Source organism: Schistocerca cancellata, chromosome 1, assembly GCF_023864275.1.
Source record: "Schistocerca cancellata isolate TAMUIC-IGC-003103 chromosome 1, iqSchCanc2.1, whole genome shotgun sequence".
Lineage (NCBI taxonomy): Eukaryota > Metazoa > Arthropoda > Insecta > Orthoptera > Acrididae > Schistocerca > Schistocerca cancellata.
In genome coordinates this window covers 210,347,264-210,469,890 of record NC_064626.1, presented here as the reverse complement: position 1 = coordinate 210,469,890, position 122,627 = coordinate 210,347,264, and the positions used below count along the sequence as shown (strand labels likewise).

General features: G+C 40.7%; 1 protein-coding gene and 1 non-coding gene across 2 annotated transcripts; one reads left to right on the top strand and one right to left on the bottom strand.

The window, feature by feature from the left end:
• The first annotated feature begins 42,940 nt into the window (after nucleotides 1–42,940).
• Nucleotides 42,941–110,264, top strand: LOC126164818 (uncharacterized). Its single transcript, XM_049920274.1, has 7 exons — nucleotides 42,941–43,051; nucleotides 77,186–77,337; nucleotides 77,660–77,918; nucleotides 85,607–85,808; nucleotides 94,182–94,430; nucleotides 109,884–110,015; nucleotides 110,247–110,264. Exons 1-7 carry the CDS (start codon nucleotides 43,023–43,025, stop codon nucleotides 110,262–110,264), a joined length of 1,041 nt encoding a protein of 346 aa, XP_049776231.1. The 5' UTR covers nucleotides 42,941–43,022.
• Nucleotides 109,431–109,505, bottom strand: Trnat-ugu (transfer RNA threonine (anticodon UGU)). The gene has a single exon. It is a non-coding gene; the product is annotated as a tRNA-Thr (tRNA).
• Nucleotides 110,265–122,627: the final 12,363 nt, after the last annotated feature.

The window sequence follows — 122,627 nt, the reverse complement described above, 5'->3', positions numbered from 1 at the left end:
AATGGTTTCTACATTTTCTTTCATGACTTTAACTGAATTGTTATGAGCACTCCATTGAGTATCAGGTAATCGTGTCAGACTTTTTGCTGCCTTTTTCTGCAAGTAATCCCTGTCTACAGAATGAATATACCTTCTCTACAGTTCCAAAGCAGGACTTGCTAGAGGTAGCATTTGAGAATGCACAAACTCCACAAAAAGTTAAGGAATGATTAGCACAGGGATTGAACAGAGATTTTGGATTGACTTCTGGAATTTTTTGTTGTACTCCTCCATGTACTCCTGACACTGATGAGGCATTGCCATAATCTGAGCCCTGCACAGTGAAAGATCCTTCCCATCTTTTCTTTTTCCAGCTGCTGTTTGACTATCTTTTGACATATCCTCTGCGGTCTTTCCTGACATAAAGAAGAAAAGTAACAAAGATTTTTGAATTTCCACATTGTTGTCTTCTATATGAATATGTATGATGAATTGATTCAGTTTGTCACTTCTTCTGCTGCTGTCTAAAATTATTCTGTGATGTTTAGCCTTTTTGATATCTGCAATAATTTTTTATTTAACATATTCACCCAGAATAAAAAGAAATGAATGTTATATTCCTTTTGACAAATAAGAAGGTACTCTCTTTGACCCACCAGCAGACTTTTAAAGTTTTAAGGAATGGTCTTTCAATACTGGATCATATGTCTGCATCAACTGCACCAATTCTAAGGAATTTCCTCTGTTTCCTGATGAAACATCTTCTCGATGACCACAGAGAGCGACGTTTCGCTGGGCTAAAAATATTGTAATATCTAAAAGCCAATGTAAAATGTTTCTCCATTTCTTGGTCCCATCATAAATAAACTTTTGATTATCTTTGTCGATGATTTTATTAAGTTCCAAGCCAATAGAGAGTGATTTCTATTTCTCTAAATTTGATAGATATTCAGGCTATGATTCATGCTTTGATATCTTTGGATTCAATTTCCATCACTGACAGAATCAAGAAATAAATTAATTTTTGTTGGTAACACCCTCAGAGGCAAATAATCAGCAGCAAAAACAGTACAGTTTTTTTGTTGATGGTGAGTATAGCACCCATTTCCTTAAATAATTAGTCTTGTTCAAATGTCAGTGAGACCATGGCGAAGTTAAACGACACAGTGTTCCTTTAGTTCCTTCACCTGGTCATTCTATAGATTCAAAAGGTCCTCCTTTTTTGATATACTCACTATCGTTTTCATGAATCACAATTTTGGTATGCTCCGGATCATGTGTTAGCCAATGTTCCTAATCATTGGACGTAGACCTGTGTTCATAGTATCAACATCAATAATTATCTGTATGCTGGAGCCTGATTTAATAGTTTGATTATTTTTTCCTTTGCCATCTTTATTCCTCTGCAAATGGAAAGGTATTTATCTAAAGATCCAGTGAGTGAGTTAGCCTGTCCAGTTTTTGCTTTTCTTAACTTCCTTATCCGGGAGCCTTATGGGTGAATTCTCTTCACTAAGAAAAAGATTTGTAAGATTATTCAGTGACAGATGATTGGCTACACGTCCATTAAAAGTAATTTTTTCTCCCTGAGTCACATGTAGGCTCGTAGTAGCAAAGTAGTTATGTACCATCATGATCCTAAATGCATGAAATTTTCCAATGAATTTTGTGTATAGCATTTATACTGTGGCTGACAATAAAGTCAGTTTTCTCATTGGATAAAAAGATTATTGCTGTGTACTGAGTAAGAGGTACACACAAATACTGCAAGAGGTCACCATCACACAGACATAACTATTCGCTCCTGCTTCCACACCAATTGCTGCAGCACATTCTGTACATCTGCCAATAGTTTTGATAGGAAACACTGTCAACCATGGACTACTTTGTTATCATCCTGTACTTGCACACATGGGCATTCTTCCATCACAGGCTTAAAACAAGACACGCCATGGGCATACACAAACAGTTCCACACCATCAATTAGACAATTGAGACACTGCCTGTAGTTAGATCCATACATTTCCATGATGACTATCTTCTGGCTTACCAGTAATTATTAACAGAGACGTAGAACCATTAACAGAGTATCTGCAAACATTACTGTCAGTGATACTAGCAAGAGAGAGCAAAGCGTGTTTAGATATCATTGTGTTACACTGAAGTGCTGTGCATATCACTGTGCCAAAGTTAAGCACTACTTTGTAACACTGTTAATAAATGTTATTTGTTATTTCTAATTGTGTTGCCACGTCTTTGTTATAGTCGATGGTTTTATTAAGTTCCAAGCCCATAGAGATTGATTTCTATTTCTCTAAATTTGATAGATATTCAGGAAACACAAGCACACTGGTTTGTTTCCCTCATGATTGCCAATGTATTGTTAACGATCGATATCTGCCTCATGGTCTGATTTATTGTAGGTGGTCTTGGCAGAGGATCTCGAAAGTGAGAGAACCTCTGTTGTCGGAAAACCCATGCTTGTAGCTAGAAAATCTTTCAACATTTGCTGCAATTACTGGAGCGTGCACTTTTATATTTTCCGTAGTTTCAACTTGGAATCTAAATAATTGACACACCAATATCGATATTTTACAAATAGACATTACGTTTGCTTGAATATCTATACAAACTATCAATATTTTTTGTTTCAATATCAATGCCTGATAGAAGGACACTGCAGTGACAGGAAAATGACAACAAGCAGACGAACCATCAATTCCGTTTATTTTCAGTATGTACGAATACATTCTTGAACAACTTTTTTGCAATTATCCTAGAAGCACGTGCATTGTTCGTTTTTACTAACACTAAAAGAATGAACGGTTGTGTCAGAAATGGACGTTAAATACAACATGTACAAAATGAAGAATAGGGCTTATATGGGACTAACAGAAAATAACGTACATGGCGGAAAAACAAAATCTTTGAATCCAAAAACAAGTTTTACTAAAATTACCTTACACTAATAGCTTTTTTATGCTTATAACACTGACCAGGTATTAAAAGCGCACTGAAGAAAATAATAGGAGAAAATTATGAGCAGTATGTATTTATCACGTATGTTTGAAAAATGATTTGCCCATACTGACGCGAAAGCCTGCGGGTGTCGCTGGATCTATTGTAGCTGTTGTACAACCAAGTAAGACAACACATTGCTGAAGGGAAGGTGACATAGTTAGGGATCTGTGTCAGGAAGTTATTCGCCTGATCTCTCTTATCATGATAGTTCCAGCATCCACTGAGAGATCATGCAGCATCCTGATACGACATAAAACTTGCTTTAGATTAATCATGAGACAGTCGAGACTTCCTCGTATTCTTTTCCTTCATGTTAATCAAGACAGAGCTGGGAAAATTGCCCTATGGATGTCATCAAAGAATTTGTTTCGCAAAATGTCTAAAGGAAAGCTGCGTTCTGGAACTGGATGTAAAATTTCCAGTCTCGAAAGAAACGAAGAAAATGACTTCATCTTTCCAAAGAAATTATTTCTTTTCTTGTTTCTATTAAGGAGTGATGCACAATGTTTGTAAATAAGATGTTTATCAATGACCGACTGATACTGCGATCTCCAACAAGTTTTCTTCCTTTTTTTAAGCGGCCCCTTAGCAAAGTAAACGTACGGCTCCCAATTATATGATGCGTCTTTCAAAATTTAAAAAAAAAAAACGTTCTGAGGTAGTGCAGCTATGTCATGGCATCACTTGTACAAAAAAGAAGGAAAGAGAAATCTATGCGAACTGCGCATAAAACATTGTTTCGCAGTATGTATTTACTGATTTGAAGAGGCGCGTTTCGCCGCGCGCGCTCTCACGGTAGTTTTCTGAAGCTTGGAGCCAGCCAACTGCAGATTGGGACCGTCTGCCCTCATAAGCGCTGTGTGAAAGGCTCAGCCGTTGGTTTCTACATGCTTCGTATGACGAATGTAGAGCCACAGCTAGTCTGACTCAAAGCTTCACGTTCCTTCCGCCAGACAGCAGTAAAGTGCAGGACCTATAGCAGCACGATCTGCCATCTAGCGATCATGTTGAATACATCGGGGCGCAGATTTCTTGTAATCCAGTTTTCAGTCTTCCTGCAAGTTAATGTTAATGCATTTCTAAACTCTAATTAGTGCATAATTAAATCGAATATATAAATAATACACTTGAATATCGTTATAAATAGCTATATGTAATTTGAATATAATTATGCCCTTAGAGTTTGAAGCTAAGAGGCATTATTTCACAACAGCAAGGCTATAGCTACAGAACAAAAACACTAACGTATTCCACACATGTTGAGCATCTGTTTTGCACACAAAGGTTTAGTATTTCTGTTCATACTCGTTACGTTCGCTTAATACAGTTCTGTACAAACATGCTGTAGTTATTGCGAGGTCAGGTAATTGACAGTATATAGCTGTCTGCAGTGTTACCCTAAGGGAAAATTCAGTTGATTGTGAAAACAGCAAATATGAACAAAGTAAATGAGTTACTAAAAACGCCATTTAGCAATAAGACTCTCAGATAAAAAACACTAGGTAGGCCACTCCAGAATCTGAATCTGTAGCAGCAAACAAAAAATCGATGCCGTAAGTTCAGTCCCCAAATTTACCAAAAGAAGAAATGGATTTGTTGTTGTGAAGAAAACAACGCTGTTTTTCGTTTTCCGAGTGTGTTATTTGGGGGAGATGCTCTTTGGTGTAAGACCGGAATAACTGATATTGGGCATATATGTTCTAAACTGAAAGTACACGAATGTCAAAGCGACACATGAATAATGTGCTTAGTCTTTCATTTTTAGGCAAAATCAACATTCATTAGAAATTAGATTCGCAGTATAGACAAACAACTGACAGCCACAACAAACGTGTAGAAAAGAATATTGAATTTAATTATAAACTTTAATGGGTTGTGTGGTGCTTTGGAACTGGCTCTCAGTGGACGCGATGAATCTGATGTCTCTCAAAATAAGGGTTTTTTCGCGAGGTAATTCAGGTCAGTGCGGAACTGTATGAAGATCTTCAAGTTCATCTCATTCAAGCAACAGTGTTCAAAGGCATTTCTAAGACTGTTCAGAACGAACTACTGCAATGCACGTTGAAAGTGTACCATGATGAAGTTCGTAAAAAAATAAAACATGCCCATTATTTATGTTGCAATAATCTCGGATGAAGGCACAGATGCGTCTTCCGAATTTCAAGTGGTTATTGTTTTGCGTTACGTTGTTCAGGGGAAACCTGTTGGAAAATTTATGCTCATACTATAGCTGAGAGTGCCTGCCCGGTTGGCCATGCGGTCTAAAACATGGCTTTCCGGGCTGGAAGGAGCGCCGGTCTCCGGCACGAATCCGCCCGGCGGATTTGTGTCGAGGTCCGGTGAGCCGGCCAGTCTCTGGATGGTTTTTAGGCGGTTTTCAATCTGCCTCGGCAAATGCAGGCTGTTCCCCATATTACGCCACAGCTATATTATGTCGGAGACTGCTGCGCAAACAAGTTCTCCACGTACGCGTACACCACCATAACTCTACCACGCAAACATAGGGGTTACACTCGTCTGGTGTGAGACGTTCCCTGGGGTGGGTCCACCGGGGGCCGAACCGCACAATAACCCTGGGTTCGGTGTGGGGGGCGGAGGGGTGAAGTGGACTGCGGCAGTCATCGTGGGGTTGTGGACCACTGCGGCTGTGGCGGGAATGGAGCCTCACCGTCGTTTCTAGGTCCCCGGTTAACATAGCATAACATAGCTGAGAGTATTCTGAAAGAAATTGAACCACTAACTGGCGATGATCGAGCATAACTAATAGCTCAGAGTTACGACGGTGCAAACGTTATGAGTGTGTGTGAGACGAGATAGAATTACCATTCACGAGTAGAAAAAGATGTTTTTGAGAACAGGGAAAAATCTTATTACTGTTAACAGAAGTCACTATTTAAAAAGCTGGTTCATACAAACAAAGACTCGAATTCATTATCTGGCTACCGTTGTCCTATAAGATAATGCCTCACACAGACGTACTTTTTAATCAGCTACAGAAGAAGATGCGTACTTTTTAATCAGCTTCAGAAGAAGATAACCGTACCGACCGCAGCAACGCAAGACAACAAGAACATTGAAGCGGTAATGCAGAACATCAGAAATGACATTGACTCCATGCTTAACAACATTAGTTTGGAAAATGATGAAACGATGCCTGCCAAGAAGCCACGGATTCTTGATGGGCTTAAAGAAAGAGATGCTTAAAAGTTTGTGATGCCGTCCTTCCTGAAATAAAATTACGTTTTCAGTTCACTGACATCTCATTGCAGCCAATTTATTTGATGTAAATCAGTTTGACAAATACATCACAGATTTTCCTGACAAATTTGGCTCTGAGCACTATGGGACTTAGCTTCTGAGGTCATCAATCCCCTAGAACTTAGAACCACTTAAACCTAACTCACCTAAGGACATCACACGCATCCATGCCCGAGGCAGGATTCGAACCTGCAACCGTAGTGGTCGCGCGGTTCCAGACTGTAGTGCCTAGAACCGCTCGGCCACTCCGGCCGGCCCTCACAAATACCTTGAAATTAAAGACACATATACATTTCTGGAAAAAAAGAGAAGTGAATGGTGAGGTTCAAATCTTCTACTCGTATGCTAAGCCTGAATTGAGTGCAGTTGCATTTCTTTCACTGATTCTAGAGGATTAACTTCGTGACACATTCGCCGAGACTGTTAAAGTTTTGAGACTACTAATCACGACGCCTATCTCGACATCAGAAGCTGAGCGGTGCTTTTCAATGCTCAAGAGAATTAAAATGTTCCTGCGAAACACCACGAAAGAAGATGGACTGAATGCCTTATGGGTGCTATCCTGTGAAAAGTGATTCGTGTGTAAAATTGAACGTTTCAATCTGAGATGGCAGATTTATTTGCCAACAAGAAGGAGCGATGAATCGATTTACAATATCGTTCCTACTAATTATTTTGAATTTGTCTACCGAAAGTCATGGAGTTGCTGCTTGTGGTGAGTACAATGCCTTTAGTTTTAAATGTTGGTAATTTGATTAAATTTGCTTCACAAAATCCAGATTACAAGTTCGATTAATTTATACATGCTCTATTATTTCTCGTACTGGCATTCATGCTACAGCGGACGCTTTTCTGGTAGTCGGCCGCGAATGTAAAACAAACGAGGAGTTCTGGTTGTCGAGGGAAGAAGAGCGGAGCGAGGGGACAAGCCATGCCTCCTTCTCACAGGGCTGGCAGCCTACGTCCTTGTTCTGTACTCCTGGGAAGGCATAACCGATGTAATAATGTACAGATGGATAGCTGATTCTATCTGGTCATGCGAGGGTCATATTCGAACCCTATGACAGAGTAAGATTGCTCTCTGCACTCATTTCAAAATAAGATAAGAAAACAACCAGCAAGCACAACTCAAAGGAAAGCGGAGCACATAAATCATTTGGTAACGGCTAGAGCGCAATTGTTAGCTGAGGTTGGTGGTGTCGTTACGTTGTAGTTCAGGCCCCGATCTCCACCGGTATCTTAAGCAACTATACATCAAAACGCCCCCCTTCTTACGACTGCCACGTTTAAGTGACCGAACATACCCTGTGAGGAGTGAAGAATTGTATTGTTGATACACTATGTGATCAAAAGTATCCGGACACCTTGCTGAAGTGACTTACAAGTTCGTGGCGCCCTCCATCGGTAATGCTAGAATTCAGTTTAGCCTTGATGACAGCTTCCACTCTCGCAGGCATACGTTCAATCGCGTGCTGGAAAGTTTCTTGGGGGTTCAATCACGCGCTGGAAAGTTTCTTGGGGAATGGCAGCCCATTCTTCATGGAGTGCTGCACTGAGGAATGGTATCGATGTCAGTCGGTGAGGCACGGCGTTCCAAAACATCCGAAAGGTGTTCTATAGAATTCAGGCCAGGACTCCGTGCAGACCAGTCCTTACAGGGATGTTATTGTCGTGTAACCACTCTGCCACAGGTCGTGCATTATGAACAAGTGCTCGATCGTGTGGAAAGATGCAATCGCCATACCCGAACTGTTCTTCAACAGTGGGAAACAAGAAGGTACTTAAAACATCAGTGTAGGCCTGTGCTGTGATAGTGCCAGGCAAAACAACAAAGGGCTGCAAGCCCCCTCCATGAAAAACACGACCACACCATACCACCACCACCAATTTTACTGCTGGCACTATACACACTGGCAGATGACGTTCACAGGGCATTCGCCATACCCACACCATGCCATCGGATCGCCACATTACCGTGATTCGTCACTCCACACAACGTTTTTCCACTGTTCGATCGTCCAATTTTTACGCTCCTTGCACCAAGCGAGCCGTCGTTTGGCATTTAGCGGCGTGATTTGTGGCTTATGAGCAGCCGCTCGATCATGAAATCTAAGTTTTCTCATCTCTCGCCTAACTGTCATAGCACTTGCAGTGGCTCCTGATGCAGTTCGGAATTCCCGTATGACGGTCTGGATAGATGTCTGCCTATTATACATTACGACCCTCTTCAACTGTCAGCGGTCTCTGTCAGTCAACGGAAGAGGTCGGCCTGTAGGCTTTTGTGCTGTACGTGTCCCTTCACGTTTCCACTTCACTATCTCATCGGAAACAGTGGACCTAGGGATGTTTAGGAGTGTGGAAATCTCGCGTACAGACGTATGACACAAGTAATACCCAATCACCTGACCACGTTCGAAGTCTGTGAGTTCTGCGGAGGGCCCCATTCTGCTGTCTCACGATGTCTAAAGACTACCGAGGTCACTGATATAGAGTACCTGGCTGTAAGTGGCAGCACAATGCACCTAATATGAAAACGTATGTTTTTGCGGGTGTCCGGATACTTTTGATCACATAGTGTACATAGTGTATACGGGCGCGTATGTGCATTTGTGTGTGCGAGAGATTTTCAGAGTTAGTGTTACGTTTTATATCTGACGCAGACAGCGAAAAAGATAGCTAAAGCAACTTCTCTCTCTCTCTCTCTCTCTCGCTCTCTCTCTAATGCAAACACTTGCTATCATGTTCTACAGGAAAATATCAATCTCTTACTGTGCATAAGAAGGGCACTGTTGTAATAAGTGTTTATTTCTGTTTCTCTATACTTTTTGTTTGACACAATATCTTGTGAAATATATGAATTATCGACAAAATTCCGTAATACGTTCGATGCTACCAAACTAAGATTTTTTATTTTCATTTAATTTTTGATTTTTTTTTTTTTTTTTGGCACCACTAATGAAATGCCTAAACGGCCGCCACTGGTCTTATTCACATTAGACGAAATCAGTGAGTAGGTTTGTCTGCTCCACAAACACTAAAATATAGTTGTTAACACCAGCTTTTACGATAATGACCGTCTCGCCGCATTAGAGAACGCTATTTCCGTCAGCACTCGTCACAGAGTGCGTGAAGCGCAGTCATGACTCTCGTATAAACGGGATAGTGTTAAGTCAAGCATCTCTCACGCTGATGACCTTCACTAGTCCTGCCTCTTCTCCTTCAGACGGTGTTGCAAGCATCGGGGCGGGGAAGTACGGGCTGATTCTGTTCTGGGAACTGGGTGTTGAAGTGCGTGCATCTGGAGTTGCCAGACACACAGTTCGCAGAAAATCGAACTTAGGGGCTGATGCCTTAAAAAATAAGCGGGACAAGAACCTGAAAGTCGTGACAGAAAGAAAAATATACAAATTTTCAAACATTAGAATTTTCTTTGTAGTACACTGACGGAAAAAATCGCAACAACAAAAAAATAATTGTCTAGGTAACATGTGTAAGTGATTAACATTGCACAATCACAGGTCAATGTAAGCGCGAGACAAGCCATTGCAAATGTGAAATGCTGGTATATTAATAACCAGTGTAACAGCCAGAAAGTTGAATGCAAGCATGCATGCACTGTGTTGTACATTTTATGGGACGAAGTTCTAGATCAGATTAGATTAGATTAGTACTTGTTCCATAGATCATGAATACGACACTTAGTAATGATGTGCAACGTGTCAGGTTAATAAAAGGTGCCTATACAAGATATTACATTACACAAAATATTACATGACACTTAATATTTTTAATTTTTTTGTTGGGTTTGGGGAAATTACCCATTTACTATATCCAAAAATTCATCTAATGAGTAGAAGGAGTTGCCATTAAGAAATTCTTTTAATTTCCTTTTAAATGCTATATGGCTATATGTCAGACTTTTGATGCTATTAGATAAGTGATCAAAGACTTTTGTGGGAGCATAATTTACTCCCTTCTGAGCCAAAGTTAGACTTAACCTTGAATAGTGAAGATCATCCTTTCTCCTAGTGTTGTAGCCATGTACACTGCTATTACTTTTGAATTCATTCGGATTGTTAATAACAAATTTCATAAGTGAATATATATAGTGTGAGGCTACAGTGAGATCTCTAGCTCTTTAAATAAGTGTCTGCATGGTGATCTTGGATGAGCTCCAGCAGTTATTCTGATTACACGCTTTTTGTGCAATGAACACTCTTTTACTCAATGATGAGTTACCCCAGAATATGATGCCATACGAAAGCAGAGAATGAAAATAGGCGTAGTAAGCTAATTTACTCAGATGTATATCGCCAAAATTTGCAGTGACCCTAATAGCATAAGTAGCTCAACTCAAACGTTTCAGCAGATCTTCAGTGTGTTTTTTCCAGTTCAACCCCTCATCAATGCATACACCTAAAATTTTTGAATATTCTACCTTAGCTACCGATTTCTGATGGAAGTCTATATTTATTAATGGTGTCATTCCATTTACTGTATGGAACTGTATATACTGTGTTTTGTCAAAGTTTAATGAGAGCCCATTTGCAGAGAACCACTTAATGATTTTCTGAAAAACATCGTTTACAATTTCACAAGTTAACTCTTGTCTGTTGGGTGTGATAGCTATACTTGTATCATCGGCAAAAAGTACCAGCTTTGCATCTTCGTGAATATAGAATGGCAAATCATTAATATACAGGGTGATTCAAAAAGAATACCACAACTTTAAAAATGTGTATTTAATGAAAGAAACATAATATAACCTTCTGTTATACATCATTACAAAGAGTATTTAAAAAGGTTTTTTTTCACTCAAAAACAAGTTCAGAGATGTTCAATATGGCCCCCTCCAGACACTTGAGCAATATCAACCCGATACTCCAACTCGTTCCACACTCTCTGTAGCATATCAGGCGTAACAGTTTGGATAGCTGCTGTTATTTCTCGTTTCAAATCATCAATGGTGGCTGGGAGAGGTGGCCGAAACACCATATCCTTAACATACCCCCATAAGAAAAAATCGCAGGGGGTAAGATCAGGGCTTCTTGGAGGCCACTGATGAAGTGCTCTGTCACGGGCTGCACAAACACCCATTCTCTGTAAACTGTTTATACCAATGTTTAATACACCACCTATCAGGAGGTTTAACACCATACTTCGTTCGAAATGCACGCTGAACAACTGTCGTCGATTCACTTCTGCCGTACTCAATAACGCAAAAAGCTTTCTGTTGAGCGGTCGTCATCTTAGCATCAACTGACGCTGACGCCTAGTCAACAGCGCCTCAAGCGAACAAATGTACAACTAAATGAAACTTTATAGCTCCCTTAATTCGCCGACAGATAGTGCTTAGCTCTGCCTTTTGTCGTTGCAGAGTTTTAAATTCCTAAAGTTGTGGTATTCTTTTTGAATCACCCTGTATATTAAGAACAGCAGAGGACCCAAGACCGAACCTTGCGGCATCCCATTCTTGATTGTTCTATGCCTGTTGCACGTAATCAGTCAATACAGGGGACAGTTAATGTTGGTTGTGGATGATGCTAGAGTTGTCGTACGGTGACGTCACATACGGGTTCGATTGGAGACACATCTGGTGATCGAGCAGGCCAAGGCAACATGTCGACACTCTTAGAGCATGTTGGGTTACAACAGCGGTATGTGGGCGAGCGTTATCCTGATGGAAAACACCCCCTGGAATGCAGTTCATGAATGGCAACGCAACAGGACGAATCGCCAGGCTTACGTACAAATTTGCAGTCATGATGCGTAGAATAACCACAAGAGCACTCCTGCTGTCGTAAGAAATCACACCCGAGACCATCCAGGTGTAGGTCCAGTGTGTGTAGCACACAAGCAGTTGGTTGCAGGCCCTAACTGATCTCCTCCAGACCAACGCACGGTCGTCACTGGCGCCAAGGCAGAACCAGCTTTCATCAGAAAACACAACAGACCCCCATCCTGCCCAACTATGAGCTCTCGCTTGACACAAGTCCCAAATGGCGGTCAGTGGAATGCACGCTACATGGCATCTGACTCGGTGCTGTCTTTGAAGTAACCGGTTCGTAACAGTTCTTTGTGTCACTGTGGTGCCAACCGCTGCTCAAATTGCTGCTGCAGATGCAGCACTGTGCAACAGAGCCGTACAGTCAAATGATGGTCTTCACTCTCGGTAGTGCCTCGTGGCCGGCCGTACCCCAGTCTTCTTGTGACCGCACATTCTCGTGACCACCGCTGCCAACAATCATGTACAGCAGCCACATTCCTACCAAGTCTTTCTACAGTAGCACCGAAGAAACATCCAGCTTCTCGTAGCCCTATTGCATGACCTCGTTCAAACTCAGTGAGGTGCTGATAAAGGTGTCTTTGTCGCATTAAAGGCATTCTTGACCAACATCAACTCACCACGTCCCCGTCTCAAATGTAACTAACTCTCACGACCGTTACGGCGCGTATTTAAAACCTGATTTTCACCCTCATAGTGGCGCTACTAGCGCCACTCCTGTGCGACTGGCGCGAAATTTTAATAGTCATCTCTCAGATATAGAAACACGCCTACCAACTTCCGTTTATGCCGAGCAACTCCTTCTAGGTGTTGCGATTTTTTTTTTTTTCCGTTAGGGTTCGTTATGAGTGAAGTTGGTACACTGTACAGCTACATCGTAACTCAAACAAATATCGTAAACTACCTTGACCCTTCAACGTGTCCCACGCGTATCTGCACAGCTTTTTGGCTCATGATAATGAAGGCTAGATGGGCCAGACGCGTCTTTTAACTAGTCACTGAAGCACATGATATTCGCGCGCTCCTCGGTGCCCTTAGCTACAACGCCTTTCTCGTACCGGACACAGAGCGTGTTTCCAAACTTGTGGAAGGGTAATACATGGAGAAACGATAACTGTTCTAAGGTCCACGGCGTTTATAGCTCTAATTTCTAACCTGGCAAGTAAATTCATTGTTACGAGGGGCGTTTGAGAAGTCCGTGCAAAGTCCGAGAGATGGCACCACCGGTGCGTATCGAGGTCATGTTTAGTTAGTAGCATCTTTGGAAAGAACGCACACCAAGGTTCAGCCATTTTGATCTATTTCTTTGTGTTTGGCATTCGTGTGAATCAAGGAAGTCGAGTGATTCTCAGAAAATGGACGAAGAATTTCGTGTGGTAATTAAATATTACTTTATGAAAGACAAAACGCCTCAGGAGACTAAAGAGAAAATTGATAAACATTACGGTGACTCTGCACCTTCGATTAGAACAGTTTATAAGTGGTTTCAAAATTTTCAGAGTGGCCATACGAGCATAAGTGATGCTGAACATTCTGGACACCCTGTGGAGGTTACGACTCCAGAAATCATGGTGATGGATGACAGAAGAGTTAATGTGTGTCAAATTGCTAGTGCTGTGGGCATCTCGAATGAATGGGTACATAATATTTTGCATAAACATTTGGAGATGAGAAAGCTATATGCAAGATGGGTTCCGCAACTGCTCGCACTTCACCAAAAATGGAATCGTGTGAAATGTTGCAAGGATGGTTTGCAGCTGTTCAGGAAGAATCTGCAGTATTTTAAGCGTCGTTTCGTCACTGTGGATGAAACATGGATACATTACTATACTCCTGAGACCAAACAACTATCTAAATAATGTGTTACCAAGGGAGAATCTGCACCAAAAAAGGCGAAGACCAGTCGTTTGGTCAGAAAGGTTATGGTGTCTGTCTTTTGGGATTCGCAAGGGATAATCCTCATTGACTATCTGGAAAAGGGTAACACTATTACAGGTGCATATTATTCATCGTTATTGGACCATTTGAAAACCGAGCAGCAAGAAAAACGCCGGCGATTGGACCTCAAAAAGTCCTTTTCCATCACAACAGTGCACCAGCACACACCTCAGCAGTTGTGGTCGCAAAACTAATGGAAACAGGATTCCAACTCGTTTCACATCCCCCCTGTTCTCCAGACTTGGGTCCCTCGGACTACTATCTATTCCCCAATTTGAAGAAATGGCTGGCGGGACAAAGATTTTATTCAAACGAGGAGGTGATTGCAGCAACTAATAGCTATTTTGAAGACTTGGACAATTCCTATTATTCAGAAGGGATCAACAAATTAGAACAGCGCTGGACGAAATGTATACGTCTAAAAGGAGACTATGTTGAAAAATAAAAAAGGTTTACGCTAAACATGTAAGTGTCTTACATTTTTGCATGGGGTTTTCAAACGCCCCTCGTATGTCCAACTACACACATGTGAATTATAAGCAGAGACTGTAATAATCTCTAAAAAGATAGATTTCTCGTTAGTCTTTCTGACATATATGATTCGTAAGCTGTCTACAAGAAATTTTTAATACAAAGAACTTAACAGAGTATCACAAATGGTGGGATCCAAAAGGATACCGCTTTGCTTTAGCTTTGAAAAGTAATTTATTTTACTTTAATCACAAGTGTTTATTCATAAATGTCGTATCTGCATATGTCAGAATACAAAATGCAAGTTCATACAAGAAACTCAAAATAAATCACGAAAGAAAAACAAGTTTACGTAAACCTGCGTAACAGTGAAGTAAAATGGAACATAAAAATTAAAATTAGTTTACTGTATTAGAAATAACATGAAACAGTAGTAGATTGCTGTAAAATGAACTTATAGGGTGTTAAAAATTAGCAGCGTGTAAACGAACTACACACAGTAGTTGGTACATAGTCTTTCACAAATGTTCAATATTTACACAAGGCGTCCTCCTTACATTCTTTACACATCACTAAACGACACGTTTGGCAAATTTCTTATATCTCTGGTAAACAACCAATGCCACGCTTCCAATGGACTGCATGAGTCCCCCAATTTGCTTGCAGTGCCTTTCAGTGTAGGAACTTCCATAATCCAGTTGTGGGCCGGTGTTCTCGCACTCCCTTGAGTTTCAATAGCGGACCACTTATACTTGTTTCTGCCACAGAAGTTAGAATCCTCCTCTCTGTTTTCATTTCTCACTTCATTATCTGGTTCACCAGTCACAGATTTGTTCTGAAGCAGTTTCGTCTTCACTGTTATAAGAAGGGTCTTTTCATCTTCGAGGTAATTTGCATCGCTGCCTTCATCTTCTTCTAATGTTTTTTTTTCACAATGTCTCGAAAATCTGGATCAACAGCAGACAGAAATGATTGAAAGCTCGAAGACATAGTAACACTGAAAATCAACAAAAACGCTAATTAGGCCTAAAAATGGAGTATTATTTAGTCGATTATGACGATGTGGGAAATAAAAACACTGTGTCGTGGGGTCAGTAATAGCTCCAATCAAATTTTACAGCTGTGCACCGAGAGAGCAGAGCGGATGACTCGAAAATGCTTCTAGTTTGTTTGCAAGTCGTTTGTCAACTGCCAAAAGAGGTACTGGAACCGGCAACAGTGAGTAACGGCGGAAACGACATACGGACAATAAATGGCAAAAAATTATCTGTATTACTCTATTAAGATAGTCATTGTTTAAAGCTGTTACTAAAAATCTACAAAAGTAGTTGACCAGTTTACTTGAAATTTTTGCATGATACTTTAAAGAGCATTCGGCCGGACATGAACTATACATTGTAATATGTACAATACATTCATTTACGAGTGTGCATAATATACAAAGAGGAAATGTTATTAAAAATATCGAAGAGTTCTTGACCGATTTACTGCAAACTTTTACATGATATTCTAATGAACATTCGGATAGACATAGGCAATATTTTTTTATAAAAAAGATATCGCCTATGTCAAAATCACAGCAGACGCAATAAACGACAGCATAAAATTCAGAAATATCATTAAGAAAAGTAAACTACATGAGATACACTGTGACAAACGAACAGGCGTAAACTGGACCGAAGAACGCAAACAAGATCACAGTCGAAGATGAAAGAAATACGAGCAACCAAAAAGTCAATCAAGATGAAGCCGAAGACACGAGGCCGACAAGAAGCATGGACGGAGGACTGGAAACAGAAACACAGCGAACGAGTGAGGGAAGTTTAGAGGTCTTGGCAAGGTTCAATGAAGGTCACATAAGCAAATATCTTTTTATTCTAGTAGGGATTAACTCAGAATAGAGCTTGGATACGGCAAAATACAAAAGTTAACCCCCAAATCACCTTGAAAATCAGGTTAAAGGTCACGGCCATTTGTAGCAATGCATGACCCCATTTGCCAACTACAACTTTTATCTGAAATATTTTGCTGTATCTCGTCTCTGACCGGAGTTATTCTCATTATGGATTAAAACGGTCCACCACGCACATATGAAATTTAAAAAAATATATGAAACGTTGCTACCAGAAATCTCGGAAAGTTCTTGACCAATTTGCTTCAAAATTTTACACGGCAATCTAATGAACATTTGCATTGACATTGGCTATATCTTTTTTAAATACATATAGTACACAAATATATATGTAATACATACAGGGGAAACGTTGTTACAAAAATTGACCAATTTAATTAATATTTTTACACGATACTCTACTAAACATTCGTACAGATATAAGCTATATTTATATATTTGAAACACACTGTGACCAAGAAAATACTGTACTGTGCTCTGCTGCGAATATGTACGGTTTGTTTTCTTTTTTGCAATCAGTTTGAACTACGATGGTAGGAGATTTAAACCTTTAGAAAAGTTGCTTCTGCTAGACTTATTCTTTCTCATTACGTTTTTAGGTTTATGGTCCCTTGGCGATGTAAAAATTTTAAGCTTTTAGTCAATGCACTCAAAAATTGCAGCCACGAAAAAATATTTTTTTGTCTTTTTATCCGTCTGTGTCTGTCTGTCCATCCGTTAAGACCCTTTTCCTCTGCAACAGTTTTGGGTATCAAGTTCAAATTTATTTCGCGTGCAGGGTCTATGATACCTTGGGGTTGTAAAACTTTTAAGCTTCAAAGTCAAATCGATGAAAAGATGCGGCTATTTGTGTCACATATTTGATACTCGAAAACTCACTCATCAAAACCTATTGGGTACTTCCCGTTGGCCTAGAATCATGAAATTTGACAAGAGGTACAAGTAAAGATAAAAATCCAAAACTGTCAATTTGTAATTATATCGCACGAAAAACAAATTTCTTTTGGCTTTTGTTATACGACTTTAAACCTAAAATTAAAGCTTTTCGAAAGTCTTGGAGTTCCTAGCATCAATGTCTTGCGAGTATCAGCGCCAATGACAGGCAAAAATCGTCAGTATCCTCTACTCCCGGAATGAATAAACTATCTACATACATAATAAAGTTGGTACGGAGCACTCGGTGAGCAAGTCCTACCCGCACCTGGCCAATTTCTTGAAACAAAAATTGTGCACAAATCGATGTCCTGTTCCTTCCCCTCAGTCTGCTTTTTTACAGAAAATAGTAATGTAGTATTTATGCTTATCAGCTTATGTTTAGAACACTGCTATTGATTCTGAGTAAGCAGTAACAATAAACAAGGTTCGCAGGAGAGCTTCTGTAAAGTTTGGAAGGTAGGAGACGAGGTACTGGCAGAAGTAAAGCTGTGAGGACGGGGCGTGAGTCGTGCTTGGGTAGCTCAGCTGCCACCAGTTGAAGGTGACAGTGAAGGTGCTAAATTGTGCTACTGCTAAAGACTCATTTTTTGAATGCTGAAATTTATGACTGCAATTATCTGTCACCTTATTTATGTCATTTCATTGTAGCCATTTTTGTTACTGTTTTTGGTGAAAAAAAAAAAGAAAATGTTGGTAGAGCACTTGCCCGCGAAAGGCAAAGGTCCCGAGTTCGGGTCTCGGTCCGGCACAAAGTTTTAATCTGCCAGGAAGTTTCATATCAGCGCACACTCCGCTGCAGAGTGAAAATCTCTTTCTGGAAACAAGACTCAGGGTCAGAAGAAGGTGGAGGAGCTGATGGACAGAGAGGGGGAGGAGAGGGAGGGGATGGGGGATGAAGATCAGGACATATATCCAATTCTCATACATATTTAGCAATTGCAAAATATTGCCAGGTTAAAAGTTTTTGAGTTATTCCTTTACTTGTACTGTTAAACCTCGCTTCTTGTCAGATTTCATGATTCTAGGTCATCAGGAGCTACCATAGGTTTTGATGAATGAGTTCCTGAGTGTCGAAATATGTTATATAAAATGGCATATCTTTTGATTGCATTGCCTTTGAAACTCACGTTTTCACACCGTCAATGGACCATAGACCTCAGTAAGTGATAAATTGCAACTTGTAACGTTTACCCGTTTCTGAGAAAACGGCGTCTCAACAGTCGGACAGGCAGACAGCTACCAGACGATAAAGTGATCTGTAACGGTTCCATTTCTACCGGTTGAGGTTCGGAACCCAAAAAATGAGTCGATAATACAGTGCACCAACATTGAATTCCAGGGTTCATTTTTTTATTTCATATTTCTGTGGTGCAGGCGGTTGGGCTAGAGTCTGGATAGATTGCGTCTAATGCGCCCTGTATGGGAATGAAGCAACATGTTTAAAATGTACAGGTATGACTACTGGTAAATCCGGGTGTGACAGTTCATCTGTGATATAACGGTCCTGCGTAATCTTAAATTGGTCCTGATATGAGGACCACAATGGCGCCACACGTATTCACTCCCTGAGACACTGTGTAGAGATTTTGTATTGAACTCAGAACATTAGACCAAATTCTGATAATCAGGAACTGTACACCACAATCACATCCTCCCTCTGCTGGCCAAATTCTGTTGGTGAAAATTTCTTACAGAACCTGGAGGTCTAGCCTCGCCCATTCTCCCTGTGAGTGGTCAGGCGACCGCTCCTTCAGCAGAGTCCGAACAGGCACATGGGGAGAGCTCCAACATTACACCCATTATTGATCCGCTTAGGCAGATAGCGTTCAAGACTGGAGAGAAAGTCAATGTATTGCTAGTATGTCTGCCGGGAGGGGGGTCTCATACGAGATGTGGAGAAGGCCCTGCGTGCGACTATCGAGCGTACTCGTCTGCATGTTGTGGCTCACGTCGGTACCAACGACGTCTGTCGCCTGGGTTCTCAGACCGTCCCCAGTTCATACAGGCGGCTGGCGTAGGTTGTGAAGGCTGCTGAACTTGAGTGCGGAATACAAGCAGAGCTTGCAATTTGCAACATTGTTCCCTGAGTTGGTCGGGGTCCTTTGGTTTGCACGGTGTCAAGCGAAGGCTTCGTCGACTCTGACGGCTACAGATTTCTGGATGTGCGTTATCGGGTGGGAAATTGTAGGACTTCCCTTGATAGGTGTGGGTTGCACTACACAAAAGAATCAGCTATTCGAGTAGCAGATTACCTATGGAGTGTACACGGGTTTTTTAAAGGCTAGGCGGTAGGTTGAGGTTCTCTGATGAACACTCGCCAGACGACTAGCAGATAGCGACGTCAGACTTTTTTCAGAGTAAAGACATTTCGGTTGTCAAAATTTTATCAGTAATTAGTTGAAGTATTCGTAACAAAATTCCCGAATGTATTGCCCTCCACGAAGCTTCTCGCGTTCAGATTATTCTCTGGAACGAGAGCTGGCTGAAAGTAGAAAGCTCTGAGATATTTTGCGATTCATGGAATGTATATCGGAAAGACAGATTAGACACCAGAGGAGGATGTGTGTTCATTGCAGTTGACGAAATGTTGTCTCTACTGAGGTCTAATCTGAGCGCGACAGTAAAGTTACCTGTTTGCGTACAACAGGTGTAGGTGAAATCAAAATAATCGTTGGATGTTTTTAGTGGTCAGCCGATTCCGTTGGGACCGTTTTAAAAGCATTGAAAGAAAATCTACGGTCAGTAGCGCGGAAATACCAAGATCATGTAATATTAGTTGGAGGCGACTTTAACATGCTGAGCATAGACTGGGACATATGTGGAGTCATTGCAGGGGCTGCAGACGGACAGTCTTTCGAAGTTCTTTTGAACACGTTTTCTAAAAACTGTCTTGAGCAGCTAGTCCGACAGTCCACATGAAATGGAAATGTTTTAGACCTTGTAGCTACAAACAGGCCTGATATAAACGATGGCGTCAATATAGAGACAGGGATTGGTGACAATGATGTCATCATAGCGACTTAGGTTACTAAAGTTAATAAATCAATAAAGAAGGCTAGGAGAGTATTTATGCTAGAAAGATCAGATAGACAGTTCGTAGCATTACACTTCGACAATGAATTAACGTCATTTAGTTCCAGTACGATGGGTGTAGAGGAACTATGGGCAAAATTTAAGCGGATTGTACATCAAATTCTGGAGAATGACGGAAAAGACCCACCGTGGTTTAATAACCAAATTCGAAAAACGCTGAGGAAACAAAGGCTTTTGCACTCTTGGTTCAAGAGAGAACGCACAAAAAAATGCAAATGACTAAGCACTATGGGACTTAAAATCTGAGGTCATAAGTCCCCTAGACTTAGAGCTACTTAAACCTAACTAACCTAAGGACATCACACACATCCGTGCCAGAGGCAGGATTCGAACCTGCGACCGTAGCAGCAGCGTGGTTCCGGACTGAAGCGCCTAGAACCGCTCGGCCACAGCGTCCGGCGAACGTACAAATGACGGCAGTCAAAAGTTAATAGAAATTCGTGCATTTGTAAAAAGATTGATGCGCGAAGCTTACGACAACTACCACCATCATCTAGCCGAGAAGCCGAGGAAATTCTGGTCCTGTGTAAAATTGGTAAGGCTTGATCCAATCGCTCGTAGACCACTCTGGTGTGTCAGTTGATGGTAGCAAAACGAAAGCCGATGTTTTAAATTTCGCATCTAGGAAATCGTTCACACAGAGGAATCGTAATTACATACCGTCGTTTGACCACTGCACAGATTCCTTTCTACAGGACATAGTAAAAAGCATCTCTGGTGCAGAGAAACAGCTGAAAGCAAATGAGTCGCCAGGTCCTGACGGAATCCCAGTTCGGTTTTACAAAGAGCACTCTTCAACATTGGTCCCTTACCTAACTTGAATTTGTCGTGAATCTCTCGCCCAGAGAAAAGTCCCAAGCGACTGCGAGAAAGCGCAGGTGACTCCTGTATTGAAGAAGGGTAACAGAACGGGTCCGCAAAATTACAGAGCAATCATCTTAGCATCGGTTTGCTACAGAATACTTGAACGTATTCTCTGTTCGAAGTTAATAAATTTGCTTGAGAGGAAAAAGCTTCTGTCCAGAAATCAGCACGATTTTAGAAAGTATCGCTCGTACGAAACGCAGCTTGCTCTTTTCTCACGTGATATCCAGCGAATTATGGGTGAAGGCAACAAGCAGATTCCACATTCCTGTATCTCCTTAAAGCATTTGACACCATGCCGCACCTCCGACTGTTAAAGAAGCTACGAGCATACGGAATAGGTTTCCTGAAATGCGAGTATATCGAAGACTTTCTAAGCTACAAAACCCAATATGTTGCCCTTGACGGCGAGTGTTCATCAGAGAGAAGTGTGCTGTCGGGAGTGTCCCAGGGAAGTGTGATAGGAGCGCTGTTATTTTCCGTGTACATAAATGATCTGGCGGACAGGATAACCAGCAGTCTGTGACTGTTTACTGATATTGCTGTGATTTAGGGGGAGGGTGTCGTCGTTGAGTGACTGTACGATGATGGTTCAAAATGGCTCTGAGCACTATGGGACTTAACTTGTGAGGTCATCAGTCCCCTAGAACTTAGAACTGCTTAAACCTAACCAACCTAAGGACATCACACACATCCATTTCCGAGGCAGGATTCGAACCTGCGACCGTAGCGGTGGCGCGGTTCCAGACTGGAGCGCCTGGAACCGCTCGGCCACTTCTGCCGGCCAGAGGATGCAAGATGTCTTAGACAAAATTCCTAGTTGGTGTGATGAATAGCAGCTAGCTCTACACGCATAATAATGTTAGTTGATGCAGCTGAGTAGGAAAAACAAAGCCAGTACTGCATTAGTACTGTGCTGCTTCACACAGTCACGTCGATTAAATATCCAGGCATAACTCTACAGTGCGGTATGAAAGGGAATGAGCATGTAAGGATTGTAGCAGGGAAGGCAAATGGTCGACTTTGGTTTATTGGGTTAATTTTAGGAAAGTGTGGTTCATCTGTAAAGGATAAGGACACTAGTGTGACCCAATATTGAATGCTGTTCGAGTGACTGGGATCCGCTCCAGGTCGGATTAAAGGAAAACATCGGAGCAGTTCAAAAGCGGGCTGCTTGATCTGTTACATGTAGGTTCGAACAATACGCAAGTATTATGGAGATGCTTCGAGAACTGAAATGGGAATCACAAGAGGGCAGGAGACGTTCTTTTCGAGGACCACGATCGATAAAATTTAGGAAACCGATATTTGAGGCTGACTACAGCCATGAAATCCGGAGACGCCTGTTGCTCGGTAGACAGGCGATGTCAAACCTTGACAAGGTTATAAGGGCCAGAGATATAACTCAAAATGGTTCAAATGGCTCTGAGCACTATGGGACTTAACATCTATGGTCATCAGTCCCCTAGAACTTAGAACTACTTAAACCTAACTAATCTAATGACAGCACACAACACCCAGCCATCACGAGGCAGAGAAAATCCCTGACCCCGCCGGGAATCGAACCCGGGAACCCGGGCGTGGGAAGCGAGAACGTTACTGCACGACCACGAGATGCGGGCTATATAACTCTAGCAACAAAGATCAGTATTGTGAGGGCTATGGTCTTTCCAGTTGTGATGTATGGATGTGAGACCTGGACCATTAGAAAGGCTGAACGGCGAAGAATTGACTCCTTCGAATTGTGGTGTTGGAGGAAACTTCTTAGAGTTCCATGGACTGCAAAGAGAACCAACAGATCAATATTGGAGCAAATGAAACCAGATTTCTCCCTGGAAGGTCTAATGTTAAAACAAAAGCTGACCCACTTTGGACACACAATGCGAAGGCATGCCTCGCTGGAAAAAACATTAATGCTGGGGAAGATTGAAGGAACTAGAAGAAGAGGACGTCAGAAGATGAGATGGATCGATGGCATCACAGGAGCAATGTGTTCCAACCTGGAAGGTCTACGGCAGAAAGTGCAAGACAGGAAAAAGTGGCGTGATTTGGTTCATGGGGTCACGAAGAGTCGGAACCGACTAAACGAATAGAGAAAGAGAGAGAGAGAGACAGACAGAACGGTTCAACTGGCGCCAACGATCGTTTCGTGAGATTAGGGCTCGTACGGAAGCATATAGATAGTCGCTTTTCTCTCGTTCTGTGTGCGGGTGGAACAAGAAAGGAAGTGACTCGTAATGGTAGACGGTACCATACGCCACGCACCTTGATGGCTTGCGGAGATGTAGATCGGAACTGCCTACCGCGGTGCCAACACCACCGCACAAGCGTATGTGAGCGGCCTCTGCTACACAGCCGGGTAACCTTGACGTCGAAGTTTGTTGGCAGGTCCCGGGGAATCACTTTCTGCATAGCTTCTCGAATGCGACCTTCGCAGCGGCCAGTTAGCTGTGTTCACGGCAAGATCGCAGAACTGCGCCTGAATTGCAAGCACATCGTGTTTTCAGCTGCAGCTACGTGGGAGAGGTAACTGGGCTCTTTCAGTTATATCAGAGGGGGCTGCGCTATTAGCAGTTGGCGGCATTTTTGCAAACATAGACATACACTTAAGAGCCAAAATTTCGCGACCACCTGCTTGCTAGCGTGTCCGACCAGTTTTGGAACGCAGCGCAGCAGCCACGGATTCCAGTAATTTTTGGTAGGTTTCCGGAGGTATATGAGGGCTGTTCGGAAAGTAAGGTCAGATCGGTCGCGAAATGAAAACCACAGTGAAAATAAATTTTTTTTTAGCCTCACCTTCCAGCTATCTATCTACCTAGTCGCCATTCCGACTTATGACATTTGTCGTGGCGTTGTACAAACTTTCCAGCACCCTCGTCACAGAAAGCAGCCACCTGTGCTTTCTCTACACTGGTCTGCACTTCGTTGTTTGTGCCAAAATGTTGTCTTCGTTGCCAGTGGTTCATGAAGAGATGAACAACGGAGGGGGCCAATTAAGGACTGTATTGTGGGTGATCAAACACTTCCCATCGAAAACGCTGCAGGAGCGTCTTCATTGCCCTTGCAGAATGCAGCTGAAAATTGTCTTGAAGGAAGAAACGCATGACATTTATGTTGTGGGAGCTGCATAGGTTCAGGCGAAATCTCACACCAGATCCACATACTTGACAGGAGACACTGTTGTTTTAGGCATTTCTACGTGATCACTTTGCGCTCTGAAATGAAAAGAGCGAGGTGAAGCGATCGACAGGCACTCTAAAGACACTGCCAACACGTCTGTGCAAAGTTACGTCGGATTTTCACAGTGGTTTCCATTTCGGGCCTACTCGGACCTTACTTTCCGAATACGCCTCGTATATCGAATAAAAACAGCCACCAGTTGAGGAAGAGAGTAGTCAAAAGCTCTTGACCAAGGTTTCAACTCATATAAATGGGCCTTCTGGAGAAGTCTTCTTACCTAGAAATAAGAATATATAGATAAATGCAAAGTTCAGAAAATTACGAATTCATGAAAACAGAACATATACAAAGTGGGGGTTATTACCATATGCAATAAAAATACGTCCACTTGTTATCATAAATGCAAGCTGAATGGCCACGTGCAAAACACAGCAGAGTGGCTGACTGGCCAAATGCCTAACACGGACACTGATCGAAAAGGCCAAAAGTTATTCATTATTAAAATAAGCCACAAACTACTTTTTACGTGCTGATCATGATGTGCTGCCAATAGGCTTAGTCATAATTAAAATTGACAATCGTAAAAACAGTCGTCTGGCTTTGTCTTACATAAAATAATACACATATTAGACGTGGCGTGTGTGACCAGTGACGTATAAACATGCAACTGACGGAGTAACAGTCATGGGTGAACAGAAATTGGGAAAACTGCGCCTAGATGGTGCTGATACACACTGCGGTCTATAGCCGCAGCAAATAGCTGATGTAACTGTACCAGGTACTAAAACCGAAATATTTTTACAACACAAATTCTGAAGACAGTGACAGACAGAATCAAAATTGTTACGATAAGGTAACTACGTTTATAAAAATTACATGAGAATTGACGTGATTATACACATATTTACAACATTTTCTGGTAACGCGTATGATGAATTTGGCATTCAGAAAACAGTGTAGTAGCCCAATATGATGATTATGTTAGTTCGAACACAAGACGAAAACCATCGAAGAAATTTTTATTTTTCAGTTGCCGCAGGTAGTTCAAAATTAAATCGTTATTGTTGAAACTAAGTTTGAAAATAGTAAGTTCTTGCAATATATCCAACCTACATCCCTTCTCCTCTCTGCGCAAAATAACAGTATCTTCCAAATTACTAGGGGAATGTCCGCTTTGAACGAGATATTCAGCGTTTGCGGAACCCTAAATGTTAATACCCCCTTTTCCAGTAAATGTTCCTTGTACTCAGGTGTAATTGGCCTCCCTGTCTGATCTACATGAAAACGATTTTGAAAATGGATCTTCTTTACGTTCTGAGTAGTGTTTTCACTTTCCTCTCAAGTTGTTATTACTTGAAAAAGACACATTGCAACTGCTTTTCTTAGAAAGAACCCGTCTAATTTTATACGAAATATTACCTAGAATCGGGATGGAAATAAACCTTCTTCTCCCACATACATCTTCCCGTTTAGTGTCACCTAATGTGGGACATTTTTTAAAGGATTTCTCACCCAAAATGCCGTCAACTATTGAGGGATTATAGGCGTTATTGGTGTCTGTAGATTTAATTAATTTAATCTCATCTCGCAAACTCTCAGGTGTTAATGCAGTTATCAGTGCTCGATGGATACTACAATGGAAGAACGGCAGTTTATGGGCTTGGGCGTGTACTGAGTCAGAATGATATAATCAGAAAAAGGTTTCTTACTGAAAATATTGACGTCTGTTTTGTCGTCATGTACTCATAATGTAAGATCAAGGTAATTCAGTCCTCTGCTACTGTCTCCCACCTCTTTTGTAAACACTATTTTTTCATTCAACCGATTGAAACTGAAGCTGTTAATACGAATAGTACCGAAGACAGGTGTGGTTTCTCGATTTGATACGTCTATTTTGTCACTGTCTGCTAGATAAAAAGAAGTAGGCCTTTCTAATATTGAAACAATTGTAACACACGCCATTGCGAGACTGTTTTGGAAAAAATGGTCATTTTTATGTATCTCATTTACGTAAATAACACGACAGAGCATAATTTACGAAGTACCAATACCAAATGCCTATTAAGCCTACTACCAGCAAAAAGTTTTATATTAGGAAATAGTTTCGCATTTCATTCATACGCTCCAGTTTCTCAAGCATGAGGGCGAAAATTAGTAGTACGAAATTTTTATAAAAATTTGAAAGCGTCATATCCTTCTATATAAATTGTGAGACGTCCCCGTTTCTTCTCCTTCCTCGTTCAAACAGACAATATCATCACCACTAATTCTGTAACTATTCCCCCCATTGTCAAAACTTATTCTCCAATTAACTCCACTAACCCCGCCAGAATCACAGGTCCAGTTGTTGTTGTTGTTGTAATCTTCAGTACTGAGACTGGTTTGATGCAGCTCTCCATGCTACTCTACCCTGTGCAAGCTTCTTCATCTCCCAGTACCTACCGTAGCCTACATCCTTCTGATCTGCTTAGTGTATTCATCTCTTGGTCTCCCTCTACGATTTTTACCCTCCACGCTACCCTCCAGTACTAAATTGGTGATCCCTTGATGCCTCAGAACATGTCCTACCAACCGATCCCTTCTTCTAGTGAAATTGTGCCACAAACTCCTCTTCTCCCCAATTCTATTCAATACCTCCTCATTAGTTATGTGATCTACCCATCTAATCGTCAGCATTCTGCTGTAGCACCACATTTCGAAAGCTTCTATTCTCTTCTTGTCTAAACTATTTATCGTCCACGTTTCACTTCCATACATGGCTACACCCCATACAAATACTTTCAGAAACGACTTCCTAACACTTAAATCAATGCTCGATGTTAACAAACTTCTCTTCTTCAGAAACGCTTTCCATGCCATTGCCAGTCTACATTCTATATCCTCTCTACTTCGACCATCATCAGTTATTATGCTCCCCAAATAGCAAAACTCCTTTACTACTTTTAAGTGTCTCATTTCCTAATCTAATTCCCTCAGCATCACCCGACTTAATTCGACTACATTCCATTGTCCTTGTTTTGCTTTTGTTGATATTCATCTTATACCCTCCTTTCAAGACACTGTCCATACCGTTCAACTGCTCTTCCAAGTCCTTTGCTGTCTCTGACAGAATTACAATGTCATCGGCGAACCTCAAAGTTTTTATTTCCTCTCCATAGATTTTAATACCACTCCGAACTTTTCTTTTTTTTTTCCTTTACTGCTTGCTCAATATACAGATTGAATAGCATCGGGGAGAGGCTACAACCCTGTCTCACACCCTTCCCAACCACTGCTTCCCTGTCATGTCCCTCTACTCTTATAACGTGCTCTGGTTTCTGTACAAATTGTAAATACCCTTTCGCTCCCTGTATTTTACCCCTGCCACCTTCAGAATTTGAAAGAGAGTACTCCAGTCAACATTGTCAAAAGCTTTCTCTAAGTCTACAAATGCTAGAAACGTAGGTTTGCCTTTCCTTAATCTATGTTCTAAGATAAGTCGTAGGGTCAGTATTGCCTCACGTGTTCCAACATTTCTACGGAATCCAAAGCGATCTTCCCCGAGATCGGCTTCTACCAGTTTTTCCATTCGTTTGTAAGGAATTCGCGTTAGTATTTTGCAGCTGTGACTTATTAAACTGATAGTTCGGTAATTTTCACATCTGTCAACACCTGCTTTCTTTGGGATTGGAATTATTATATTCTTCTTGAAGTCTGAGGGAACTTCGCCTGTCTCATTCATCTTGCTCACCAGATGGTAGAGTATTGTCAGGACTGGCTCTCCCAAGGCTGTCAGTAGCTCTAATGGAATGTTGTCTTCTCCTGGGGCCTTATTTCGACTCAGGTCTTTCAGTACTCTGTCAAACTCTTCACGCAGTATCATATCTCCCATTTCATCTTCATCTACATCCTCTTCCATGATATTGTCCTCAAGAACATCGCCCCTGTATGGACCCTCTATATACTCCTTCCACCTTTCTGCTTTCCCTTGTTTGCGTAGAACTGAGTTTCCATCTGAGCTCTTGATGTTCATGCAAGTGGTTCTCTTTTCTCCAAAGGTCTCTTTAATTTTCCTGTAGGCAGTATCTATCTTATTCCTCGTGAGATAAGCCTCTACATCCTTGTCTCTTTAATTTTCCTGTAGGCAGTATCTATCTTATTCCTAGTGAGATAAGCCTCTACATCCTTACATTTGTCCTCTAGCCATCCCTGCTTAGCCATTTTGCACTTCTTGTCGATCTCATTTTTGAGACGTTTGTATTCCTTTTTGCCTGCTTCACTTACTGCATTTTTGTGTTTTCTCCTTTCCTCAATTAAATTTCTGTATCTCTTCTGTTACCCAAGGATTTCTACTAGCCCTCGTCTTTTTACTTACTTGATCCTCTGTTGCCTTCACTGTTTCATTCCTCAAAGCTACCCATTCTTCTTTACTGTATTTCTTTCCCCCATTCCTGTCAATTGTTCCCTTATGCTCTCCCTCAAACTCTGTGCAACCTCTGGTTCTTTCAGTTTATCCAGGTCCCATCTCCTTAAATTTCCACCTTTTTGCAGTTTCTTCAGTTTTAATCTACAGTTCATAATCAATAGGTTGTGGTCAGAGTCCACATCTGCCCCTGGAAATGTCTTAGAATTTAAAACCTGGTTCCTAAATCTCTGTCTTACCATTATATAATCTATCTGAAACCTTTTAGTATCTCCAGGGTTCTTCCATGTATACAACCTTCTTTCATGATTCTTGAATCATTAATGAATGATTAAGTTATGCTCTGTGCAAAATTCTACCAGGCGGCTTCCTCTTTCATTTCTTAGCTCTAATCCATATTCACCTACTACGTTTCCTTCTCTTCCTTTTCCTACTGTCGAATTGAAGTCACCCATGACTATTAAATTTTCGTCTCCCTTTACTACCTGAACAATTTCTGTTATCTTTTAATCAGGTCCAGCTATACCGCGTTTATTCACCGATTATGTGTTATTACGTGCTCGTACAACGCGTTTTGCGCGCTATTCCGAGAATAAAACTTAAAGTGGATGCTAACCGGGAAATGTACAACTGGTAGGGTAGTGGCCTGGCAAAAATTTTCCATCAAAATGTCATTTTCTTGGACACACCGAGAATATATAATCTTTCTTACCTGTTATACCTGTTAGTCTTTTATTTCCACGCTGTCAGTCTGACTCTATGGCTTTCGTTAGTAATTATAACAACCCAGTCAATCACATAAACAAACATCGATTGTGTTTGTGTTTGGGTTTATTCGGATCAGCTCGTATAGCCCTGTCCCCTTTCGTCTGCGGGGAAGTTTTTTTGTATCTAAATGCGACGGGGATTCCACTGGCACAGACATCACGTACACTATGTACGCATTCAAAACTGAACTTTTGATTCGGTCAGAAATCAAGTTAGAATGTGTTCAAAAATGTTCAAAAACCAACTGTGATGTGTTTCAAAATCATGTGATTAATCGAGAAACCAACGAGAGCTGGATACTGGGCGCTTTTTGAAACAAGGTTTTTTTTTTTTTTCTTCAAGAATATGAATTTGGCGCCACTTGAAATTGCCGCCCGACGAAGATACCCGGTTTGCCCCTCGCCCCTAGATTCGGGCCTGGATAGGTTTGTAGGTCTTAATCTGCTGTTTTACTTTCGTCATTGGGGAGTTTTTTATTTATTTATTTTTTTCACATCAGCATCTCGAATTGCTCATTCGTTCATTTATGTGTGGAAACTACTTGTTAACTTAATAAAGCATATTATTGTATTTCAGAATAACTTTTACGTAGAAATATTACACGGTGCAGTCACATTAACGAGACCATCATATGTGATTGTCAACAGCAATAACCGTTCGCAGACGGCAGTGGCAGAACTAGTACTGGAAAATATACTGAATAAAGCGTCTCGGCAGGGAGGCGTGGGGGTAATGCGGAAAACATTGCAGTCATTGTCGTAATGCGGAAACAGAGCGATTTATCTGACGGCCAAAGGGGCATGATCATTAGCCTTCGGGGCAAGGGCGGAAGCTTTTCCGAAACGGTAAACTTGTAAACTGTTCACATGTAGCCGTATTCGAAGTACGTGGTGTGTCTAAAAAGCTCAGTGAATGCTATAAGGCGACAAACAAAACAAAAGATACAAACAAATGTTTTTTATTGCCCTTCAAAATCGTTGCGATGCGCTACAACACACTTTTGAAAACGTTCGCGCAGCTTTTGGAAACTATCAGCAAAGGCCTCCTGTGGAATCGATCGCGGAACGGCTGACACACGATCCTTGATGGCATTCACGTCCGCACAACGTTCAGCTTTCATGGCCCCCTTCACGCGGGTAAACAGGAAGAAGTCCGCAGCAGCCAGATCATGGGAGTACGGAGAACAATTACCATCTTCTACGCCAGGAATTGACGCACATGGATCACGCAGTGTGCAGGGGATTGGCCGTGGAGCAACATCCATTTTCCAGTCCTCTGCAACTCTGGCCGAACCCGCCGGATACGCTGTAGCAATCGGTTCAAAAAGGACTGGTAAAATGCAGCATTAATGGTATGACCTGAAGGAACAAATTCCTTGTGGATGATACCGTTGTTGTCGAAGAAGGCGATCAACAGTGTTTTCACCTTGGATTTTTGCAGATGGCTTTTTCAAAAAAATGGTTCAAATGGCTCTGAGCACTATGGGACTTAACATCTATGGTCATCAGTCCCCTAGAACTTAGAACTACTTAAACCTAACTAACCTAAGGACATCACACAACACCCAGTCATCACGAGGCAGGGAAAATCCCTGACCCCGCCGGGAAGCGAACCCGGGAACCCCGGCGCGGGAAGCGAGAACGCTACCGCACGACCACGAGCTGCGGACAGGCTTTTTCTTTGGTCACGGGGAAGATGGTGAACACCATGACATCGATTGCCGTTTTGATTCTCCTGATCGAATTGGTGGCACCAGGTCTCATCTCCAGAGACGATGGTGTTCAGAAGCAAAGGATCCTGGTGACACTTGGAAATGAAATCACCAGCAGTTTCCGTCCGTTTTTTTTTTTTCTGCTCGTCCTTGTGTGGCACAAATCGAGAGCAGATCTTCCGCTTACCCAAATCATCACGGACGATGGTGTGCACCGTATCCTTGCTGATGCCCAGTTCCTCCGCAATCAATCCGAGAGTCCGTCGCCGATCTTGTGCCAGCATCTGTCGCACTTTTCTCGATCTTTCCTGGGGTTCTGCTTGTCGATAGCCGACCTGAACGTGGCTCATTCTCAGTTTGTTTCCTTCCCTTCACGGAAGCGTTTAAACCATTCGTATACACATTTTCTGCTCACGGCTACCCTCCCGTACACCTGCACCAATATTCTATGTGTCTCCGTTGCAGTCTTCCCCAATTTGTAGCAGAACGTGATGCTTACGCGTTGCTCCATTGCACTGTGACACTTCCTCTCACACTGACTGCGTTCAACTGGTCGCAGTCTGTTTACACAGCCAGTCAAATGCAGTGCATGCCGTGTATTAATTATCCTCAAGTCTCTGAAGATCCATGTGCATGCACGCACACATGCGCCGAGTTGCCGTTCAGACATGACACCATTCACCGACACACCACGTATACCGTGCGCGGCAAAACTTCGCTATCCAAAACCGGCGCCGATGCAATAGTGGTGCCCCGCAGACCCTAGATCACAGGGGTGAAAGACGTGGAAGCCCGTGCAAAGCTTTCGCGCTTTTATAGTTTTAAATAATGACAGTGTTTGTTATAAAAGTAGTCTCGGGAGAAAGGTAGTTGTGGGAACGAAGAGAAAACATCTTTAAAAATAAACTGAACGATGTGAAATAGTAATCATGAATTTATGATACATCCTTGTATATACATATCTATGCGTATAATTTTGAGCAAAATTCTTTACAGAGCATGATAATACCTCGGTGTAAGGGACATTTGACTTACAACTATAATCTTCATGTATTATTTGTTTTTCGTTTTCTTTAAGGGATACAAAAAAGTTTGTTGATTAGTTACCCTTGAAAAGGCTACATACTATTGTCCATGACTAAGGACGGGATTTGGTAAATACAATCCTGGTCTTTGATATGTTTGTCCTGCAACTTGTTTATAGTGATCACAAAGGCAATCTTGCAACTGTCTTCCTTGTAACTGAAAATGCGTGCTTCGATCAGACGGTGTTCAGTTTGTCTGTGGTATTAAAACAGTTTTCCCGGTGTCATTGAACTGAGCATTAATTGTAAACAAGGGACTCTTGAGAAACTTCCGCGCTTTTATACACTGCCAGAAAAAATTAGTACACCCTTTTAGAGGTTTCCAGTTTACTCAAGGTTTATTGTCGCAACAGTGCATAATGGAGTACATGAAGTAATTACAGTTAGGGATAAATAGCACATGCGGTTCTGAGGCACCAGGTATCACCCCATGCTGAAATACCTACATTACTTTTTTATAGCACGTGGTGTAGCCTCCACGGACGGCAATGTAGGCTGTAATATTGTGCCCAGCCCGCGACGTAATAACATACTATTTTCCTTTCCTATCGAAATATCAAGAGCTAAAGATATAATTTAACCACTGGGTCATTGAACTGCGCTGCAAGTCAGCGAATGTGTATGCCTAGGATAATGAAAGCAGCGTAGCATTATCGTCTGTATTTTGTTCTATATAATAATGCTCGCTCGTCTTTTCTTTCTCTTCTTTATTCGCGCGCCTTTCCGACAGCATCTTACTCTGTCAGACTCTTATTTTCCTCCATTCTGTTCAAATGAACTGAAATTGTATTCCTTTTAGGAATTTGTTTAATTGTGCCATTATTATCGCCAATTGCGGTTACTGATATGACTTTACTATGAATACTTTTTTCTATCGCTCCAAAGTCGGGCTAAGATTATTGTAATTTCTACGTATTTCGCCAGAATACGGCAAAAAATTCTTTGTTATGTTCAAAACTGTGGGATTAATGCACGACATAGATGTCTGTATAAAAAGCTTTTTTCGTTAAGTAATAATTGTTTGATTTGGCATTTCTGTTTTCATTTCGTAGTAACGATCGTCAATCCCCAATTTATAAATGTTACAGAATTTGCTTTACTACATTTTTTCTTACGTTGCCAACGCGATACCCACGAAATTAAACTATTCTGAATTTTCTCTCGAGGCGAGAAGACAGTTAGTAACTTCCCTGAGATTATAGAGACCCAAATTAAACGTTTTTCAGCTTACGCCACAAGTCTACCGACCTTCACTTCAAACAATAAAAAAGGTAAAAAAGGGTAGAATTAACTAAGCTCGCGAATTTTTTTTTTACTTAATTGATAATATCGTGTGCATTTACTGACAAAAAATAATTTTCATTATAGAGACTATGAAAGTGGTGTGTGTGTGTGTGTGCGTGTGAAATATTTAGGTTCATTTTACTTTTCATTTAGTGGATTTCCTTTAAATAATTATTTATTTAATTATTATCAATTAATATTATTACAAAGCGCTGGCTGGCATCCAGTCGATCGTATAGATGGCGAATACTGTCCTGGGATACGTTATTTCACGCCTGCTCGACGTGTTCACGAAGTAGTTATGTAAGACTTGTTGGTTGACGAGTCACATGATCCTTTCTCGCCCTATCGTATCCCGCACGTGCTCGATTGGAGAAAGACGTCACAAAATGTATTATTTCAACTGCTAACGGTACAACAGAACGCGCACGCTCACTGATGTACCGTCTCAGGTAGCAGCACTGGCAGTAGCGATTAGATAATGTTTTCTGTTAAGTTATAAACATTTTGTCGTTTACCTTTCTCCGCTATCTGTAACAATTATTCGTGGGTTGAACACTGTTAAGATAACCTGTCATAATAAGGGTCCGGTAGGCTGTACAAATATTTACTAAGCAATCTCTTTCGTTGAACATATTTTAACCAGAGCATTCACAAGAACCACAGAGTCCGAAGCAGTCATGAAAAAAGTGGATTTTTAGCATAATTCTAAGTGTATATTGAAAGGAGCGACTAACGGAACGAGAAGGTGTGGTATTTGTCACAATAGGTGAGAAACTCAGAACTACCAAATACAAATTGAGCAGTATGCAAGATTGTTCGGGCAGGGCTCAGTATCAAAGATGGGTATAAACTTGTAAGTAAACTTGTAAGTAAATTTGAGCTTCCTGTCGACCACCAGACTCACTCCCAGAACTAACCGAACAGTACAGAGAACACCTTAGTTCGCTGATATGAACCTTCCCTAATGATACTGGCATCATCTGAGAAGACTTCAATCATCCACCAATTGATTGAAAAAATTAGTTTTGTATGTAGTGTGTGCTACAAGACATCCTGCTAAACATCACCAAACGCCTTCTGTGAAATCTACTTAGAAGAGATACAGTAGTCCGCCGCTCGTGGTCTCGCGGTAGCGTTCTCGCTTCCCGAGCACGGGGTCCCGGGTTCGATTCCCGGCGGGGTCAGGGATTTTCACCTGCCTCGAGATGACTGGATGTTTGTGTTGTCCTCATCATTTCATCATCATCCAGGAAAGTGGCGAAATTGGACTGAGCAAAGATTGGGTAATTGTACGGGCGCTGATAACCACGCAGTTGAGCGCCCCACAAACCAAACATCATCATCATCATCATCAGAGATACAGTAGTCCATAAGCTCACTCACGATAGAAATATATCTAATCGCGATAAATAGACCTGACACCTTCGATGATGTCCATATCGAAACTGGCATCAGCCATCAGCAGCAACTAGACACTAAATTACAAATGGCAGCTGAAACAGGTAGGAAAATTTACAGGTTCAGTAGACTAGATAAAGAGGAACTCAAAACATTTACATCTGGGAAGGTTTGTAAGGAAGTACTGTGGCTCAATTTTAAAATGAAAGTTGACTCTGCCTTGGATATATATGTACCTAGTGGGACAGTTCATAATAGCAGGGATCTCCATGATATACAGTCACTGTAAAGGAACAGTTACTAATGAGTAACAGCTCTAACATAAAGTATAGGGCTGTAGACAGAGATGCTGAATGAAACGCGTTTGGCTGTCAAGAGGGCAAATCTTAAATGACTACCGTATCATAATCTTTTCGCAAGAACTCTCACAAATTCCGAAGATATTTTTGTCATGCCTAGAAGCTATCAGTGGCACCAAAGTTAGTATCCAGAAACTCATGGATTACATATGAACTGAAATTGAGGGTAGTAAAGTAAAAGCATAAATACTGAATTACTAAGTAATATACTGAAGTAATGCCTCAGTTTACTTCTCACTCCACTAGAAAGAAGGGTGATATAGATGTCAGAATCTGTGGCGTTAAGAAACAGCTAAAATCGCTAAAATTACACAAGACTCCAGGTGCTGGAAGAGTACCTATCAGATACTACACAGAATTCGCTTCTGAGAAGGCTCTCATTTTAATCTTAATGTAGGGTGTAACTAATCTCACTTTACACAGTTTGACGACACGTTCCTTATACCAAAACAAGAAAAAAAGTACAGTAAATATGGGCTCTAAAATGCATATCTTGAGAGCTATGATCACTTGTTTATTTTCGAGACTGTGAAACACATCTCTTGTACACCAATCTCTTTGTTTTCCATATTTTGGTAAGGGGACAGTTTGGACCAAAACAAGATTAAAAGTCTAGTAAACATGGGTCCTAAAAGGCATACTGTCAGAGCTATGAGCACTTCCTCATCTTCTTTATTATGAAACACATCTCTTCTATTGAATTCAAAAAGTGCTCGTTGCGCTTAAGGTATGAATTTTAGAGCCCATGTTTACTGCACATTTTTTCTTATTTTGGTCTATACTACCTCCTCCCAAAATATGGAAAGCAAAGAGCTTGCAGTAGACGATATGTGTTTCATAGCAGTGTTGAAGATGATCAAGTGCTCGTGGCTCTTAAGGTATACATCTTAGAGCCCATGTTTACTAGCTAATTTTTTCTAGTTTTATGTAAGGCACCTGTTCCCACAGTCATTAAAGTGAATTTAGTTATAGGCTGTAAAGCGTAGTAGTGGTCACACAAATATTTAGTAAACAATCTCTTTCATTGACCGAATGTACACCACCAATTTTTTTAAATCCAGAATGTAATCTATGTGATGGTTTTGCTTCATGTTATGACACCCGGATTCTCCGACCTATTTACACTGAGGTGACAAAAGTCGTTTGCGATATGCATATATACAGATGGCGGTAGTATCGCGTACACAATGTGTAGAAGGAAAGTGCTTTGGCGGAGCTGTTATTTGCACTTGGGTGATTTACATGAAAAGGTTTCCGACGTGATTATGGCCGCACGACGGGAATTAACGGACTCAGATCTCGCAGTGGTGGTTGGAGCTAGGCGCAAAGGACTTCCCATTTCGTAAATTGTTAGGGAATTCAATATTCCGTCATCCACAGCGTCAAGAGTGTGCCGAGAATACCAAATTTCAGGCATTACCGCTCACCACGCACAACACAGTGGCCGGCGGCCTTCACTTAATGACCGAGAGCAGCGGTGATTGCGTAGAGTTGTCAGTGCTGACAGACAAGCAACACTGCGTGAAATAATCGCAGGAGTGAATGTGGGACGTACGACGAACGTATCCATTAGGCGATAACGGACGATGGCAGCAGACGACACAAGTGCTTTTGCTAACAGCACGACGTCGCTGGCAGCTCCTCTCCTGGGCTAGTGACAGTTTCCGCTGGACTCGAAACGACTGGAAAATCTTGGCCTGGACTGAAGTTGTCAGCAAAGCTCTGTGCAAACTGGCGGGGGCATCGTGATGGTATGGCCTGTGTTTACATGGAATGGACTGGGTCCTCTGGTCCAATTTACCGATCCTTGACTGGAAATGGTTATTCACGTACTTCGTGTTCTCAAACGTGGATGACAATCCGCCACGACACCGGGCCACAGTTGTTCGCGATTGATTTCAAGATCTTCTGGACAGTCTGAGCGAATGATTTGGCTACCCAGATCGTCCGTCATGAATCCCATCGAACACTTATGGGACATAATCGAGAAATCAGTTCGTGCACAAAGTCCTGCACCGGCAACACATTCGCAGTTATGGCCGGCTGTAGAGGCAAACAGTATGGCTCAGTATTTCGGCAGGGGACTTCCAATGACTTGAGTCCATGCCACGTCGAGCTGCTGCACTAGGAGGAATCCCAGAACAGTATAGCTTCTAGTTGCGAGCAACTGTGAAACTGCTTGTTACACACACACACACTCACAAACACAGTAAAGCGTCGGTTGTCCGAAGCAATTGGGGGACATGGGTGTTCGGAAAAATGGTTTGTTCGGATAATCGAACTGTACATGTTTATTTGCCAAAAAGAAGTACTGTACAGTTGAAACGTCCCCTTAGAAAAATTATACACGACTGTGCTTAAACTGACACAATATTTTTTAGCGCAACGCAATCTGACTTTCAGAAATCCCTACAAAAGAATGGCCCTGACTAACATTAACCTATACCTTTCACAAATCACTTACCTCACCAAAAATCTTCGTTACTCGAACTACTGCAATACAGCGAGCGCTACTACTGCCAGCTAAATAAAAGATTCAAGATACTGAAGGCACTAACTACTGATAGGCATAGTTAGCAAATGAAAGATTTTAATAGAGAACAAACAATGTATTTACCTTAACATTCATAATATATATAGCAGTTCATGCCATCCAGTATTACAAATTTCACAACTCCGCCATCTCTCTCCCCACATCCACCACTGCTGGCGGCTCACCTCTAACTGCGCAACGCTACGCGCTGTTCACATCCAGCTGCCGCTGCCCAACACTACAATGGCAGACAACAATGCAAACTAGACACAGACACAGCACAGCCAGTGATTTTCATACAGAGCGCTATGTGGCGTTACCAATAAAAAAAACCTATACAGTCTACTTACACAGTAAATTTATTCATAAAAACAGGCATCTCTTGTAGTATTACAAAGTAACATACAAAGGCAACTTCAGTAGGAATATGTAGTATGTGACACAGATTATAAAATTTGCTATGCTCGTCTTCTGTTTTTTTATATCCGTAATTGTCGACTTCCCCGCCTTGTACTCACTGGATAAAGTGGTTGTAGATTCACCTTCTTCTAACCTTTTAATAATCTCGTACTTGTCCTTCATAGAAAGGACAACACGTTTACGTTTAAGCATTTTGTATCGTCAAGTTCACTTCTTCACGCAGCAGCACAAAAGTGGTCGTAACAGAGAACAGCTGGTGACTGCACCGTGAGAAGCTCTTCTTGGGGGCGCGCAATCCTTCAAACTGCGCGGAGCGGCACGTTTCAACTCTAAGCTGGCTCAGCTGTTGCTGTGAACAGCTCTGATACTGCCAGTGCAACGCCGACAGAAGTGTGCTGATTGTTGAAAGGCAGCGACTGGCTAAGCAGGCATGGCTAGAGGACAAATGTAAGGATGTAGAAGCTTATCTCACTAGGGGTATGATAGATACTGCCTACAGGAAAATTAAAGAGACCTTTGGAGAAAAGAGAGCCACTTGTACGAATATCAAGAGCTCAGATGGAAACCCAGTTCTAAGCAAAGAAGGGAAAGCAGAAAGGTGGAAGGAGTATATAGAGCGACTATACAAGGGCGATGTACTTGAGGACAATATTATTGAAATGGAAGAGGATGTAGATGAAGATGAAATGGGGGATACGATACTGCGTGAAGAGTTTGACAAAGCACTGAAAGACCTGAGTCGAAACAAGGCCCCGGGAGTACACAACATTCCATTAGAACTATTGACGGCCTTGGGAGAGCCAGTCCTGACAAAACTCTACCATATGGTAAGCAAGATGTATAAGACAGGCAAAATACCAGACGTCAAGAAGAATATAATAATTCCAATTCTAAAGAAAGCAGGTGTTGACAGATGTGAAAATTACCGAACTATCAGTTTAATAAGTCACGGCTGCAAAATACTAACGCGTATTCTTTACAGACGAATGGAAACCCTTGTAGAAGCCGACCTCGGGGAAGATCAGTTTGGATTCCGTAGAAATGTTGGAACACGTGAAGCAATACTGACCCTACGACTTATCTTAGAAGAAAGATTAAGGAAAGGCAAACCTACGTTTCTAGCATTCGTAGACTTAGAGAAAGCTTTTGACAATGTTGACTGGAATACACTCATTCAAATTTTAAAGGTGGCAGGGGTAAAACACAGGGAGCGAAAGTCTATTTACAATTTGTACAGAACCCAGACGGCAGTTATAAGAGTCGAGGGGCATGAAAGGGAAGCAGTGGTTGGGAAGGGAGTGAGACAGGGTTGTAGCCTCTCCCCGATGTTATTCAATCTGTATATTGAGCAAGCAGTAAAGGAAACAAAAGAAAAATTTGTAGCAGATTCAGAAGGATGTAGGTTGCAGTAAGTACTGGGAGATTAAGAAGCTTGCCCAGGATAAAGTAGCATGGAGAGCTGCATCAAACCAGTCTCAGGACTGAAGACAACAACAACAACAACAACACATTGAGCAAGCAGTAAAGGAAACAAAAGAAAAATTTGGTGTAGGTATTATAACCAGGGAGAAGAAATAAAAACTTTGATGTTCGCCGATGACATTGTAATTCTGTCAGAGAAAGCAAAGGACTTGGAAGAGCAGTTGAACGGAAGTTGAAAGGAGCAGTTGAAAGGAGGATATAAGATGAACATCAACAAAAGCAAAACGAGGATAATGGAATGTAGTCGAATTAAGTCGGGTGATGCTGAGGGAATTAGATTAGGAAATAAGACACTTACAGTAGTAAAGGAGTTTTGCTATTTGGAGAGCAAAATAACTGATGATGGTCGAAGTAGAGAAGATATAAAATGTAGACTGGCAATGGCATGGAAAGCGTTTCTGAAGAAGAGAAATTTGTTAACATCGAATATAGATTTAAGTGGCAGGAAGTCGTTTCTGAAAGTATTTGTATGGAGTGTGGCCATGTATGGGAGTGGAACGTGGACGATAAATAGTTTAAACAAAAATAGAATAGAAGCTTTCAAAATGTGGTGCTACAGAAGAATGCTGAAGATTAGATGGGTAGATCACATAAATAATGAGGAGGTATTGAATAGAATTGGGGAGAAGAGAAGTTTGTGGCACAACTTGACTAGAAGAAGGGCTCAGTTGGTAGGACATGTTCTGAGGGATCAAGGGATCACAAATTTAGCACTGGAGGGCAGCGTGGAGGGTAAAAATCGTAGAGGGAGACCAAGAGATGAATACATTAAGCAGATTCAGAAGGGTGTAGGTTGCAGTAGGTACTGGGAGATGAAGGAGCTTGCACAGGATAGAGTAGCATGGAGAGCTGCATCAAACCAGTCTCAGGACTGAAGACCGCAACAACAACAACAGCGACTGGCAGCTTGGCCGGTCAGCAGCGCCTTGTGAAGGCCCCATTAGGAGCAATGTTCCGACAGCGGTGGCCCCGTCCGGCGACTACTGTGGGAAACTTGGTTTGGGAGTGATGGGGATGATGGACGGTAGGGTGGGAGAGTAACAGGTGCGAGCGAGTATACAGTTCGGTTAAGCGGTCGTTCGGTTGACCGACGTTCGGATAATCGACGCTCTACTGTCACTACTGGTCATTAAAATTACTATACCTCGAAGATGTGCTACAGACGCGAAATTTAACCGACAGGAGGAAGATACTGTGATATGCAAATCAGGGCATTCACACAAGGTTGCCGCCGGTGGCGACACCTACAACGTGCTGACATGAGGAAAGTTTCCAACCGATTTCTCAGACATAAACAGCAGTTGACCGGCGTTGCCTGGTAAAACGTTGTTGTGTTGCCTCGTGTAAGGAGGAGAAATGCGTACTATCACGTTTCCGACTTTGATAAAGGTCGGATTGTAGCCTGTCGCGATTGCGGTTTATCGGTTCGCGACATTGCTGCTCGCGTTGGTCGAGATCCAATGACTGTTAGCAGAATATTGAATCGGTGGGTTCAGGAGGGTAATACGGATCGCCGTGCTGGATCCCAACGGCCTCGCATCACTAACAGTCGAGATGAAAGGCATCTTATCCGCATGGCTGTAACGGATCGTGCAGCCACGTCTCGATCCCTGAGTCAACAGATGGGGACGTTTGCAAGACAACAACCATCTGCACGGACAGTTTGACGATGTTTGCATCAGCATGGACCATGGCTGCAGTTACCCTTGACGCTGCATCACCGACAGGAGCGCCTGCGATAGTGTACTCAACGAAGAACCTGGGTGCACGAATGGCAAAACGTCATTTTTTCGGATGAATCCAGGTTCTGTTTACAGCATCATGATGGTGGCATCCGTGTTTGGCGACATCGCGGTGAACGCACATTGGAAGCGTGTATTCGTCATCGCCATACTGGCGTATCATCCGGCGTGATGGTATGGGGCACCATTGGTTACAGGTCTCAGTCACCACTTTGAACAGTGGACGTTGCATTTCAGATGTGTTACGACCCGTGGCTCTAACCTTCAGTTGATCCCTGCGAAACCCTACATTTCAGCGGGATAATGGACGACCGCATGTTGCAGGTCCTGTATGGGCCTTTCTGGATACAGAAAATGTTCAGCTGCTGCCCTGGCCACCACATTTTCCAGATCTCTCACCAACCGAAAACGTCTGGTCAATGGTGGCCTAGCAACTGGCTCGTCACAATACGCCAGTCACTACTCTTGATGAACTGTGGTATCGTGTTGAAGCTGCAGGGGCCGCTGTACCTGTACACGCCATCCAAGCTCTGTTTGACTCAATGTCCAGGCGTATCAAGGCCGTTATTACGGCCACAGGTGGTTGTTCTGGGTACTGATTTCTCAGGATCTATGCACCCAAATTGCGTGAAAATGTAATCATATGTCAGTTCTAGTATAATATATTTGTCCAATGAATACCCGTTTATCATCTGCATTTCTTCTTGGTGTAGCAATTTTAATAACCAGTAGTGTACATAACGTGGAGCTGCAGTAAACCAGTCGTGGGAACGAAGGCCACAACAGCATACGAACTGCATATAAGCAATCTTCACACTTCTTCAAAACTTTCGCCTTAGTTTTTCTGTCACGCATTAACAGCAGCAAAGAATTTTTTTAAAAAATGTTTTACTTGCGTATTGTCAGTCTTTACACATATTTTCCTAATTGCCTAAAAGACGTTCTCTTAAAGTCTTCTGAACCTAATTTGTTTTTAAAAAAACTGACATCTTCCACGTAATTCAGTGTAATTGATAATTTTCACTTCAAATGTTGCGTGTGCCGCTGCGCCACTTTACATAAATAATGAAGTCGGTGTGGTTCTAGGGAGGTCGCACTTTGTGGTCGTTGTTACATCTATCCTTTCAGAGCCGGTTTCGTAACCACCAGCACAAAGAGGCGACCTTTTTTTTTTATCTGGAACGAGGAAAGCTTGCTGTAAGAGCTACATAGTAGCTTCCAGGAATAAGCACAACTCCACGCGCAGACTGCAAATGCATATATAGAAGCTCCCTGGCGCCTGAATGCCAGTTCAGCTGGATATGGCCATACTAGCAAGTGTCTCGGACGCGACTGCTTACCGAGAGAGCGCACACACCACCTAATCGGAAGCACGCTGTTGGCCAATACCACGCCAGCATGGCGGAAATGACCGCGCAACACAACATGTATGCATTCAAACAGTTTTATTACTATTTATGAACCTACTCCTCTTGTTGTTATCGTTGTCTTCTGTCTGGAAGCTGATTTGCTGCAGGTCGCCACCGCAGACTACTCTGTGCAAGCCTGTTCATATGTTCCTAACTGCTGCAACGCACATCCATCTATAAATCTGCCTACTGTAGACAAACCTTTGTTATTCTTTACAATTTTTACTCCCTCGTCCCAAATACGTTCCTCCATTATGGCCATCGCTCTGAATTTGTCCTGTCAGTCGAACCCATATTTTAGTAAAATAGTGGCCCTGTGCTCTTTTCTTCCTAATTCGATTCAGCACCTTTCCACTAGTTGTCCGACCTACCCGTTTAATCACCTTAATTATTTTGTAATATCACATTTGGAAAGCTTATATTCTCGTCCTGTCTCTATTGTATGTCATTCACGTTTCACTACCATACGAGGCTACACTCCAGATAAATTCTTTCACAAAAGACTTCTCAGCACTTAAATTTATATTAGGTGTTAATATATTTCCCATTTTCAGAATTCCTTTTCTTGTCATCGCCAGTCTGCATTTTATATCATTTTTACTTAAGCCATCGTCTGTTATTTGGTTGCCCAAACAGCAAAACTGATCAATTACTTTCAGTGTCTTATTCCCTAATCTAGTTCCTCAGTGTCACCAGGTCTGATTCCACTACATACCATTGCTTTCTGTTCGAATTCTTTGATGATCATCTTGTAGCCTCTTTTCAAAACACTAACCATTCCTCATATCTTCGTGGCGTATGCACTGTGCTATTAAATTTCGGGCGTGCAGTCGCATAAACCTTATTTCTTGTCATGATATTTCTGCAGTAAGTTACACTTTTTTGTGCATCTGTTGAGTGAGCCGACAAACTGAAACTACGAGCACACGAGCTTCAGTACTGGCAACTTTTAACTTCCACTTTAAGATGAAGTTTTAGCTCTTTGTGTTTTACCTTCATTCTTATTGCGTGGTTTTCGTCTATTCCTTACGTATAGCTATCACTTCTTGCAAAAAACTTGATGGAACCTACTGTTGTTATCTAAGTAACTTTATTTTATTTATGGAAATGAAATGATCGTATGGCATTGTTGGCCGGGTGCCCCAGTCGGGGATGTTCGGCCGCCGTATTGAAGTCCGTTTTAGTTCACGCCACTTCGGCGACTTGCGGGTCAATGATGATGAAAATGATGATGAAGGACACACAACACCCAGACCCCTGCCAGGAATCGAACCCAGGCCCCCTGGGTGGTAGGCGGTAACGCTACCGCTACGCTACGGAGACGGACATTTTATTTATTTACAGTAAAACTTCGTTAACACGAATCCGAAGGGACCGAAAAATCAGGAGTTCGTGATAAAAAAATTCATGTTAAGTGAAAAACACAGATTTTAATAAGTACAGGACTATTACAAATGATTGAAGCGATTTCAAAAATTCACTATAGCTCCATTCATTGACATATGGTCACGACACACTACAGATACGTAGAAAAACTGAAGCCGCACTTCAGGTTTCTGCCGTCAGAGCGCTCGAGAAGGCAGTGAGACAAAATGGCGACAGGAGCCGAGAAAGCGTATGTCGTGCTTGAAATGCACTCACGTCAGTCAGTCATAACAGTGCAACGACACTTCAGGACGAAGTTCAACAAAGATCCACCAACTGCTAACTCCATTCGGCGATGGTATGCGCAGTTTAAAGCTTCTGGATGCGTCTGTAAGGGGAAATCAAAGGGTCGGCCTGCAGTGAGCGAAGAAACGGTTGAACGCGTGCGGGCAAGTTTCACGCGTAGCCCTCGGAAAATTGGCTCATGCCACAACTGGAGACCGACAGCGCCGATTTCATCTTTCAACAGGATGGTGCCCCACCGCACTTCCATAATGATGTTCGGCATTTCTTAAACAGGAGATTGGAAAACCGATGGATCGGTCGTGGTGGAGATCATGATCAGCAATTCATGTCATGGTCTCCACGCTCTCCCGACTTAACTCCATGCGATTTCTTTCTGTGGGGTTATGTGAAAGATTCAGTGTTTAAACCTCCTCTACCAAGAAACGTGCCAGAACTACGAGCTCGCATCAACGATGCTTTCGAACTCATTGATGGGGACATGCTGCGCCGAGTGTGGGAGAAACTTGATTATCGGCTTGATGTCTGCCGAACCACTAAAGGGGCACATATCGAACATTTGTGAATGCCTAAAAAAAACTTTTTGAGTTTTTGTATGTGTGTGCAAAGCATTGTGAAAATATCTCAAATAATAAAGTTATTGTAGAGCTGTGAAATCGCTTCAATCATTTGTAATAACCCTGTATACATGTACAGCAGTACACTAATGTGTGACACACTACATTATTGGTCTAGCGGTTCTAGGCGCTCAGTCCGGAACCGCGCGACTGCTACGGTCGCAGGTTCGAATCCTGCCTCGGGCATGGATGTGTGTGATGTCCTTAGGTTAGTTAGGTTTAAGTAGTTCTAAGTTCTAGGGGACTGATGACCACAGATGTTAAGTCCCATAGTGCTCAGAGCCATTTGAACCACACTAAACCATCAATCACGCTATTGTAGACTTATAACACTATAAAGTGACTGTGAAATCGAAGTACTCACAAATTATGTACGTTATTTTCTTGGAAAAAAATCGATCATGGTTCGCTGACGTTCATGGGAACGATAATATTTTGTAATTTCACAACCAATTGTAATGATAGCGTCCGTAAACCCAGTAGTGACGTCGGATGTTGAAGCGAACCGCTCTGAACAGTCCAAGGCTGTAAACATATCCTGACGGGTTGGTGGAATGGTGTCTGTATTCTCTTCCTCTTCACTTTCTTCTGATGGCCATTATTGCACCTCGTTCACACATCCGATTCCACAGAAGCACGCCCGCATCTCGTGGTCGTGCGGTAGCGTTCTCGCTTCCCACGCCCGGGTTTCCGGGTTCGATTCCCGGCGAGGTCAGGGATTTTCTCTGCCTCGTGATGGCTGGGTGTTGTGTGCTGTCCTTAGGTTAGTTAGGTTTAAGTAGTTCTAAGTTCTAGGGGACTTATGACCACAGCAGTTGAGTCCCATAGTGCTCAGAGCCATTTGAACCACAGAAGCACATCATCATATACACTAATGAATTCTTCGAAACTAATCCCAGGGTTCGCAACGTCCTGCAGAACTGTCCAGTCATCAGGTGAAGTGGCATCTTCTAACTCGTGGACATCTTCAGTGTTGCTATGACTCCAAGCTCTGTTAAAGCACTTCCCTATATGATGTGGCGATACTGAGTTCCAGGCTGCGGCGATGGCTTTTATTGCGTCAAGCAGATTCCAATTTGCGGTTGCACTATTGTTTTCAGCAGCACGAATTGCAGCTCGTACAAGGCGCTTACGATAAGCTCTCTTTATGAGAGAGATTATGCCTTGGTCCAAAGGCTGAAGGCGGCTTGTATGTTGGATAGGTTCAGATCATGAACGTTATGGGCAGTACATCTGTCCAATGTAAGAAGATCATGTCTATTCTGAGCAAGCATTCGACTGTTGAAACGAAGAAGCCACTTGCGAAATTATGAGCCATCGATCCAAGCTTTCTTGTGGTGAGAGTAGATGCAAGGTAAAGCGTCTATATTTACGTTTTTAAAACAGCGTGGTTTCTCGGATTTACCGATAACCCAGGGACGAAACATCTCACTGCCGTCAGCATTACAGCATAGTACAACAGTCACACGTTGTTTGCTTCGTGCTTCACCGTGACACTTATCAAATGGTTCAAATGGCTCTGAGCACTATGCGACTTAACTTCTGAGGTCATCAGTCGCCTAGAACTTAGAACTAATTAAACCTAACTAACCTAAGGACATCACACACATCCATGCCCGAGGCAGGATTCGAACCTGCGACCGTAGCTGTCGCTCGGCTCCAGACTGTAGCGCCTAGAACCGCACGGCCACACCGGCCGGCGACACTTATCACCTTTTATCCCCAGGGCGTGATTTGGAAAAAGATTGTAGAAAAATCCAGTTTTATCCATGTTAAATACAGCACACGAGGCATACTTCTCCCTCACTCGGTTGAATTCATGCAACCAGCTGTTCACCCTTTCTTCATCAACTTTATTTGCTTCACCACAAATTTGTACAGATGAAATTAAATGTCTCTTTTGGAACCGATACAACCAACCAGCAGAACAACGGAAGTCTTCTATGCCCATATCTTTAGCAAAATCATTTGCTTTTGACTGAATCACAGAGCCAGTTAAAGGTATGTTAGATGCACGCATATGATTGAACCATTCTAGCAGTAACGTCTCGATGTCTTCATACTTGGCGGTACGAAGCCGTTTAGATTTGTTTCCAGAACCTGATGCCACAGCATTAATAATTTTTTCTCGATTCTTAATAATCGTAGATAAAGTAGATTTAGGTATTCCAAACTGCTCTGCAATTGTGTTTTCTTGGTACCACGGTCCACTTCATCTAGAATCTTAAACTTTAACAGTACATTTAGAGCTGTCTGTTTCCTGTTTGCCATTTTCGCGTGCTACGGTACCGGTTGTAACTGTAGTTTTTATTCAGTATTCCAACTCGATACGGCTACGACTAACAGAACACCTGTCAAATCTGGCACTGAGTACATTCCTAAATGCTGCTGCGCACATTATTGAATGTCTTACAATGTACAGCATACGCTGATTTTTGAGGTAATAATCGCGACTATTGACCCAAAATACGCTAACCGCGGGACTGCTACGGTCGCAGGTTCGAATCCTGCCTCAGGCATGGGTGTGTGTGATGTCCTTAGGTTAGTTAGGTTTAAGTAGTTCTAAGTTCTAGGGGACTTATGACCTAAGATGTTGAGTCCCATAGTGCTCAGAGCCATTTGAACCATTTTGAATACGCTAAAAACGAGCCAACAATAAGTATAATTAGCTTTGTAGCTACATTTCCTACATTCATTTCGGAAAAAAATTAGGCCTTAGAATACTCTAAGGTCGGAAGTTTGTGTTACAGTGAAATTTAATTACGCTAGGAACTGAAACAGAGTTCGTAATTCGCCTTAACCGATATTTGTGTTAACCGATTAAACATACCATAAGAACTAATGTATTCCTGGCGGGACCAATATTCTTTTAGCGTTAACCGCGAGTTCGTCTTATGCGAGTTCGCGCTAACGAGGTTATACTGTATTTATTTATTATCGTCACACCATATTACTTTCGAAGATGGTGTTGCGATCGTAGTGTGAGACGGTACACGCCTTTGTTGCCAAGGTTTCTGAAATGAATATTTGCAGAGCTAGCAGTGTGTTGATAGAACTTGCTTGCAGTTTCCTGATACCGTTCTTTCAATTGCGACACATCAGTCAATAGTCCCGAGGAAGATGTAGAGCTAGCCACTGAGTCCTGTTTGAATTCGTTGCAGCCGTCGGGTGTGTCGGCAGCATTGCCCCAAGCAACTCCTGCAATTCTCATATTTTTCTAGGCGTCTGCATCACTGGTGAAATTAGTTCATTGGCATCTTCGTCTCAGTGAAGTTAAAACTATAAGACTTATTAAGTTTAAAAGCGAAATCTAGATTACTAACATATGTGAGGTCATGTCTGTGTACATCTTGTCTTTGTGATAATGATTCATCTAACTTTAGTTTGCTTTTGGAATAAGGCATTTTTTTAGCGTACAGTGGTAATATAATTAATCTTGTAAATCACTAAGAAGGGTAGCCTATATGATCCAGTCAACTTTTCAATGTTCCTTTGATATATCTGATTGTTTTCTTTTGCCGCAGGAATACTGTTAGTGTACATGTGGTGTCACCGCCAGACACCACACTTGCTAGGTGGTAGCTTTTAAATCGGCCGCGGTCCGCTAGTATACGACGGACCCGCGTGTCGCCACTGTCAGTAATTGCAGACCGAGCGCCACCACACGGCAGGTCTAGAGAGACGTACTAGCACTCGCCCCAGTTGTACAGCCGACTTTGCAAGGAACGGTTCACTGACAACTACGCTCTCTTTTGCCGAGACGATAGTTAGCATAGCCTTCAGCTACATTTGCTACGACCTAGCAAGGCGCCGTATTCAATTGATGTTGAGATTCTATTAATGTATCATCAAGAGCGGTGTTTTACAAATGTGGATTAAAGTTAAGTATTCCAGAAGCTACGTACTTTTCTTTATAGCATTCATTACGTATCCTGTTTCAGACCTCACGCCAGCCTGCGTGAGTTTAAGCGCGTGCCTTTCGGCTTCCTCTCATTGTGTCTAGGCTGTCTTGTCTAGACACAACAGTACAGTACAGTTTCCACAGAGACTAATGCAAATAAGGAAGTGTATAATCTAAGCAACTGTTTTTCACTTACAATTGTTACTAATTTGTGAAGTATGGAACCACTTTTAATAGGCTGCTATATACCTGCTGAGTGTGTGTCTACAATGTCAGTTTGAGATCTCGGTTTACGGCTAGCGGTCTAACTGTGCATACCTATTAACTCCATCATTGCGCTTGTGATGGACAGTGAAAACAGCATCAGCTTCATTGTAATTTAGAATATGGAAGTCATCCGAAAAAACAATTAAGAGTGCCTATTACGCCCACTTTCTACCTCACCTTAAATATGGGGTCATATTCTGGGGTAATTTGGCAGTAGCTAAGCGAGTTTTCAGTTTACAAAAATAGGTCGTTATAATCATAAAGGATATGAAACCTTGGAACTCCAGCAAGTTCCTGTTTAAAAGTTTAGATATGCTACCTTACCGTATATTTTCACGTATAAGAAAATGGTATCTGTTCTTTCGGACACGTCCGAAAAACAGATACCATCTTCATATACATATATAGTTAAGGCTCACCGGCCTATTCACCATCTTCTTCTGTGCAGATGCACAAACAGTGTGCGGACTCATACAGAAATCGGCAATAAGCCGCGAGTAATGAGTATAATGGGCAGGGGCACTATGAATATAGTGTGGGACAATAAGTTGAAAATGTGGGTCTCACGGAAGGCGTGCCAGAGATAAGTCCCTGCAGACGCACTATCCTCTGTGCGCCGGCACGGTAGCTCAGCGTGTTCGGTCAGAGAACTGGTTGGCCTCTGTAATAAAAAACTGAGTGGAAGGATCACGAAATAAACTTTACAGGATGTCATGTGCCGTCCGCAACGACCAAACCCAGCTATCTACAACGAACAAAAATGAAAAAATAAATAAATAAAATGTAAGCAGGAGATCCCGGGTTCGAGTCCCGGTCGGGGCACACATTTTCAACTGTCCCCGTTGACTTATATCAACGCCTGTATGCAGCTATGGGTATTCATTTCACTGTATATTTACATTACGGAGACACAACGTTTTCTAAAACTAAGGAAATGGGCATTGATTAGCAGACTATGTAAAGAGTAACAATCATCGCCATAACAATGTTGTTATTGTCTTGAGTCCGAAGACTGGTTTACTGCAGCTCTCCACGTTACTCGATTCTGTGCAAGCCTCATCTCCGAATAACAAATGTAGTCTACAATCATTTTGAACCTCCTTGCTTTATTCATCTCTTTAATGGTATAAACGAACATTTCTGTTCCGACACTGACAATGTTGAGTGTTTATGGAAAAAGTTCAAGGCAATCGTAAAATGCGTTTTAGACAGGTACGTGCCGAGTAAAACTGTGAGGGACGGGAAAAACCCACCGTGGTACAACAACAAAGTTAGGAAACTACTGCGAAAGCAAAGAGAGCTTTACTGCAAGTTTAAACGCAGCCAAAACCTCTCAGACAAACAGAAGCTAAACGATGTTAAAGTTAGCGTAAGGAGGGCTATGCGTGAAGCGTTCAGTGAATTCGAAAGTAAAATTCTATGTACCGACTTGACAGAAAATCCTAGGAAGTTCTGGTCTTACGTTAAATCAGTAAGTGGATCGAAACAGCATATCCAGACACTCCGGGATGATGAAGGTATTGAAACAGAGGATGACACACGTAAAGCTGAAATACTAAACACCTTTTTCCAGAGCTGTTTCACAGAGGAAGACCGCACTGCAGTTCCTTCTCTAAATCCTCGCACAAACGAAAAAATAGCTGACATCGAAATAAGTGTCCAAGGAATAAAAAAGCAACTGGAATCACTCAACAGAGGAAAGTCCACTGGGCCTGACGGGATACCAATTCGATTCTACACAGAGTACGCGAAAGAACTTGCCCCCCTTGTAACAGCCGTGTACCGCAAGTCTTTAGAGGAACGGAAGGTTCCAAATGATTGGAAAAGAGCACAGGTAGTCCCAGTCTTCAAGAAGGGTCGTCGAGCAGATGCGCAAAACTATAGGCCTATATCTCTGACGTCGATCTGTTGTAGAATTTTAGAACATGTTTTTTGCTCGAGTATCATGTCGTTTTTGGAAACCCAGAATCTACTATGTAGGAATCAACATGGATTCCGGAAACAGCGATCCTGTGAGACCCAACTCGCTTTATTTGTTCATGAGACCCAGAAAATATTAGATACAGGCTCCCAGGTAGATGCTATTTTCCTTGACTTCCGGAAGGCGTTCGATGCAGTTCCGCACTGTCGCCTGATAAACGAAGTAAGAGCCTACGGAATATCAGACCAGCTGTGTGGCTGGATTGAAGAGTTTTTAGCAAACAGAACACAGCATGTTGTTATCAATGGAGAGACGTCTACAGACGTTAAAGTAACTTCTGGCGTGCCACAGGGGAGTGTTATGGGACCATTGCTTTTCACAATATATATAAATGACCTAGTAGATAGTGTCGGAAGTTCCATGCGGCTTTTCGCGGATGATGCTGTAATATACAGAGAAGTTGCAGCATTAGAAAACTGTAGCGAAATGCAGGAAGATCTGCAGCGGATAGGCACTTGGTGCAGGGAGTGGCAACTGACCCTTAACATAGACAAATGTAATGTACTGCGAATACATAGAAAGAAGGATCCTTTATTGTATGATTATATGATAGCAGAACAAACACTGGTAGCAGTTACTTCTGTAAAATATCTGGGAGTATGCGTGCGAAACGATTTGAAGTGGAATGATCATATAAAATTAATTGTTGGTAAGGCGGGTACCAGGTTGAGATTCATTGGGAGAGTCCTTAGAAGGTGGCTTACAAAACACTCGTTCGACCTATACTTGAGTATTGCGCATCAGTGTGGGATCCGTACCAGATCGGGCTGACGGAGGAGATAGAGAAGATCCAAAGAAGAGCGGCGCGTTTCGTCACAGGGTTATTTGGTAACCGTGATAGCGTTACGGAGACGTTTAACAAACTCAAGTGGCAGACTCTGCAAGAGAGGCGCTCTGCATCGCGGTGTAGCTTGCTCGCCAGGTTTCGAGAGGGTGCGTTTCTGGATGAGGTATCGAATATATTGCTTCCCCCTACTTATACCTCCCGAGGAGATCACGAATGTAAAATTAGAGAGATTAGAGCGCGCACGGAGGCTTTCAGACAGTCGTTCTTCCCGCGAGCCATACGCGACTGGAACAGGAAATTGAGGTAATGACAATGGCACGTAAAGTGCCCTCCGCCACACACCGTTGGGTGGCTTGCGGAGTATAAATGTAGATGTAGATAAACTGTATAAAAAATAAGTAAAATCCATCAGCAAGTATAAAACAACAAACAAAAAAAGACAAAGAAAGTAAGCGAAATGAAGATAAGCAAGTGACGTGGGAGTAGTCAAGCGCAGCACACGTCTTAGCAGCTACTATCAGAATGATAGAACACACGCAGCCAGGTGTTCTCTGAAGCCGGGTGAATATGATCAAGTGATGTCAATTTCCGGTGCGAAACGTCACCACAGCCAGGCGCTTTGCTGGCGCGAGACACTCCTCGAGTCTAGGGGCTGTACCACTGCGCATGAGATCAAACGAGTTTCAGCTATTCAACAGTTCGTTTGGTGAAGAGTTGGACGTGCCATGGAATCCGGCGCTTGCTGTAATAAACTTGCACAGACATACTACCGAGCAGCTCCTAATGACACATTGATATCCCAACATAGGTCGACCGCGATGCCAAAGTTGCAATTTATGCACGGTTTTTGGCCGCCGAACAACGTTCTCTGAGGTTCGTGTATCTGTGGCCGCATGCGCGTGGTTTTACTACAGAGAGAGCGCTGCAGTTCATGGACAGAGGCCACTTTCACCCTGTTCTTACCGGGAAGTTACGGTCCACATGACGTGGCATATTTTTCGACTACTGTCAAGCTCTCGTTTCACTCCCCGCAATTTCAGCTCTACTTTTAGGTTCCTGCCTAACCCCACGCTCGGAAATCGCGACGTATTCGGAAATAAACAGCCAAATAATTGTAACAGGCATGAATATAAATGTCATTGCTACTCGTTTCACTCGCAGCAATTTAATCTTTCGTTTTTTATTCACAGTGAAGTCTCAAAAACAACAAATTCCACTCCTGAGAGAGAGTGCTCCTATGTGCAAATAATATCGAATATGTCAGAACATATATCCATTACATTAACAAGAAAGTCACAGAATATTTTACAAACGTAAAGATGTATAGAACATTATTGAACAACGCAAGGCCTGAGCCTTCTTCTTGCAGGCCCATAACTCCACGTTTCTAACCACTAAACTACAGTGAACACATACAACTTTCAACAAAAGTCTATTTCATTTTATGATCGCCTGAAGGCTTTTACCGTCGATTTGTAATTACATGATATTTAATTATAACAAATCGTACCAAAAATGTCGTATTTGTGACAAATATTCAATGCGCAGTTACCATGAAACAGTGTTTTATCATAACACACTTTCCTTTACCGTGCCCTCCACACTGAGAGCGTATGTCATATACCTGCTCTCTGCCAACCACGGCGATCAAAAATAATGTCAGCAATAACATTGTATAACTGCTGTTTGATTCATTCTTCAGTACTGTGTTCGGGTTGTTAATCCTACAATAAATGATGAAACAGTTCCAGTGATGAAGCAGTTCATCACGACAGCTATCCAGGGGTCCTCCTCAGTAGTAGAGCAACCTATGTGTCGGTCCACTCTGCATTGTTGCCAAATTTATTCAAGATGGCGGCGATGACGTCATCCAAGGTGGCAGCATGGAGACTTGGCAACAGTGCATGACGTCATCCAAGATAGAGGAATTTGGCGGGAAAATAGGGCAATTGGGCTATGTCCACTAACCTAACCCTCCAGAAAAAATGGTGGCAAGTTTGAATTTTGGTGGGAAAATAGGTCAGTTGTGCTATGTCCACTAACCTAACCCTCAAGAAAAAAATATTGCGGTAAATTTGAATTCCGACAGGATAATGCATGCAAAATCGTACTTCTGGTTAATATTATTCATTATTATTGATTATCATTCATTATCATTTATTACCATTGATTATTATTATTTATCATTATTATTAGCATACTTCCACTAGAAAATTCGCGCCAAATTCAAATTCCAACATTATAATGTCTCGAAAACTGTAATTCTATTTTTTATTATTTATTGTCATTTATTATTATTTATTCAAGATGTCCGATTTTCGCGTCGAGAAAGCCATTTGCGTTACATCCATAACATGAATATATCACAAGTTCAAATCCCAACACCATAATCGATCACACATACGAAATAGTCCACATCCTACGAACTTTCGCGCTCACTTATCTTTTTTCACTGCTAACCTATCAAAATCGCGTCAAATAATAAAGTGCATTTATAGTAACCTAAGTCACGTCGTTTGATTTTGCAGGGGGAAAGGGACTCAAGTCTCTATTTCAAGCAGTTTGGTCATCACTTGTTCCCCAACACAATCAGTACACATCTTCGAGATCGCAGCAACACCCAGTGCAGTTGCCACGACGTCCACGATCCAACTGAATTAGTTCGAATCGCTGCCACCCCTGGCCCCGCCAGCCAGCGCGCGGGCCGTTGCCTACGGCGGTGACATGAGGTGGCTGCTCACGTGCTGGACTGGTGGTGCGCTGGGGCCGGTCCGCGCTAGCTGCTGGACCAGCGATCGCTCCCATGTTGCAAACATGTTTTCGCTGGACACGCTGGGAGTTGCTGAGGTTAATGACCCAATGGTCCGTTGTCCAAAACCATGTGTATTCGTCGCCTCCACACATTTCTTGCCATAATTGTTTGCCTGGGAGCGGAATCACACAACGGTCAGTCGTTTGGCTCCGCACGCGATGGGCAATGAATGCCCTGCCACACTTTTAGCGCCAAAGTTTTCTCGAGAGTTGAATCCGCCATGACTGTACAAGAGCACATTTGGTCGCCACGAGATCCCTCGCTAAGTTAATTGACTCTCTCTCACGTGTGCGTTATAACCGGACACGCGCCGCGCCTCTGCCCCGCGGACGTCCGACCACTTACATCACACACCATCGATCGCCCCCTCCATACACGCGACGGACACAGTCTTCTGTAAATATGCTAACACCCACATCGCGCATCTAACCTATCAATTACCTAAGTACTTATTCCATTTCAGTTTTAATCATATTAAATAATTCAATTTACAATTTCATGTACAGGACTATTACAAATGATTGAAGCGATTTCATAAATTCACTGTAGCTCCATTCATTGACATATGGTCACGACACACTACAGATACGTAGAAAAACTCATAAAGTTTTGTTCGGCTGAAGCCGCACTTCAATTTTCTGCCGCCAGAGCGCTCGAGAGCGCAGTGAAACAAAATGGCGACAGGAGCCGAGAAAGCGTATGTCGTGCTTGAAATGCACTCACATCAGTCAGTCATAACAGTGCAGCGACACTTCAGGACGAAGTTCAACAAAGATCCACCAACTGCTAACTCCATTCGGCAATGGTATGCGCAGTTTAAAGCTTCTGGATGCCTCTGTAAGGGGAAATCAACGGGTCGGCCTGCAGTGAGCGAAGAAACGGTTGAACGCGTGCGGGCAAGTCTCACACGTAGCCCGCGGAAGTCGACGAATAAAGCAAGCAGGGAGCTAAACGTACCACAGCCGACGGTTTGGAAAATCTTACGGAAAAGGCTAAAGCAGAAGCCTTACCGTTTACAATTGTTACAAGCCCTGACACCCGATTACAAAGTCAAACGCTTTGAATTTTCGGCGCGGTTGCAACAGCTCATGGAAGAGAATGTGTTCAGTGCGAAACTTGTTTTCAGTGATGAAGCAACATTTTTTCTTAATGGTGAAGTGAACAGACACAATATGCGAATCTGGGCGGTAGAGAATCCTCACGCATTCGTGCAGCAAATTCGCAATTCACCAAAAGTTAACGTGTTTTGTGCAATCTCACGTTTTAAAGTTTACGGCCCCTTTTTCTTCTGCGAAAAAAACGTTACAGGACACGTGTATCTGGACATGCTGGAAAATTGGCTCATGCCACAACTGGAGACCGACAGCGCCGACTTCATCTTTCAACAGGATGGTGCCCCACCGCACTTCCATCATGATGTTCAGCATTTCTTAAACAGGAGATTGGAAAACCGATGGATCGGTCGTGGTGGAGATCACGATCAGCAATTCATGTCATGGCCTCCACGCTCTCCCGACTTAACCCCATGCGATTTCTTTCTGTGGGGTTATGTGAAAGATTCAGTGTTTAAACCTCCTCTACCAAGAAACGTGCCAGAACTGCGAGCTCGCATCAACGATGCTTTCGAACTCATTGGTGGGGACATGCTGCGCCGAGTGTGGGAGGAAATTGATTATCGGCTTGATGTCTGCCGAATCACTAAAGGGGCACATATCGAACATTTGTGAATGCCTAAAAAGCTTTTTAAGTTTTTGTCAGTGTGTGCAAAGCATTGTGAAAATATCTCAAATAATAAAGTTACTGTAGAGCTGTGAAATCGCTTCAATCATTTGTAATAACCCTGTACGTATGCAAAGTTGTTCAACTACTCGTACCTACTTTCAACTACTTTTAGAGGACCAGACTGCCACCTCCTCCTAGGAACCCTCACCGAGTTGAATTCTGTCAGTAAAGAAACATCACTTGCGCTTTCGCTACCAACCTAAGAAAATTGCTAGTAAAGAAAGGGCACTTGTACTAACCTCATCGCCGGCCGGAGTTGCCGTGCGGTTCTGGGCGCTACAGTCTGGAACCGCGTGACCGCTACGGTCGCAGGTTCGAATCCTGCCTCGGGCGTGGATGTGTGTGATGTCCTTAGGTTAGTTAGGTTTAAGTAGTTCTAAGTTCTAGGGGACTGATGACCTCAGAAATTAAGTCCCATAGTGCTCACAGCCATTTGAACTAACCTCATCCACCTGACCACTACTTCCTCCAAGGATCAGGCGCCAAGTATGAAATCTGCCAGTAAACAAACCTCACTTGCATCTTTGCTACCAACGTTAGAAAATTGCTGAAAACGAAGCGTACCACCACCACCACTTCCTAGGGGGCGGGTGGTAAAAGGACTCAGCCTGCACTAGGCTGATGGAAGGAGGAAGGAGTGTACTTTATTTACTTGGGGGCAATTTATTTAGGGATGGTGTATATGTATCACAGAACACACGCTCTGATATGTCCCCATAGCGCCGGCCGGGTTGGCCGAGAGGTTCTAGGCGCTTCAATCTGGAACCGCGCGACCGCTACGGTCGCAGGTTCGAATCCTGCTTCGGGCATGGATGTTTGTGATGTCCTTAGGTTAGTTAGGTTTAATTAATTCTAAGTTCTAGGGGACTGATGACCTCAGATGTTGAGTCCCATAGTGCTCAGAGCCATTTGAACCATTTTTTTGTCCCCATAGCATACAGACCTGCAAACTACTCCTACATAACTCGTCTATAAGGATGTACACACACGCTTGCTAATTGTAAACCGTCAAAAAAGTCACTGCACAGCCTACAGACATGTGAAGCACACCTAAGTAATTCAAAATATTCAAGCCCATAGAACCGAACAACTCTTAATTTCTGTAAATAATAATCCATCTAAAATACCCCACTCACTAATTGTCAACTTTTCAAAATCATATACCTGTCTTTATTTAAACAACTAGAGATAGACAGCACCACCACCCTCTGTATTCGCCACTCAGTCCACGGTCCAGCTGACTAAGTACACAGAACCACCGACACAGGACCCCCCCCCCCCCCCCTGACATCAGATCATCACCCAAGCACAGTTATCCATGATGTTGGCAAACAGCGTGTTCTCCACTAGGTCTCAGTCCCACCACCACCACACTACTCTTTCATCCTTTTCTTGACGTAAACCAAGATCCTCAGCTTTAAAATTGCGCAAAAACCACTCAGACTGTGCTGTGCTGCTCGGGGAAGTAAGGAAGGACTGCACTCTATTTATTTCGAGCCCTTTTATTTAGGCATGGAGTATATTTGTCACAAAACACCCGCACTGATCTGTCTGTGGTCATGTGACACAGCCCCCCAAACACGTAAACAACTCCTAATTTCACCACACGATAGCAAACTGCTCTTAAATAATACAGTACACAATATCTGCAGATGAGCTCTGTACTCTTAAACTCTCCAAATAAAGCATAGCACAGTGCACAGATATTCTTGCAAAATAGTGCAACAGATACGCCCAAACACCCTCACCCAATACCCTGCCCCCAGCTGCCAAACCAACCAAAAGTCTCTGCTCGGCCTCCCCCAATCATAATCTCCTCACAGTTGCGTTCACGCCTAACACCTATGCCCCTTAGATTACGCTCCAAGGCATGCAGTCTGTGCGTGCAGTCGGCAGGAGGGTTGGTTCCAGAGCCTCCAGCCAAGTTCAGCTTCCACTCGCTCGTGACAGCCGCTGAAAGGGCACTCTCCTCTGACACATGTGAAAGCTGCACTGTTCTTCTCATGTATACTGCCGGCGTCTCAGTTCTGGACCTGCCTTCACGGCTATTGTCAGAATAGCCCGTAGCTCGTTGACACACACGATTAACGCCGCCATGAAAACACTTACTACTCGCCTGCAAGCGAGATGGTGACGGAAAACCAATCACTCTGATCTGCACTGCAGGGGTGTGTAATGATTGACAGCACTCTATTTATTTTTTCAATCAGCTTATCAAATGGTTCAAATGGCTCTGAGCACTATGGGACTTAACAGCTGTGGTCATCAGTCCCCTATAACTTAGAACTACTTAAACCTAACTAACCTAAGGACACCACACACATCCATGCCCGAGGCAGGATTCGAACCTGCGACAGTAGCAGTCGCGCGGTTCCGGACTGCGCGCCTGGAACCGCGAGACCACCGCGGCCGGCAATCAGCTTATCCAGATGTGCCCTGGGCCATGTTGCACAGCCCACAGACACGCACCCAATCATAATTTCAGTACACACAATAGCAAACTGCTACTAAATAATTCTTCACACTGATGTGTAGATACGCCCAGCACTCGCAAACTATCCAAATAACACATAGCAGAGCCTGCAGATCCGCTCGCAAAATAACTCAGCAGACGTGCACAGGTACCCCCCACCGCACCTTGTCCACAGGATCGCGAAGTCACGCACCCGTCTGATTTCAGACCGTGCACAGCCCCTGCTCGGCTTCCGCAAGCGTGAGTTGGCGCGGTCGACGCGCTCCTCAGCTGTCAAAGCACACACAGATGTCTGTCCAGGACCGCGATCCGTCACAACCCTGAGCCGCGACCACCGAACGCGCGTGAAAGTCAACTTTATATCAACGTAGCATAATTCCAAAGCACAGCCTCGCAGCCTCGATACGCAAAATACAACATAGCAGCACACTTCTTTACCTCCTATGACACAATAGCACACTGCGCATTGCCCCTGACACAACATCACACGGCCTTTTAACTAAACATAACTACACATCCCTGCCTCGTTGCGTGCCCAGCCATCTAAAACCTTCTCAATATTATTCTTACTTTACAACATTTTTTTTTATAAAAATAAGATCTAATTTACTCCTCCCAACACACCTAACCTCACACCTGTCCCACCATCAACATACGCAAACGTCCTCAACCCTATCTTGACTCTCATATATCACCCCACAAACCATATCCATCAATCAATTTACAATTCTCATCCCCTCTTTTCGAATTCCAAAAGTAGCCTCTATCTAAACTCCAATCAACTCATGTGTCTTGCACTTTCAACAGTAAAATTAATTTTACACACACCCCGATATAGCAAACGCAATTAAAGAGTCAAACTTTTATACAGACCATCAAGCACATACCACACTCACACCAATATTCAAAGCCTGGTCCATATTTACCACCTCCAACTTGAATTAAATATTATTACCATTGCCGCAACATTCTGCCAGCGCTCGATTTTTACCTATTTTTCCGCTCTTATCTGTTGTCACTAGCAGTCGAATATCACTATCTATAGATTGCATAAATTTCCACATAAAAAAATCTCGTCCAATTATCTATGTCCGCATGCAACACCCTCTCACGATAGCATACAAACTTATCTTCTCTATGGATGTCCATAGGGCGGAGGCGAGGGTGCGTGTCCATTTATAACATGAGCGCGAGAGAGAGTCAATTAACTTAGCGAGGGTTCTCGTGGCGACCAAATATGCTCTTGTACAGTCATGGCGGATTCAACTCTCGAGAAAACTTTGGCGCTAAAAGTGTGGTAGGGCATTCATTGCTCACCGCGTGCTGAGCCGAACGACTGACCGTTGTGTGATTCCGCTCCCAGGTAAACAATTTTGGCGGGAAACGTGCGGAGGCGACGAATACACGTGGTGAATGGACAACGGACCATTGTGACATTAACCTCAGCAAGTTCCAGCGTGTCCAGCGAAAACATGTTTACGACGTGGGAGCGATCGCTGGTCCAGCGGCTAGCGTGGGCCGGCCCCAGCGCACCACCAGTCCAGCACGTGAGCTGCCACCTCATGTCACCGCTGTAGGCAACGGCCCGTGCGCTGGCTGGCAGGGCCAAGGGGTGACAACGATTTGAACTAATTCAGTTGGAGCGTGGACGTCGTGGCGACTGTACTGGGTGTTGCTGCAATCTCGAAGATGTGCACTGATTGTGTTGGGGAACAAGCAATGACCATACTGCTTGAAATAAAGACTTGAGTCCCTTTTCCCCTGCAAAATCAAACGACGTGACTTAGGTTACTATAAGTGCACTTTATTATTTGATGCGATTTTGATAGGTTAGCAGTGAAAAAAGATAAGTGAGCGCGAAAGTTCGTAGGATGTGGACTATTTCGTATGTGTGATCGATTATGGTGTTGGGATTTGAACTTGTGATATATTTTTGTTATGGTTGTAACGTAAATGGCTTTCTCGCCGCGAAAATCGGACATCTTGAATAAATAATAATAAGTGATAATAAATAATAAAAAATAGAAGTACAGTTTTCGAGACATTATAATGTTGCAATTTGAATTTGGCGCGAATTTTCTAGTGGAAGTAGGCCAATAATAATAAATAATAATATTAATCAATAACAACAAATGATAATAAATGATAATGAATGATAATAAATGATAATCATTAATAATGAATAACAATAACGAGAATTACGATTTTGCATGCATTATCCTGTTGGAATTCAAATTTCCCGCAATTTTTTTTCTGGAGGGTTAGGTTAGTGGACATAGCACAATTGCTCTATTTTCCCGCCAAAATCTGCCATCTTGGATGACATCATGCGTTGTTGCCAAGTCTACATGCCGCCATCCTGGATGACGTCATCGTCGCTATCTTGAATAAATTTGGCAACAATGCAGAGTGCGCTGATACAGGTTGCTCTACTACTCTCCTCATATAACAAAGATCATTGTCCCTGGCCGCTGGTGAGTGCAGACTGAAGATGCAAAACACAAAGAGTAAATATAATGGCAGCAGTGCGCCTGGTTACTGCTTCCTTCCTATTTTCCCACTCATCGCTAAACATCAGTCCTGTTCTGAGAACAAATTGCGTCCTCCTTGTATATGGCATTGGTTGTCCTATCCCAAAAGCAGTACAAAGAAGTTTACAGAATGTACATCTCTTCAACATTTAGTGTACCAGTGCTTCCATCTGCGAATCAAATAACGAACATCGCCTTAAGTGATTACAATAAATTGTTCAGTGTAACTTAAAAATTAAAGACAGTTAAATTTATGGAAAATCGAAGTTAGCATTTATCAATCTCTTCCTGCAATTTCTTGACTGCTTTATGTTCGTAGTGTTACCTCTAATTTTCCTTGTCAATCGTTATTTCTTCATCACAATTTCATAGCGGCGAAGATGAACTATTCAGACAAAATCTTGCTCCAGTAACTGTAACAGATTCTTTATCTGATTATGCTTGTTTTAATAAATTTTATATTTCACATGCTGTCCCAGTAGGAGTGTGACGCAAATTCCTGGCTATTTATCCTGATATAGGTTTACAGTAACTTACCTAAACCACTGTAGATGTATTCCCAGCTGCTTTTTACATTCTTCATGCTTCTCCATACGAGCTAGTACTTCATCTCTGATGATGTCTACGTCGGCGACACATTAAACATGAACTTGAAAGGGAGGTCGACGGGACATGTAGCCAAGCGAATGATTGGTACTAGTAGGTGGATCAGGGATCCCAAGAGATAAAAAAAGATCGACATGACAACATGAAATACCAAGCAAGTCGAAGTGGACTTCTTGAACTTTTTATCGTGTATACTTTTTTAGTAGAGTTTTTTCATAACATCCTGAACGAATGCTCGTTCGTCTTCGGTTCAAGAGTGTTTTGCATCTGGCCAAAGCCAACATAGACGATCTAATAATAAGTACTTGTGTATACCATAATGCTTACAAAGTGACTGTCGTGTCAAACCAGTAAGCACACCTGTAGTTCTAAAACTGCATGGGCAAAGCACAGTTTGTTCCTCCCACATCTCCACTCTCCCTATGGCTGTCAATGTGTTGGACTTCAGTATGTGTAGTTTGCTTCCGCCATTCCTCATACCACCTGAAAATTTGGCCAGGAAGTCGTGAAGAAACTATAGTTAGTAGGTAAACTGATGTGGTTTTACAAAAGTGATATCTGTCAGGTAATTAACATTAACGGTTTCTGGAAACTGTAAGCTATATCCATCGCATAGAACAATATAACTTGGCTTTTTCAAAGAGCCAATCTTTGCTACAGACTATTGATATGTATTTTCATTACTCTCCTCGTTGTAAATGAAAGATTTAACATTATGCCCTTGATTAGAGTGTTAATGTCATTAGGAAAAATTAGTTTTTTTGGCGTACACATGAAGAGCTCTCTGATACTGCTGCCCCTGAGGTAGCGTTTACACTGAGTTTAAAAATCTGTTTCTGTCTGCAATATCGTTTCGCCACAAAATTGCAATATGGTGCAACTATGTTCATTGTTCTTGACCCCATATACGCTAGCGACAAACATTTCAACATATGTATTCGCATCATATGTTACGCTGAACTGGCAGCAAACATTTCACATTGTACAGTATATTCGCATCGACAGCTATACCTCAAGTCAAGTGAAGAAGATGAATTAATGACAGGTTGCTGCATTAGTAACACTCGATGAGGTAAGTAGACATGGGAAAGACTTAGCCATCTTTGATGTGGAAAGACATACCATAGACGATGTGGTGAAAATGACATGATGTGCAAGGTGAATTTGCAAATGGTTCTGATTTTCATAACTGCACTTGGATGTCAGAGTCCGGTTTTGAAATTCTTGTAGATATGATAGGACCAATTGTTTTAAAGAAAGGCACAAATACCATAAATGCGTTTCCTGCGAAGCAAAGTCTTATTATTACTCTTAGGTTTTTGGCAACAGGAGATTCCTATCAAAGCCTTGAATACTTATTCTACATTTCAAAGCTAGCCGTATATCAAATATTGTGGAGCTTTGGTTAAAGGATTTATAGATTATGTAAAACTAGACTGACTGAGCACGAAAGCCATTGGACTGAAAATGAAAGATTCCAGCTTTGCTGAACGTGCTCTGAATGAATGTCGGTCACATGATGCGAAATTTTATATTCTCCATAGAGGAATAAAAGGCAGAAAACTAACGTTACTCGAAATTCTGACCTTTAGTAAGCACCAGTCAAAGAATCCTGACCTGGTTCTAAACGACCAAACAGTTCCATTACTCACCCTCCCTAAAGTTGCAGCAGCCAGTAGATGATAAGCTTGTTACTACTGTTTCACACTCACATTCCATAGATCTCTCTGCCCCCCCCCCCCCCCAAGCACACACACTTTTACGTCCTGTTCATCACATATCTCATTCACCAGTTTGATAGTAGCATGTGCCAGTACTCACTTGTACAACATATTTGGCTGATACATTAATATGGTTTTAATATTTTAATATACCATAATAAAAGATTTATTTATTCAGAGCCTCTTTGGTTATTACATTATGCTTGCGTTTTGTATCAATATAGTCATAGATTAGATTAGATTTACTTTCATTCCAATTGATCCATACTGAGGAGGTCCTCCAGGATGTAGAACGTGCCAGGAAAACAATAATACATGACAAATATTTACAACTGAAACAGTACACACAAATCAGTTGATTCTACTGAGAAATTCATCAATGGAGTAGAAGGAGTTGGCCATCAATAAATCCTTTAGGATTCTCTTAAACTGAATTTCATTGGTTGTTAAGCTTTTTATGGCTGCTGGCAAGTTATTGAAAATGTGTGTTCCCGAGTAATGCACGCCTTTTTGTACTAGAGTAAGTAATTTTAAATCCTTGTGAAGATTATTCTTATTTCTAGTACTGATTCCATGACTTGAGCTGTTGGTTTGAGAAAGTGATATGCTTTTAATGACAAATTTCATTAAGGAGGAGGAGATTAGTGTGTAACGTCCCGTCGACAACGAGGTCATTAGAGACGGAGCGCAAGCTCGGGTGTGGGAAGGATGGGGAAGGAAATAGGCCGTGCCCTTTCGAAGGAACCATCCCGGCATTTGCCTGAAGTGATTTAGGGAAATCACGGAAAACCTAAATCAGGATAGCCAGAGACGGCATTGAACCGTCGTCCTACCGAATGCGAGTCCAGTGTGCTAACCACTGCGCCACCTCGCTCAGTAAATTTCATTAAGGAATAAATATATTGGGAAGCAGTAGTTAGTGTCCCAGTTCCATAAACAGGCTTCTGCAGGATGTTCTTGAGTTCACACCACATATAACTCTTATTGCACGTTTTTGTGCCTGGAAAACTTTAGCTTGTCTTGATGAATTACCCCAAAAAGTAATCCCATATGACATTATGGAATGAAAGTAAGCATAGTATGCCAGCTTTTTCATTTTTATATCCCCTATGTCTGACACAATTCACATTGCAAATAAAGATTTGTCAAGATGTTTCATTAGTTCTGTGGTGTGCTCCTGCCAGTTGAATTTCTTATCAAGCTGTAATCCCAAGAATTTAATACAGTCTACTTCTTCTATCTCCTTGTCATTGTATGTTAGGCATATACTCGTGAGACACCCCTTACACATTCTGAACTGTATGTAGCGTGTTTTTTCAAAGTTTAGTGACAAACAATTGGCTAGGAACCAGTGATCCACAAATATTTTACTAGCTGATCTTTCTAAGACTTTGCCATTTATTGCAATGTTTGTATCATCGGCAAACAAAACGAACTTGGCATCTGGTAATGTTACTAATGAAAGGACCTTGATATACACAAGAAAAAGTAAGGGCCCTAAGATGGAACCTTGTGGGACCCCACATGTAATTAGTTCCCAGTTGGGTGATGCCTGATAGCTTAATACATGTCTCTTTCCTAATAAAACACTTTGTTTCCTGCCAGAGATATAAGATTTGAACCATTTTGCAGCATTTCCTGTTACACCATAAAATTCTAATTTACTTAAACGAATATTGTGATTTACACAGTCAAAAGCCTTTGACAGACCACAAAATATACCAGTTGCCTGCAATTTACAGTATTTGTCTAATGAATTAAGTACATTTTCACTGTAAGTGTGGACAGCCTTCTTAATATCAGAATCCTTTAGAAATCCGAACTGCGACTATGACAGTGTGTCATTTGTGATAAGATGGTTATAAAACCGATTGTACATTACCTTCTCTAAAATTTTTGAGAATGATGGCAAAAGTGAAATTGGACGGAAATTTGATGGTATTTCTTTATCTCCCTTCTTAAACAGTGGCTTAACTTCAGCATATTTCAACCATTCAAGAAATATTTCCCTAATAAACGACTGGTTACACAGATAGCTTAATATGTTACTTAACTCAGAATCACATTCTTCAGTTAACTTCGTTGATATTTCATCATACCCACTATATGTTTTTGATTTTAGAGGATTTTATGATGGACATTACTTCTGCTGGGGTAGTATTATGACTGTGGACCCGCATTATGAAAAAATTATTAAATGTCTCCATTCTCCTCTGTCCATCGCCTTCCTTCTCCAGTTTCTTATTCCCATCAGCTTTAGATCTTCCATATCATCCAGCCACCTTTTCCTGGGTCTACCTCTCCTCCTTCTCTTGTCAGGTTTTCCCATGAAAACTTTCTTGACACTCCGAGATCCTGGCATTCTCTGTACATGTCCTGTCCATCTCATTCTTCCCTGCTTAATTTTAACAATAATGTCCATCTGTCCAAAAAGTGTTTGTAGTTCTACATTTGTCCTTACTCTCCAACCATCTTCCTCTCTCACTGCTCCAAAAATCCTTCTCAGTATCTTTCTTTCCCATCTCAATAACCAGTTCTCCTCCTCTAATTTCAATAACCAGCCTTCTGATCCATATATTACTATAAGTCTTAATATGGTCGCATATATTTTGATTTTTGTATTCCTACTAACATTCCTGGAATTAAATACATTCTGCAAGGTAAAATATCAACGATTTCGACTCGCTATCATTTCTTGAATTGATTGGCGACTCCATGTTGTCTTGTGCACTACGGCCAGATAACAGGTATACTTGAAAAAAGAGACAGCATTGGTCATATATTTTTTACTATCGCAAAATCAATTTTCTGTCACTGAGTGACCATCTTCAGTGCTATATTGTATAACTTAAATTAGGATGCACTCCTAATTTAAGTTATACAATATAGCACTGAAGATGGTCACTCAGTGACAGAAAATCGATTTTGCGATAGTAAAAAATATACGACCAATGCTGTCTCTTTCTTCAAGTATTTCTTGAATTTCTACTGCTACTTTATTGTCCACCATTATTACAGAACCTAAATATTTAAATGTTTTCACTCTTTCATATTCTTTCCCATGCATTACTATTGAATTATTTCGTCCGTTTATATTGGGCTCCCCATCACCATATACTTTGTTTTGTTTGTGTTTACTTCTAAACCTACTTCTCTTGCTGCTTCCTCTAATGTATCATAGTTCCCCTTCAGTCCTCATACATTCCTTGTCATTAATGCTATGTCATCCGCATATGCCACCACTTGAACTTGCCGATTAAGTATTGTTCCTCCTGGTTTTATCGGCATTTGTCACATCACGTTTTCTAACATAGACATCACGTCTCCCTGTCATAGCCCCCTCTGTACTTGGAATTCAACAGACAGTTATTGTTCTATTCCTACTTTACACACTGTTGCTTTTGTTGTCATTCCTGTCAAATTGACCAGTTTTAGTGAGATTCTAAATTTTTCCATGATCTGTATAATTTTCTTCCTGTGTAGGCTGTCATACACTTGCTTAAAATCAATGTACAACTGATGTAGTTGCTTGTCATACTCATAAAACTTCTCTGGCATTTATCTTAATAAAATATCTCATCCATCGTGGATCTGTTCTTCCTAAATCCAGCCTGATAGTTCCCCAATATCCCTTCCATCATCCGTTCAAGTCTGGAGGCTAAAATTTTACTAAATTTCTTATATGTTACGTCCAAGAGAGTAATTCCACGGTAATTACTACATTCTGACTTGTCGCCTTTTTTATTTAATGGGCAGATAATTCCCATGTTCCAATCCTTAGGCATTACCCCCTTTATCCATATTTTCTTTATCAATTCATATACTGCTTCCTCTTTCTTTCCCCCATATTTTAATAATTCGGCCTCTATGCCGTCTTCTGCTGCTGCTTTATTATTTTGTAGGCTCTTGATAGCATTCTTCATTTCCTCTAGCTCTGGTACTGCTTCCTCTACCCGATCCTCTAAATCTAACTCTGATTCCAGTTCTGAGTCCTGTTCCTTTTCATTCTCAACTCGGTTCCTTCTTTATCCCCCTTCCTTCCCATCAAGCAGTTCACTAAAATACTTTTGTCACCTTTCTAGGACTTTGCTTTTATCTCCAATTAGATTTCCGTCCTCGAGGTTGGAAACCTTTCTTCAACTCTCTTATTCTTTCATAGGACCATCTGATCTCTTTATTGTCTCCCATTTCGTCCAGCTGCTCTATCCTTCTCCTTTCATGCTGCCTTTTCTTTACCCTACAAAGCTTATGCTCTCTTTTCCTCTTTTGTCTGTATCCTTCTTCCACTAACCTCGTGTTTCTTTGCAACATCCTTCATCTCGCTTCATTTCTCTAGTGTATTACCGTTAAGCATTCCTCGTAGAACCACTTAACCACCCTTTTGGGTTGTTCTCTCCACAGTTTCTCTTCTGCAGCTACACTAATGGCAGTTTTCGACGACTTCCATTTAGTTTTCACGTTATCTTCATTCCCTGTTTCTCCCTACTTCCAATATCTCTTCTAGTTTCTACCCATATTCTTCCTGTGTTTCCTTCATTTGGAGTCTTTGTATATTGTGTTTCATTCTTATCTTATTCCTTTGGTTTCTTACCAAATCTATCTTCTGCCTACATCTAATTCGTACTAAGTACACCAAATCACTATCATTTTCAACAAATAGAGCCGCATGCAGTATCTGCGCTGTCTGAGGCATCTTGTCACATTTCGCATGGCTCCCCCGTCGGAGGTTCGAGTCCTCCCTCGGGCATGGGTGTATGTGTTGTCCTTAGCGTAAATTAGTTTAAGTTAGATTAAGTAGTGTGTAAGTCTAGGGACCGATAACCTAAACAGTTTGGTCCCACAGAAGCTTACCACAAATTTCCAGTTTTTTCAACTAATAGAAGTTATTACACTTCAGGGACACTGGCAGCTCCAACGAATGTGACAGAGGAATTTGCAGTTGAAGATCCCCCTGCCAAATCCGCATTCACTGTTGACACCTCTCTTCTACACAAATTGATCTCTGCCTCAAGGAAAGTGACATCCGTTTTTGTTGTAATTTCCCACAGGCACCGACTGAGTCGTGTTCCGTTGTTGTTGTTGCTGCTGCTGGAAATTCTGCCACATTACTATTCCGTCGCTTAACAGGTTTTCTTCTGCCGCACCCACTCTTCGCCCGTTATTTAGGAGGAGGCGTTCTCGATGATTCATCGGGATCTGCAACATCTTCTGTATCCTCAGCTGGTATCTCTTATGGAACCTCAAGTCAGATCTGTTTGTTTCAAATGTTGGCGACTGATGATAAATGGAGTGAAAAAGAAATTGTGTTCAGTCAGGTAGCCCTGCTCCATGTCCCCCATTGTGTTGAGCAATTTGTGGATAGCTAATTTTTATACAGCGCCTTTTTGCTAGTAGGAGCGAATTTACCATTACAAAGGGGCATGTAGCACTGTGCTGTTTGCTGTAGTTTCTACCAATTACAAGTACTTGTAAGTTGACGTTGGCTGCCAAGGAAAGATTTCAGATGGAAGTGTTTTTAAAAATGCCTCTATAAGTGAGCAGAATGCTTCTGTAAGTGAACTAATAAAAATTAAAATAAAAACTAAACATGCTACCTCATGAATGTTTACCTGGAAGGACAAAGATACTACCATATGTATTCATCTACATGTGCACCACATTCCGAAAGTCACCTAGCGTTGTGTGACGGAGGGTACTAATTTCCGCCAGATGATGCTTTTCCATTGCAGGAAAACATCATGAAGCCATATACAGGAAGGCACAACCAAGGCTCAAAAGAAAGAATTTTCAGCTACTGGTTGTGTAGGGCAAGTATGGTTGTAGAAAATACATTCAGTGGTATGGGCTCAGTCTTTCATGTTTCCCGAAAACCAATGTTGTTGCAGCCTGAGAAGGTATGAATTATCACTATGACAGCAGAGTGCCTCCTGATGTCTTGAGAATTTCCGAGTCAAGGACCTATTACGGCTCACAAGGAAGCTTCGATTCTTACTGACTACAGACATGTGAAGTGATCTCAGTGTGATGAGGACGAGTTGCTGCTGCATCATTTATCATTGCATTCCCAAATATACCTGTCACGGACAACTTTAACACAAAGTAATTCGTGAGAACATACAAGTTACTTTGTACACCCAATTGCAGTTGCACCATGGCAAATATTGCTGAATATTGTTGTACAGTACGGAACAGAAATAAACATAAGCAAGCATAAACTTGTTTAGGGTACGTCTTTTACGATTGTCTCTCTTGTATCGTTTGGGTCTTGGATAACACCCAAGAACCGTAAATTATCGAAACCGAATCACTGGCTTATGCGGGGTCCTGTAAAATGAATAGCAGGTTATGAAGAGGACAGAACTTCGAAACATATTGGCAAATTTATTGAAACACACATTGAAAACAAAGAAAATATATGCTAATGCATGTCATATATGCCCTTTACTTGGTTTACACCATAGAGCCGCGCGTTCTCGGGCGACTTGCCACGGTTCGCGGGGCTCCCCCTCCTCTCTCGGAGGTTCGAGTCCTCCCTCCGGCATGGGTGTGTGTGTTGTCCTTAGCGTAAGTTAGTTTAAGTTAGATTAAGTAGTGTATAAGTCCAGTGACTGATGACCTCAGCAGTTTGGTCCCCTAGAAACTTACCACCTACCAACACATACAGTAAGTCGTTTAGCATCTGCGGTTGAGCTGCTAAATGTTCCAGTAAGCGCAAAGCGAAGGTTAGGTGGTCAACTTTATGTTGTTCGTTTAATTTCTGTAGGATTTGCAAGTTTGTTGGGGGGAAGGTGCATGTTATCACGGATGATTCGTCGCAGGGTATCATCTGACGTTGTCAGTACCAAGGCATATGTCGCAGCAAAACGGTGAGCACTTCGAATGAATGCTTGGCGCGCCCCCTCCATTCGCTCCGCAGTCCGCTGTGTCCTACGTCGCGCTGAACTTCTCTTCTTTGGACAAGATGCAGTAATCCTGCGTCGACGTCCAATCGCCCGATCATTCCAGATTATACCGTGTCGCCTGAATTGTGATGAGACACTCGTTTTTTAATCACCCCTCAACGGCGAATGCTCGAAGCTCAGAACTCCAATACAGCATAATTACAAAAGGCAGTCTTTCTTCAACGCAGAGCGCGCATACTTCGCGCAGGCGCAACAGTGACGGCGTACTACGTGACTCAAATCCTACCAACCATTCTGTCGGGCACTGTACAAAAATTCAAAACCACTACCATATTTCTTGCTCTCTTCATTTCTCTTTTCTCGCGTCTAAATTGAGCTACGAGAGACCTAAGTTTTTGAAACGTGTCACTGCTGCTGGTGGTAAGGAGCGCTGCAATTTTCTGTAACATCTTACTTTACTTTACTGTTGTTTGTAATCGGCGGTGCGTACGTTCCAGCAGCACTCCTCTGCCTCATAGCGTGTGACAAGTTCGAATATCCAGTTTCTCGTCCATTCCATTCTAAAGAAACGCAACGCAACACTCAACAAGGCAGCATTATACAAGCAGGGCAGGGCATAAACAAACACTGGTACTGTATAGAGGCATTTAACAGTAGCAGACCAGAAACAATGTTTTCTTTGATCTATTCTGAAACAGCCACTGAACACTGTTTCTGCGTTTGCAACAATTTGCAACCAGTAGTAGCCGCAGGAGAAAGAAAACTGGCGTTCTACGGATCACTTAATCGGGCAGGTAGGTTAGAAAATTTAAAAAGGGAGATGGATAGATTAAAGTTAGATATAGTGGGAATTAGTGAAGTTCGGTGGCAGGAGGAACAAGACTTTTGGTCAGGTGATTACAGGGTTATAAATACAAAATCAAATAGGGGTAATGCAGGAGTAGGTTTAATAATGAATAAAAAAATAGGAGTGCGGGTTAGCTACTACAAACAGCATAGTGAACGCATTATTGTGGCCAAGATAGACACAAAGCCCATGCCTACTACAGTAGTACAAGTTTATATGCCAACTAGCTCTGCAGATGATGAAGAAATAGATGAAATGTATGACGAGATAAAAGAAATTATTCAGGTAGTGAAGGGAGACGAAAATTTAATAGTCATGGGTGACTGGAATTCATCAGTAGGAAAAGGGAGAGAAGGAAACATAGTAGGTGAATATGGATTGGGAGGAAGGAATGAAAGAGGAAGCCGCCTTGTAGAATTTTGCACAGAGCATAACTTAATCATAGCTAACACTTGGTTCAAGAATCATGAAAGGAGGCTGTATACATGGAAGAAGCCTGGAGATACTGACAGGTTTCAGATAGATTATATAATGGTAAGACACAGATTTAGGAACCAGGTTTTAAATTGTAAGACATTTCCTGGGGCAGATGTAGATTCTGACCACAATCTATTGGTTATGAACTGCAGATTGAAACTGAAGAAACTGCAAAAAGGTGGGAAGTTAAGGAGATGGGACCTGGATAAACTGAAACAACCAGAGGTTGTAGAGAGTTTCAGGGAGAGCATTAGGGAACAATTGACTGGAATGGGGGAAAGAAATACAGTAGAAGAAGAATGGGTAGCTCTGAGGGATGAAGTGGTGAAGGCAGCAGAGGATCAAGTAGGTAAAAAGACGCGGGCTAATAGAAATCCTTGGGTAACAGAAGAAATATTGAATTTAATTGATGAAAGGAGAAAATATAAAAATGCAGTAAATGAAGCAGGCAAAAAGGAATACAAACGTCTCAAAAATGAAATCGACAGGAAGTGCAAAATGGCTAAGCAGGGATGGCTAGAGGAGAAATGTAAGGATGTAGAGGCTTGTCTCACTAGGGGTAAGATAGATACTGCCTACAGGAAAATTAAAGAGACTTTTGGAGATAAGAGAACCACTTGTATGAACATCAAGAGCTCAGATGGCAACCCAGTTCTAAGCAAAGAAGGGAAAGCAGAAAGGTGGAAGGAGTATATAGAGGGTTTATATAAGGGCGATGTACTTGAGGACAATATTATGGAAATGGAAGAGGATGTAGATGAAGATGAAATGGGAGATAAGATACTGCGTGAAGAGTTTGACAGAGCACTGAAAGACCTGAGTCAAAACAAGGCCCCGGGAGTAGACAACATTCCATTAGAACTACTGATGGCCTCGGGAGAGCCAGTCATGACGAAACTCTACCATCTGGTGAGCACGATGTATGAGACAGGCGAAATACCCTCAGACTTTAAGAAGAATATAATAATTCCAATCCCAAAGAAAGCAGGTGTTGACAGATGTGAAAGTTACCGAACTATCAGTCTAATAAGTCACAGCTGCAAAATACTAACGCGAATTCTTTACAGACGAATGGAAAAACTGGTAGAAGCCGACCTCGGGGGAGATCAGTTTGGATTCCGTAGAAATGTTGGAACACGTGAGGCAATACTGACCTTACGACTTATCTTGGAAGAAAGATTAAGAAAAGGCAAACCTACATTTCTAGCATTTGTAGACTTAGAGAAAGCTTTTGACAATGTTGACTGGAATACTCTCTTTCAAATTCTGAAGGTGGCAGGGGTAAAATACAGGGAGCGAAAGGCTATTTACAATTTGTACAGAAACCAGATGGCAGTTATAAGAGTCGAGGGGCATGAAAGGGAAGCAGTGGTTGGGAAAGGAGTGAGACAGGGTTGTAGCCTCTCCCCGATGTTATTCAATCTGTATATTGAGCAAGCAGTTAAGGAAACAAAAGAAAAATTCGGAGTAGGTATTAAAATTCATGGAGAAGAAGTAAAAACTTTGAGGTTCGCCGATGACATTGTAATTCTGTCAGAGACAGCAAAGGACTTGGAAGAGCAGTTGAACGGAATGGACAGTGTCTTGAAAGGAGGATATAAGATGAACATCAACAAAAGCAAAACGAGGATAATGGAATGTAGTCAAATTAAGTCGGGTGATGCTGAGGGAATTAGATTAGGAAATGAGACACTTAAAGTAGTAAAGGAGTTTTGCTATTTAGGGAGTAAAATAACCGATGATGGTCGAAGTAGAGAGGATATAAAATGTAGACTGACAATGGCAAGGAAAGCGTTTCTCAAGAAGAGAAATTTGTTAACATCGAATATAGATTTAGGTGTCAGGAAGTCGTTTCTGAAAGTATTTGTATGGAGTGTAGCCATGTATGGAAGTGAGACATGGACGATAACTAGTTTGGACAAGAAGACAATAGAAGCTTTCGAAATGTGGTGCTACAGAAGAATGCTGAAGATAAGGTGGGTAGAACACGTAACTAATGAGGAGGTATTGAATAGGATTGGGGAAAAGAGAAGTTTGTGGCACAACTTGACTAGAAGAAGGGATCGGTTGGTAGGACATGTTCTGAGGCATCGAGGGATCACAAATTTAGTATTGGAGGGCAGCGTGGAGGGTAAAAATCGTAGAGGGAGACCAAGAGATCAATACACTAAGCAGATTCAGAAGGATGTAGGTTGCAGTAGGTACTGGGAGATGAAGAAGCTTGCACAGGATAGAGTATCATGGAGAGCTGCATCAAACCAGTCTCAGGACTGAAGACCACAACAACAACAACAACAACAGTAGCCGCAAACATTGTTGCAGAAAATGTTTCAAACTCAATGTATACAGTGCGGAAAAATTGGTATGTGTTTACTTATCTCTTCGATCACTGTAATATAATGTATAAGATAATATTGCACTTGGCTTAAATCTAGTGTTTTTCAAAGAAATAATCAATGCTGTTTTCCGTAAACTGTAGGTATTCCAAAAGTTTCTGGTTTCATTGGAAGAACCTAAACAACAAAATCCCAAGAAAACGCTTCACTTCTGCCTTCAGCTGTTATCATCATAATAATCGATATATATATACTTAGAACCTAGAAGTGACAGATAAGTACCGCCTTTTGTGTGATGATTTCCCACATTGTATTAAATGCGAAGAGATAAAACGCCTCATCTGGGTATTTCTTTAAGAACTAGGACCGCTTTTAAGACTGATAGATATAAATTTTCGTCAATATGTTTCTTTCACAGGCTGAGAGTCCCATAGCAGACAAAGAAAGGAAAGGCTCCCTCGCATATTTCTTTAAACAGAGAAGAGATGCTGAAATGTCAGAAACAAGTATGATGATAATTATTTAAAGAAAATAGCTAACCACCGATAGTTGTGAATCTATGCAAGCATAGTTGATTCGCAAATAAATCAAATGCTTTGGAGAAACCAAAGCTTATAAAATTACATGCTAGCCGCATAATTAAATCTTCGCCGACAAGCAGACGACGTTCACAACATTCTATTTGGCAACAAAATTACTGAATAAATAAATTTTTCTCCATCCCATTTTCGACAAAATATGCAAATGAGCGTACGTAAAGGAGGATGCTCGACCAAACTTACTTTCTACCACTTGAAGAAACAGATGTTTGTCTACGTGTGCACGATAGCCGGCAGCGAAATCCGTTTTCCTTCTTCAAAGCAATGGAAAGTTAATGAAACATAAACTGCACATGGTAGAGTACCTATGAACTTGTATTAATTTTTATATTTCCTGTTTTTTCTCCGCTTGCAGCAGTACAATAACAATTCCAGACTCTTATTATAACCTCACACGAATTCACCGCGCAGCGAAACTTTGGTGAAGAAATAAACTGTATAGGTTTGTTGGTACGAAGGAATATGTTGAGCAAATAAAATTTGGTGCATTGTTATTTACATAGTATTACTTAAAATGTTATGTTTCTAAACTGGTGAAGCATAGCAAGGAATCCTGCCTGCAGTAATGTGCATACGACCACAATAAAAACGATCAGCTTTAAAATATAACTATAATGAAAGTACAGAATTTATGGCGTGATAACTCACAAGAGTAGCAGGTAACATTTAGTTCATTATGTATGATGCCAGTGCGGTATGGCAAATAATCATTTTTGATGAATAACAGTCTATAGCTTGGTATTTCATTATTTTAAATGTAGCAGTTGAATTTCGCTACAGTTAGTAAGGATAATTCGCTAGTGCTACGCTTTGTCAGTTTATTGCACACCAGGACGGCTACAATCTTGCTTTAATAGGGTGCTAATATCCATTTTGTTAAGTCATTCAACTACAGTTATGCTTTAAATACGATAATTCCTCCCCGAAATTAGCATGAAGTACTGTGTGTCGTTTTTGCTATTAACTGCTATTGTATTGTTAGTATTATAGGAGTCACTATTTTGTTTGCCTCAAACACAAACACTCATTACAAGATACTGGGATGTTTAATTGATAAACATTTTGGAAAGAAGCAAAGAACGTAATGTTTGTTTATAATGCTTTTCTGCATGATCGTCCTCTGATGGAGCTCAATGTATAGTGGAACTGAGCTGAATATATATTGGGAGTCGACAATTTCTTACAATGGGAATTGTAATTGTAATGTTTATTAAGACATTTAAATCTTTAGCATTTGGCCATTGGGGTTTGACACAGCGCCCTGTTCCTTAATCAATCTGACCAACATTATCATTGCTTTAGGTTTCACTTTTCTTTCAACTTCTATTCATTTTTTACTCATCATAACAAATTCACTTCCCCAGGGTGCATATTATGGAACCTATGCTTGGAAGAAAGGATAGTGTAGCGTAGGTTATTCCATCTTCTGAACTGCATTATTTATGAACAAATGGTATTACTCCATTGGTCAGAAACTTTTTAAATTAATGTAGACGTTCCTGAAAAAGTCTGTTTGTGACTTTGAGTACCAAAGGTTTTTTTTAGAATGAGTTAAATATACAAAAGATGACAGCACAAACATTGAGGCTTTTCTCCAAATCACAGAGAACAACGGACGCACTATCCATTCTTTTACCCCATGAAAAGCACTCAGTGGCTATAAAAGCAGCTGGAGCTACCTCATATGATCTACATAATTTACCAGGAGTAGCGGTATATCTGTTTTGTGATTGTTTCACAAGTGGTTACTGCCTTCTCTTACAGAAAGAATTATTATTTTCAAAATGAAATGTATTGCATTTAGTTTTTTATGTAACTTGCCTGTTCTTCATTTTGTTGTTGCAGCCCAGAAATGTTTCACACAAAAATACTTATATTAGGTGCACAAGCACAAGGAATTGCAGTAGCATCTCACTTTTTGGAACACAACATGGAGGACTTCATTGTAATTAAGTTAGGAGGCCAAACTCTTGAATCCTCTTGTGCTTCAAGTTCAAGTGAGTTTAGAAATATATTTTCTGCCTAAATAAAATTAAATCTAGTTTATCAGAATAATCGACACAATGTTCTGGACTAAATAAATGGTTTCCCATTTCATTTTTTACTTTTACTCATGAAAACATTTATCCTTCAATGTAACTTTGTTGTTAATGCATTATTGTATCACATAACTTGAGCAAGCAAAGTGTGTGCCTAGTAATGAGTGCTTACAGAAATATGATCTATGAAACATCAATCAGTTAAGAACATCTTTTTTACTACATCACTGGATACAACCATTATTTGACATTCAGGTTGCTATGTTCCTTTTTGTTCCAGATGTATGCAGACCTGATGGAGACAACAAATGCTTTCAGAATGGGGATGAAAGTTTCAACTCAGAAAAGAATAGAACAAGCATATTAAACAGAAATGCTATTGTGAAGGATCTAGGATTAATATTCTTTAATTCTTCTGGTCACATAATTGCTCAAGAAGATGTGGCAGAAGCAGCTAACTTAGCAGCACAAATGAAGGAGAATGTTATGTATGATAAAGGGAGTTTGTTATCGTTGTTGGCAGATTTACGTTTGGAACAGTAAGTAATTCACTTTGAATGATCCTTTTATGATAATTTGCATACTCTTCATTTTATTGTTGTTCTTAATGTTATTATTGTTGTTCTTCTTTTGTTGTTTTTCCCTTAGTGTGTGTATTTTCATAATTGTATCTCCATTCCTGGCACAATTTTTAAAATGTAAATAAATGAGCTTAATTGTCTTGTCTATTTTGTTTTACTGTTTACTTCACTGTGCCTGATTTTCCTGTGCATCATCTGTCACCATCAGTATGTAAATTAAATGACAGCAAATCCAGAATGGATTAACAATATGAATCAGTATTGATTACAACTGACCACACAGTTGTCGCATTGCATGGGAAACAGGCACATTTAAAAGTAGATTAAGTTGTCGGACAAAGTCCTACACTCAGATTTAGAAAAACACGTGTATTCATACAAGCACAACTTTCACTTTCATGGTCGTTGTGCCTGTGAGTCTTGATTTCAGTGATCAGCGGTCTTGGCTAGTGTGGGTAGTTGTACTACAGAAGAGGTGTGGTTGAGAGAGGGGAAGGGTGGTAGGTTATGGCTGGGCAAGATGCTGTAATGCTGTCTGCAGGAGTGTGCAGGAACTTGACTGGGACAGGTGATGGGCTGCTAAGTGCAGCATTGGAAGGCTGTGTTGGGGGGGGGGGGGGGGGGGGGAGTGGGATGGGAATTGGGGAGGAAAGAAACAGAGAAAGAGAAAGGACTATGCAGGTGCACAGAGTGATGGGAGGCATTTATAAGGGTGGAGCTGGAGCATGGGAGGGCATAGAGGACAGGGTGTGGAAGACAGAGACGAACGAAGTTTGCAGTCAGGGGAGTTACACGAGCTACGGTCATTCAACAAGGAGAGTTGCCACCTGCGGAGTTCAGAAAAGATAGTGTTAGTTTGAAGAAACCAGGTGTCATGGGTATGGTTATTCTGCAAGGAGAGTTGCCACCTGTGTAGTTCAGAAAAGATAGTGTTAGTTTGAAGAAACCAGATGTCATGGGCAATGAAACAGTTTTTGAAGTCAAACACACTGTGTTGCATGGTATGCTGGGCAACTAAGTGGTCCAGCTGTCTCTTGGCCACAGCTTGTGAGTTGCTGTTAATGCAGACAGACAGCTTGTTAGTGGTCATGCCCGTGTAAAATGCCACACAGAGGTTGCAGCTGAGTTGGAAGACCACATGATTATTTTTACAGATGGCCCTGGCTTTGACAGGCAGGAGATACCTGTGACAGGACTGGAGTTGGTAATGCTGGCAGGACATGCATGACAGGTCCTACATCTATATATTTTAAAGGTGTATGGGCAATTGGGCAACAGGTTGGTAGAAATGATGGGATAAGAAAGAACAGAGCATATTGCACAGGTTGGCTGGGTGGCAGAATACCACTAGGGGAGTGGTGCTCAGGATTTTTCTCATTTCAAGACACAATGAGAGGTAGTCAAAACCATTGTGGAAAATATGCTTCAGTTGCTCCAGTCCTAGGTGATACTGAGTCGGGAAGACGACGGTCCATTGTGGCCATTCAGTGGATATGTGAGGGATGGTGGGTGACTGTGGAGACTAGGCATGGGAGATCTGTTACTAGACAATGTGTGGAGGATTATTTTGATCTGTGAAGGCATCAGCAAAACCCTCAGCATATTTGGAGAGGTACTGCTCATCACTGTAAATGAGACTGACAAGAATGGATGGATAGGCTGTGTGAAGAGGCACTAAACTGTTATTTCTTCGTGAACGATCACTGTCAAACTATAGCCAATAGACAGCTGGACCTATCATTTGCCAAGAATACTGTGCAGTATATTGTGCTTGACTTCAACAACTGCTTCACAGCCCATGCCTTCTGGAATCTTCCCACCAACAACACATTTTCTGATCTGTGTGGGAACTCTCCCTGCAACATACCCTTCTCTCCCATAAATCCCTGGCCTCAATCTTTTGTAGTCCATGTCCTGCACCTGCCTCTGTCTCCTTCTGTGCACCCATTCCATCCTCACACATACCTTCTTACCCTGCACCCCTCCCTCCACAGCACACCTACATTGTCCTTTTCTCTTCTCTGATTGTATTCTCTCCTCCCCCCCGGCCCCTCCACACCCCACCCCTCCCCTCCCTACTACACATCCCCACAGACAGCACTACATCATCTTCTTCCAACCCAACCTTACTAACTCACCCCATTCCCACCACATGCCTGTTCTATACCCTGCTACCCACCCTAGCCAAGATTGCTAATCACTACAGTCAAGCGTCGTCAGTTTCCAGAGACAATAGCAGCCATGTGAGTGTGTGTTTTGCATGTATGAATGATTTGTGTGTGTGTGTGTGTGTGTGTGTGTTTTTTTTCGAAGACTAATAAAAACTTTGAGCAATATCGTAATTCATACTGTCAGTGTAATTATAAAAGCATTGTATCATAATGTAATCAACTGGACTAATACACTGAATATAAACATCTTCTGTGTCATCAATTCTGTGCTCTACTGAGCAGAGCGCGATTTTGTATGACCCTCCTCCATAACGTTTTGTACACCTGCAGCTATTCTTCATATATTTCATACCATTTGGCATCTCTCAGCTGTCATGAGGTCATCCTCTTGTTTATTCAGAAGAAGTTTTTGGTTTATGTATTCTTGAGCAGTTGTGTGAAGCCATTATCCTCATATGATGAGGATACTATAATTGTTTTACTTCAAGAAACTTCTGCAGGATTTTTTGGAATGGGCAGAGTCTTGAAAGGAGGAACATCAACAAAAGCAAAACGAGTATAATCGAATGTAGTCAAATTAAGTTGGGTGATGCTGAGGGAATTAGATTAGGAAATGAGACACTTAAAGTAGTAAAGGATTTTTGCTGTTTGGGGAGCAAAATAACAGATGATGGTCGAAGTAGAGAAGATATAAAATGTAGACTGGCAATGACAAGGAAAGCGTTTCTGAACAAGACAAATTTGTTAACATCGAGTATAGATTTAAGTGTCAGGAAGTCATTTCTGGAAGTATTTGTATGGAGTGTAGCCATGTATGGAAGTGAAACATGGATGATAAATAGTTTGGACAAGAAGAGAATAGAAGCTTTCGAAATGTGGTACTACAGAAGATTGTTGAAGATTAGATGGGTAGATCACATAACTAATGAGGAGGTATTGAATAGAATTGGGGAGAAGAGGAGTTTGTGGCACAACTTGACAAGAAGAAGGGACCAGTTAGTAGGACATGTTCTGAGGCATCAATGGATCACAAATTTAGCATTGGAGGGTAGCGTGGAGGGTAAAAATCGTAGAGGGAGACCAAGAGATGAATACACCAAGCAGATTCAGAAGGATGTAGGTTGCAGTAAGTACTGGGAGATGAAGAAGCTTGCATAGAATAGAGTAGCATGGAGAGCTGCATCAAACCAGTCTCAGGACTGAAGACCACAACAACAACAGGATAGAATGTTGCAAGATATTTTGTAAAGGATTTGCTCTGGAACTCAGAATGTGCAAATTGTGGAGTGGATCATGGAGGGACAAACAGGTGATTGTCATGATTGAACTATTTTATTACTCACATGACACATATTCAAATTTGGTTCTAGCTCAGGCTCATCCAGTCTTGCCTACTTCACACTTGTAAGTCTTGATCTGCAAACAGGATTGCTAGCATACTTTGCATACTTCCACTTCACACTCTCATGTGGTATAATCTTCTTTGGTAATGCAGGTAATGGCAAATAAATATTTATTCTGCAGAAGAGTATTTTGTAAGACGAGAACTGACATCTAGGAGAAGTCTCTTCAAAGACATAGGGGTTCTTACAGTTGCTTACAAACATGTCTGCTTCCTAAAAGTTTTTGTGGATGAAAACGAGAGTGAATTTAGAATGTACTGTGCAATTCACAATCATAGTATGAGAAGTAAAAATAATTTCCATGTAGTCAGTGTGCCCTTATCTAGATTACATGGCTGGTTGGTGATGTTGCATATTAAACTGAACATAATTAGATGTTGCAGTTAGAACAGAGCTGGGAGTTTGTAGGGATGCCACATCATAACACTCGAGGCATTTAGTTTACATTGCTCAGTAGCATTTGGTTACTGGAGCACTTCCATTGTTTCTTATAAGGTATGTGCTACTGCCTTTGCTACCCATAAATATATATGAGTAAAGGATACCACTCACTACTACACACACCTCTGTGCATTGTGTCGGCACTGGCACAATGTAGTCTCTCTCTCTCTCTCTCTTTCTCTGTGTGTGTGTGTGTGGGGGGGGGGGGGGGGGGGCGTGCGCATGTGTTCACTCTAGCTCATCAAAGGCTTTTTCCCAAAGGCTAGCAGAGTTCATTTGTATATGCCTCACAATGATTCAAAGCCTCTGCTTTTTTTTTTGCATGTACACTGTACCAGGACTTTCTGACATTTCCATATGGCTTCTAATACCTAATACTCCTTGTCTATAATGCATACCTTCTTCAAGTCATAATCTGGTCAGACTTCACTTTCAGAGACAAGATAAAACCACAGTGTTATAAATTAAGGAATCCGTCTACAAATGTGGGATTTCTGGATAAAACTAGAATGTATAACAATTTTTCAATTCTTCACTCACTGTCTGTTCATTTCCAGGTATTAATCTTGCCATGTATTTATTTGTTTTATAATGACTATCTGCATGCTCCTAACACTGATATGTAGTCTGTTGTTTTGTCATACACATACCTCTTCCCTGCAGTAAAGTAAATTCACCATACTTAACTGATTTACAGTTTAGCTTATGTATTTCCAACTCTGCTACAACTATCAGTGATATATTACATACTTCCAGCTCTGTTACAATGGTCAGTGATACCTTTTTTGCTCTCTCTGTGCCGCCTTACATGTGTAATATCTTTTCAAGTTATTCTCCAATACTCTTGTCTAGTATTTGTTTTATTTTGTTGTGATTGTCAATTTATTTATATTGTTATATAAGCTATTCTGTAGTTTTACCACATGCATATCTCTCCTTCTATTTAGTGTAATTCTTTACACTTACATATATAAACCTGACATTTATGTAGAACTTATACCATTTACAAATTTAGATTGAAGTGTACTACAGTTTCATTTTACTCATATTGTCCTCCGCCTCTTCCATGCAGACACACACTGTTTTACCAATATTCAGATTTAATGTTTTCTGGTATGTTCACTTCACATTAATTTACAGTTCAGTTTAAATATTTTCAATGATGTTACAGTGACACTGTCGAAGATGAGATTTACTCTGCTTTTGCATGTCACTCTCCATGTGTAATATCTTTTCAAAGTTGTCTACTAGTGCAGAATAAATAATGATGTTAAACAGTGAAAAGCCCAGGGTGGAATAACAACTCCCATTTCCACCTACTCCAGATCTGTCACTGGCATCTCTTACCCCATCAAATGCAGGGCTACCTATGAAAGTAGCCATGTGACCTACCAACATAGCTGCAGACACTGTGCCACATTCTATGTATGTGTGGCAATCAACAAGTTGTTTGTATGAATGACCACTGTCAAACTGTGATCAAGAGACATTTGGACCACCCAGATGCTGAATATGCCACCCGTCACAATGTGCTTCACATTAATGACCACTTCACAGCCTGTGCTATTAGATTCTTCCCACCAACACCAGATTTTCTGAACTGCACAGTTGAGGTTTCTCCCTATAACACATCCTTCATTCCCTCAACCCCCTCTGGCTCCAACCTTCACTAGTCCCTGCTTATCCCTTTCTCTGCTCCCATTCTGGTACTGCACACAGCTTCTAGCCCACCATTGCACCTACACAGTCCTTTCCTTTTCTCTGTCCACTTCTCTTGTCTTCCCCCACCCCCACCCCCACCCTGCCCCCACCTACCCCACTGGTGTCCTGCCCCCTCACTGGTGTCCTGCACTAGCAGCCATATCCTGTCCTCACCATGTTGTAGCACGCTTCCATAGGTAGCACCAGCATCTTCCTCCACCTCTGTCCTGCTGTCTCTCCCCCTCCCTACCCCAGTCCTCTTCCTTACCCTTCACTTCCCATCCAAGCTACATGGATTGTTGCTTATGTTGGACACTGCCACAGTTGGGCATTTGCACCTGGGGACAGTGATCACGTGTTGTATATCTACCTCTGAAAAAGTCTATGTCAAAAAGTCTAAATATTTCAAAATTAATTTTCTTTGCACCTGTCTGCAACTCAACACCACATCTCTTTGATGAGATCATTCATTCATAATCTGATGATTGTCTTGTAGGGCAAAAACTGGTTAATTAAATAAATTAATAGTGTAGAACATCCACATTGTTGTGATTTTTATTTATAAAACCATATTTGTGTAATAATTCATAATAGCGAACCATTTTTTGACCGAAAACTGAACCATTTTCAGCTAGGAGTATAAAATGATTGCATGAATTATTTGTATTTAACACAGAGTTATGAAAACTTTTGCCAAAACTACACGGGCATATAGTTGGCAGTGTAATTAACATATGATTGTAAGCAGATTAAAACCCGTAAAACAATTGGACCCTGATATGTGCTTTTTGTGGGCAACACTGGACAATCGAGCCACAAGACCATGCCTCAAGGAATGACTAATAACTTTAGTCAGTATCCCTTCCCGACATCTCCATACTTCACAGAGACTTTCTTGAGACAGTCTGTGATGTGTGCTTATGCAACTGGGATGTTAGCATATAAAATCAGAAAATGAGGGTTATGAGTCCTTGTCTGATGCAAAGCTTTAACATATCTGGTGTGCTCATTTCAGTATGCACTTCTTCGAAGACTGGAAGTACCATTCCAAAACGCACACCAGAACTGTGACTAAGCCATCCTAATCTTGTCCTTTTCTCCAATAACTTTACCCAATCTGGGTATGGAGCAGCTTCTGTAGTGTTTAGAAAACTAGGTTGAGTTACTGATAATTTGTGGCTTTTAATTAGGAAATGAGGCACAATTCAGAATTTCAGATGATTGCTCATGAAAGACCAAAATCTGACTGTGGCTTGTGGGTCAACACCCTTTCATTTTGATACACTTTAGCATGAATAGTGAAGATTTTATTTTATAATACAATTATAATTTTATTAAGTAACACGTGTCATTGATACAGTTGACCTGTGCTGTGAATGACGCACATAAAATTCAATATGGTTATGACTTTGCTGTATTAGTGATATTCAGTATCATTATAATCACTGAGTCACATATTATTTTTCTCACAGCTAATTTTTACTTTTCTCTTGTAATTCAGTGCCTAGCATTGAACAGGAAACATTACTGAAGCTACCACGTCTTGCTGTCCATAAAATGAAGTATCAATGGTTTGACACGTGGAGTACCAGAATTGCATCCAGATCAGGAATAGAATAAAACAGTTCAATAACTTTGACATAACTTTCGGATTGAGGCATAGGGTTACACATTTGTTAACACTTTGCTACGAAAAATGTCTTCATATTTGTTTCAATGAAGATATGTGCTTTGAAAAGCTTCTTATAGAGATTCAAATTTTTGAGTGATAAAGCTTATGAGTATAGCATTTAAAACCATAAAATGCAACCAGTTTCATTTAACAATGACTTTCCTACCTTTCTGTACTTTAATTTTTTCTCATAAATTGTATGAGATGTTTATGTTCTGTTCTGTTTTGTGTTGAATTAATTTACTCTGTCCATTACAGATTACAGAGAGGAGTGAATGAAGAAACGTTCCTGGGGAGAGATCCTGACACTGTCGAACTACTGTTAGAATGGAAACAGAAGATGGAAGATTTATTGTATGGTTCTTCTTCCAATACACGTAAATGTTATTGCAGTGATGATGAGTCTGTCTACTTAAAGCACAAAGAAGAAAGTTATCAAACAGTACTGAATGTTTTATCAGTGAGTACTTGTAATCTTTCTGCATTTTTGAAACATTTTGGAAAGTATGTACAAATGGAGTCACTGAAGTATGTATTTAAACATTTACAGTGTTTGCAAGGAAAAGAAGTAATTCAGTTTTATTAATGTTATGCTGGTCAGATCTTGTAGCAAATGCATTTAAGATCTTAAAGGAAACCTTTCAGAATATGGGCTTAAATTTTTCATTTCTAGTGATGTCTGAGGGGATTGTGTGCTGATCTGTTCTGTTCCAATATCTTTGTGTGTCCCCATAGGCTAATTTCTTCTTTTGAATTGTTATGTCTGTGTTTTTAATCTTCTCATGTAGTGCTCTACAGCACCTTAAGTGAAGTGCAAATCCTTCCACAAAGTTCTTACGATCTTTCAGGGAAAATATCTTTCCTTTTCCCCAATTCAGGCATTTTTTTTATTTTGGCCATTGCCTTCAAGGCATAAAAAAAGAACCATGCTTACAGCTGTTTAGTGTTTCACTTGTTCAAAGTATTCCCTTTAACTCATTCCTCTACAAACACTTATGTCAGAAGCGCTTCCACTTAGCCATGAATCTCTTGGTATTTTCTTTTGGATTCTCTTATAGTGCCCTTGATGATTTCTTTGTGTGTCCCATGTTTTGCAACATCTTTTGCAGAAAATTCTCATGTAACTATTTCAAAGTGCTTTTATCAAAGTCATGACTGACTGTTCTTGAGGCAAGAAATTCATGATTTTATTTTGAATTTGAGCACCACCAGTTAAACGAAAAGACTGTTACACATTATAGCTTTTGGCCAAAGCCTTCTTCAACAAAGAGTTGGAGCAGCTTGTGGTAGCAATCATGTGTGTGTGTGTGTGTGTGTGTGTGTGTGCTTTCTTCAATGAAGAAGGCTTTGTCCAAAAGCTATGATACAAAACAGTATTTTTGTTGTGCCTGTCTGCAACTTAATGGGTCATCTGTACAGTGAGTTGCAATTTATTCTTTCACCTAATACTGTTACATTTATTTCCTAATTTCAAGCAAAATTTCACTTTGCATTGTTCCTAGCACAAAACAGACACTACAAAACCTACATCAAACACATTTCAGTCAAATGACAATAGCTTTAGAAACTAAAGAGGATCTCAGTGATGTGAAACAATGTGATATTTGGAAATATTGTGAAGGATATGTTGCTGCAAACCAGTTTTTGCCAGAACCCTTTGTTGCCCCATGAAAAAAAAGTATTGTTCTTTTCCTGAATACACCTATTGTAATTTGTGCAGCAGTATCTCATTATTGCTGAAATGAGATACATTATCTGTGAGGGAATACCACATAAGAAGAAGAAAATGTGGTTAATGTCCAGTCGTATCTTGATAAAAATCAAGTTGATGTACATATTGCATCTAGTTTTTAACAGAGATAAATACAAGTCTCTGCTGCCCATGAAACTTAAAAGTGTGGTATCTTTTGGTTAATGATTAATGAATCACAAATGGAGTCAGTCGTGTAAGCAAATACCTAGGAGAAACACTCTCTGGAACCATTAAGTGGTTCAACTATAAACTCAGCAGTAGTTGAAACAAATGAAAGGTTTCAGTGTATTTGTAAGATGATGGAAAACTGTAGTTTGTTTATGGAAAGGGTTGCACTCAAAACACTTGGACGTCTTATACTGGGATACCAGTATTTAAATTTTTGGATCCATATTGAACTGGACAAACAGGAGACACTCACCAACATAAAGAAAGTCAATTACCCTGTACAGTTGGTCACTAGATTCTTTGCTTCAGCAGACGGCGGAGAGAGAGGGAGGGGGGGAGTGACAGAAATTCTTAAAAATAACACCTACTAGGCAGTGAAAGAATGAATATATGAGTAGTAGTCATAAATTTTTCATTATAATGAGAAAAAGTCAAGCTATGACCCTGAAGCTAGTTGATGGTGAAAGTCTTTTGCAGCTACACAAAATGACACAGTGGCTTGGTAATGTGGGAATTACTTATGATTAATTTCTGCATTGGAGTGACCCCTGACACAGATCCAACCATATACACTACTGAAATCTGTACACAGTGAACTCTGAACACTTATTAATGTTATCTTGCCCTATTAGTGAATACGAATTATGCAACTTATAATAAAAGAATGACTCACATGAAATATCCCCCCCCCCCCCCCAATAAAAAAGAAAAAGAAAATTGCTAAATGAACAAGGTCTACTGAAATAAGAAAGGTTATTCATTGACACTGTTGATTTATTGCAATAGAAGCCTGCATGGAATATGATGTGCTATGTAAATAATATAGGAAAACAGATCCAACAAAACACTAAGCACAATTATGTCAATAGTAATGGTCAGTCAGCAAAGTTGCATGAAGGTGTAGAATTCTCTGTGTAACAGCTTCCTGTTTGTGTATCAACAGTAACACTATCTGACTGACTCCATCTTATCTGACAGTGAATGTGAACTACTAAACTGAAGGGTTGTGCAACATGCATTAATTGAACAGCTGCTTCTTCAAGTCAAAAGGACATGCCACTGAGGGTGTCTAGCAATGTGGAAAATTCTGTACATGCTGTAGCTGCAAATACACTCACTATAGACAGCTGCCCATCTTGGGTAACACTATGCTTGGTGCTGCCAAAAATCTGCACAGTCTCAACCAGGGTGTCTGTGCTTATGCTTGAACATTGGACTTCACCTCGCTTGCCGCCCATGGGCAAACCCTCCTGCTAAGTTTCCCTGAATGAAGTTCCTTGCCCCAGCTTAGCTCTATGATGCATACACCACACTGTCCCCAACAAAACTCCAAATATTCTTCCAGCCCCTTTCTTCCAAAAAAAAAAAAAAAAAAAACACTCCACATGGAGCACCTCAACCTACAAATTGCACGCAATGAAATACCCCATGCCAAACACATAATCAAAAATTGGTGCATAGTTTCTGTCCAGGAGATGGGCAAAAGTCACTCCTCAATAGAATGACTTGCTGCCAAAAGTTGCTAGCATCTCTGATGTCACAGTCTGCTTCCCAATCATGATGCTTATTTTTAGTATGTGCAGGAAATCACTTTCCAAAAAATTACACCTGCTGTATTGACGACAAATACTGAGGCATCCATCAGGGTGAGACTATCTCAGATTCAGAGTAGAAACATTTTACAGTGCCAGCAGATACACTTCTCTGACAAAAGGGTATTTGGCCATATTCTGAATGTCATAAGAGACATTGAAAAAGTGATATATGATTGATTTTCTCTTTTTTCCACTGTCACTTTGATTTGCTAGTCTTTGAGCCCCAGCACCTGCACAATGCTTGTGTTTCCTACTTCTTCACAAAGAGATGGTATGCCACTTTGTCCTTTGTTATTCAGACTTTTTTGACCAAACTGGAAGTGTCTGTGCCACCTGGTCACTGTGTTAAATGATGATGCATTGTTACACCATCTCCACATGGACTGTTGCAATATTATTCCCTTTAAAATGCAAAAACAAGTTACTGCACAATACTTTATCACTGGGTTGCGCTGTTGTTATTATTTTTTTCTTCTAGAGGAATGCTGTGGTATTGTGGAAAGGGGATTTCACTGTCAACCAGGATTGCAGACATGTGTCTGCAGACAAGCAAAATATTAATCATATATATCCCCCATGAACCAAGGACCTTGCCGTTGGTGGGGAGGCTTGCGTGCCTCAGCGATACAAATGGCTGTACCGTAGGTGCAACCACAACGGTGGGGTATCTGTTGAGAGGCCAGACAAACATGTGGTTCCTGAAGAGGGGCAGCAGCCTTTTCAGTAGTTGCAGGGGCAACAGTCTGGATGATTGACTGATCTGGCCTTGTAACATTAACCAAAACGGCCTTGCTGTGCTGGTACTGCGAACGGCTGAAAGCAAGGGGAAACTAAAGCCGTAATTTTTCCCGAGGACATGCAGCTTTACTGTATGATTAAATGATGATGGCGTCCTCATGGGTAAAATATTCCGGAGGTAAAATAGTCCCCCATTCGGATCTCCGGGCGGGGACTACTCAAGAGGACGTCGTTATCAGGAGAAAGAAAACTGGCATTCTACGGATCGGAGCGTGGAATGTCAGATCCCTTAATCGGGCAGGTAGGTTAGAAAATTTAAAAAGGGAAATGGATAGGTTAAAGTTAGATATAGTGGGAATTAGTGAAGTTCGGTGGCAGGAGGAACAAGACTTTTGGTCAGGTGATTACAGGGTTATAAATACAAAATCAAATAGGGGTAATGCAGGAGTAGGTTTAATAATGAATAAAAAAAATAGGAGTGCGGGTTAGCTACTACAAACAGCATAGTGAACGCATTATTGTGGTCAAGATAGACACAAAGCCCATGCCACTACAGTAGTACAAGTTTATATGCCAACTAGCTCTGCAGATGATGAAGAAATTGATGAAATGTATGACGAGATAAAAGAAATTATTCAGGTAGTGAAGGGAGACGAAAATTTAATAGTCATGGGTGACTGGAATTCGTCAGTAGGAAAAGGGAGAGAAGGAAACATAGTAGGTGAATATGGATTGGGGGGAAGAAATGAAAGAGGAAGCCGCCTTGTAGAATTTTGCACAGAGCATAACTTAATCATAGCTAACAATTGGTTCAAGAATCATAAAAGAAGGTTGTATACCTGGAAGAATCCTGGAGATACTAAAAGGTATCAGATAGATTATATAATGGTAAGACAGAGATTTAGGAACCAGGTTTTAAATTGTAAGACATTTCCAGGGGCAGATGTGGATTCTGACCACAATCTATTGGTTATGAACTGCAGACTGAAACTGAAGAAACTGCAAAAAGGTGGGAATTTAAGGAGATGGGACCTGGATAAACTGAAAGAACCAGAGGTTGTAGAGAGTTTCAGGGAGAGCATAAGTGAACAATTGACAGGAATGGGGGAAAGAAATACAGTAGAAGAAGAATGGGTAGCTCTGAGGGATGAAGTAGTGAAGGCAGCAGAGGCTCAAGTAGGTAAAAAGACGAGGGCTAATAGAAATCCTTGGGTAACAGAAGAAATATTGAATTTAATTGATGAAAGGAGAAAATATAAAAATGCAGTAAATGAAGCAGGCAAAAAGGAATACAAACGTCTCAAAAATGAGATCGACAGGAAGTGCAAAACGGCTAAGCAGGGATGGCTAGAGGAGAAATGTAAGGATGTAGAGGCTTGTCTCACTAGGGGTAAGATAGATACTGCCTACAGGAAAATTAAAGAGACCTTTGGAGAGAAGAGAACCACTTGTATGAATATCAAGAGCTCAGATGGCAACCCAGTTCTAAGCAAAGAAGGGAAGGCAGAAAGGTGGAAGGAGTATATAGAGGGTTTATACAAGGGCGATGTACTTGAGGACAATATTATGGAAATGGAAGAGGATGTAGATGAAGATGAAATGGGAGATAAGATACTGTGTGAAGAGTTTGACAGAGCACTGAAAGACCTGAGTCGAAACAAGGCCCCAGGAGTAGACAACATTCCATTAGAACTACTGATGGCCTTGGGAGAGCCAGTCATGACAAAACTCTACCATCTGGTGAGCAAGATGTATGAGACAGGCGAAATACCCACAGACTTCAAGAAGAATATAATAATTCCAATCCCAAAGAAAGCAGGTGTTGACAGATGTGAAAATTACCGAACTATCAGTTTAATAAGTCACAGCTGCAAAATACTAACACGAATTCTTTACAGACGAATGGAAAAACTGGTAGAAGCGGACCTCGGGGAAGATCAGTTTGGATTCCGTAGAAATGTTGGAACACGTGAGGCAATACTAACCTTACGACTTATCTTAGAATAAAGATTAAGAAAAGGCAAACCTACGTTTCTAGCATTTGTAGACTTAGAGAAAGCTTTTGACAACGTTAACTGGAATACTCTCTTTCAAATTCTGAAGGTGGCAGGGGTAAAATACAAGGAGCGAAGGGCTATTTACAATTTGTACAGAAAGCAGATGGCAGTTATAAGAGTCGAGGGCCATGAAAGGGAAGCAGTGGTTGGGAAAGGAGTGAGACAGGGTTGTAGCCTCTCCCCGATGTTATTCAATCTGTATATTGAGCAAGCAGTTAAGGAAACAAAAGAAAAATTCGGAGTAGGTATTAAAATTCATGGAGAAGAAGTAAAAACTTTGAGATTCGCCGATGACATTGTAATTCTGTCAGAGACAGCAAAGGACTTGGAAGAGCAGTTGAACGGAATGGACAGTGTCTTGAAAGGAGGATATAAGATGAACATCAACAAAAGCAAAACGAGGATAATGGAATGTAGTCAAATTAAATCGGGTGATGCTGAGGGGATTAGATTAGGAAATGAGACACTTAAAGTAGTAAAGGAGTTTTGCTATTTAGGGAGTAAAATAACTGATGATGGTCGAAGTAGAGAGGATATAAAATGTAGACTGGCAATGGCAAGGAAATCGTTTCTGAAGAAGAGAAATTTGTTAACATCGAGTATAGATTTAAGTGTCAGGAAGTCGTTTCTGAAAGTATTTGTATGGAGTGTAGCCATGTATGGAAGTGAAACATGGACGATAACCAGTTTGGACAAGAAGAGAATAGAAGCTTTCGAAATGTGGTGCTACAGAAGAATGCTGAAGATAAGGTGGGTAGATCACGTAACTAATGAGGAAGTATTGAATAGGATTGGGGAGAAGAGAAGTTTGTGGCACAACTTGACTAGAAGAAGGGATCGGTTGGTAGGGCATGTTTTGAGGCATCAAGGGATCACAAATTTAGCATTAGAGGGCAGCGTGGAGGGTAAAAATCGTAGAGGGAGACCAAGAGATCAATACACTAAGCAGATTCAGAAGGATGTAGGTTGCAGTAGATACTGGGAGATGAAGAAGCTTGCACAGGATAGAGTAGCATGGAGAGCTGCATCAAACCAGTCTCAGGACTGAAGACCACAACAACAACAACACACACATATATATATATATATATATATATATATATATATATATATATATATATATATATACACACACTTAAAAACAAAGATGATGTGACTTACCAAATGAAAGTGCTGGCAGGTCGACAGACACACAAACGAACACAAACATACACACAAAATTCAAGCTTTCGCAACAAACTGTTGCCTCATCAGGAAAGAGGGAATATATATGTTGTTGCCTACAGGAAAATTAAAGAGACCTTTGGAGAGAAGAGAACCATTTGTATGAATATCAAGAGATCAGATGGCAACCCAGTTCTAAGCAAAGAAGGGAAAGCAGAAAGGTGGAACCATATATATATATATATGGTTATAATAGAAGGAAACATTCCACGAAGGAAAAATATACCTAAAAACAAAGATGATGTGACTTACCAAATGAAAGTGCTGGCAGGTCGACAGACACACAAACGAACACAAACATACACACCATTTGGTAAGTCACATCATCTTTGTTTTTAGGTATATATATATATATATATTTAAGTGATAATTAAAACTTCATGACTGACCCCCATAATATTTCAGCCAAAACAAGGACCAGTTTCCAATGCAAAATCTGTGCATATTGTTCAGTTGCCCTTGTATCACTGCCCAAATACCATCAAAATAAAAATAGTCTAATAACAACCCAAACACATGCATATAATTGTTCATGCAATGCTCCATCTGCAAATGAATTTGTTAACATGTTACAATGAGCATATACACACAAAGCTACATAGTCCTGGCTGAGACAGTGTAACTGTTTGCATCTGTGTGAGTTGGCTCTGCAGGAGGACGTCTTTCAAAAGCTCAGCAACATTTTCAGTCTTGTTTATATGCCTGTTGACCACGCGATGCCTCAACTATAAAGGTAGTCATTCTCTTTATTCCATGATGCACTATGTATATTGCTTGTATCTTTTTGACGCTTTCCTGTAGAAAATCCTGTCCTCTTAAGCTATTCTGCTGATTGAACACTTGTTTTGTATCTGAGGTTAATAAATACAAATATTGCATATATTTTAGCAGTATGGGCTGCTGAATAATTCATCTGTGAGACTGTTGGTATTGTTCAAGAGCACTTCTGCAACAAGTCTGCAACATTGTAAGTCTGAGTTCAGTTTGTGGGGAACAATTTTCTTATTTGAAAATTACTGCTGTCCTAAGCACAGCAGCTTTATTGTGATATTGGCAAGTGAATTTTTTTAAAAATATTTACATAAAACTGTCTTGCTTATTGTTAATTTTTATTTTTTAGGATTTTGTGAAGGTGATGTTACATCTCAAATATTTCACGTTGTTCAGACTATTGTTGTATTTTTGTGGTTAGATTACATTTATTGTGGTTTGATTCTGATTATTCTTGCCTTTACCAGTGTTTATATCAGGCACATTGTCAACAGAATCAAGAGTAATGGCTTTTTTTATATTCCTAGGACAACACTTTTAATGAGACTCAAACCTTTCTGTGGACTGGGAAGCTTCACTTGCATAACAGAGTGACAAAAATTAATTGGGAATCTCAAATAGAAGATGGAGATGGAAAAGTAGAAGTAGTGTGTGATGATGGCTCAGTGTACATTGCTGATTTACTTATAATTACTGTCCCATTAGCCATGATGAACTCCCAAGGAGATTCCACTTTTGTTCCTGCACTGCCATGCCATACACCTGATACTATTAATGTAAGTCACACCTGTTATAACTAGCTTTTCAATTAGTTGTTTTATGGCAGTAATTATAAATAGAAATGTTTCATTTGTGGGTCAGAGTTTAAGTGTGATACACTGCTCATTTTTTTCAGTAATGCAGGGAAAATGATGTTTTTGTTTGCTTAAATAAATTTATATGTGCTTTAATAATAAGAAAGTGATCCATGTTCATATCCAGTCAACTAACTTCAAATCATTAGTTGTCTTAAAGGTAAACACTTGAAAACCTGAAACCTTCTGACTGTTTACAACCATATACCAGACTATAGCTAGAATATCGACTTCTGTCATTCATAGGCATTTTTACCTACTGGGTAATTCAGCTACCCCTTACAACCTAACTCAGAATATCGAGCTTCCACCAGTGCTTTCCAATTCCTTAAATTTCACAGATATTTTCCTGGCTTATCTATCTGACTTACACTTCTGCAAAAACAGATAGGGAGAGAATAGCTTTGACATAATCTATAGATTTTTTACAGAATTAGTTTTTGAGTTTGCAGTAAAGTGAATACTTTTAATGTAACTTCAATACAGAATGAAACAGCATGACAGACCAGGAATCAGACTTGGATCTTGGCCTTTAGCAGATAACATTATTATCTATTGAGCAACATAAACATGCTTCACAAACTGACACAAAACTTAACTGCCCTCAGCCTGATGGAATGTGATTTTGAGGTCAATGTAATATGAAAATAAATAATAGCCTGCAGTTTTTAATTTTACTGCTTCTCATGGTGTAATGACGTGATAAACTATTGCTTGAAATTCATCTATTGATGGTAATATCAATATCAGAAGTGTTGTCGTGGCTTTTAAATAAATGATATGCTACAGACCTGCAGCAGGCTTTTCCTTCACCTTTCCTTTCTGCACCATCATCAGTTATCACAGTAAGATGCAGTAAAACAGTTATTTGTAACAAGACAAGTTTCATATCAGCACACACTCCGCTGCAGAGTGAAAAATTCGTTCTGGAGTTATTTGTATCTCGTGATCATATACTTTGCGAGTGATGGCACTTGTAATGAAACAGCCTATATACACCCATAATAATTTCTTGCGGCTCAAAGATATGGTTCAGATCTTTCAAGTGGACACCATTCTCTGACTTGCATCTCCCTACCCTACTCCAGTAATCCTGCTGGGTAAGAGGGACCTACAGTTTTACATGGAATCCGAATCACGATTGGTTCCTGGCAGATCTTCACATCATTGAGAAGTGAAGGTCAGGTTAAAGGCAAAAATTCCTTGGTTGGCTGGGATTTGATCCCAGAACCTCTGTTTCCAGGTAAGCACTTTACCACTAGACCACCAGGCCTGACCTATATACACTCATGACCAACTGAATTAAAGACAGCTGCTGCATTGGAAGGAGATTGCCCCTGTCATTATTGTGAATGGAATATAAAAAGATAGTGGTGCATTTAATCTTTAATGCTTTGGTCAAGTGAAATATAGTCTTAGCAATATTTTCACTTATATATCAATAGTTGAAATAGCAATTCACCCTTTTGTTGAAAAAATTAATTACTTCTGATACAGAATAAAATCACAAAATTGAAATAATATCTAATAGTTTGGCAAGACAAGACAGAAATGAAAATATAATATGGAAGATATACATTTTCTGTTGATAGTTTTACTAAACAAGATGACCATTTCTGACTTGCAGGACATAAGTGATTTTGTTTTATTATTTTATAGCTTAGAAAAAGAACGAGCCAGCTTTTGGAGCAATCACAAGTACTGTTAGGAACATCAGTAAAGCTGTGCTTACTCCATGGTAATTGACTACCACTGAAATATCTTTGATTGGTAACATCACTTCTTGTACAGCAGTAGTATTGATATTTGTACTTTAAAACAAATTCTTACTGCATGAGCTATGCTGGGAACAGAGGAGAGTTGTCATTAGAAAAAAATTATCTTTAACTTAAGCACTTCATTTTTAACATCTTTGTCAAAGACAGTAGATATGAATAGAAATTGTATTGCTCCATAAGTGGGTATAGCTTCTTCAATTCTTTGAAACCACATATTTAGTTGTGATAGTGGCAATCTGTTTGTAAAAAGTTGTGACTTATTCTCTCAGCTTCTCATCCCCACAAAGCTTGTCAAAGTGCTGTTTTACTTGGTTTTATGGAATTGTTGCTTGATGCCCCATGATTAACAGTTGCAGAAAGCTTCATCAAGCAGTTTGCTTGAACTATCCTATGGTGCTAACTCTGTCTGACAGCACTGTTCCTAATAGGTTGCATGAAGCGGCAACATCCATATTCTGAGATTGCAAGGCCATAGGTGCTTGTTTTCTGTCTAGGCCTTTATATTGAATTACGAAAAGGATAACAGATGTCTAGGGTTCAATTTTCTTATTAACACCTATTGCTGGACTTCATTCTTTCATTTCTTACTCTTAATACCTATGTTTGGCAGAGCCTTGAGAATGTCAATGATTGTTTCTTTATTGCAATGCATTGTATTCAGTGGCTTTAGCCTTACCTTGAAAGTGCTCATTGTGCAAGTTTTTAAATCCTACCGTAGTGGCCAAAAAGTTTGTAGATGTTTTGGAAAGAAGAGCTTTCTCTCAGTTAGTCTTTACACCATCTTTAAGGACTAAATTGAAATTGTGACTTGCACAAAGGACAAAGTAGGAACAACATGCTAATTTCTTGATTCTTTCTTGTATGTCATTATCTGGGATTTAAGTATTATTAAGTCTACGTCTATGTTTATTGGGTAATAGTGGTGGCCACTACATGATCGGCGTATGTAAAATGTGAACTGTTGCAGTGTTAGGGAATGTAAGTAACATACCTAAGGTAGAAAAATTCACTCATAATGTTTGTGAAATGGGTAAAGAAACAACTCATCACACAGGAGGAACGACCAACAGGAGCAGTGCTCACAAAACAGAAAACAGGTGACCAATCTCCCCCCCCACCCCCCCACACCCCCCCACACTCCGCCAAACAAACAAAAAAAAAAAAAAAATCATTTCCAACAACAAAATTCTTTACAAAAGAATCAAGAAATAGAAAAAAAAGGGACTTCAGATAGGATATTATGCAGACAACATGATGATACAGAAAAAACTTAAAATGCATGCATGACAGCCAAAGACAACTTTATTAGCTAACTAGCAACTTGTCCAGCTTTGTCGCACTAAGTATCTACAGCCAAACGATGTGTCTAGTGCAGCAGTCATAAATTATATATGGAAACATAGACCATGATATAGGTATGTATCAGTGAAAACTGTATCAAAATCCCTACATTAGTTCTTAAAATTAGATTTCACACAAAGACAGAAAAATGTGACAGGAAACTTTAATTCAGCATAGTTGAGCCAGTCTACACTTAATACAATGCAATTATTGTGTTTACAACCAATGTAAATATTCTGTGTGAATCAGGAGTATATGTGTGTGTTTGTGTAATTATATATGTCTTTTTATTTGTAGCATATCATGTATCGGAGGCTGCCCAAGTGATCATGTCTGAAGACCACAAAGAAAAAATGAAAAAGAAACAGACATGCCTGATCTAGATGTGTAGCCCATGACAGCATTCCTCTTGTAAACTTTAGTATATAGTGATTTATTGTTGAGACTCATTGCTGCAATTAGTTCTTAGTGGTAGACATTTTTGTCCTAGATACAAAGAGTTGTTCCCACATGTTGGTTTGAATGAAGGAAAGCAACAGACTGGAAACTGAGTTGTCTGCAGTGCTGCTGAAAAAGGAAAACTGTATATAAATGAATGAAATTGCACCCCACGCTGAAATAGGTTTTTTTAGAAAACATTTTAGTTTGTGTGTAAACAATCAAAAACCACAGATTTTGACTCTGAATGTTTTTTCACAATGCAGTTGTTCTCAAAGAATTGCTAGGATATATCAATGTTAAGTAAGTTACTGTCTATTGTTCAAGACAATTGGGTTATGAGTGCAAATTGTGATTGATAATCTGAGTGAAGCAGGAATTGAAATTCTGAAATAGACATCTGTTTTTGAAATACAACCCTCAACCATTTGTAGAAATCTTTGAAAATCTTCTGTAGTCATCCACAAGGAATTTCTGAATCTCATTCCATCCTGTACAGTTAAGATGTCAAGAAGATAGTGCCCATATCAAGAAGCTCACAAATCCACCAACATTTATGAGCACATGAAAGTCAAGATTCTTTTACCACTTCTTATATAAGATTTCAAAATGTCCAAAGAATTAATATGTGAATGTGTTAAGTTGTTTCCACACTGACCATGCCAGTCTGAACAAGTGCTGCATGTTGTCAGTGTATCTACACCTACAACTACATCTATACTCTGCAAACCACCGTTAGGCACAGGGCAGAGGGTACGTCCCATAGTACCAGTTATTAGGGATTCTTCTTGTTCCAGTCACATATAGAGCCTGAGAAGAATGATTGTTTGAATGCGTCTGTGTGCACACTAATTATTCTAATGTTATTCTCGTGATCCCTATGTGAGTGATATGTAGGGGAGTGTAGTAGATTCCTAGAGTCACCATTTAAAGCAGGTTCTTGGAACTTTGTTAATAGACTTTCTCAGTATAGTTTACGTCTGTCTTCAAGACTCCAGCTCAGTTTCTTCTGTATCTCTGTGACACTCCCATATGTATTAAAAAAACCTTGACAATTTGTGCTGCCCTTCTCTGTATACATTCAATATCCCCAGTTAGTCCTATTTGGTAAGTGTTCCAGAAACTTGAACAGTATTCTAGGATGGACCACACGAGTGATTTGTAAGCATTCCCCTTTGTAGACTGATTGCACTTCCCCAGTATTCTACCAATAAACCAATCTACTATCTGCTTCACCAATGACTGAGCGTATGTAATCATTCCATTTCATATCCCTACAGAGTGTTACACCCCGGTATTTGTATGAGTTGGCCAGTTCCGGCAGTGACTCTTTGGACACTTTGTTATCGTACTTAAGACTGGTAAAAGACACCTCACATCCATGTGCTCATAAATGTCATAGGATATTATGTTTTTTTCATTTTGTGAAGTGCACAATTTTACATTTCTGAGCATTTAAAGTAAGATGCCAATCTTTGCAGCACTTTGAAATCTTATGAAGATCTGACTGAATATTTATGCAGATTCTTTCAGACAGTACTTCATTATAGATAACTGCATCATCTACAAAAAGTCAGGTGGTACTATTAATATTGTCTCCAAGGCATCAATGTACAACATGAATAACAAAAGTCCCAACACACTTCCCTGGGGCACACTGAAAGTTACTTCTACATCTGATGATGATTCTCCATCCAAGAGAGCACGCTGCATCCTCCCTACCAAAAAAGTCCTCAATCCAGTCACAAATTTCACTTGGTGCTCTATATGATCAAACTTCTGACAACAAGCATAGATGTGGTACCAAGCCAAATGCTTTTTGGAAGCCAAGCAATACTGCATCTACCAGACTGCCTCAATCCAAAGTTTTCAGTATGTCATTTGAGAAAAGTGCAAGTTGGGTTTCACATGATCAATGTTTTCGGAATCCATGCAGGTTGGCATTCAGAAGGTCATTCTGGTCAAGATACCTCATTATTTGCAAAAACAGACATAATGTCTTATGGGATAACAGCAATCAGTGATTTTATAATGTTGCTTAAAATCAGTCTTGATTGCAAAAAAAATTTTTTTTATTCATATGACCGGTTTCGGTTCATTCAGAACCATCTTCAGATCTGTAAAAATAATTATACTAATTTACCATTTCACAGAAGCAAATGTTTTTCATCCTATCTAATCAACTTTGACATCTACATATTTTAGCCAAATATTTTTAATATTAAAAGATCTACTGAATACAGTATGTACAAATGGAATGTAACAAATGTACCAGACGCCACCTGTCGGTAATAGTGCTATAATCAATATAAATGACGTGCACTCTGCCAACCAATTTTATGTGACGTAGCATGTGAAAGTTGCTGGATTTGGACGGGTTACTCCTGTACCTGAAATATCAGGTACGTTCTGGTACATTTGATGTTGATCAGATAGGATGAAAAACATTTGCTTCTGTGAAATGGTAAATTAGTATAATTATTTTTACAGATCTGAAGATGGTTCTGAATGAACCGAAACCGGTCATATGAATAAAAAATTTTTTGCAATCAAGACGGATTTTAAGCAACATTATACCTCATTATGTTTGAGCTCAGAATAAGTTCTAAGATTTTACAACAAATTAATGTCAAGGGTATGGGATGGTAGTTTTGTGGATCATTTCTACTACCTTTCTTGTAGAGGGGTGTGACATGTGCTTGTTTCCAAGAACCTGGGATGGTGTTTTGTTCAAGGGAACTATGATTGATTATAGTTAGAAGAGGGGCTAACTTAGCCACAAATTCAGTATAGAATCTGACAGGGATTCCATCGGATCCTGGAGCTTATTTCATTCATCTTTTCAGTGGTATGTGGATTAAATTGGGGAAGTCTTTCTTGGTTTCCCTTTGTAAAGGAACATTTGAAAACAGAAGCATTTCAGGTTTTGCTTTGCTACCTTCAGCTTGCGTTCATGTCTCATTCACTAATGTCTGGACATTAACTTTAGTACCAATAAGTGTCTTTACATATGATCAGAATGTCTTTGGTTTCTTTGAAAGATCATTTGACAATATTCTGCTATGGTAGTCATTGAAGGCATTACACATTGTTCTCTTGACAGCCAAACACATTTCATTCAGAATTTCTCTATCTATAGCCCTACGCCATCCTCAAAGAGGTCAGGTGTATTTGTTGTAGTTAGATCCAACATGTTTACGTAATCAGTATGGTTCCCAACTATTTGTTCTAGGTAGTTTTCAGGGGAGACATTTAGTGCTGTTCCACAGGACGTCTTATTATGCCCACCACTAACAAAACTGTGATCTTCCCAGTTAATTGTTGGATGATTTAAAGTCTCCACCAGTGATTACAATATGAGTGAGGAATTTATGTACAAGTGAACTGAGGTTTTCTCTAAAGTTTTGGTTACATCAAGAGATCATTCTGGTGGGCAATAGAAGGATCCAATTATCATTTTATGCCTACCCCAGATACTAAATCTTGCCCAAAGAAATCTCACATGCAACTTCAATTTCTGTCTTGGTGGGTCTGAGTTTCTTGTCTGCTGTGACAAATACACCACCTCCATTTCCCAATAGCCTATCCTCTCAATATACACTTAAATTTTCCCAAAAAATCTCACTGCTTTCAATTTCATGTTCAACCAGCTTTCTGTACTTAACATTGTGTGAGCTTCACTCTTTTCATGAACGCTTCAAACTCTGGCACTTTGTTGTGAATGATTCAGTAGTTTACCATTTGGATTTTAATACCCTGATCTGTGGGGGCATTTCTTTCGAGCTTACACTGATACTGTTGGGTTTCCTACAAACATTTTTATCTGGATTGGATGGAGAGTCACTTAATCTAAAAAACCATAGTGTGTGCCCCACACACAGCCAGCTGCCTGAGTAGCAGCCTCTGATGTGTAGTGCATCCTTGATCCACTTAGGGGGACCCATGAAGGCTAGTCTTCTCTTCCTTCTCTAACAGTGGCTGGAATGACCCAAGTATGAACTCAGAGTCTAAATGACAGGCATCATTTGTTCCTATGTATGCCACAATCTGCATTTGATTGTACCCATTTGCCTCAATGGCTGCTGGAATAGCCTCTTCAACATGTTGAATGATGCCTGCCGGCATACACAGTGAGTGCACTTGGTGTCCTTTCCTGTCCTTTGCTGCCATTTTTCTAAGGGGTATCATCATTCACAATGCGTTTGATCTGCCAGTGATTCATAGACCTCTACCCTTTTGTGTTTGTCTCCTCTTGACACTGGACAAACCAGGATTCCGCAGAACAGTTGAACTTAATCCCACTGGCTCTGTTTGAGTTTCAGTGAGAGGGAGCACCTCAAACTTGTTGGTTAAAGGGATCACTACCACATCCTGAGTCCTCCCTGGTCTCCGTCCACCCTGTACAGGACATACTGGTACCAGTATGACAGCTACACAACTCCTGTAAGCTCTTTCAACACACTGATTTACAGCAGCTGCCAATCATTTGATGGTAGTCAGAGTAATTTCCTGCTGCTTATGAACATCAACTGATTCATCCCATGTTCGAGAACAGCATTCAAAATGGAGTTGCCTAGTGGCAGTGAAAAAATAACTTTAAGTTAAGCCCACTGATTATCTTTTAATCTGTTCAGATAAATAGTTGCTAATTCCCCACAAGAATTGAAGCAAATACACAACATGAGATGTCTATTAAGGCAACACAAAAACCTGTGGTAAAAATTACTAGTTTCATGAAACATTTTGAGGTTAATTGTAGTTGTTTGCAAACTAAAAAACTGTGTTATTTATGATGGATACAGACAATATACACTCCTGGAAATGGAAAAAAGAACACATTGACACCGGTGTGTCAGACCCACCATACTTGCTCCGGACACTGCGAGAGGGCTGTACAAGCAATGATCACACGCACGGCACAGCGGACACACCAGGAACCGCGGTGTTGGCCGTCGAATGGCGCTAGCTGCGCAGCATTTGTGCACCGCCGCTGTCAGTGTCAGCCAGTTTGCCGTGGCATACGGAGCTCCATCGCAGTCTTTAACACTGGTAGCATGCCGCGACAGCGTGGACGTGAACCGTATGTGCAGTTGACAGACTTTGAGCGAGGGCGTATAGTGGGCATGCGGGAGGCCGGGTGGACGTACCGCCGAATTGCTCAACACGTGGGGCGTGAGGTCTCCACAGTACATCGATGTTGTCGCCAGTGGTCGGCGGAAGGTGCACATGCCCGTCGACCTGGGACCGGACCGCAGCGACGCACGGATGCACGCCAAGACCGTAGGATCCTACGCAGTGCCGTAGGGGACTGCACCGCCACTTCCCAGCAAATTAGGGACACTGTTGCTCCTGGGGTATCGGCGAGGACCATTCGCAACCGTCTCCATGAAGCTGGGCTACGGTCCCGCACACCGTTAGGCCGTCTTCCGCTCACGCCCCAACATCGTGCAGCCCGCCTCCAGTGGTGTCGCGACAGGCGTGAATGGAGGGACGAATGGAGACGTGTCGTCTTCAGTGATGAGAGTCGCTTCTGCCTTGGTGCCAATGATGGTCGTATGCATGTTTGGCGCCGTGCAGGTGAGCGCCACAATCAGGACTGCATACGACCGAGGCACACAGGGCCAACACCCGGCATCATGGTGTGGGGAGCGATCTCCTACACTGGCCTTACACCACTGGTGATCGTCGAGGGGACACTGAATAGTGCACGGTACATCCAAACCGTCATCGAACCCATCGTTCTACCATTCCTAGACCGGCAAGGGAACTTGGTGTTCCAACAGGACAATGCACGTCCACATGTATCCCGTGCCACCCAACGTGCTCTAGAAGGTGTAAGTCAACTACCCTGGCCAGCAAGATCTCCGGATCTGTCCCCCATTGAGCATGTTTGGGACTGGATGAAGCGTCGTCTCACGCGGTCTGCACGTCCAGCACGAACGCTGGTCCAACTGAGGTGCCAGGTGGAAATGGCATGGCAAGCCGTTCCACAGGACTACATCCAGCATCTCTACGATCGTCTCCATGGGAGAATAGCAGCCTGCATTGCTGCGAAATAGTTCCTGAATATACAGACAGAAGCAAGCAGGCAACTTCAGTTTATATAGAAGGAGAGAATATATGAAACTGTTGGTGATTCGTGTAGGTCAGACTTGTAGGAACTTTAAAACAAGATATTCTGAAAAGGCAAACCTACGTTTCTAGCATTTGTAGACTTAGAGAAAGCTTTTGACAATGTTGATTGGAATACTCTCTTTCAAATTCTAAAGGTGGCAGGGGTAAAATACAGGGAGCGAAAGGCTATTTACAATTTGTACAGAAACCAGATGGAAGTTATAAGAGTCGAGGGACATGAAAGGAAAGCAGTGGTTGGGCCTTTCCCCGATGTTATTCAATCTTTATATTGAGCAAGCAGTAAAGGAAACAAAAGAAAAATTAGGAGTATGTATTAAAATCCATGGAGAAGTAATAAAAACTTTGAGGTTTGCCGATGACGGTGTAATTCTGTCAGAGACAGCAAAGGATTTGGAAGAGCAGTTGAACGGAATGGATAGTGTCTTGAAAGGAGGACATAAGATGAACATCAACAAAAGCAAAACGAGGATAATGGAATGTAGTCGGATTAAGTCGGGTGATGCTGAGGCAATTAGATTAGGAAATGAGACACTTAAAGTAGTAAAGGAGTTTTGCTATTTGGGGAGCAAAATAACTGATGATGGTCGAAGTAGAGAGGATATAAAATGTAGGCTGGCAATGGCAAGGAAAGTGTTTCTGAAGAAGAAAAATTTGTTAACATCGAGTATAGATTTAAGCGTCAGGAAGTCATTTCTGAAAGTATTTGTATGGAGTGTAGCCATGTATGGAAGTGAAACATGGACGGTAAATAGTTTGGACAAGAATAGACTAGAAGCTTTCGAAATGTGGTGCTACAGAAGATTGCTGAAGATTAGATGGGTAGATCACATAACTAATGAGGAAGTATTGAATAGGATTGGGGAGAAGAGAAGTTTGTGGCACAACTTGACCAGAAGAAGGGATTGGTTGGTAGGACATGTTCTGAGGCATCAAGGGATCACCAATTTAGTATTGGAGGGCAGTGTGGAGGGTAAAAATCGTAGGGGGAGACCAAGAGATGAATACACTAAGCAGATTCAGAAGGATGTAGGTTGCAGTAGGTACTGGGAGATGAAGAAGCTTGCACAGGATAGAGTAGCATGGAGAGCTGCATCAAACCAGTCTCAGGACTGAAGACCACAACAGCAACAACAATCACTTAATGGTTTACAACAATTAAGTAACAAACATAGGTACTAAATTCCAGGGGCTCTTAGGACTGCAACTGGAAAGTGTTGACTTCTTGGAAGGGAAAGTGAGGTAGGTGGGGAAATGGGGAAAGGGGTGAGAGAACACACACACACACACACACACACACACACACACACAGACACACACACACACACACACACACACACACACACAGACATGCACACAAAAAAAATGTGGGTCTGTGTGCATGTGTGTGCAAGTGTGCACACACCTGCAAATGCAAATGCTAAGCTACTACCCAATGAAAACAAAATAATGTGTAATGAGTCTTATAAACTGCTAATTAAGGTAAAAAATATGACAGTACAAATAAGAACAAAGCTTAAATGTAGTTTTTCATCCTCATTTTTATTTCTCAAATATTTAGAAATATTTCAGTTTGTACTGATATGGTGAAACATGTCTGGGTGAGGGAATTGAGAAAAAATGTGTTATTTATGAAAAGAGATGCATTGTGAATTGATTATTTACTAATGAAGTATCCAAATATCTGTCTAAAGCATAAGATAAACAAAATATCAGAATATCTGGAGATCACACTGGACCAACAGCTGGCACATTTTAGTATAATTGGAATAAACAGTATATGAACAAACTCCACTTACAATACAATTTCAACAGATTATGATAGTAAATTTTTCATTGTTGAATTAATTTCCATTTCCATTCCTGAATTGATTCTCTGTTTATGCAATTCTGGTGTACTTGTAACACCTTGTAGGGACTGGAAATGAAACTCCTAGTTTGAGAATTGAGTCTACATCAAACACACACACACACACACACACACACACACACACACACACTCTCTCTCTCTATGAAATGCATATCAGCATATCATATGAATTACAAGGTATGTAAAGCTATAAGTTCAAACAAGGAGTACCAAAAGGAACTCACAGGCAACTTTCGTTTTTATCTCAGATTAGTGTAACCCATTAAAATAAAAACCTTGGTAAATAAGGTAGGCCATTGTTATTATCTTCTCTGTTTGATGTTCCCAACATCCATAGTTTGTAGTTGGATAATGTTAAAAATAATCCTTATTTGTTGATGTAATAATGTCCATTTTTGAGTCTTCCTGTTTGTTGACTGGTCCATGTTTATAATGAGCAATAACTTTTCTTTTTATTTTTTTGCATTTTTGCACCATTTCAGTATGCTATTTTCATATTTTAAAATATTTTGCAGTTAAAATGATGAGCTGTAATACAAGTCAGTAATTTATCTTTCATTCAAAGTACTAAGTGTGGAAAACAGTTGTTGACCACCAACACACTATGGACATTTATGAGCATATATTAATGCTTAATGTAGGTTATATTATCTATTTTTCCATATTTTCTTTCCATTTTATTTTTTCCTTATTTTTTCTCTTTTCTTTCATTTGGTTGCCAGGGGTTCTTTGGCCTGGAGGGCCCCAAACCATTGGCTGGTTATTTCAGCATACAGCTTAGTTGCATTGCTAGTGTACTGCTATTAAGAGAAAGTTGCAGTTATATGAACAGGAAACGCTGAAATTATTGTAATTTGTGTGTGTGTGTTTTGCTATTATATTGTAGTGGAACTTACAAGTAGCATCGGCATGATAACGAAGTGCAATACTTTTTTAATATGTCATCTCTATGGGAATATCTGTTCTCAACCCTAAGATATCAGTTTTATTGCACTTTAAGTTTCTTTTTAATAAAACAGCCATCAATGAACATCAACTGATTTCATTATGAAGTTGATGTTACTGAGTGATAAGTTCTCACATTTTAGCATTGATGTCTGTTTAAGGTTTTGTGGAAAGCCCAAGAAGAGTAATTGAAAAGAATGAATGACTACCATCTATTTTAGGGCTTTAGAATACTGTGTGTGTGTGTGTGTGTGTGTGTGTGTGTGTGTGTGTGTGGAAGGGGGGGGGGAGAAGGGGGGGCATGTATTATTAGAAACATTAAATATTATATGACTGTTTGAAGTTGGTGTCAACTGATGCTACTGTTGTGTGATTCTGTTTAGTATCTTAATTGACTCAGGATTATCTTAACTCATTTTCTTTTTGTTATTATTATGTTGTTTATTTTACCATATGTAATGCAAGGTATTACACAGATCTTAATGTGCTAATATTGTTACAGGTAATATCAAATCAACATTATCTTCTGATGTTAGCAGGTACATTGAATTAGTCTGTGTTTTTTATGTCAACTGTAACCTATAGTTGGTGTCACTGTTTGTCATGCATACAGTGCAATGTGAAATCATTTGCTTCAAATGTGATATGTGTGTTTTAAATTGCCCTACCATATGTAAGGAAAGATTCATCATAATTGAAGGAATACACAAGTAAATGTTTAATCTCAAGCTTCTGGAACAAAAAATGTCTTTCTCTTTTTAAAAAAATGAGGAATTACTACCAGAATAGATATAATTCACTCAGTTCGAAACAGATACAAATACATAACTGATAACCTATAAATAAATGATTATGATGCCCAATGGTTAAAATAAATGGCAGTGTTTTTGTCAGAGAGCAGTCATTGTTAACAGAGAAATGTTGGAGCTTGTAAGTGCATACTGATTTACAAGGGAGTTCCTTAATAAATAATAACAGAAAGCAAGAAAAATTTCAATTGAGAACAACACAAGGAAAATCATAGGAAAAGATCATCAGGCTGTCGTGAATATCACACTGATTTATGAGTGATATAGCTAGATCTAAATGAAAGATCCATGTCTCAAAAATAGCAGATAATAAAGAGAGAATGAGAGTTAAGGGTGAGAAAGAACAATCCTGTTAGTAGCATAATGATGAGTGCAAAAGAGGGGAAGACTGAGAAGGAGAAATATGGAATAAAGTCTGGCTGGCAGACAGGAATCATGGTGCTGTTGAACAGCAGTTTATTTGCTGCAGAATTCTGCATTTGTGACATTTAAGAGAAGATATGGATGACTGCAAAGTGAAAGAAGCACATAACATCCTGTGATTTTGTTATAGAATATCCTTGTAGTAGAATATAGTCTGCTATTACACAAAATACCCATGTGTAAATCACTCAGTGCTACTAGAGAATTTTGTGTCAAACTTCCATGTTCACCCTGCACTTATCACTGCACTATACAGAATAGAACTAAGCATATTTGTATGTATAATGTGTATATATATTCAAAATTGTCACTTTATTATTTATACAGAACTTGCTGTGTTATCATTTACTCTGCACAAAATAAAACTCCATTCAAATAAAAATAAGAAAAAAAAGTCCACTTACCAATAGGCTGCTGATTAACATACAGAATTAAAAACTAAAGCTCCACTAACTTCCAGACCTGTGCACTCTGTTTCCATTAGCCAGATCTGTTTTCGAAATCCACTCCAAGTGCATAAGTTTAACTAGGAGATCCTCTGTTTGAGGTATAGGATGTAAATATAAGAGGATTTGACTATTAATTGTATCTTGAAATTACCAAAAATTCAGATCATTCCAACAGATTTCCTTACAGTAACTCTTGGCATAATGAAAGTGATAAGAAGATGGTTTAATGGTGTCTTGCATGTTCCAGTAATTCAATGTGGACATTATATATTACTTATGTTTCTTTCTGTGAGTACACATTTTGATAAATGTCTGTGCTTATCTTGTGTTATGGCTTGTAATTTGTGCAACAGTTCTGCTTGCACTTTTATGGCAACAGAAGGCCTGACATAAATGGGTCAGCATGTAGCACCCTCATTTGAAAGCAGATATGTGCACATCTTTAGCAATGAAAATTGTACAGTGAAGAAAATGTTGTAATTTATCATAATTGCATGGTACCTAGTTATTAAATGGTATAAAATGTGAGACAGGAAATGTTTTTTTGTGAATTTTGTTAATTTGAACTTTGTATATGGGGACTTGTTTTATCTATATGTGACGGTAGTATCTGTTCCCGAAAGAACAGTTACCGTGGATGACCATGCAGCTTTGCTAGAAATGAAATGATAATTAAATGGACACCATAGCTGCAAACGGGCGTTGATGTACTTCATTGGGGACATGTTGAAAATGTGTGCCCCAACCGGGACTCGAACCCGGGATCTCCTGCTTACATGGCAGACGCTCTATCCATCTGAGCCACCGTGGGCACAGAGGATAGTGCGTCTGCAGGGACTTATCCCTTGCACGCTCCCCGTGAGATCCACATTCCCAACATGTCCACACCACTACATTCGTAGTGCGCCTAATAGATGTTTGCCCATCATACTCATTACTCGTGGCAGATTAACTACCAAGTCCCGTACGAGTTCGGGCATAGCATGTGCATTCGCACAAGAAGGTCAATGGCCGGGAAGCCATATTTTAACTATATGTGACGGTAGTATCTGTTCCCGAAAGAACAGTTACCGTGGATGACCATGCAGCTTTGCTAGAAATGAAATGATAATTAAATTGTTTTATGTCAGCTTGTGAATACCTGAAGAATTAATTTCATTTGTTATTTACATTTTCTTTTGATGTTACAGGGAATGATATACAGTCCTTTAGATATAATTTCTCTGAAGTTTGATCAGCGATGGTGGCCAGAAGAATGTCACGGTATCGGTCTCTTATGGGAAAGGCTTCCTAATAGTGAAAGCAAAGTCAACAAAAATAAGGTAAGGCATGGCTTCTCTCTGCTAATAATAATTCTAAATTTGAAAAAAATAATCACTTGCGTCTGTCATTTGGATGAGAAAAGATTATGCACAGATGAGTATATACCTTGGAATCCCAGACCCAAATAAAAACATAAGTTAAAACTTCTGAGAAAATGAAACTGCAGAATGTAATAGATGAGTGCTGAATTGCTAAGAATCTATTACAGGGTGTTCAAAAACTCTCTGCAGTGCCGTATGCAGCTGTGAATATACCGAAATGAAACTCAGTGAAATACAAGTTATTAATTTATTGAATATTCAGTTTCACTTACAGATTTTCAGATTAAATGTTGAAAGTGTCCCCCCTGTTGTTGAATACACAATTCAATTTTTCTAATCATTTTTCCAAACACAAGCTGTAACATTTCTTCTGTAACAGAAGCAGTGAAAGTGGATATTGCAGTTTTCAATTCATCGATGGACAGTTTTTATTGACAGTTGCTTTCATTGCATCCCAAAAGAGAAGAAAAAGTCAGTTGGTGTTAGGTCAGGCGATCATGGAGGCCAAAGTCCCTGTGAAATTATGCGATCACCAAAAACATCAGCAAGCAGCGACATTGAAACATGAGCTATATGCGCGGTTGCACCATCTTGTTGAAAATAACCGTTCATTGTTTCACTTAACACAAGCTGAGGTAAATGCAACAGTGGAATGTTGGGAGAGTCCACTTGAAGGGAAGTAATCTAGGCAGGTGAACAATCATATGGCACGCGTGGCTAACAATCATACGGCACTGCGGAGAGACTTTTTGAACACCCCATATAACGCTGATGCAGAGAGAGCTGTTGACAATTCAGAAACAAGGAAAACAGTACCAAATAAAAGGGGAAAATTAGGGTACACCAGAGGAGAAAAGAAAGAGTAACAAAAAGAAATTAAATAATGAAGGTGAAAGGCTAGGAAGAGGATGGTAAGTCTCCACTGGTGGACACTTCAAGAAATATATAAATGTATTGTAAAAACAAACTTCAGCAGTACCATGAACTGATTCTCAGGAAAAAACTCTATTGATATTCTCCAACTCTCCGTGTATTGGTTCATGAATAGATTGTGAACATAAAATTCGAGTAAATGTGCACAAAAAAAAAAAAAGCATACACGCTTGTACTCCATCTATGAATTAAATTGGAGGACACTAGTAACGGATGGTATCAGAAAAATTACCATCTCCCATGCACTTTTTTTTATGAATTCACAAAGTTTGAATGTAGCTATAGGTGTACTCAGTACTTCCTCACTTATTTATAAGCTTATAGTACAACAGGTGAAAAAAGATCCCTGACAGCTGCAGTGGACTTGGCGTGGCTTCTGTGTATGTCTCCACCAATCAGTCACATAACACAATGTTGTGTGTGTCTCTATGACAACAAGTGAGTGTTACTGTAGCTCTGTAGTTGAATGTCGTTTTCGCTACAGCGATTTGCGCTTCACAGATGAAAGCTGGCAACAATGCCGCCAGCTTTCAGGGATTCTCTTTTACTCGTGCTTCTATAGATATTCCATTTTTGCCCAACATAATTGTAAGTAGATTACATTGTTTTTTACATTGTCAAATCAGGAAACAGGTGACGTGTTATGTTAAAATGTGTGGATAAAAATCCCATGTCAAGATCCCAATAATTCCTTTATTGATTACTAGTTCCACCTCATTGAGAGCCAACTTTATATCTAAAATACAGGAAATTGCATGAAAGAGGTGAACAATAGCAAAATACATTTGATATTTAAACTTTCTTCTAAGATACACACCAGTATACAGGGTGGTCCATTGATAGTGACTGGGCAAATATCTCACGAAATAAGAATCAAACGAACAAACTACAAAAAACGAAACTCGTCTAGCTTGAAGGGGGAAACCAGACGGCACTATGGTTGGCCCATTAGATGGCACTGCCGTAGGTCAAACCGATATCAACTGTTTTTTTTTTAAATAGGAAACCCCATTTTTTATTACATATTCGTGTAGTACGTAAAGAAATATGAATGTTTTAGTTGGACCACTTTTTTCGCTTTGTGATAGATGGCGCTGTAATATAGATATATTTTTAATGATGAAAATCCATTTAGGAATAAATACATTGGGAAGCAGCAGTTAGGATCCTTAGTTCCCACTAAGCAAGTCTCTGCAGGATGTTCTTGACTCCATATCACATATAATCCTTATTACATATTTTTGGACTTAGAGAAACTTTATCTTGGCTTGGTGAATTATCCTAAAAAGTAATCCCATGTGGCATTATGGAATGGAAGAAAGCAAAGTGTGGTAACTTTTTTCTTTGTATATCATCTACACCAGATATCATTCACATTGCAAATAGAGATTTGTTTAGGCACTTCAGCAGTTCTGTGGTATGCATCTCCCAGTTGGATTTATTATCAAGCTTTTGGAAAGGCAAGTTATCAGCCATCCAGCCAAGTTAATTTTGCGTGTTGTAACGTTCAGCCAGGCTGATACACAAAATATAATTTTATGTAACGCAACACAGAAGGAAAATATCTTGTTAGGAAAATCAGCTTAAGAGAAGGTGTACATGTAGTTAGATCCACCCATTTAGGAGAATAATCTGTAACTGTACTCTCTTGACATCGAGGAAGGTTACACTCTAAAGTCAAAAATAAACTGAAATTGTCAGTGCTGAAACATGATGCCTCTGATGGCTGGTGTGAAAATACTTTGACAGTCATGATAAAGACAAACACACAACACAAATGCAGCAGACAGCAATCTTGATTGCTACATCAGGTCCCTTGGGGGGAAGCAGAGCATTGACTAAAAAACATTCAGGGAAGTGTTCAAATCATCCGAGTCTTGTTGTGCATTCTGGAAGTGGGTATGTGTGGGTGGTGGTGTTGCTTGCTGATGAGGCTGGTTCCATGGTGCATCAGTTGGTAGTACATCTTGGAACATGTATGCTGGTTTGATGTGGTTGATGAAAAAATGTAGTGAGTTTGCCACTTAGTGTTATGTCCAATGTTTGCGCTCCTCTTCATAAGACATGGAGCAGACCTGTGTAATAAGGCTGCAGCTAGGACTTATCACTATCAACACAAAGCATTATATGCATGAATGTTTCAGAGTTGTAATGCATGTTGCTGGGTGTTGTACCATGCCTTGAATCTTTGCAAGATTGAATGCTTGTTATGAGGTCCCTCAACTGATGAATGAAGTCTAGCTGGTCTTGGTCAGAAGGCTGCAGGTGATTCACACCAATAAATGTCAATAAACTGTCCAGGATGTCGTTGCGCTTCACTGTAGACTAGTTCTGCAGATGAGGTACCTAAGTCCAGCTCGTATATATTACGGAGGCCAAGTAGGACCATCGGTAGTTTCATGACATGTCAGTGCTGCTTTAAGGGAGCGATGCCAGTGTTCGATCATGCCATTGCTGATTGGGTGATAACTTGCAGTTTTGTGGTGAACAGTACCTCAGAATTTTGTTAAGTTGGGGAAAAACATCAAATTCAAATTGGCAGCTGCAGTCCACTGTGATGTGCAGTGGGCAACCAAAACAAGACATCCTACTTGATACAGAGATGGAGGCTAGAGTTACTGAAATTTGTCAGGTGGTGCTGCTTGTGACCAGTGAATGAAGTGATCAGTCATTGATAAAAGATAGCATTGACCATTCAACAGAGGTATTGGGCCTACAGTGTCGATATGTACATATGCAAATCATGGAGTTGTGTCAAGGTAGTCATCCAATGGTGCATGAATGCCCTGGGATACCTTGCTGTGTTCGTACTGATACATGCATGAATCCATTCGTGACAATCTTTTTGTATTCCAGGTGGAACAAATTGTGTCAAGACCAGGCTAGGTGATGGTCTGACACCAGAATGGCACAAGTTATTCAAGCTATCAAAGGGAACTCTGTGGAAAGTAGTTGGTAAAGAGGGATGAGGCCTTCAATGAGAGATATCACAATATAGCTTAACATCTGTACCAGGAATGTCAACTAGTTGCACCTCAAAGGTTGATGATGCATTATTGAGGAGATTTTGGAGCTCTTAGTCTGTATGTTGTGCCTTGACTAGTTGTGTGACATCAATGGTGCTTGACACACTGTCGATGCAAGAAAGACAATCAGCTACCATATTGTTAATGCCCAAAATATGCTTGATATCAGTACTGAACTGGGCGATAAATTCCAGAGGGTTGTATTGATGTGGTGAACAATTGTTATTGTTTTGTCAAAAGGCATGGGTGAGGGGCATGTGATCTGTGAAGATGGTGAACTCTCTGACTTATAATCATGGACAAAAGTACTTGATTGCCGTATAGACTGTGAGAAGTTCTTGGTCATACACACTCCACATTTATTGCGATAGTGGCAGCCTATACAAATAGTAAGCGAGTGGCTGCCATGCACCATTATTTAATTGTTGCAACACTGACTAACAGCAGTCTGGCTCATGTCTGCAAGCATTGCATCCAGCGTGGGGTGTGCCAGTAGCAGGACATTTATTATATTGTGTTTTTTCACTTCAGAGGCATAGCTCATCGTCTCTGTGTGCTGAGACTTTCCTTAGATTTTTGTACCAGAAAGTGATGCAGTCAGTGGTTCCTGTAATTCAGCTGAATGTTGCAGTTGGCAACAGTAAAAAATTCAACACGCCCAAGAAGTAGTGTAATTCTGTAACAGTGTTTGGTCCCTGCACTCTTCAGAATGGCTACTACTTTTCATGGCAATGTTAGTGAGCCTGAAGAGTAAATCTGGTGGCCTAGAAAGTTAATTTTCAACTGGCCCAATGCTCACTTAACAGTATTCAAAACCACTCCATGCTGTTCTCAGCATTTAAAGGCTTTGATTAGGTGTCATGGGTGCTGTTGCACAGTGACCAAAAAGACAAGGATGTCAGAGTGTTGACTATGCAGTATTGAGTCAATAAACCTTTGCCATGACTGTGTCACGCTACATATGTAAGCTGTCATAAATAAACCAAATACAATGATCATGGCTATTTAGGGATGCCCTCTTCTACCACCAGAATTTGAGTGAAGGCCGTAGCACAGACAAGCTCACTGAACACATTGCACCATGTAAAGCATAACTGTAATCCCACAATGGGGCTGCTGGATACTGGTCTGGCATGTCCAAGCATTAAGTGTGCAACAGTTGCTGCAAGGGTGCCACATACCACACTTGTTAGGCACAAGATGGAGAGGAGATCACTGTAAACAACTTGACGAATGAATAATGCCTTCCTTAAGTGGGCAATCAAATTCTGCCAGACTATCAGAAGCAAACATCTAGGTCTACATGAGATAGGTGCGCCATTGGTAGTCTTAATATGGTGAACAGAGCAATGACATACCATTTTAGGAGCTTCAGGAGGTCACATAAAGGTTGGAAACTGTTGCAGTAGATCTGCATAGTCACTACTTGGAAAAGCTTGGCACTCTGCACTGCTGCACCGCACCAGCCATTCAGACCATTCCGTGTGAAAGAGCTGAGGAAATATGCACTGAAACTGCCAGGATACTGCATAGAACAAAACCACCAACTTGCAACCTGAAGAAAGAAGAGTTACAAACTATGAAGTGTCTTAATGCTGAGAAGAATGTGTTGGGACTGCCTGCCGATAAGCGAACTGCGACCATTGTAATGAAGACCAAATGTTATGAGCAGAAGAACCAGGATCTATAAGATCCAATGCCATACCAAAAACTAAGTGCAGATCCGATGCAGCAGATCACATGGAGTACGAATTGGTTAATCAAGTTGTCTTCTGTCTTGACGGACATAGAGGGCTGTGCAACATGGAATCCCTACCTTCTTGATTACCAGATATTCACAAGAATTATGTTCCATTAAGACCAACTGTTATCGCTTGTGGCTCATAAATGTATAAACTGGTGAAACACTTGGCCTCTATGCTCCAGCCACATGTGAGAAAGACTTACACATACATAAAGGACTCAGAATGTTTCACTGAGAAGATGAAGAAAGTAAAACTTGGATCAAATGACATCCTTCTCAGCTTTGATGTTGTTTCCATGTTTGCCAAAGTGCCACTCAGTTATTCTCTTGAGTGTATTGGTTCCATTTTCCTGTAAGACATCAGCAAGCTGTGTTATACATGTCTCACCATGAAGTATTTCATGTGGAATGGCAACTTCTACAAACAACTGGAAGACGTCACCATGGATAGTCCACTTAGTCCAGTGGTGGCCACCTTCTTCTGGAACATTTCAAAGGACTGGTACTTTGTAAACCTAAGGTGTTGTACAGATACATCAACAGTATCTTGGTTGTGTGGAACCATGCTGAGGAACAGCTTGGTGACTTCCTAAGACATCTGAATAGCCTCCATGCAAACATAAAATTTACCATGAAGGTAGAAAAGGACCATCAGCAACCCTTTCTAAGTGTGCTGACATTGAGGGACAGTGAAAATCTGGGACACAGTGTGTATTGAAAACTGACACACATTGACCGATTCCAGTACAAACTGTCAAATCACTGTCTGAATCAGAAAAAGAGGCATGATTAATACTTGTGTAACAGGAGCAAAATGAATGTGTGAGCCACAGCACCTCAGATGTGAGATGCAACACCTATAAAAGGTTTCTGAGGAGCAATGGACACTTTACCAGTTACATAAGAAGTGTCACAGAGTCAAACACTCAGTGAAGTAACACATTGGAAAAAGAAATGTTGGGTATGGCCATTCTGCCATCTGTTCCCAGAGTGATGGACAGAATTGGCTGTATATTGTGCAAACAGAGTGTAAAGACTATTTATTAACTGACACAGAAGATGAAAGAGTGCCTCAGATCATCAAAGAAAGAAAGGTATCCACTTGCAATGCTGAGAATATACCACATACCATATACATGTGGAAAGACTGGATGATCAATCAATACCAGGATCACTGAACATAAGCAGCATTGCAGGTTGGAGCTGGTGGAGAAGCTGACCACAGTGGAGCACGCCCCCTGTGAGACTGACCACATAGTAAAATTTGCTGACATGGAAGTTCTTGATCTACAGAAGAACTATCACATCCACTTGTTCAGGAAAGCTTTAGAATAATACAAGGATGATAATAGTTTCAACAAGAAAGAAGAAAGTCTGAAGGTGAGTGGATCCTGGATTACCATGCTAGAGTAAACGACTGTTGCAGGTATCAAGAGGGGAACCAAAGTGGTAATGACAACTGAAAAGCTCTTAGATGTTGACATGCCAAGTACATATTATCTGTGGCTGTGAGTTTGACTCAAATCCAATACCAGCAATGGAGAGTGCAGCTTTGACAATGCTAGCAAGTGAAACACCAAAAACTGATCAAACATATGTCAGCTGAAGAATCCAAGACAGAAGCCAATAGGCCATTTCTCAGAGAGTTTGCAGTAGTGACCCATGTCTTTGCTAAAGTTACTAAAAGACAACAATTTGCTGATATGTTTTGTTTACACCTCAACCTTGGCTGCAAGAGAATCACATGTGTAACCACTGATGCTGATATGCAGTTACATGGCACTGTCAGTGCATTGATATTAGTGACTGTCATGGCACCTTGTATTTTGTCAGTCAGGTCTGTGACTTCATTTAAGGGCATCTCAGTCAGTGCAACAGCTTTGATTTGCTGTGGGAGGTGGCTATTCCGCAAGGTTGTCTGATCCTGTGCTGGTATTGACTTTGCTTCTAAGCTGTCTCATGTACTGCAGTGCACCGTGAGCAGATTATTTTAGCTAGGTTGCGTATTGGGCACTGTCTTTTTAGCCATCACCATTTGTTAAGTAGTGCTCCCCCACCACTTTGTGCCCATTGCCCTCAACCTTTGATTCTTCGCCATTTCTGGATGAAATGCCATTTTTTAACCACTTATGCTCCAATTTATGCTTACCGTCTGAGATATAGCCATTCAAGTGAATGGTGCATGGGCTGTCAACTACTGGCAAAGTACATTTAATCTTTAGTTCAGGACCTCTGTTTCTCTGTGGCATATTTTATGGACCTTTCTCTAAGTACCAGTTTTTAGCTGTCTTTCCTTCTGTTGATTGTGCCAAACCTGTAGCTGCTTTTAACTCTTTTTAAGTAGCTGCATATGGTACCATTATCATGTCCTCAGCTTCTGCAGCAAAATGGTGGTCCAGTTGGCTGACCATTAAGGTGAACTTCAGCCTATCTGTAGATATTCCAGGGTAATGAAAGCTTGCCTCAACTTGTGCAAACCATAGTACGGGTTAGTGCAGTCAGAAAGGTGGCAATCATGTGGCAAGCCTGGGCACTGAAAGTACTGTGCAGCTTGTGCATATGTCATTTTGAGAAATTGTCCCTATGGTAGTTATTGCATTTTCTGTGCTCTTTACACTTGCTGATCATATCAGAGTCACCAATTTTTGGAAGGCTGGGTATGGGCTGTCCAAACAACTTGATTTGCATGTTGTAGTATTCAGCCAGGCTGGTATCCAAAATACAAATAACATGTGCTATGGAAAAGTATCTTTATTTAACACAACACACAAGGAAAATATCTTGTTAGGAAAATCAGCTTGAGTGAAGCTTTACATGTGAGTAGAACCATCTCTATGAAAGAATAATATGTACCTATGTACTCTATTGACATCTAATAAAAACAAACAGATAACACAAATGCAGTGGATGGCAAACTTGAACTGTACAAAGCTATAATCCCAAGAAGGGGTAATGCTCACAACTTCTTCTATCTGCTTGTCATTGTATTTTGGGCATATACTGATGGGAAACCTGTTACAAGTTCTGAACTGCATATACTTTGTTTTTTTAATGGCTGGGTACTATTTATTAGTGGCCATAAAAATTTCATTAACTGATCTTTCCAAGACTACTTGTTTTGCTATTTATTGCAATGTTTATATCATTGCAAAAAACAAACTTGACATCAGGCAGTGTTACTGATGAAAGGTCATTGACATACACAGGAAAAAGCAGAGCCCTAATATTGAAACTTGATGGACACCATCTGTAGTTAATTCCCAGTTGGATGATGCACGATAGCTTAATACACATCTCTTTCCTGCTGATGTTAATTATTTCCTGTCAGAAGTAGGATTTGAACTGTTATGCAGCACTCATTGTTAAATCATAATATTCGGTTTGACTTGTAAAAATATTGTGATTTGCACACTTAAATGCCTTTTGACAGATCACAAAATATGCCAGTAGCCTGTAACTTATTCTCTATTAAATTAACTACATTTTTGCTGCATGTGTAGACAGCCTTTTCAATATCGGCACCTTTAAGAAATACAAACTGGGATGTTGACAGTATATTATTTGTTGTTAGATGGCTAAGAAGCCAATTGTGTATTTCCTGATCTAGAATTTTTGAGAATGCTGGCAAAGATGAAATTGGATGGAATTTCTTTATCCCCTTTCTTAAACAGATGCTTAACTTTGGCAAATTTCAGCCATTGAGTAAATGTTCTGCTGATAAATGACTGGTTACACAAATAACTTAATACATCGTTAAACTCAGAAGCACCTATTTAATAAACTTTATTGCTATTTTATTGTAACCATTAGATTTTGTGATTTTAGTGATCTTATGGTGGACATAACTTTTACTGGTCAAGCGAGGATCATATACATATTACTGAAATTATTTGTAATGATGAGCCTGAGATATTCCATAGCAGCATATACTCAATCTGACAACCTTATTTTTCCAGCAACAGTTATGAAATGCTTGTTCAAAACTTTTGCAACACTACACTCATCTATTACAATGTATCATTTACTTTTCTTGCTACTTGCTCCTTATCACCTATGGTTCTACCAGGTTTCTGCTTTTCTATATCGTATATTGGCTTTTTTTGTTGTCTTATGTGATGTGATGTTTTTCTCATAATGTATTTGCTTTGATGTCATGTTACTATCTCTCATATTTTGCATTATGTCTTCTAATGAACTGTGGCGTCAAGATCAGTACTGTTTCTGACTGACAGATATAGTTTCTTTTTGTCTTACAAGATACCTTTATTGCTTGAGTAAGCCATAGCTTCTTTGTGGATTTCATCTAATGAGATAAGGAAATTACTATTAAAAGTGCTGTATTTTTCATTCCTGCCATTACCACTGTCTTACATCACTCCATTTTACATCTTTGAGGAGTTTCTTAAAGTAATCAATTTTTAGCTTGCTGACTACCCTCTTGAACGCAGATTTAGTAGATTTTATATCCTGTCTGATATTACAATTTAACCAAAGGAACTGTATGTCATGTTCTGAGAGGCTGTTGAATATTGATTTTGTAATATCATTTCTTTCATTCGACCTTTCTATAAAAATATTATCTGTGGCTGTGTGTGAGCAATTAGGTGACCTAGTTGGGAAGCTTTCAGTAAGAATTATGTTGAATGGTAGAATTACTGACTGTAATAAATTCTTATTGGAAGAGTTTTCAAGAAAATCTATGTTAAAATCACCTATAACTGATGTTTACAGCAGAATCCTGCTAATCCGGACCCCAGTACTCCGGTTAATCTGAACATGAAAAATGTTGGTCTAAGTATGGAAAACTGTGCAGTAAACTGCTGTACATACACACTATTTTAATGTACACAGTACAGTAAACATGTATTAGAAAAATTGGCAAGAAAACATTAGGTTTAAGCAATGCATAACAATGAAAGAAAAGCTGTCAAACTTACTAAAATACAGCAGACATTTTATCCTTACTTTTTAGATGACAAAAACTCAGTCATTGTTTTTTGGCATAGTGAAGACAGTCTGTTAAATGATGCATAGTTCCACCATCATATCGTAAACATCAAATCAGCAAGTGTAGCTGTGGGCTGTTGCTCCAAATAATGTAGCGCGAGGTCGAGGGCTTCTGCTGTGTCACTGTGTGGCACCAACTCTCCTTTGTTGCTTTCAGGCTCATTGTCACTTCCATCACAGCAGTCCACTTCTTCCTGGTCTTGAGTCACAGCAGCAACTAAATCAGCATCAGTAAGGTTCTCCACACATGCCCCATCCGCTGCCATCCACTCATCTACGTCTCCTTCACTAGCTTCTTCACATCCAGGGATTGTCCGTATCATTTGTAATAGATTATCCTCTTCTTTTTCAGCTAGGTTGTCCTGAAATTCAAGAGATGTCCACAGTTTTCTCCATGATTTTCTCAGAGTATTTTCTGAAATATTCCGCTATGTCTCAGTGGCCCAATAAACAACATCCTTCACATTGGTCTTCTTCATTTTGTCCACTAAAGGAATGCTATCATATTGGATCAGCATTCTTAAAAATTGTTTTCTGTAAAGCAGTTTTAATGTTTGCAGTACGCCCTAGTCCATCAGCTGTAGAAGTGGTGTAACATTCGGCGGCAAAAACCTCGCCATAATGTCTCCATCACATAATTCCTCAATGCTGGGGTGAGATGCTGCATTATCAATCAAAAGGATTGCACGGGGAGACAAATGATTTTTCGTAGAAAACTGCCAAACAAAGGGAACAAACTGGCCGTGAAACCATTGTTTGAACAGTTTACCATCCATCCATGCTATTTTCTGGTTGCGATAATATACGGGCAGGGACTTCATGTTGCAGTTTTTAAAAGCTCTGGACCTATCAAATTTGCTGATCAGCATTAAAGGCAACTTATGATTACCAGCAGCATTGCTGCACACTAATAAAGTCACATGATCTTTGCACATTTTAAAACCGGGAGCATGGTCTTCTGCTTTTGATGCCAGGTTTTTTTGTTGGCAATGCCCTAAAATTAAGGCCAGTCTTGTCAGCATTATAAATTTATTGGGGAGAATACTTTCTCTCTTTTATCATTTTTTCAAACTCACCCAAGTATTCCTTCACTGCATCACGGCCAGAAGAAAGCTTCTCTCCAGTACTTGTTAGCTGACGGTTTCCATGATGTTTTTTGAATTTGTCCAACCAACCTGTACTTGCACTAAAAGACTCATCTCCATTCATTAACTTCTCCTGAACCATTGCTTCACTCAAAGGAGTACCCCTTTCTCTTCCCTGTGTAAACCAAAGGAAAAGAGCTTCATCGACTTTATCATACTGGGACTGTTTCAATGTCTGCCAAATATCGAGTGTTTTTCCTGAAGACATTGCACAATACTGTTCAAGCTTCACTCGGTTCTTCTTCCAATCACAAATGGTTGCTTTACTACACCCAGTTCTGTTGCCAGTTTAGATACATTCTCACCATTGTTTATCCTCTACGAAGCATTCAGTTTTTCTATGGGAATTAACGTTGTATGTTTCCATTTACTCATGATGAAAATATTTACACCGCTACACCTGAATGAATACAGTGCAACTATTACATGTGCCAGCGATCATTAACTAACATAACCAAGTGCTTTGCATGCCAACTGGCAGTGCACTGATCTCGGACACTAAAAAAGGTCTCAACAATGCACAACAACAAGGGCAGAGGGTGAGATTGAGCCATTGTTCCCACTTGTTACCATGGTGTACCTACTTATCTGCTTGGTATACTTCATTCTAGAAACTCATCACCGTAATTCCGGCTAATCCAAACAATTCGATAATCCAAGCAAGGTCAGACCCAATTAGTTTGGATTAATGGGACTCTGCTGTAATTTCTTTTTC

Coding starts and splice junctions, on each gene's coding strand:
- LOC126164818 (XM_049920274.1), top strand. CDS start 43,023: ATGGCGGAAATGACCGCGCAACACAACAT. Junction 77,919..85,606: donor GCAGATTTACGTTTGGAACA/GTAAGTAATTCA, acceptor TGTCCATTACAG/ATTACAGAGAGGAGTGAATG. Junction 94,431..109,883: donor ATACACCTGATACTATTAAT/GTAAGTCACACC, acceptor TTGATGTTACAG/GGAATGATATACAGTCCTTT.